At 31.5% G+C, this 139,844-nt stretch overlaps 7 protein-coding genes across 15 annotated transcripts in view; 3 read left to right on the top strand and 4 right to left on the bottom strand.

Moving 5' to 3' along the window:
- The window catches only part of LOC143085312 (glutaredoxin domain-containing cysteine-rich protein CG31559-like), a 15,866-nt gene extending 8,058 nt beyond the window's left edge, over positions 1–7,808 (top strand). Inside the window, exons 3-6 of one of the 2 annotated variants that reach the window (XM_076261582.1) lie at positions 391–408; positions 4,047–4,283; positions 5,539–5,604; positions 6,508–7,808. In XM_076261582.1, the coding sequence (XP_076117697.1) occupies positions 391–408; positions 4,047–4,283; positions 5,539–5,604; positions 6,508–6,696 (510 nt within the window). In that variant the 3' untranslated portion in view covers positions 6,697–7,808. The remainder of the gene's footprint in view (positions 1–390; positions 409–4,046; positions 4,284–5,538; positions 5,605–6,507) is intronic. The other variant, XM_076261583.1, reaches the window with a different exon arrangement.
- Positions 7,809–21,478: 13,670 nt separating this feature from the next.
- Positions 21,479–68,244, bottom strand: LOC143085307 (uncharacterized). Of its 4 annotated transcripts, none has more exons than XM_076261572.1 (11): positions 68,173–68,244; positions 56,622–56,798; positions 53,807–53,972; positions 53,278–53,416; positions 51,407–51,529; positions 36,031–36,090; positions 34,639–34,717; positions 32,746–32,891; positions 31,062–31,293; positions 26,085–27,961; positions 21,479–25,547 (listed from the first exon to the last, which is right to left on the bottom strand). In XM_076261572.1, exons 2-11 carry the CDS (start codon positions 56,692–56,694, stop codon positions 25,455–25,457), a joined length of 2,988 nt encoding a protein of 995 aa, XP_076117687.1. In that variant the 5' UTR covers positions 56,695–56,798; positions 68,173–68,244; the 3' UTR covers positions 21,479–25,454. The 4 variants fall into 4 exon arrangements, with proteins under 4 accessions (XP_076117687.1, XP_076117688.1, XP_076117689.1 ...); XM_076261573.1 differs by having other exon boundaries at positions 68,184–68,235; XM_076261574.1 differs by lacking the exon at positions 51,407–51,529.
- Positions 68,245–68,475: 231 nt separating this feature from the next.
- LOC143085309 (uncharacterized) lies at positions 68,476–83,502 on the top strand. Of its 4 annotated transcripts, none has more exons than XM_076261580.1 (12): positions 68,476–68,493; positions 69,518–69,570; positions 71,514–71,697; positions 73,125–73,182; positions 73,754–73,805; positions 74,611–74,801; positions 76,223–76,325; positions 78,742–78,925; positions 80,004–80,061; positions 80,975–81,026; positions 82,275–82,465; positions 83,037–83,502. In XM_076261580.1, exons 3-12 carry the CDS (start codon positions 71,514–71,516, stop codon positions 83,146–83,148), a joined length of 1,185 nt encoding a protein of 394 aa, XP_076117695.1. In that variant the 5' UTR covers positions 68,476–68,493; positions 69,518–69,570; the 3' UTR covers positions 83,149–83,502. The 4 variants fall into 4 exon arrangements, with proteins under 4 accessions (XP_076117695.1, XP_076117694.1, XP_076117693.1 ...); XM_076261579.1 differs by lacking the exon at positions 68,476–68,493 and adding an exon at positions 68,522–68,715; XM_076261578.1 differs by lacking the exon at positions 68,476–68,493 and adding an exon at positions 68,699–68,715 and having other exon boundaries at positions 69,503–69,570.
- An 11,442-nt stretch (positions 83,503–94,944) lies between these two features.
- Positions 94,945–101,492, top strand: LOC143085311 (UPF0462 protein C4orf33 homolog). The gene is made up of 6 exons (XM_076261581.1): positions 94,945–94,976; positions 97,520–97,718; positions 98,739–98,796; positions 99,698–99,749; positions 100,228–100,418; positions 101,241–101,492. Exons 2-6 carry the CDS (start codon positions 97,520–97,522, stop codon positions 101,338–101,340), a joined length of 600 nt encoding a protein of 199 aa, XP_076117696.1. The 5' UTR covers positions 94,945–94,976; the 3' UTR covers positions 101,341–101,492.
- A 445-nt stretch (positions 101,493–101,937) lies between these two features.
- On the bottom strand, positions 101,938–105,391 carry LOC143085308 (uncharacterized). The gene is made up of 2 exons (XM_076261576.1): positions 105,094–105,391; positions 101,938–104,285 (listed from the first exon to the last, which is right to left on the bottom strand). The coding sequence occupies exons 1-2, from the start codon at positions 105,371–105,373 to the stop codon at positions 102,337–102,339; spliced, it is 2,229 nt and encodes a 742-aa protein (XP_076117691.1). The 5' UTR covers positions 105,374–105,391; the 3' UTR covers positions 101,938–102,336.
- Positions 105,392–109,753: 4,362 nt separating this feature from the next.
- LOC143085306 (uncharacterized) lies at positions 109,754–120,542 on the bottom strand. The gene is made up of 5 exons (XM_076261571.1): positions 120,393–120,542; positions 115,928–116,021; positions 113,694–113,824; positions 113,264–113,425; positions 109,754–111,100 (listed from the first exon to the last, which is right to left on the bottom strand). The coding sequence occupies exons 1-5, from the start codon at positions 120,442–120,444 to the stop codon at positions 110,694–110,696; spliced, it is 846 nt and encodes a 281-aa protein (XP_076117686.1). The 5' UTR covers positions 120,445–120,542; the 3' UTR covers positions 109,754–110,693.
- Positions 120,543–124,976: 4,434 nt separating this feature from the next.
- Positions 124,977–129,613, bottom strand: LOC143085305 (bone morphogenetic protein 1-like). 2 transcript variants are annotated; one of them, XM_076261569.1, is made up of 5 exons: positions 129,477–129,613; positions 128,700–128,815; positions 127,238–127,368; positions 126,074–126,229; positions 124,977–125,371 (listed from the first exon to the last, which is right to left on the bottom strand). In XM_076261569.1, exons 1-5 carry the CDS (start codon positions 129,525–129,527, stop codon positions 125,034–125,036), a joined length of 792 nt encoding a protein of 263 aa, XP_076117684.1. In that variant the 5' UTR covers positions 129,528–129,613; the 3' UTR covers positions 124,977–125,033. The 2 variants fall into 2 exon arrangements, 1 of the variants encoding a protein (XP_076117684.1); XR_012981296.1 differs by lacking the exons at positions 128,700–128,815; positions 129,477–129,613 and adding an exon at positions 128,534–128,649.
- Between the last annotated feature and the right edge of the window lie 10,231 nt (positions 129,614–139,844).

Genomic DNA, 139,844 nt, shown 5'->3' with positions numbered 1-139,844 from the left:
TTTTTATGCACATTAATGTGTTTTTTCATGAACAAACTAACCAAATTTTGGCAATTTTCAACGGCTCATAGCTTGAAAAATAGCACGGTGACCCATACTTTTTATTAAATTTTTGAAAAGAGCATAGTAAAATTTTTATTTTGGCAAATTATAAAAAAATTCTGTCTCAAAAAAGATATACTTGTGATCTACCTTAAAACAACTGCTAATAACACAAAAAGGATACAATAATGATATACTAGGAGCCTCTACTTGTAAAAGTTAAAGATTATAAATTCATTGTATTTAATAATTTTAACTCTTAGCATAACTATTAGTTTATAAAAATTTTAATCAAATATCGTCTTATAGCTACGCCTCATAGTCATTTAATTTTACAATTATTGTTAGATTGATGAAGAAGAATGGGTGAGTATGGTTGGTGTGTTTGATTTTGTCCATGTTGCATGCCAGACACAAAAATGTTAAACAATTATTCCTTACACATTGAACATTATTAGCATCTAATTGATGCAAACAAGACTCTATATGTGGGATTTCGAGTAGAATTAGATAAGAACCTCTTTAAATATTCACCCGATGAAATTAAGTAGAAACAAGAATAGAAATTTCTATTTTCAGCCATATGTCTGATTAAAATACAGATCCAAGTTGCTTTGCATGTTCACATGATCTGTATTTTTAATCAGCTTGTGTGAAGACATTCACAATATGGTGTTAAAGCTTATTCATCATTTAAAACCGTATGATGACCTCTACGAGGCGTGTCTTTTGATTTATCTGTCTTCGGTTAAGTTACTGTCTAGTACATTTAGCGGTTGCCCATTATAGTTTTCCACCGTGGGCACAACTTCATAAAGATTCTTTATTTTTCTTTATTGTTTCACAGTTTAATGTTGTACTTTCTGTACATTTGTTGTTCTATATTTTCATTCGATCTCATCACGGTACCATGAAAGAACACAATAGAAACATTATAGCTTATCAATACATACACATCGCAGACTAGCAGATTCTTTGGAATTGATATTGATTTAACACCAAGTCATGAAAAGTAAAAAAATCGTTCAATAAAGATAATTATCATTTTCACAGCAATAAAATTGAACGTTTAAATGATCCTGTACAATATATTCCTGAAGATTTTTGCATGAAAGACCACGATTTTGATCCAAATAAATATCGATCTCGTCAAATAACTAATAAACTTAATGAATAATATATATTTTTATAACTATCTTTGTATTAATACATGTGTATGCATCCGAAATTATTCCATCTGGCTAAGACGGGAAACAAATGCGCTACGTTCTTTCAAACCTTAAGGGATTTTTTTTTAATATTATTCTCAGAAATCAGGCGTTGATTTGCGTGTTTTCAGTTCCTAAAGTTGTGCATCACTTCATATTTTTGTTACTGTTTTTTATTTATCTGACACACCATAATTTCTACAAAGACGTTGAAAGATGGTTCCATCGTCAGTGTTATTTCATATAAATAAGAAGATGTGGCATGAGTGTCAATGAGACAACTCTCCATCCAAGTCCAAATGTATGAAAGGTTAACAATTATAGGTACGGTCTTCAACACGGAGCCCTGGCTCAAACCGAAAGCAAGTTATAAAAAGGCCCCAAAATGACTATAGTGTTAAACGATTCAAACAGGAAAACCAACGATAATAATAAATACAGTTATTTTTTCTATGTGTTTAAGCGATTTGTTAAATATCGAGTTATAAAGCTTGTTGGTTGTATATTAACCTTCAGCTAAGTGGTTATTTAAAATTTTTACAAAAATAATTATTTTCAAAGCACTGGTTATACACATTACACTTCCCACTTGTCTATGCATTTACACACTAAAAGCTTTACTGACAATCTGGTCAAATAAACTTCCCTGTCTGATAGTAAACCATGTGCTGACGGGAAGGAGCTGTCAATTATATGTGCAGAAATGCGCAACAGAACTACCCGGCTTTGTTTGGTCGAAATCGGTAATTTACACCCAAATTTACGAAAACGAAAGTGTCAGGAAGAGCGCAATACTCTGTGCGCAAAAAATCAGTTGCAGTAACCGTCATTGCATCCTCTTGGCAACACGGTTGATTATGCCGCGACCACAATACATAAACGAGAAATGAGCCCTGATTTCACACCGGGCACAGTAAACTAATGAATACTTAATAATAATTGTCTAGCACTATAACAATATATATGATTCTGACGTCAGCAGTAATTCTTAATTCTGAACTATAGCAATGTTTTACAACACCGACGTTTAAGGACAACATGTTTATAAATAGTTAGTTAGGCAAAAGAGGATTTAGTTAAAGAAAAAACAAAAGGCATACACTACTGTTTTCAATACATTAGTTTTCTTTTTTAACACTCTTTGTCGATCCTATATTCTTGATCAAAGAAAAATTATGTAAACCAAAAGTATTATTACAAGAAAAAGTCAAGCATATAACCCTGTCAGTTACCTCGATGTTGAATTAACGAGTTATTTGTTTTAAAGCCAGCTTTGCTTGGTTCATAACATTTTTTTATCAATTGACATAAACTTGATATTTAGCACGAAGTTGTATTAACTTATAACAACTTATTGGTTACTAAAGTGGCCTTAGTGTGACTGTTATGACCTGTTGTTCTGATGCTCCCAATAAAGCCATGTCTGATCCAACTTTAAGTGGAATATTCACTCAAGCAATACCATAGTTCTTGCATGTCCATTTTATAGCGGTCACTGTATTTATAACATCGTTGAAGTTCTATACATGATATTCGTACGTCACGATCTCAGCAACCCTTTATTTATGCTTAATGATATGCTGTATCTACTGCATATAACTATCAACTAGGTTTTAGTCAGTGACATAGCCAAGGCTAACATTTTGCCATATTTGCATATTCTCTCTGTCTATATATTACTCTGTTGCTCTTGACCCTGATTTTAATTATCTGGGTTTACTTCCTCGTTAGTAGTCAATCACTGTATTGATAACCACCAAACATAAATTGGAAATGACTGGTCTTAAATTTGCATAAAAAAGACAATAAACAGCTGCGCCATGAGCGCATGATACGCCCGACATCTTGTGTGGAAGTTTTATGCAATAATCTTAAATAGTTTCTGAGAAAGTTTTAAGCAATAACCATTTATTTTTTTGAGACACGGCGGGACATGTGAACTCCCCCTCCCCACCCTGTTTTTTATTTACAAAAAACTAAATATCACTAAAATAAAATTTTTAATCAAACCAAAAAGTATACAGATCTCAAGATTAATATAACAAAGAAGTGTGTACAGTTTCAAGCAATAATCATAAATTGTTTTTGAGATACCGCGACATGTAAAAAAAAAACCCTCCCCTTTTTTACAAAATACTCAATAACTCAAAAATAAAATTTTGAGTCATCACCAAAAAGTACACAGATCTTCAAATTAATATAACAAAGAAGTGTGTAAAGTTTTAAGCAATAATCATAAATCATTTTTGAGATACGGCACGACATGTAAAAACCTCCTCCCCCTTTTTTACAAAATACTCAATAACTCAAAAATGAAATTTTGAATCATCACCAAAAAGTATACAGATCTTAAGATTAATATAACAAAAAAGTGTGTGAAGTTTTAAGCAATAATCATAAATCATTTTTGAGATGCGGCGCGACATGTGAAAAAAAAAAATCACACCACTGTTTTAGTTACAAAGTGCCGCAACTCAAAAAGTTTAAATCTTATTTTCACCAAAAAAAAATACAGATCATTTGACCATCATAAGAAAAAAACTATATTCAGTTTCATGAAATTTAGATAAGTCGTTCTCAAGTTACGGTGCGACATGTTTACGCCGGACAGACGGACGGACACCGGACATTTGTATACCATAATACGTCCCGTCAAAATTTTGACGGGCGTATAAAAACAGTTCGCTGCTCTAGTTAAATAAAACGATGCGTAAGAAGCACTGGATGCGCAGTAAATAGATTTCGAAGAGAAGGGAGACCAATTATGCATTAACTGAACATTGTATTTAATTTCAGAGAAAGATAAGAGAGCAAGAAATAGGGAAAATTGTGATATATACAACAAGTATGACAGTAGTGAGACAGACTCATGAACGATGTAAAATTGTTAAAAAGATCCTACAAAACCACATGGTTAGATATGAAGAAAAGGATTTGTTTATGAATAGTGAAAATCAAAAAGAATTAATGGAACGTTTGGGTAGTAATGAAATTTCTTTACCACAAGTGTTCGCCGATGGAAATTTATTAGGGGTAAGTCTCGAGATATATAGCTAGCAAGCATTGTCGGTGATTTCGCCATTCGTCCAGCAGGATGAAATTTTGTTCGAAGAAGTAGGCATTATTGGATTTCTTCTACGAAAAGCAATTCGTACGTGTAACCTTACAAAGCAATGTAATATCTACGATTTGTAATGTTATATACATTTACAAAAAGTATGACTATGATGAATAGTGGTACATTTATTATGTGTTTCTACAGTTAGTGGTTGCAAAAAAAAAAAAAAACCCGTACAGTAAACCTGTGTGCACAATAAGTAGATAAGATATATAAATGTTCGTTTGTCTAAGTGTTGATTTCACTTATATTCAAAGTTTGAGATCAATAAAGATAAGAACTACTAGTACATGTATTATAAAGTTGTGAAATGTCAATTGAATTATACTCAAACAAAAAAAGCAATTCGTACGTGTAACCTTACAAAGCAATGTAATATCTACGATTTGTAATGTTATATACATTTACAAAAAGTATGACTATGATGAATAGTGGTACATTTATTATGTGTTTCTACAGTTAGTGGTTGCAAAAAAAAAAAAAAAACCCGTACAGTAAACCTGTGTGCACAATAAGTAGATAAGATATAACTGTTCGTTTGTCTAAGCGTTGATTTCACTTATATTCAAAGTTTGAGATCAATAAAGATAAGAACTACTAGTACATGTATTATAAAGTTGTGAAATGTCAATTGAATTATACTCAAACAAGAATTCAGAATGCTGTTGAAATATGGATACCTGAAAAGGTACCTTTTCATCGCCTATACAGTTAAAATATCCATAATGCATAGATTAAAAGCCAAACCCAATTGCAATCAGCGCGGATGCAGCCCAACTCTTACACAATAAGAGCTTTGAAGGCAGTTGGTGCTCATTAATCGGGTTTAGTTTTAGGCTGAATTGGTACTTTACATGGATCTATATATATATATAAGAGATAAAAATAAAATATACCAACTGCTACATGCGCACGACACGTTTTCTAAAATGAATTACATCACACCAGAGGTTTACCATGTTTAATAGCATATACACCAAAAAGATCTTAATATAAAAGTCAAATCAAGCTATTGTATATACATTTGGCTGGACGATCTTTGTCAGGGGTGGTCCTCTGAACTTTTACCCATGAAGCAAGTGCTAATGTATTACTGCTGACGTTTGATAATTGAATGGGTAAACTGTAGAAGTGTCTTAATCAAATCAATATAAATTCTGCCTTTTTCAGAGTGAAGATGAACTTGAAAAACTAAACGAAATTGGTGAATTGAAGAAAATCTTAGAACATTTTGAGGTAAGACAATTAAAAGTTAAGCGTACCAATATTTCTGCATTTGATTACCTTTAAATATTTAACTTAGTAATAAATTAAATATCAAAGAGCCCTCAATAAACACTAAGTAAGTATTCTACAAACAGGGAAATTCTTCATATGACAGATTAACAATCCACTTAGAATAGATTTATGAATAATGCACATGTAGTAATGGTCCACCTTTGCCTTAAGGTATATAAATATCACACGTGTAATATATTCAGGTGTATACATAATTGATAAATAGGAAGTTAACTGCCGATGGAAGAATCATCAGGGGTATATAATTTTAAAGAGAAAGGAGACGAGGGGTTGAGGAGGAACTATTATAAGCCGTTTTTTATTTATTAATATTTTGTACTTTTTAATACAACTGGTTTTTTTTTTTTCAAATTGTCAAAATAAAGCTGTCATTCAGGTATGTCAAAGCCAAAATTATGTTTTAAAAGTGTGTGTTCGCTTACTGGTTAAACTTAAATGGTTTTATTTTTTAAAAAAAGAAGCAAAAACAGCAAACAATATTTTAAAATCTTATGACGATCATAGAAGTGCATTTGACTCCAAGTCATATTTATAATATATCACATATCATTATTATGTTCAAAACTGAATACTTTGAATACTAATGTGTAGTTTACTGAATAAATTTTGACAATAATTATTTTGTTATAATCAATTAATTCAAACTGCAAGGAATTGTTAGATTGTGGGTTTATTTTTTATTACTTGGTGTTTCCGTCTTGGGTTACTGGTAGGCACTTTACGCAAACAAACAACAAAACCAAGACTTTGCCTCAACAGTTCAAATTCTCTTAACAAATATTTTATTCAAATAGAGAAAATCATGTTAACCAATTTATGTATTATAATTTAATTTTGCAGAAAATAAATGTGCGATCTCATTGTGAAAAATGTGGCGGATACAGATATATTCCATGCATACATTGTCATGGTAGTAAAAAGTCATTAAAGAGGAACTTTTTTACGGAGGAATTCTATTCTCTTCGATGTATGCAGTGTGATGAAAATGGCTTACAAAGATGTGATATGTGTCTAGATCAACAAGAATAACTACGTATATATTGAATAAACTAAAGATTTTTTTTAATATGTTTATTGTGCAACCTTGCCTGAACATAGAAAAGCTGGACTTTTTTATTGACAGATGTTAATGCCTGATATGATACTAACGAATCTTGTCCATATGTAATGTTAATCCAAAAATATTTCACACCTCTCTTTCTGCGTCATACAACATCCATCGAATTTGTTAATTCTTTTGTACCTCTTATCAAACTAAAGATCTCCTTTTGTGGTTGTTATGGAATCCTTGGTTTCTGTTATCATTTACATATATACTGTCTGTTTACCAGCATCAATCCCGAATCAAGGTCAAACAATGGTAGTAACAAATTAAAAAAAAAGAAGTTATTTGACCTTCATCTGTACTTCGAAATTCCTCAATGTATGGTGTTTTAAGGCTTTGAACGTCTACCAATAATTATTTTCAAAATGATCCTTATTATTATTTTGTTTCTTTCACATCACATTTACCCCGTGTTGTAAGGCAGAGACAAATAAGGCTATCTAAGACATGGATGGGTTTGCAGATGTCAAGCAGTTCGTAATGTGTAACATTTACACCGTTGCGAGCCGTTGGGGTTTACGCTAACGTTGTTGCTAGCCCTGGAAATTAACATTAGATTGTGCCATGCAGCCTTTGAGGTTAAAATCAGACTGTTGCCAGCCCTGGAGGCTGTGTCTTGATTAAATTATTAAATTGGCCACTAGTTTCAATAGATATATGCAAGCCGAACACTGAATAAAGTGATCAGAAAAAAAATGAGATTATCTTTTTTTTTTTTTTTTTTTTTATATATATAGGACTGTCAATTAAAGCATACCGCCATACCTTGCAGTATTTTACTTTTACACTGATAATTGTGGTTCCAGTTTTTATATCGTGGACATGTAACTAGTCTGGTTGCTTGTTAAAACTCTATCAATGAGTAAGTGGCTCTGACTGGTTTCAGTTTAGTATTGTTGACATGAAGCTAGTCTTTCATTTTCATTATGTATGTCAAACCAAAGTGCTGATTAAAGCAAATTACCTTCGTATTTATAATTGTTAATGTTTTTTTTGTAAAATGTATGTAATTTTGAATAAAAAAGTTTAACTCTAAGACGTGATGATGTTGTGTATATTAGTTCTTACTGTTCACATCAATCATTCTGATATGCTAAGATATAGGACAGTAGAGGAAAAAGGGACTTTAAAACTGTATGATTTATTGTCTTTTACTGAAATTTTGTATTCAAGGTTTGAATGGAAAGACTTCTGGTTTTATAATTTCGATTATCACTATGTATCATGTACCAATGTACCAATCATTGTTCTTTTTTGTCTCTATTTGAAAAAAAAGTTTGATTCTGAATTTCTTAAAGGAAACATTTGTTTAAGAAGGGAAGACACTATGTTTTTTTTAAATGAAAATTACATGACAAAAAATACAGTCGGACAATTAAGTTTCATTTCTCCTATATATGTATATGTTTTGAAAAAAATAGTTTGAATTTAAATACATTTGAAAACAGCTGTTTGTTTCGAAAAAAACCACCACCGAAAGAATGCATTCTTGGAGCTAAATTGAACTAGTACATTTCTAAGTAAATTCATCGTAGAGGTCGCGCAGTGATGTTTTGTCATGGAAACTACAAGTACAAATATTCAACACCTTTTGTGTGAAATTTTCCTCAATTACGCCATAAAACTGCGGATATTGACTTAAAATAACAACCCATAAAGTCCTTTATATTACATTAATAGGACCCAACTGATTGTAAAGTATTGTTACTGATAGCGTTTATCTAAAATCATTGTACACACATGGATATAAATAAGTAATAGAGGAAAACGGTATTGAAACTGATTCGATACAGGTTACTATAGATAACAACAACCGTCTAAAAGGCAACCATAATAATATAAAAACTATAAAAACCAATCCAGTCTCTTGGACTTTAGTTGACCTTTTTCAAATTATTAGCTGAATCGAATGCAACCTATCTAAAGAAAAGTTTAAACGTATAATTAAGATTTAAATAAAACATTATCAATCAATAATATCAATTTAACACACAAAACCAATATAAATGAAGTTTTCTGTCCAATGCCAATATGCGATAGGTGTATAAATATACAGTAAGTCAGGTTTCAAATATTGAGAAATGATTGTGCCTCCCATCAATTACATATGTACATAACCATCAAGATTTCAAATCCATAAATTCAAATGATCTAAAGCTCTTATAAACTGCTGAAGACAATTTGCATTTAAAGAGATTTGTTTTGTAAAATTTTACGTTGAAGCACAATCAAAAACTGCAAAACCGAACAAAACAAGAACTCATTCTAGGTTAGGACTGTGATGCATTGGGATCAGCTGGAAGAAGATCTAGTGAGCGATAAGTCACTGAGAGGTTCCAAACAGATCTCCAACACCGTAAAAAGGTGCTCTCTCTCCTGTCGAGTTTACCTCTTATATATATTTGTGGTTTTGGTTATTCTAGTTTTGAAGGAAAACTAAAATAAACTGTTATCACAGAGATATGTCTCGCATTTTTGTAATTTTGATAATGCAAATGTTGAAATTAAAATAGCAATACTTTAACATGTTAGTTTTGCAAATATTCAAAGTCAATGAACCATGACTGAAGGTACATAACTAAACAATATCCATGGAAATGAAATGTGCAAATGCTAATGTAACTGCATACCACATACCATTGACTTATCTTAAGTAGTTTCATTTAAACAAACCTAAACACAAACTAATAATGTAAACTAAGCAGAATTTAAAAAAAAAACATAACTGAGGAGGCGGGGTCAAATAATCTCCATGGTAATGAGACTTGCCAATGCTTATACAACTGCTTACCAAATACCATTGACCTACCACTAGTGGTTCCCCATAAACCGACCTAATCAGAAACTAATACATGAAAACTCCGCAAAAATTTCAAAGTCGATAGACCATGACTGAGAGGGCAGGGTAAAATATTTTCCATGGAAATGACATATGCCAATGCTTATGCAGCTGCATACCAATTGTCATTAACTTATCACTAGTGGTTACCTATAAACTGACCTAATCAAAAACTAATACATGAAAACTAAGCAAAAATTTCAAAGTCAATTAACCATGACTGAGGGGGCGGGGCCAAATAATCTCCATGGAAATGAGATATGCCAATGCCTATACAACTGCAAACCAATTATCATTAACTTACCACTAGTGGTTCCCCATAAACTGACCTAATCACAAACTAATACATGAAAACTAAGCAAAAGTTACAAAGTCAATAGACCATAATTGAGGGGGGTGGGGCCATATAATCTCCATGGTAATGAGATGTGCCAATACTAATACAACTGCATACCAAATATCATCATAATAAAAAATACGACATCGCGCTATCTCTGAGTTCATACATGAAGCTGTGGTGCTCTAAATTGTAGAAAAGATTGAAAGAATTAAAAATTGCCTTGGTGTGACATACATTAAGGGTACATTGGACAGTCGATTTTGAATCGTAAGAGTGATTTGAAATAAGGGTTTGAAGTTTGCCAACAGAACAGCCCACCTAGTGATCCTTCAGTTAGTTGTCTTTTTTTTCTACATGTCCGGAGCATTATAATATCAAAAGAACACCGATTTGGCTATCCAATTACCCCTGAGACTTAATTTGAATTTTTCATCGAAACAATCGGAGACAGTTCCCAATCAGAATCTCATTTTCCTTGAAGGACATTTTCAGACAGATATTGGTCTAGTTAGGCCTTCAGAAGAGAAGATAATCAAAGAGTAACGAAATATACAAAAGGGACATTCCGCTGAAACACATAAGTCGAAAATAAACTGACAACGCCATGGCAAGAAAAAGAAAAAGACATACTGATAAACAACAATACGCAAAATACAACATAGAAAACTAAGAGACTGAGCAAAACGATCTCAGATTCTCCAAACGGGCATAGCAGATTCTGCTGCACACTTGACAATCGTGATGCTCATGATAGTTCAAACACGATAATAAGTCTAATTCTGTAGGTCACATTTTGGGGAAAGGAGACGTAATTTTAGTTTCAACATTTGGAAAATACTAAGCATCCGCTACTATATGTGAAAAGGATTTTTCATAACAGTCAACCAACTCAAGATGGCGTCCGTAAAATTTACGAAGGGAGGATTTTATCTTTACCACTTGAAACTCTTGATTTAATAGCTCCCTTGTGAGCAGCAATCCTCTATCAAGGCAATCATGATAATAAATACAAGCCCTGGTATATCGTATCAACTGGAACTGGAAAATATAGTCTCCCTATGCAGGCGCTGCTGTAATGTTGCTACATAGCAATGGAAAATTCACATTAATAAGCTGAAATCATCTCTTTTGATGCACCTCGGTGTTCCTGTTGTTCCTTTGGTATTCCTTTTGTGGTTGATGTGTTTCCCTCGGTTTTAGTTTATAACCAGGATTTGTTTTCTCTCAACCAATTTACGACTCTTGAACAGTATATTACTGTTGCCTTTATATGTCGTAAGTATTTTTTTTCATATGACCCTAATTGTCAATTTCTAGACGTAAGTCAAGACATGAGGCAGACTTAACTGTATCTTTTGTATCCTTTATCTCGAGATGGATGAGAAAGATGCGTTCAGCATAACATTGTAACCAAATTTTGAATTATTAGTGGGAGGTCATCTCTTTTTAAGCTGAAAGTAAAGTTAAAAGATACTGCTGACTTATTATCGTTCTTCTTAAGAAATTCCTGTATGAATAATCGAGAGGAAAAGGTGCACAGTTGGTTTCCATAGGAATTCCGATTGTTTGTTGAAAAACAAGACCGGCAAACATAAAAAATCCAGCATCTCGATAATGTCTTCTCAGTTTCAGAAGAAAAAAAGTTTGAATCGGAGTGTTTTTTTTCTAAACTTGTGTGTATGTTGGCCATTCTTTTCTATGAAACAAAACAAGAACAACTTTTTCGATTTGTCTTTTAGTTTGGAATGGGGAATACTTGTGTAAAGTGTAGAAAAGTCAAATGTTTAATAAATTTAATAATTTTTCAGGAGGAAAGTCTTAGATTGTATGTACTCTTAAAGATCTTTGAAATTTTCAGTACATCAGTTTGTCAGTGCTCTGATGCATTTTTCAGTTATCCCAGCTCGTCAATTTCATAAGCTGGTGGGTTTCTTGATTTCAATCAAGGACGACATTCCACTAGGACGTCTACACATTAGTCCAATACAGTGGTAAAAGTCGGAGGTTCTCAGCTGTGAGAGGCACCTGTCCCAATACTTCCTCAGTTTTTACCACTTGCATTGGTGGCCTTCTGAAGGGAATATTTTTGGATCCTTTGGACCTCATTTTATCTCACAGATGCGAACTTGACGGGTTTGGGAAGCTAACTATCTAGAGGACAGAATAACTTTAGGTCTTTAGCCGGGTGCTCAGTTAGATGAACTCATCAATCTCATTAAGACGATAGCTGTGTAACCAATGTAATTAAGATATAGAGCTCTGATTGCGTTATACTAAATCTGCATATGAAATCAGAAATCTATATTTTTAAATGATTGGCTGTGTTACTTCCTTTGTTTTTTTTCCAGGCTGTGATTCAGAGTCAGTCACTTCTGGTTGACACGGACATTTCCACAGTACTCCAGTATCAATGGGGACTCATTCCTTTTCTCTGTAACTTCTGAGAAAAGAAATTCTTTCTCTGTGTCACAGTCTCGATAAAATTTTGTCAGCGAAACATGTTCTAGGAAGTCAAAATCTTCAGATGGATGCTCATCCCCATTCACCTGTTCCAGTGAACACAAAATTAGAACTGCATCCGTCAGTATTTCAGGAGATCACTCTTCGTTGGGATCGTCCTCATATATATCTGATTGCCTCCAGCCTGAATCGTAAATTGCAGACTTAGGTCCCCCCCCCATTTCAAACGAAAAAGCTTGGGCAGTAGATGCTATGACCTGATCTATCTTTGACGAGAATGTTCAGTTAATATACATTTCCTCTTCCTTTCAAGATTCAGAGGAATTGTTGCAAGACCATTCGTATTACTCCTGCTTGGTCAAGACATCCTTGGTTCCTAGAATTATTTCTTCTGTGTTGTACACAGCCATTTTGACTTCCTCTTAGGGACGATCGATCTACTTTCCAAGTTCAAGGGAGGAGAGACTCATCAGGGTCTAGAAATTTTTATTTGCACGATTGTTGCTGCCAGGAATTCCCTCAGAAAGAGGTGATTTTCTGTAAGAGCAACCAAGCATATCTCAGATTCAGTCAGGCAATTAACAGACGGCGTTTAGGACTCCAAATGGTCAATTTTCTGTTCTCGGTGTCAGTCGAAAGAAATTGGTCCTTTCTCATTTACCGTGCATCAGGTAGCAAATTTTTGCCTTTAACATTTTTCAAGAAAAATGTTACACCAAGTCTACTAAAAAGGGATATTGATCTATTATAGTCAAAGCTATGTGTCTTTCAGGAGGCTTATGGTTTGATGATGATGATTTTCTGTCCTTGTTGATTTAAAACGTTTGTCTGTTTCTAGCGAGTGGACTAATACCTAAATTTATGAAAGTGAGTATTTAATTTACGAAACTATATTCTAATTTAAAAATTGGAAATTTGTTTAGCTTATACCTGTTCCTCTACATTCTCTGTTACCAACTATCACTTGTTTTTAAAAGTACATATAATCATGTAATGTATTCTTATGATTATTTATGAAAATGATACATTGAAATTATATAATGCAACCTAAAATAAAAAAACATTCGACGACAGGTGCAAAGCACCGATTCTTCCATTGCCTCTGGCATTAAACATGTGAAGTACATGTGCTTGATTAATGTGTTTATCCTTGTAGAGACCGAGAAGTTAGCATTTAAACCTTGTGTTGAGAACAAGTAATATTATCGAAATATGTTCTTTTCATGTTGAATAAGATATCTGATTTTTTTAGAGAATGATATTTCATTTCCTCTTCACATGAACTCACTAACGCTCGTACTGAAACATCTAACCATGCATATCATTTGTGCATACACAGATTTGTTATATTTCTTAATTTCATAAAAGGGGGACGAAAGATCCCAGAGGGACAGTCAAACTCATAAATCGAAAATAAACTGACAACGCCATGGCTAAAAATGAAAAGGACAAACAGACAAGCAATAGTACACATGACACAACATGGAAAACTAAAGAATAAAACAACACGAACCCCACCAATAACTAGGGGTGATCTCAGGTGCTCCGGAAGGGTAAGCAGATCCTGATCCACATGTGGCACCCGTCGTGTTGCTTATGAGAAAACAAATCCGGTAAATAGTCTAATTCGGTAGGTCACATTCATGAAAGGGAAGGGGATTGTAGTTACGACGTAAGTAACATATCCGACATCATTTGTGAAACGGTTATTCCATAACGGTCAACCAACTCGTGATGGCGTCCGTAAAATTTACGAAGAGATGATTTTAACTTCACCATTTGGAACTCTTGATTTAAAAGCTTACTTGTGAGCAACAACCCTCTATCAAGAAAATCGTATGAGGTATATACACCGTATGCAGGTGCTGGAATGTTGCTACTTAGAAATGGAAAGTTCACAATTGGAAAGCTGAAATCATCTCTATTGTCGTAAAGTTTTGTTTTCAATCGACCCTCATTGTCAATTTCTAGATGTAAGTCAAGATATGAGGGCGACTTAACTGTATCTGTTGTATCCTTTATCTCTAGTTCAATGGGATAGATGCGTTCGACATAGTCACCAAATTGTGAATTATTTAGTGAAAGAACATCATCTTTATAGCGGAAAGTAGAGTTAAAGGATATTGCTAACTTCTTATCTTTCTTCCTAAAAAGTTCCTGTATGAAGTCAGCCTCATAATAATAAAGAAACAAGTCGGCAAGAAGAGGGGCACTATTCGTTCCCTTTGGAATGCCGATAGTCTGTTGAAAAACACGTCCTCCGAACGTAACAAATATGTTGTCAATCAAGAAATCAAGCATCTTGATAATGTCAGTTTCAGAGAATTTTTTGTATGAAACAAATCTTTAATAAGACAGGAAAAAAATAGCAAAAACGCTTCATAAATCACAATTATTCGGAGCCCGCAGCATGAAAATAGCCATTGCCATTGCGAAAACACATGCATTCTGTACGATTGAGCTTTTTCCAGTTTAGGAGCCTGTATCCAGTGGTTGTCGTTTGTTTCTGCAAAAATAGTTTTTTCAGTTCTTGTTTTGTAAAAAAAGCACAGTGAGTTTTTTTTTATATAAGAATTGGTTTTCAACACTTGTCATTTCTTGGCTTTTTATAGCTTACTAAGTGGTGCTGATTTTGAAGACCGTACAGTGACCTATAGCTTTAAAATGCAACAACTATTTTAACTGACCCATCAAAATTGAGAAAAAAAAATACCCATTAAGTATTATGTTTACACTTTAAAAGCATCTAACTTGCTTTACCAACATTTATTACTGATAAATAAAATTTATACTGTCACCAGGACCATATATATTGTTATATATACTGTTCCCAGCTGTCACAAAGACTCACATTGTATTGGATTTTGACATTAAAATTTGTCAAAAAGTAATTTTGAGTTTCCTATGGATACCTATGGATCTTCAGAACGCTGGCACTGTTGCACCATTATATTCTGCTCTACTTCATCATCATTGTATTTAAGAGGGTGTCCATGGAAAAACCAGGCAGTGGATGGCACATGACATATTTTGTTTTCAAAATTTTTTCATCTATTTCATATCACAAATTCATTCTTTCTCAAAGTAAAATTTTGTTTTTTTATTAACTGCAACAAATAAAGAGAAAAAAATTACATAAAAAGCACTGAAAATTCATCGAAAAGGGGAGATAACTCTTCATTTTGTACAAAATTTTGTTGCATTGTTAGTGAACTTTAAAATCATTTTCTGAGCCATCCACTGTTGATTCAAAAATATCTTTGACATATATATCCTTTGTATGATACAAACATTGCATTGTATACAAATATATCATGCTTACAAGGGGTATTTGCCAAAAATACCGGTTGAGAGGTACAAATTTCCAGAGCCGTTAGGCGAGGGAAATTTGATTACCTCGAAACCGGTATTTTTGGCAAATACCCCTTGTAAGCATGATATAATTGTTTAATTCCACCGAATGTTCCACCTCAGAAAGTTTATTATAATCAGGTATCATATGAAATTTCGACTTATGTATAATTTTTGTATACACTGCATCTGTGCTATTTGCGCAGTCAAATTGCATTGACCGTATAATCATTTCTTATAAAAAAAAAATTATGTACAATCACTGTTAGCGGCAATAAGTGAAATTAGGCATTAAGCTTAAATCCTAGGCAATAAGCTAACGCCTAGGCATTAAGTTATTGCCTGAAATTTTCAGACATTAAGCTTATTTCCTGAAATCTTATGATGATTATTCATCCTATTGCCGAACATAATTTTAGGCAATAAGTGAAATCTGGAATTAATGCATATTTGGTGATTTATTCTTGATATAAAGGAGTTACTTAATTTATTTCTAATATAACATGTGTAAATATACATTCATTTGACAGATCTTCAAATTTAGTAAGTTTATTTAGTAATTTTAGCAGTTAAAAAACAGAATTTACACATACTTTTTTCATGTTTTTGTGATATTACTAAATATTAAAGATTTAAAAAAGTGATTGTTATAATCCAATTAAAGAAGGGGGAGATTCTATAAAATAATTTTAATATCTATTTGAAATCTTTTTCACTTCACTATAGTCGAGCTGATTTAAACTGGTCAAAAGTACACAAAATTAAAATGTGATTTATTTTGCTCACACCATTTTTCAAATTTTTTTTATAGGATAAGTAAGTTTTCTTTATTACCAGTTTCACAACTTGTGATAACAAAATTATTTGAACACAAAATTTTATCAAGTTTTCATATTTTTAGATTATTATTTTAATAAAGATAACAAAGCTTATTAGTGATTTTATTTTCAGTCTCTTGTGGAGTGTTGTGACACTTCTATTTCAGCTCCCTCAAAGCATGATTTTACTGATTATATGTAAAAATTTAACTATTTGCAGTTAGTTTGTTCAATTCTAATATAAAAAGTAGTTATATTTTTTACTTATGGTTTGTTTCATAGAGTTAACAATGTACAAATTATTATAAATTAAAACTAATATTTATTTTCTAATAATTAGTCGGTTTTTAAATTCAAGTTGTTGGCTAAATTTGATACACTATTATTTTTTTTCATTTGCTATTTTTTTTTACGTCAATACGCGGTTAGGACATCCTAGCTAAGATAATCCCCAGATAGCTTCAATGTGCATGCTGAGACATGTCGTAAGTCGGTCCTAATTTTATCATAATTTCTGTCCTAGGAATATCTTATAGGATCGATCTTAGGATTTTTTCATTTGCTATTTTCTTTTACGCCAAAACAAAGGACCGCGGTTAGAACATCCTAGCTAAGATAATCCTCAAAGGTAAAGCTAAGATAGCTTCGATGTGCATGCTGAGACATGTCGTAAGTTGGTCCTTACTTTATCATAATTTCTGTCCTAAGAATATAATTTTACAGGACCAATCACAGGACAATTTAATTTCGATAAACCCAGTTCTCATAATGTTATTGTGTAACAAATATATTTTTATTTAAATGAATAAATGTCTTTTATTTACTCGCATTTATACTTTAGGCATTAAGCTTAATGCCTGCACATATTTTTCAGGATTTAAGCTTAAATCCTAGGATTTAAGACTAATGCCTAACATCATTTAGGCAATAGACTTACTGCCTAGGCGTTAGCTTATTGCCTAGGATTTAAGCTTAATGCCTAATTTCACTTATTGCCGCTAACATATATATCTTCCTTTTTATGATAATAAGCTGGTTCTCGGCTGACTTCTTCACTTTGTTCATCAGTTTCAGTGAAGTGTAATACAAGTGGATTCCAGTTGTATGTGACCGGTTGACAATTCGTTTCCGTTGAGTTTTATTTATGACGTCATTCCCGGAAATTTTACGTCATTCGCTCCAAATTCAATAATGGTGCTTTTTATCCTAAATATTTCATCTGGAACCATATATTTAGAATGACCATGAATTTGTCATATTAGAATAGAAATAATTCATTGAGTTATTTTTAGACATGGTATTCCCCATCTGCCATGGTATTTGCTAGGGTATTTTCCATCTGCCATGGTATTTGCTAGCAAAAACCCCGGCACAGGGAATTCCCTAATGGCAAATACCCCAGCAGAGAAAAGAAAATCTCAATATATATAAATTGGTGAGAAATACCATGTTTCTCATCCAATCAAAATACAGCATTATTACATAAGGTGGAATTAGAACCAAAAATTCAGTGGGGAAAAAATTATGTTGTGCCACCCATATCATAGGATTTGCCTGATATTTATGAAAAATGAAAAATGCTAATAACTTTTTGATTTCTCAAAGAATTGATCTCAAATTTGAAATATAATGAATAAGATTTCTCATTTTCAGTACAAAATATTTTCTGTTTTTTCATTCTTTTACATATATCTTTTGGTTTTCAATTCTAGTGTTTATATTTATTTACCATTCAAAGATGTATTTGGTCATCTGTCTGATTTTTTTAAAAGTTCAAAGATCGCCAAAACCCGGAATTACCCATATCCGCTTCCGGAATCGGATCCGATATTAGAATTTTCTTCTCACGTTGTTTTCAATGTTGTTTTTGTCAGATACGATTTTACTCGAATTTACACATTATTTGTCAGAGATTTTCTGTATAAAGCTAGCGGTTGAACAAAATGAACATCGCTGTCATGAATAATAATGCTAAAAACAAGTTTTGAGATCGTTTATTAGGAGACTTTTGTAAAAAGGTTTGCAAAGTTATTTTTTTTATTTTCTCTCAAGTCGTGCATGTCGAGCGTAGCTAGTAACCAAGTCGAAAGTCCGACTGCAAAAGTGGAAGTTCGCAGACCTCGGATAACCGCTAATTGAACCCCTGCCTCCAAATTGAAAAGATACAAAAATTTCGTCTTATTATTTAAAATTGCCGCCAACAGCATGAACAGTGGAACTTATTTTAAGACTACTGACGTAGTTGACTACGTATTGACGACAAACAATATTCCTACGACTTTTGCCATCTGGGAAATCTAAACTACTTGTCTTTAGAAATTTTCGGCGATTAAACATTTCATACATTTGTTCTTTGACAGGTTAGCCAAAATCTCAGGGGATAATAAGCTACATAAAGATTCCTAATGTGCCCTACTTCCTATGTGCAACTTCAAAACTTTTGGATAAATCGACGATCATTTAAGGTTTTTCTGATCATATTTTTTGTAATCAAGAATTAAAAGTAAGAAAAACTGTCCAATTTGTTGTGAATAACATAACATCCAGCTAGATAATAACAATGACACGTATTTCAGCATTTATTGGGTAGAACACAAATCTAGGGTGCTCGATTAAGGCAGCTTAACTGCCTAAAAAACCAACACTTTTTGGATTAATTGTGCTCTAAATTTGTGCAAGAATTCCATATTTATTTTATAACAATTGTGTATGAAAATATCACAAATGGTTTTTTTTTTTAGAAATGAGATAACTACAGGAATAATCGGCAGTTTTTTTTAAGATCATGAATATTTATAAATATGAATTAATTCTATGGAATTCTTGCACAAATTTAGAGCATATTTATGTAGCGAAGAGATAGGTAAGGTTTCTATAAAACGCTTAATTAGATAAAAATGTCAAAAAACACAATCGGGTACAGTATGAGTAAACAGTTAATATCTAATAAAAAACATTACACATTTATATCTATAGGCAGGAGAAAAAAGTGGAAAATCCAAGCTATTTAAAGGCGTATAATATAAGAATAGTTATCAAAGGTACCAAGATTATAATTTAGTACGCCAGACGCGCGTTTCGTCTTCATGAGACTCATCAGTGACGCTGATATCAAAATATTTATAAAGCCAAACAAGTACAAAATTGAAGAGCATTGAGGATCCAAAATTCCAAAAAGTTGTGCCAAATACGACTAAGGTAAGAATCATATGCAATTTGTTCTTGACCTTTACTTCCTGGTTAAAAGTATCTTAATTAGCGATATTTGTTAACATTGCTATAAATCGGAGGTTTGGCATGCCATTAAACAAGGTTCAACCCACCATTTTTTTTCTGAAAATATCCTGTACCAAGTCAGGAATATGGCAGTTGTTAGCAAATAACAAATTGTTCGACACTATGTATGCTGGCGTTTCTTGTTGCACGTCGGTGTTCTTGATGAGTCACTGATGAGTCTTATATAGACGGAACGCACGTCTGGCGTACTAAAATATAATCCTGGTACCTTTGATAACTATTCTTGTTGTTCCTTTGTTTTTCTCTTATAGTTGATGTGTTCCCCTCGTTATTGGTTTGTAATCCGAATTTGGTTTTTTCTCAATCGATTTGACTTTTGAACACCAGTATACTACGATTGCCTTTTTTAATATTAAGTTTTGAGGGATCATACTTGATTCAAGAAGTGGTTATTTTAGACTAGTTTGCCTGTAATTTCATATTCTTGAATTAACACATCCCTGCATTTAAAACTGATGTAAATGGAAATGGATCTTCAAAATATGACCTTTTATCGATTAGAATTGGGATCATTGGAAAATTACGTTTAGGTGTCCAAGTTGCAAACAACGACTTTCACAGCAAAAATAGTTGCTTGAAATGAAACTTTTAGTATAACTCTCAATCAATTTCTGTGAAGAGAGGAAATGGATTGGTTTTCAACAAAGAATACATTTCAGCTAGAAATAAATGGGCTGTTATTACACAGAGATATGTGTATCCCCTTTTTGTAATTTTAAGAGTAAACTGCAAATGCTAAAAAATTAAAATAGCAATACATTTAAGATATGTAAAAAAATATGTCAATGGACCATCATGACTGAAGGTACAGGGTCAACCCATCTCTGTGGAGATGTGCCAACTGCATATCAAATGGCATTGACCTATCACTAGTGGTTTCCCATAAACTGACTTAATCACAAACTAATACATGTAAACTAAGCAAGAGTTTCAAATTCATGACTTAGGAGGCAGGACAAAATAACCTCCATTGAAATGAGATGTGCCAATGCTAATACAACTGCTAACAATTATCATCGATGAACTCCCTTTGGTTTCCCATAGCTGGCCTAATCATAAACTAATACATTGTTTACAGAGCCAACACTACCAGAAACAAAATACCTGTCTCGTTTTTTGACATTTGTAAAGGCAAGAAAAAAAAACAATCTTCATTTTGTACATGTCTGTCCACATGCTAGTATATTGCTGATTTTTTATTTGTCTAGTTAATGTGTTGACATGTTTTTTATTTTTTTTCATTCCATTTTTTATTTCAGAAATTTTTGAAAGGTTTTTATAAAGCAACAGGGGTTATATCCCAATTATAAGAACTCGCATTCTGATATTTGACACCCATTAACGTCAGCAGATTTGCCTGAAATAACATAAATTTCTGACGCATATTTTTCCCTTCTTATAAAATGACAGTAATAAATGCTCTCAGTCTCAGTAAATTATGAATTTACAGGTGTAGGTTTTTGTATCATTCTATTTGTTTTATATATCATACCAAATAACTGTGGTTGTAAATTTTCAACCTTCTGTAAAAAAACAAGTGTAAGACAACATTACTTGACACATTTAAACCATATATTTTACAAATCACTCAGACAAGGAAGTATGAATAATGACTTTTAATCTTCAGTATATATATATATAAATATACATGTATCATTGTACAATGTTATATCATGAACACAACATTTATACATATGATCTAAAAACCTGTGATGATAGACCATATACACATCCTTTATACAAACTATAAATACAACCTGCGGAGATATACAACCAGTAAAGATTGACCATGCACATTTAAGGAATGACTGTAATATTTTTTTCTTTTTCTGTCTATGAAAAAATAACATGATAATGTGGTGCACGCTGAATAACCCGCATGAGGTTTTTTTTAATGTTATTTCTAATAGACAAAATAAAAATCACAGTCATACCTTATGATTTAATTCTAAATTCCATTTGAAGCCGTACTGAATCATGAAAAAACGTTGATAATATCAGGATGACATGTCAAATTATGTATATGTGAGCTGATACACAAAACACTGTCAGCCAATCAGAAGACATGTTACATCCATAATTAAATTATTACAGATAAAAATGATACACAACCAGTAAAGATTGACCATGTACACAACCTGATACAAATGATCTAAAACCTGGGATAATAGACCATGTAAACATCCTCATGAAAATGATATATATACAACCAGTGAGAATTTACCATGTACACAGCTGGATAAAATAAAAATACAACCAGTAAAGTTAGACTGTGTACACAATTAAGATTCAAATTATCATTCTGCAAGAAATTTGGGGTAAGAGGCTCGAGAAGCTGGCATTTTTGGAAATACTACTGTGTCATGAGATAGAAACATCAAATTTCTGTTAACAATTACACATCTAAGAATGTTTGGTAATTATTTAAATACTTAATCTCCACAGGTTGTATTATATATATAGGTATGTAATATCAGCAAGATCACATGGCAGTGTATCACAAAGAAAAACAACCTTTCTATATCTGGTTAACAAATTAAACCAGTTAACATACAGACAAACAAAAAAGATTAAATGGATAGAAGCAAAAGAAAAGAGAACAGAATATCTGTCAGCTTTTAATATTTACAATTTGATATGAAATAATGATATAATTTACAGGTCTATGTAACATATTTATATATACATATAGGATATACATTGTAGATACTTCTTTAAAGAGGAATTCCAACTATAAATATTTTAAATCTGGAATTCATACATTATGATTGGATGTACATGTTGATGGTCATATCACATGATAGCAGTGAAATATTTTCCAATTCTTTACAAAATCTTCAGGACAACTGAGATCTTATAAAGATATTATTAACTGGCTTGTGGCCTACTAAAATATTACACTGTTAAACTTTATAACTTCAAGCTCTTCCAGCGCTGTGATACACAGAATCTTTTTCAAATAAAAAATATTCACAAAGCTCAAATATTTTTGCGTAAAATATACCACATACCTATTACATTTAATACATTTAATCAATTTGAAATGACAGTAAAAGAGAAAATATTTAAATCACAGAGTTCACAAAAAGCGGTATTTACAAAAAAACGATTGCCGCAAAGTTTTAATCACAAAAAATGTACATATCACAGAAACTCTTAAGAAAAATAAAATTAAAAGGGAAAACATTTAAATTGCAATTATTTAAGACAAAATTTGAAATTTTCTGAAATTAGAAAATTTCAACACTTTATGAAAATAAAGCTAAGCTTAAAGTATAAAAAACTGCCACAATACATAAACACACAATTGTATTTATTTTTATAATGCACTATATTAGTTCTTTAATGAAACTATAGGACAATGGAATGTTTTGCTATGAAAATGTTTGTCTCCACCTTGGCAGATATTTAGTATAATTTAAGGATGTTTTATACACTAACGGATGAATTGACTTTGTCATGTTAAGATGTTACAAAAAGGGCATGAAATTTGTTCTTTGTTCGATGACAGTTTTCAAGGTGACCAGCATCTGACCATATTAAATGTAACTTTTTCACCAAGTTAACAAGGTAAATGACAAACAGGTTTGGTGATATGTAGGTTTGAAAACTTTGTTGTTGCATTTATTTCAAACTGATCTCCATGGCTTTTGATTAAATCATAAAAATTCTTTCGATGTTGATTTATTGATTAATCGACTTTCAGCACCATTTCCTATTTTATAGTATAAAGTCTTTTAAGCTAAAGTGGCTGGAAAGAACCACTACTCTTAGGCAGGAAAACTGACACTATTTAGACTACTAGGCAATATTTATATATCAATAAAAAAAATATCTAAATTAGACAAGAGAGACCAATTAGTTTGAATTTTAACAAAAGAGATAAAATATCATAGTTTACATGAAAAAAAGTAATTGGCCTCCTCTTAGTTTTAGCTTAAATAAACAAACCTTCTGTTCAGCACATTTTGTTCACAAAACTGTATACCTGTTTATTTATGTTAAAAAGTGATTTTTCTATTATAATTACAATTTTAAACTTCATAATGATTTATATTTTACACAATTCTAGTGTCCATCTATAGATTATTAACAAAGTTACTCAAATAAATATTACTACTTTCTATGATTTTCCATACAGACAGGTAACACAATAAATATAAACTTAAATATAATATTTATCATAATTGCACTTCATAAAATTATAACAAATTCAAAAAATAAATGAAACAAACATATATATAGTATACCATATGCTGCTTTAATTGTTTATAGTTATGTGACTGTACACATTGATCCAAGTCAATGCCATTTAGTTGCAAAATGCCCAATTACAATTATTCATGTTATTTTATTTTACTATTATTAAATATCTTCCAAATAATTGACTGAGAAATGGGAGATAACTCTGACTAGATCTGTACAGTTACAGACAAAGTTTGGTATACTACATGTCTAACATACTTTTTGTATACATTCCAAATACATTACACCACAACTAATATGAGAAGAACTAATCAAATCCCAGCAGAGGTAAACAATATATTCTAAATGCAAGAAATCGCTTTTCCACCAGAGATAAAACCAGTATACAAATAATGTTAAAAAGCATAAATTATATATTTTTTTTACTTTTTTCTATTTTGATCCCCTGTAGATCTAGTGTAAATTCAGAAATTATTGCAATGTTTCTATTATTGCGAAAAAATGCAAAATGATTATAAACGCAATAATTTAAACTCACATTTTGAATATTTGTATATAATTTCAACAGAATTTTCCTAAATATTGCAAAAATTTAAATCAAAATTGCATTTTTAGTCTTAATTGACAAAATTGCAATAATTTCAGAATTTACAGTAAAAAGAGGGAAAATAAAATATGCACTATTGTTTGTCTCAAGGTTGAAGGCTTTGAGTTTACAGTCTGATCAAATTTGATAGTATTCTATTATTATAGTGAAATCTGGATGTATTAGGAGCTACACGACAGAAATAAAACTTTAAAATCAACAGCAAGCAATAAACTATACTATTTCTATTACAGTAGAAGTGAAATTATATACATGTTGAATAACATCTGCAATGGGATAAACAACCTCACAACCTATTTTACGGCTATCACAAATCAAAATCTGCAAAACAGAATGACAATATCCATTGTACTACAATAGCAATTGTACCAGCTAAAAAAATCAATAGAAAAAAGAATTGTTTTTAATGACAATAGGAAAAATATATCCTATTGTTTCTGTTATATTGATAGCCAGTATTATGTGTATTGTAAATGTTTATGGACAACAATTTTTCATAGTTTTGTGAAGAGTCTGTATCAATAATATATGTCTTGTAATTATCTTGAAGAGTCATATATAAGGTATCCAGTTATAACCGTCTATAATTTTTTTTTATTAACGAAATGAGAACAAGTCAGAAAAAAAACTTTTGCAGGATACTATGTCTGGAACTACAAGTAAAGTAATATTGTATTTATAAGGGAGACAACTCTGTTTTACTTATGAAATGATAGAACAAAAATGTAAACAACCAAGGCACAGAAATCTTGCTGTAAGTATGACTAGCTGACTTGAAGGTTCTGGAAATTCTTCACCATATCTAACACCTTGGATTTTCTATCAACACATTTTTCAGTTACTGTCTTCACAGGTTTCTGCAAATTAAAAACAAAATTACATTTTGTAACTTGGACACTCCACAGAATTAATGAACATAAAAACTGAAAAATCATTTAAAAATTTGAAACTGTTAATAAGATGTTTAAAATATAAGTATTTAAAATAATTTTGTCAGTATATTTTAAAGCAGTTTAATGCTTCTCTCTTCATTCATCTACACCTCTCAGTCATAATTACTAAAATTTAAAGACATTTAGATATTTTCTGAACATTTTTTTTCGTATTGGGCAGTAATAGGTAAAGTACTCGTATATTTATAGGATCAGAGTGAAATATGCAATTCTTTTGTTATTCAGGTGACAAAATGTTGTTTAAATCTGAAGTGAATTTAACTAAAAATAACTGTTCCAAGAACATACTAATATGACTTCAAATAGCTCCACATACAATTCAGATAAAATTAATTTTAAAACAAAAATACTTTCAGTAACACTGACATGGTTTCCATTTTATGTCTTAAGCAAATTCCAAGTTCAAAAATGATTATCTTCTAAATGACTTGTATGACATACCTCCTCTGTTTTCTTTGCTGTAGTTGTACGTCCAATGGGAGGTTTACTGCTCTCTTCACTTGGTTCTGTCTTTTCTATGATTTCTATTTTAACCTTTGAAGAACTAGGTTTCCATCCTTTCGGCGTATCAAGACTTACGTTACGACCTGTAGATGTTGCTTTTGTTGATCCTCCAAAAGATTTAGAAAATGATGATGCAGGAATCTGAGATTTTTCTTCACTTTTTGTTTCTGTCTTTTTATCGTTATTTTTTGTGTCCTTATTGTCTTTGTTCATAGAACTGATGCCTGAGAAAGCAGGTTTGTTCACTTTTGTGTCCTTAGGGGGCTCAGATGATACTGAACTACTTCCTTTGAAACTAGACTTGAAACCTAAAGATTCAGAAACTTTTGGCACCGCTTTATCTTTGGAAGGTTCAGCTGCTGATCCACTAGAAAACACTGATTTTGGTGTTGATTTTTCCTTCACAGATTCTGAAAATGAACTCAGTCTACCTCCGAAAGTTGTCTTTGGTGTTTTGTCCTTATCCTTAGCTATATCATTTTCTTTTTCCTTTGAATCTTCCTGTCGTTTCTTTAAATTTTGCTTCCATAAAGGTAGAGTAGAATCTGTATTTTGAGATGCATTAAAAGTAGTTGACATTATCTTCTTCGAATCTTCAGGTTTAGTTTCAGATGTTTCTAAAATAATGTTTGTCTTTAAGCTTTCCTCCTTAATTCTGAAGCTTTGCGTAAGTGAATCTTTTCTGGAAGTAGTTTTACCAGACAATATCTCAGCTGTAACTGGCTGCTCTGGAAGTGTACGGCTTCTTGATGCTCTTTTCAATCTGTATTCTTCCCGTGGTGATGCAAGTTTGTTTGCTGCAGCATCACTAGGTGTAATTATAATGTTATCGTAATTTGAATTACGACCCTTCAAGGACGAGTCATCTTTGTTATTATCATTAGCACTTATAATCACAACCTTGTCCTTAGGTTTTTCTGATTCTTTGGTGTCACTAGTTTTGTTTTTTGATCCAGATTCAAAATTTAAGATAACGTTTTCATAGTTTGATTTAGGATCTTTGGAATTTTCAGCACCTTTAGTATCAATTATGAATTCTTTTTCCAACTCCTTTTTACCATCACTTAATGTTTGTTTCAAAGGAGTTTTGTGAGAATCAGTCTTTTCTGATTTAGTTTCCATGGCAACACTTGGCTTCGCAGGAGAGCTGTCTTTTTTATCCCCTGTCAATGAGGACTGAGATTTTAGAGGTTCCTTGGTCAAGACATATGTAATGTTCTGTTTTGTAGGAGACGTGGCTGGCTTGTTGACTAGATCAGATTTTGTCGAGGATGATTTACCTTGTGTAGTTGTAGTCGATACTTCAGGTTTGGTAGAAAGTCCCTCATTAAAAGGCGTAGACTGAGTTTTAGGTTGGGGACGTCTAGCGCCAAATGGAATATCTTTATCTCTGTCTTTATTTTTAAAACTACCAACTATCACGAATCCTGTATCTTGTTTTGAGTCAGATGGTATTGCACTTTCAGCATCTTTCACAGAATTTTTCTTCAATTTATTAAAAGTTTTAGACAATTCTGAATCAGCCTCAGAAGTATTTGACGGTAACATTGAGTCATGTAAACTCTTTGGTCTTTGCCTTGATAATTTGGCTATATGACGAATATCATCTGTTGGCTTTGAATAGTCCGACATGTTATAATTCATCTTTCTGTCTAGACTCATGGACTTTATAGGAGGTTTATCATCAGGTTTATCATTCAGTTTAGTTCCTGATCCAAAACTTATATGACGACCTGTTTCACTTTCATGTGCAATTGATATCACTGTTTTATGATCATCTGCTTTCTTTTGTTCAAGTGTTTTAGGAGTTGCATCTGAAATAGATATAAGAATAATTTCATTTTGTATCAAATGCACTTTCTAATACTGTGAAAGTACTTTAATTCGTGGGTATCAATTTTCGTGGTTTGAGCAATATTTACATGTTCATGGGTTTTTAAATTCGTGGATTTTAGTTTAAAAAAAAACATAATTGAAAAATTAAAGCCTTTAGAAACGAAGGTAACAAATAGTCTGGATTGAAGGAAATTGCAAAGAAAACATTGACCTGTGTAAATCGTAGTGATGACACTAATTAACCCATGATAAAGTGATCAACAGATTAAAGACCATCAAAGGTGTTAATTAGGCCATAAACATGTCACCTAAAGAAAACAGTAACATAAACAAATGCTATAAACATATCTTGAATTGTCAAATAATTCTTATCAAAATCAAGCCCAGCATGAAATTATTATTTCCCATATGTACCACAACTATGAGGATATAAAATTAACACTTTATCATACTAGCATATCAATACCGGAGATCTGACTTTCATGGACCAAAAATATTTTTTATGAGAATTAAAAAATCAAAAGTTGTACAGTTTAGGTTATTAAAGATTAAATAGGTATAATCCTGCATGCGATTGTAGTTCTGTGACTGCTATTAAAGGATTCTCAGATTTGGCGTTATTCAATATATTCTCTAGATCATATCAGTAGTCAAACCTACCCATGTGGATCTTTCCATGTCTTCATTTGGACAATGGTTGTTTTATTTCGTTGGACACTTAAATTCGTGGATAAAGTCATCCACGAAAACCATGAAAATTGGTACCCCACAAATAAAAGTACTTTCACAGTAGGTATCTCTAGCAAGTCAAATTTAAAAGGAGTCCTTCTAAAGCCTGTATTGCTCAAATGATATCATTCATGTCTTTTCAAAAACAATGTGCCCTCTATATGTTTTTATGTAATTTTGTCATTAAGTTGTTGTCTCATTGATGTATACCCCTTTTTTTTTATTCAAATAAGAGATCAGATACCTAAATTAGCATATTAAATTTTCAGCAGCCACCTTGGTGGTCTTGACATAATTTATGACCTTGAAAATATGATGGCATTTGTTTGCTTCACAAGAAAGAAATCAAAGACTAAAAATTGGTATTTGTTTTGCTCCTCCAAGTAAAGTCTGGTTAGCATTGAGTCAAAAAATGCAATGTAAATTTGCTGTTGACTTTAACCTTTTAAAGTATGTTAAAAATTTAACTCATTATGAAGTCTATTACAAAGTATTGTCATATCACATTAACATGTAACTATCCTGAAAATGTACACAACTTTTGTAACTAGACATAACACAGCCATGAATCTAACAATCTATGTGTAGCCACATTGACAGCAAATAGACATTTTTAAAATTTTAGTTCATTTATATGTTTTGGAGTTTAGTAAGACTTCCATTTTCTCAGAACTAGTAAACATTTTTATTTAGGGGCCAGCTGAAGCCCACCTCCGAGTGTAGTTTTTACTCACTGTATTGATGACCCATTGGTGGCCTTCGGCTGTAATCTGCTCTTTGGTCAGGTTGTTGTCTCTTTGACATATTCTCCATTTCCAATCTCAATTTTATTAAAATAACAATGCTTAAACAGCACTATTCAAGATTTATTCCTATGGATTAATTTAGGTTATAAATTCCTATACATTAATTTAGGTTATAAATTCCTATACATTAATTTTGGTTATAAATTTCTGTTATTCTTAGCTTGCCAATGAATATTTATTTACAGGGATGATAACATTCATAAATCAATATCTCACAGAAAACTTCCATGAAATATTAGGTTTCATTCATTTATCAGTTCCAGGAATTGTATGATATTTTTCAACAGAACGACATAAAATATTAAACAGAAAACAAATTAATCAATTTTAACCTTATCATACTGCTCTTTTAGGATAAAATTTTCATTAGAAAAGCAGTTAAATGTATGAATATTTCAATAAAGATTTTATTGTCGGACTTCTTATATATTTTCTGATCATTTTTGGACAATAACCTTTTGTCAATGGTAGATTTAATGAAGCCACATATGGAAAACTATAGCGCTGATCTATGACTTACTGCAATATTTTTAGCAATTTTTCATACAATTGTTTTTATCATTCAAAATTGATGTTTTATGCTTTCCTTCTGTTGCCAGAAGAGATGTTTATTTAACCATTTATAACACTTAAAGGAAACTGTTTGAAACAATTGTATTACAGAATAAAACATAATATCAGAATGTCCTAATACTTAACCTTAAAATTTTCATTTCATTAAAATAGAAAAGTTAACAGCAACAACATTTGATTTAGAAACACAAAATCATTTGAACAAAATTTCAAAAAATTGCAAACTATAGATAGCATTATATAAATGATCTTGTTGACAATTTTAAATGAGTGTAATGCTACATGTATGCAACATTTTTATAATATTCAGATGTCTGCTCTATGGTCGGGTTGTTGTCGCTTTGACGCATTCCCCATTTCCTTTCTCAATTTTATTATATTTATTTCATGAAATTTTCCTTTTATCTTACTGATAATTTCCTTTCTCAGCACAGTAGAGTAATATGAAAAACTACTGCTAGAAACTAAGGGCACACATGCCCGTTGTCAGTGAAATTAACAACATCGTCATAGGTAAAATAGCGATAAACAGATTATCATTGGTCATCTTATCTCGATTGCTTTTCTCACTTTCGCTATGCCAGCTCAAGTGAGAAAATCAATCTCATTGAGATGATCAACGATAATCTTTAAGTAGCTTGTCAATTTCTAGATGATTACAGAATTTCATACAATCCAAAATACAGCCAAATTACGAAACCTTCACCTTTAATGATCTTTGTTCAAGGAACTTGCACTGTTTTTGTAACTTATAACTTTGGGTTCATTTCTGTTAAGATTATTGGCCTTTTTAATTTCACTGGTTTATAATCTCTGTGAATGTGCATTTTACATACAGGTATTTTTTAATTTCCTTCTAAATAAATTTCAAATTTTTAACTTGAATTTATTTGTACTTTTGATAATTTCCCCCAAATTATTCAATCAGTTTTCAAAACCTAGCTCAAACCTGTGTTATACAAATCAGTACCTTCAACATTCTGTACTAGTGGAACAAGAGTTCTCTCTGGTATCTTGTCTTCAATTCTACTAAAGAGATCAGATTTAGGAGATGTTGGTTTAGGCGACAATGGTTTGGGAGATATAGGTGTGACTGGAGACTTCGGAGACAAGGGTTCAGGGGTCACAGGAGATATCTGGTCATCTGATTTAGTTGGTGACTCCTCTTTAACTTGAGGTAAAGGTGATGCAGCGGAGTGTCTCTGTAAAATAAAAAGAAGCATATAACATTGACACTTTCTATATGTCATAAGTTAGCCTGTAATTCAGTGGTGGTTGGTTGCTGTCTGTCATATTTGTTTTATGCTGATTGTTTTGGTCTATATTAGGCCATTAGTTTTTTAATTTCCATTTAAAAATTCTTTATAAGTCTTTTATAGCTGACGTAGCTTTGCTCATTATTGAAGGCCTATTGTGACTTTCAATAGCCTTAATTCACAACATTAGGTCTGTGTTGAATATTTCTCTCATTGGGAATTATATCACTTCCCCTTATCTACATGATATTCATTTCAGACATAAATTTACTGCAACAGTAATTTCCAGACACTGATTTCTATGGTTTGGGAAAAATCTGTTTTGAGAATGTGTTACTTTTTAGATTTTTTTTATTTTTAGATACAGACAGAAGGCATAATCCCTTGCTGAAAAGATTTTGTGGTATAATTTGAATAGTTACCAATACAATGTTTTCATAGCCAATTTCAGCTCTAATGAAGTTCATGATAATAGCATGAAATAGTTCATTTGAAACTATTAAACCATGTATGAATTTCATATGACAAATCAATTAATCTCATTTTATATTGAATTCTGACCATAAAAAAAAGCAATATCAAATTTAAAAGAAATTATTTGTTTCTGATGTATTTCTATTTTAACAGAAACCACTTCCCAGTTTCATGGGCTGTACACCAAAATGCAATTCTAATTCAATTTTAGATGTATTCGTGGTCAGAAAACAGTATAAGATATAAAAAATTCCATGCATTGAAACTTATTATTATACTTCACGTTAAAATGTCATATTTTGATTGGCTAATACTAGTGTGTTAATTTACTGTATCACATGGCTGAGAAGGTGACAATTTTTTTTTAATGTTACCCTCTCGTCCAGATCAATCAAAAATCGATAATTTAAAAGACAATGCATTGAATTTACAATGCTTTTAAAAGTTCTACGTTTTGGCTCGGATTTTATTATTTGACTTTCAAAATAAAAAATTAAACATCTTGCTTTCGTTGTTTTTTCTAATACCTGTAACGTTTTTATGTACATGACGTCATAGAAAACACATTTAAAATAAAATTATTCTGTAAAGACGATAATGATAGGACATTCAGTATAATAAATTAATAACACATATCTGAGAGGGTGATAGAGCAGATTGGTACCCCTCGAAAAAGCTTGGCCGCGGTTGACAATGTTTTCTCGGGGTTAACAATCTGCTCTATCACCCTCTCAGCTATGTGTTATTTATATAATGGAGCATAGTTACTACTCAGGTCTTTTGAATTGTTGCCAATGTCTTTTTTTAATGTCTCTCATATGATTTTGATACATGAAATTTTTCCAAAGATGATGAGTTTGTGTAGAATACTTAAAAATCAAGGGAAAAGTGGGAAACTTGTTGATATATTTCTAATTGAAATACCTTAGCGTCCTTAGTTTTCCTAGTGCCTGAAGGTCTACGTTTAGGTAAGTTACGTTTTACTGATATCCTGTGTCGAGCAGCATCATTACTCAGTGTTGACGTCTCCTTCCCTATGGCTGACAAATCTAAATCCATTTCTACAGTATCTACAATAAAAATGTTTGTATTATAGAAAATCATAAAGAGATAAATTTCACTACATTTTAACTTTTAAGTATAAGTCATTCATGACACTTAGATTGTCCTGTATTTTAAGAGGTAAGCTGCTACTTGCTCTATGACAGGTTAGACTTATTCGGTTTCTACAGGAACTTTTGTATCAATTTAAAAGCATTCTAAAATAATTTTCTTAAGAAACTTAAATAAAAGAAACACCAGAAAGAATTGCCCATTTAGATATTGAAATTGGAAATGAACAAAAGAATATACAATAAATATAGTAACTTATATCTTCTAGAATAAAATCAATGTCATCAGTTAACATTTACTTTTTAACACAGATGATCAGCTGGTGTTTCACAATACATTTTTATATATGTAACAAATATTTCTGATTACAGGACTGGTAACATGTGTGTATAAATCCTATGTTATTGTTGGGAATGTCAATTTGTCTCATACTAAATATTTATATCCAGTTTTTGCAGGTGACAGTGACATTGTTTTCATACAAATAATGAAAGTTTTAATGGTCTCTAGTCTCTTGTAACAATAACATGTTTTTCAGCTGCTGTAATAATTAATTCACCTGATATTTTGTAACTATTAATAAAGCAGGTGTACCTATCAGGTAACTAATCAAGAGAATTAGTACACAATTATCTCAGGTAATAATAATGTCACAGTTATAGATTTTGTATGATATTACACATTTATGTTTTTCTGAATCAGTATCAACTTACCATAAAACACATATTTATTGAAGTGAAAATAAAAAGTAAAACTAGAACTTTCAGTTATCCTGCATTTTCAATTGATGATAAAATGATGCACTTTAAGAATCAAAATTTACTCAAATTGCAAGGTTATTTTCCAGAAATTGGTCACAACACAAAATTTGAGTACAAAACCATAAGTTTCCATTTCATTCTATCCAGTGAAATATTGGCAGTACATAATTAGTTATTGACAATGCTTTCTAATTAACTGCTACCAATATAACAGGTTGGATTGATTGGTGGTGTTTTTATGCCACTTTTCGGCTAATTCGTGGCCGCCAATTTGGTGGAGGATGTGGGAGTACCCAGAGAAAATCACTGACTATCTATAGGAAAATTGACAACCCTAATCCATTATCAAGATTGGAGTCAAGTGCACTCACACTAGCAGGGTTTGAACTCGAAACCTCAGTGATGACTGGCTAGTGATTAGAGTAGTAGAACTACTTACACCATTTGGCCACCGAAGTCCCTATAACGGGTTGTAGAAAGGTTCTTCTTGTACATTTGACTTAGTTAATAAAACTTAAAATAAAGTTTTTTGATGAAGACTAATATTGTTGGTTTTCTTTTGTTGGTTGATATAGTCTTACATTTGATTTTGTTTGTTTTTATGGACTGGAATTGCCTTTTGAATATACCTTTGGATTTATGTACCTTTTAAGACTTTATTTTCCCATCAAATCTAATGTAATACAGCTTTGGGTATTATTTTCAAAAATTGTACCATAAAATAGAAATTCTAATAAATGGATATTACACCAAGATCTAAGATATTTCCATTTGGGTAAAGAAACTATGAAATTACCCCTATTACTAATTCTGAATAGCAAATTCCTCTACATATGGAATTAATGAGAGCTGCTCTTCAACGAATATCAATTGTAATGTTAAATATATATCTACCTTTTAAACTTGTATTAAATATATATAAAACACTATATATGTAATATACCTGGAAGACTTTGTGTAGAGGATTTTCGTTCTGATACTGAGGCTACTGATTTCCTCCAATCTGTTGTAAATGGATCATCCTAAAAAAAAAACAAACAAAGAGCTAAATGGTAATGTTCTCCAAAAAACTGTCAAATTCTATGCATATAAGTGTTCTGCCTAGAATTTGTTGAAGGATGTGAAATTGACTGAAAACACAGTTGTCCTGCATTTTGAATTCATAACAGTCAAGCAACAAACACAAATTCTGAAGCCCTTTGATTAAATAAATAACAGGAAATCAGTCCCATATCCTTTGGCATTTCAATTGATCACATTACCTCAACAGTTTCCAAGTGGAGACTTACTACATAAAGAAGAATAGCAGTAAAACTTTACTGTTTCCTAGGGTTGTTATTTACCGTGCATGATGTTGTCCTGTGTAATATTAAAAGTTAGTTTATTCTATCGGTACATAATCAGCGGGATTTAATAATCATTTAATACCATCATAATCATACCAAGAAATATGAAATTTGATGTATGTTTGGACTTTTCATGAATTTTCCTTTGTGATCGTCATTGAAAAGTAATATGCACTACACTGGCCCTTTAATAAGTTAGATACAGAATTTTGATTTGATCAAAATTAAAGAGTGTATGTGTGTTAATATGGCATTAAATTAAAACACATCTGCCTGTGCATTTTATGTCCATTAAATACATAAATCCGTGAAATTGAACTGTAAAATGTTATTATGTACAGAAATTATGTAATTTTTAGAATCTGTGAGGTATAAAATTTTTATTTTTTAGGTTAAAAATAACTGTTTTTGAAATGCAAAAACCTTTAGATTATCTTAAAGATTACATAATTTCTTAAACTAATTGATTCCTATATATATCTATAATGGAGTCTGTATCTTTATCCGTTCTCCCACACTTTGAATGTTAGATAAAACTTATGGCAGCCAAATGTTTCAGTGTTTTCTGTAATTTGACTTAACTTCATTCAGGTGGTTATCAAATGGAAACCATATTTTGGTGGTTCTTTTAATCTTACAGGTGTGATTTTATATGAATTGAGAAAAAGTTGTACTGTTGTCAATATTTGATTCCATGGTTTTGGCAAATTCTGAATACAAATTTATCTCATACCAAGAAAATCCAAGAAAATTATAACCACACACAAACAGTACTGAATCCAATGTACTAATCAGTTCAATAAAAGTGATTGCCTTGCTCTTAAAACAAATGCAATAATTAATAAACTAGTATGTAGTATCTTAAAGATTGTGACCTTGACAGAACTTTTTTCAAATTTGTGACCTTGACAGAACTTTTTTTTAAATTTGAAACTTTGTGACCTTGATAAAACTTTTTTTAAATTAAACTATCTTTGAATAGATTATACCTCTTCAGCTTCTGATGTGTCTATACTTATATCACTTCCTCTGTTTGGTGATTTCAAGGGCTGCAATAAAAACAAAACCTGATATTACAATGTTATTCTTTTTTAAATATCATAAATCTAAATACTTTAATGACAGTATTGAAATTTGCACAGTGTTAAAATTGATTAATTTACTGTTAACTATGTACTGATCTCAATATAAAAGATATATCTTATCTTCTATAGAAAATAGGAAATCGAAGAGGAAACTGACATGCAATACAAATTTTTACATGAAAATGTATATACAAACATTTTTGCACTTTTTGAAACTACAACTAATAAGTTTGAGGCTCTTAGTGGAATAGAAATAGGAGGAGTTGATTACATACTTAAGAGGCAATAACTAGTGTTACCATTTTAATTCTTGTTCGTACCAAGATAGTCGGTCAAATGAGGCAACAACTATTGTTACATGTAATGTTTTCTTTTAAAAACAAAATTACTGGGCTGTTACAGATTGAAATTCATATAGGTATTCAAAAGGTATACTTAGTAATTTAACTACTACTTAATTATAGAGTCTTATCAATTGCTGAGGCAGAAAGAATGAGCACTATTAAATAGTTTCATAAGATAAATAACATTGATCACACTTGATCACACTTGCCCTTTGATACTGATAAACAATTTACCTGTATCTAATATTTCAATTCTAAAAAGACAAATCAACAAGATTATAGGTCATCAAAACATTGTGAATTGAGACCTATTAATTTTATCTATTTATTTAACCTGATTTAATCTGTAATTTGTCATTAAAGATCACTAAAAGTTTGTCAATCTAACGTTTTATGTTCCGGAATACAATTAAAACCTAAAGATACCATCAGTGGTCTCTGTGGGGGTATGTTATGGTAAAAAGTAAAACTTTACTTCAGATGTCCTTGCTAAAATAATTCAGTAGTAAAGTTTTAGGTAAAAGTGTTCATTATGTTTATCTAAATGAGACACAGAGAATCAGGTACAGAGTCAACAATCTCAGCAGTTTGGTATTCTGTTGATATGTACTTAAAGACATCACATATCTTGTAAACAGTTTTATTTTCTGGTTACCATACCCTATACCTCCCCGACAAAAAACACACTTTCATACTGTTATTTTGCAATAGATTTTTACAGACATTTCTAAGTCATACCTTCTGTGAAAAATTGGTACTAACTATTCCATGTTAATCAGGATGATCAATAAGGAATGTTGGACTTTTAAATTATAGGGTTTTATTATGGCCCAACCTGTACCAGTCGTATGGAGTGCTACACCACTAACATATATGTATCTATAACCACAACATGATTAATTTGTAGTTTTGTGCTAATCCAAAAGCAATAAAAGTATTCAGCTTGAATATTTATATCAACCCATGTAGTGGACTAAAATGACTTCTAAAACAAAATATAAATATGACAACCTTTATGCTTCCTTCAGAACATAGCATGAAACTAACAAAAAAAATTAGCACTATCAGCATCTGTCTCACCATACAACAGAGTTCATAGGATGTGAACTTATATGAAATTCAGTTCAGATAAATATGTTAGAGGCTCTTTAAATAGGGGATGGTTCTGCTTCATAAGATTATTACATATAACTCAGAGAAGAATCTGCTCTACTTAGTGAAAAGATATAATACCATGTTATATTATTATTCAATCAGTTCAACCAGTTATAGTCGGATACATTTTAATAAACCATCACATCCGGTTGCATATGAAAAAGGGTTGAAAAAAATATTCCCTTGAATTTGACTTGTAGGAAATCATTGCAGTAAAAAAAATCTGTGTCATAGACATAAATCTTTTAAGTTTCAAAGCAACATTATTTTTTTATTTGGTGTTTTTATAGTATATTTTGGAAACTTAATGTGACATGATTACGGAAAAAAAAGGTAAACATTTGATTGGTTAACTTCCAGTGATGTTTAGGCTATTAACTAATTTTCAATGAAACTTTTTGTTATTTTTTTACTATTATTATGTACTGGACAGGACAACACTTTACTCATATGCCAAGTATTTTTTTTATTTTGAAACAAAGATATATTCTATATGTTTTTTTGAAAAGTGCACATTTCACAGAGACTAATTGGGGTAAATCAATGGTGGTATTACACCTTAATCAATGTTGAATTGTTTTGCAATCTATAATATATCATAACTTGATATAACATTACAAAGACCTCTAACAGATTATGTAAGTAAATTAAAGTCAAATTAGAGTTTTTCAATATAACTGAAACCTGTAGGGACAGGGCATGAGCATGCTTGTTTTATCTAATACTATAAGTATGATTTTTTATGTCATTAAAAGATTGATTAGTTATACCAGGACAAATGTCAACTTGAATTGTAACATTTTTTCTTACAAAGAAAAAAAATATTTATGGAGATCATGTCCATCAGACAGTTGAACAATGTTAACTCAAGAACAGTACAAGTAACACCACCCAAATTCAAGCTTGATCTGTGTTTTGTGGTAATAAGCATTGTGCATAAGTTTAATATCATTTGGTTGAGGAAAACTAACGCAGGAGAACTGAAACCTTTTTTGGGGAAGTATGTACAGACAGACAGGGGTAACACTTAATGCCCCTCCACTTCATCTGGGGAATAAAAACAAGACTGTCACTTTTTTACCAGAAAATTAGATAGCTTGTATTAAGCAGTGACATCATTCCAAAATTGCTAAATCAAAATAAAGAGCAGTCCCAGGTCCCCTTCAAATTGGAACATTATTCTCACATAGAAAAATGTTTAAACAGACATTAATTTACAAAAAAAAAAAAAAGAAGCTATCTATAGCTTAATAGCATATTGAGATAGGAATAATACCCATTTTACTCGTAACTCTTCTTAAATTTTTACACTGAATGCAAATTATTATGCTAAAATGGAGGCCATAGTTTGAATAACTTATGTATCAAATTCAACCCAATTTTAAGAGCCAGAATTGAATACAATTTTTATGAAGAATTTAAAATATTTTTATTTAAATCAGAAAAGCAAATATTATTTTTAGACCTAAATTTGATTGTCTTGTTATTATTAAAGAGATCTTTCTGACTTGTACTTGATATATATTTCCCATTTGAGAAAACCTTTTAAGTAATTATGTAAACATCATTCAATGATTTTACAATTTTCAAATACAGAGAAAACAACAAAAAAACAAATCACTTTTTTAAACTTAAAATTGATCGTTTAGAACTTTATACTAACAAATAAAAAACCATAATTAGTACTTTTTAATCAATCATTTACTACATATCAAATTATAAACACTTACATTTTCAACGTTTTTGTCCTGCTTAGTCCAAAATATTTCAATGAAATTAGCTAGTCACATGTCTGAGTATATAAAATAGGTATAATAAGATAAACAAATTATTTACCTGTAAACACAGGTGTGCTACCCTGATTACTTAGGTCATTGTCACATGGTCCAGCATAAGTACCTGGCACAGAGACCGATCATTAAACTACATGTATCGATTTAAAAGGATGAATGGTCAGCTGTCCACTGAAGATAAATTACTATCTCTACACTGTAGTAAATTACACGTATTTAATACCATATATGGAATAACAACAACACATTTAAACTGAATCCTATGATAACCCGTTATGTATTCAGAAGACTTAAAACAACAAACCTAGAAAAAGGAAATTAAAAAAGGCTTTGATGGGTAGATCAGGCCAGGGTTAATTCCTTTCAATATGTTATTTTAACAGATAATGTATTTTAAATGTATTTGAACATACCAGTTTGGAACTGTTCCTATACATTGCTGCTATAGAAGACTTTAGAGCACTCTAGTTTGCAAAGCCCTCCCGACTATATTGACCATTTCCAAACTTGTTCCAAAAACAGGCAAGTATCTTTTCCCTTTCTTTATTAATTAATTTAGTTATACAATATTTTTGTTTACAACTCTTTGCTAAACAGTACAGATTAAATATGTGTACATTTACCCAGTAGGTCTCAGTCCATTGAACTATGTTTATAAAGATGTATCTTTCTATACAAATATCTACCTCAATTTTTGTTATCAAGTTTCACATCTAACTTGATTCTCAAATGAAAAGTGATACACACACAATGACACACCCCCTCCTTTACAAATTTCTACAATACTTTGACAAAAAGAATTTCTGAACATGGAAATTGTCAGCTGAATTTGATATCATCTTGGGCAAAAGAAGAATTTATTAAAATCTGCTAGACACAGACAAACAGTTTTACTAGACTATTAAACAAAAAACCCAAACAGAACAAAAAGAGGGGTGAAAGATACAAGAGGCACAGTCAAACTCATAAATAGAAAATAAACTGACAATGCCATGGCTAAAAATGAAAAAGACAAACAGACAAATAATAGTACACCCTAGAAAACTACAGACTTAGCAACACGAATCCCCCCACCAAAAACTGGGGGTGATCTCAGGTTCTCCGGAAGGGTAAGTTAAGCAGATCATGCTTCCACATGTGGCACTTGTTAACTTGTGTTGCTCATGTTATTACAAACCTGGTAAACTGTCTTATTCGGCAGGTCACATTCATAACCAGATGCTCCTCAAGGCGCAGCTTTATACGACCACAGAGGTCAAACCCTGAACAGTTGGAGCAAGTATGGACACAACTTTCAAGCTAAATACAGCTCTGAATTTGGAAAAAAAAATTTCACTTCCCCCTTTTCCTTATTCCAAAAATGATCTCAATTCAAATTTCTAATAGAGTTTGAAACAATAACTACTCATTTAAATACATGATAAAATATTAAAATATAAAATGTCATACAGTCATGGTTAAAATTAATATTAATTAATAGTAACTTCTAAAAAAATAAATGGGGAATTTATCCAAAAGGACATAGATGATGCCCTCGCTAGCATATAAAGGGACATAACTCAAGAACTGTAAAAGTGAAGCTACCAAAAATTGAACTTAAACTCAGTTTAGAGGTAATAAGCATTATATACACATTTCATTAAATTTGGTTGAGACAAACTTAAGTTAAGAGAACAGAAACTAAAAAATTCTTCAATTTTTCCATTTGTAAAGGGGCATAACCCTAGAATGGTAATCAAAAATCTTGTAATCACTGAATGGTAAAGATTGCTTTAATTTATCAGTCGGTAGTAAAGTGAATATTGCATTGTATATTGTATATAGCATTGATTTAAGTTGATTCAACTTCTATTCTGGACAAAGAAAGATAACTCCAATTTTCAAAGAAGATTGTATAAAGCATTGGTTTTAGGTGATTCAACAATCATTCTGGACAAAGAAAGATAACTCCAATTTATTGACTTGAAACTACAAAAATGCTTGTTTTTGGCCCCTTTTTGGCCCTTTATTCCTAGACTGTTTGCTCCATAACCCTTAAAATATATCTCAACCTTCTACTTCTGTTATTTATTAAACATTGTGGTACAATTTCAGAACAATTGAAATACTTATACACAACTTATTGTTCTGACACTAGATAAATGCTATTTTTGGGCCCTTTGGGCCCCTAATTCCTAAACCTTAGGGACCATAACCCCCAAAATCAATCCCAAGCTTACTTTTGTGGCTATAAACATTGTGTTAACATTTTATTGATTTCTGTTGACTTATACTAAAGTTATTATCCGGAAACCATCTGTCTTTGGACGACTACGATGTGATACCAATATATGACCGTCGTATAAAAAGGGAAGGGGATTGTAGTTAAGACATAAGAAACATATCAGGTATCATCTGTGAAACGGTTATTCCATAACGGTCAACCAACTTGTGATGGCGCTTGTAAAATTTACAATGGGATGATTTCAACTTCACCATTTTGAACTCTTAGTTTAAAAGCTTCCTTGTGTGCAGCAACCCTCTATCAAGGAAATCATGATAGAAAATGAAAGCGCTGCTAGAATGTTGCTACATAGAAATGGAAAGTTCACAATGGGAAAGCAACATTTAATTGTATTAATTAAGAATGAAAGAAGCATGCAGAAGAAAATGTCTTTTCAAGAAACAAAATGTACCTTCTTTTTACTTGAACTAAACTTATAGAACAGAATCATGCATTCAAAGCCCAGTACTTTCTTTGTAAATAGAGCTAAAAGAAAAGCTTTTTGTAGTCAATCATACAAAGTAGACCTTTAACTTTATTCAATGTAAAAGTTTATTCCACTGTACCTCACAAATGAGTCAAATGGATAATGTATGGATAATGGATACCACAGTGAATCATTGCAATAAAGTTTACAAGCCCCTACAAACACTGGACTGAGAGGTCAAAAATCAGTAGGAAAATATTCAATTTCCTCAGATACTTATATCTGAAATAGTATAACATGTGAAACATAGTAATACCAAGTTTGTTTATTTAATAAAAACTAGTAATCCTGAAGATTTAAGTTGAGAAAACAGAGCAGGTACATTTGATAACACACAGCTTTACAGATAAACCGACATAAAAAATCAATCTGACAAAATCTTATCTATTCATTATAAAGATTTGGGGGAAATTTAAATTTAGAATTTATGGTTCTATAAGTACAAAATAAATCAGATAAATTGTCATTTCTGACAAGAAAATGTTTTTGAACTGAACAAAACAAAACCACATCATAATAAAATGAAATGAAATGCTTTGTTTACTAGTTGTAATACATGTAATACATGTACAACAAATGTTAACATGGATAATGCAATTTCTGAGCAAAAAATCTGGATGTAAATTCAAACAACACAAAGAAGAGGTTTTTGGAGAGCAGTATATGAAATAATTGGTTACGTGGTTGAAAGAAATAAATTATTTGATAAATGTTTGGTTAAAGTCCAGTGGCTAACATTTGAAGCATATACCGCAGATAAGAGATTGTTTGGAGAGCAGCTTATGAACACTTGGTCAAGAACTGAATCATCGTCATCAGTACAATAGAATAGAAATAATTGGCTCTGTAGTTCACATATATAAAATATTTGAATTATGTTTGCTTAATGTCCAGTGGCAAACATTTGAAGCATTCAACACAAAAAGGAGATTGTTTGGGAAGCATTAATATGAACAATATCAATACATGTATCATCATTTTCACAATAGAAAAGAAATAATTGGTTCTGTGCATGAGAATGCAAGCAAGAAATTGACTGATTGTTGATTGCTTAATATCCAGTGGCAAATATTTCATGCAAACTCAGCATGAATTAGAAATAGAGAAGGCCATACATAAATTATGTTTCTCAAATTACAGTGTAACTGAGTCAAAGAGAATGTATCTAACTAAAATAATGGAAATTGTATCAAACTTCTTATATAAAAAATCTTAACTGGCCAACTTTTGAAAATCCCCATGGGAATTTAAATGCACACCAACATTCTTAAGGGATATAATTATTCACATTGTTTTGTGTGCATAGTATTATGAGATTCTATAAATCTGTAACTAATGCAGCAATGTACATATGTACAAAAATTTCAATATCAATCATTTACTAATTTTCAAACATGACCTATTACATGACCTGTTATGTATCAATTGATAAAATATATACATAAATAAATGTTACAGATTACAAAGAGAGAAATATTAAACCTCTAGATACCTGTACATCTGCTGGCATGGTGCACCTCTAGAACTACTTTAAATATATCCAAAAACCTGGTATAAATCTGTGTTTCAGTAGAAAAGATACAAACCAAATGATTGTAAATCAGATCAGAGTAAAAACTATCTGTCAATCTTTGTGTAGGCAGATATTATAGGACAACATTATATTTTAATGGCCTTTTAAGATGTATACATACATGTACTCACAAGGTTGTGACCTTAATATTACAGGTACTCATTACAGGTACATCATATATCCATTATCACTTTACTGAACTAAATGCACAGGCACCCTATATATACCTTAAATATTAAGGTATATAGGGAAATAAATTTCGAAGTGCCTGTGACTAAATGACCTTAAAACAAGAGCCAGTCAACAGCTTTTTCAACTAATGCATATCCAGACATAGTCACAGTTCGAACCATATAGACAATTAGTACTACATAAAAAAAATTTGTCAATTATGCGTGCCTTTATGACGTCATTTACCAGATAGAGGGGCTCGCCTGTATCCCCACACTATTAACGTTCATCAAGCGTCTTAGTGATCGTCGTTGTGCAGGATAAACTAGGAATAATGGTTGTTCTGTAGGTACTTAATGACAATTCCCTAATGACAGCAGTGCTGATTGTCAATTTTGAGAATTCAAGTTGTTGAATAATTCGTACAATATAGAATTATAGATTTCCAACCACTCGCTCAACATTAGAATGGAAGTGACGATGCCCCTAAACGCACAAATGATGTTCACTTAAACCAGAGTTTTTGACAGAAATGCATCGAACTTGAAAGTTGTCTATTGATGTGGGCAGTATAACTGCACTATAGAATGTGAGCCTCAGAGAGTCATTAATGATTGCTGTCCAATTTACTGCAAAATATATATTGGAACTGTAGACAACATAGACAACCAATGCATATTTTACTGCATTATAATGTCTGTAACCTTATACAATAAAATGTCATCTGTGTATAACAATAGCACAGTACAATAGATAGTCAGATTATAGACTTACCCCTGAGAATCAAATCAATAGAACTAGAGACACTGTTATACTATATATAGTATCCTCTGGTACAAAAACATTATACTTGTCAGATAGTCCTATCTGGCTAATATTGAACATCCTCAATAAAAATCCAAATAAAAATACTATCCTCCAATCACCTTCATGTCTGAACCGTCTAAATCCAATAATTCTATTAGGAATCAACCATATGATTATCAATACACATTTTATCTCTAGTAGAAAACAATTTTGTGTTTAATTTTGATAAAATATATAAACCTATCTTACCTATGGTGTCAATCAGCTGTTTCAATACAGGTAAAATCAATTTCAATAGGTATAACTCTTTAACATATCCTGAGCGACTGAGAACATGTACAAATGGATATATGACAATAAAATATAGGAGAATGTCTAAGTGATAATTACATTCAATATTGTGTCCATTTAGTTGTCATACAAATTTATGGTCACCTATATATTACCATTATGGACAGGTGCCCATGAAAATGACATGTAAATTAGTACTTAATTGTATTACTAGTGCCCCTGGTCTGAGGTCAGATACATGTATAGCTAGTTACTACAACACAAATGCATTCTGATATCTTTTGTTCTTTTAAAAAATTAAAAGATCTGAATTACTGATAAAGTGATCATCATTTGTTCAAATTTTACAAATATAACAGCATAGAAAGTTAAGGAAATCCTGATGCTGAATGTACAACACAAGTGTTGACCAAAATTAACAATAAAAATTAAAAAAAAAATAATCTGATATGATTAGGATAAATATCATAGGCATTATACTATGTAAAAGTTTAAAGTTAGTTTATTTAGAAAAATATATAAATATTTTTATTTCAAAAAGTTTGATTGTAGAACAAATTTTTAGTTTAACTTTTAATTATTAATTTCAGGTAAATTTGTCACTTGTGACTGATTGTTTTGAGCAGGTAGTGTATCTTAATTAGTCTCAGCAATATTCTTTTTTTAATTAGTTACATTAATGTAAATCATTTTATCTCTAATAAGTAAAATCAAGTTGACACTACTCATAAGTCCTTGCTGATATTTTATTATGCTTATATTATATGCTCTGATAATAATGTCTGTCATATTCTGAGTAGTTTCCAGCTTTCCTCATAAATATTGCAGTTCGTCATCAGTCTTGTTCAGTGTAATCCAGTAAGGAGTTCAACTCTGCTGCTTACTTTATAGTTATGCCTGTCATTGCTGAAGTCTTAAGAAAGACTGTTACATGAGTTGGTGCATGTTGGATAGCCTCCATTCTTGACGTGCCTTAGCCTCTAGAGACATAAACATTACACATTTACAGGGTAAAATGATGGTAAAAACTTTAAAACTTAAAAACTTTAATGAAGAAAAAAAAAATAATCTAAGACAGAATTTTTTCCCCACTATATTATTCATACTGGAATCGGATTTAAGCCGTATAATTATTGAATATGAAGAAAATATCTAAGCCATAGAAACCTTTGATCTTAACCAATTTATCCAGACAATAATGAATACCAAAATTGCTCTTTTCTTTCTACAACTTAACTTAAATGTATTAAAGGGATACAAATTAGAAGCTGTAAGAAAATGGCCAGGAAATTAGGTTTGAAAGACCATAAAACCTGAAGAAATACAATCCAATTTCCACTAAATGAACTTGAACTGAACTGTCACATCTCATTTCCTCATCAATACAAATCTTACAGTATAAATCTTCGTTATAATCTTCAGTTATAAACTATATAATCAGTGTGCGGCAGCTTATTGATGATACAAGATACCACATAAAATATACAAACTTATAATCAACTTCAATAGTCACTTCTCATACATCTTCTTTTAGACACAATTATAACCAAGGCTGAAGTCAAACAATAACAGATATAAGAGAATACCTAATAACAACCAAGGATATGGCTGAAGAAGTCAAATGTAACAGATATAGGAGAACAGGTTCTGAATTATTGATCAAAGAACATTTACTGCCAGAGTTTTCAGGCTTAGATTTCAAGGATTATAAATCTTTTTCACTGGTAAATTACAACTGAACGATCAGAAAGTAGTTGTCTGGCAGGTCCTAAAAGCAGTCACAAATTAGAACTTGTAACTGTCATGCCGCCGACTAAATGAGAAGTAGTTCTGTTCACACTATATGTTGAGTACGAAAAAATATGTGACCAAAATCATTGGACAGACTTGATGATTGCAATACAGTCCCACTTATAGAGTAGACCTGATATTGATTGGTGTTTAACGCCACTTCCAACACTATTGTGCTATTTCGTGGCAGTCAGTTTTTATTGGTGGAGGAAGCCAGAGTCCCCGGAGAGAACCACAGACCATCAGTAGACAACTCTAGTCAATTAAGATTGGAGTCAAGTACACCAGCTATAGTGAACCACAGACCATCAGTAGGAAACTGACAATCCTAGTCAATTAAGATTGGAGTCAAGTACACCAGCTATTCAAACTGACAACCTCAGTGTTGACTGGCTAGTGATATTGTAGTTTGACTACTTATATCACTGAGCCACTGAAGCCCCTAGTAGGGCTCGAATATTATAACAGCATATTAAGTAATAGGCATGGTTCTTGTCTTTTGCCATGACCATTTTGTGGTTCTTTGCATTGTCAATATCTCTCTAAAAAATGGATTACAAAATGAAGGGAAAAAGAAAAAATATTGGGTACAATGTACCATATTTTTACAGAAGAAAAAAAATTGCTAGAAAATGAGACTTTGATTTATATTCTGATTGCCAATCAGTAGCAAATCCCCTACTTGTCATATTTTCCCTTTCCATTTCTTAACTTGTACAAAACTTTCATTTAAAACAGTTTCTTCCTCAAAATACAACTTAAATCTCAAGTTTTTTTAAAAAATTTTACAGTTGAACTGAATGTCCTTGGTGAACGTGAATACCTTCCTACAGTGGTAATTGTCCCCTACAAGATATTGACAAAAAGATGGTGGTGTTTGATATAAGAAACTGTTTATATAATTTGATAACAGAGTGAAATCTGTCTCTACTTTCATTTCAGACTGATAGATTGGTTTGTTGACGTCAATCCAATGTGTAAAAATAGACTGTAAAGTGATTATGAATTAATTATCAGGTTCTCTTTGAATTATGATATAAATATAAGCTGACTTTGACATGAAATGAAGCCTCATATTATTGCCAACTTAAATTTCAGACAATCTATGTATGAATTTACTCAAAGCATCATACTTTCTGCATTGATATACCACAAAGAACTAACAGCATTTTAAATAATTTAGCATGGCTGTTGGACTTAAAATAGGGGTAATATTTTAAAGATGTGGTTCCTACAATGACATAGATGATCAGGTCTATAACATGATAATAAAACATTTTTTTCGCGATCTGTATTTGTTAAATACCAATCTAATTAAAATTAAATCCTTTAATTGCTCCTGTTCTGATATGTCGCGCATCATTGATGTGCGACATATCAGAACAGGAGCAATTAAAGGATTTAATTTTAATTAGATTGGTTAAATACAATCCTGGCATCAATTTTAACAGAATAGAGAATGAAACATTGTTATATCAACCTTTTCACTTGGGGATATTTTAAGCTAAAATCTTTTTCAAACAATCTTAGGCAAAGGATATTACATAATTTCATACCATCATTCTAAATGTTGCTTTATTTTTCCAAAACATTTTTCCATATTTAACTTGTAAAACATTTTTCTTTTTTTACAAATATGATGATGATCTCCTGTGTTTTATCATTATATCAGATCAAGTAGATAACTTTTTATTTTTTCTGACTAACATGATTTTGAAAGTTTGAACAAATTATATGCCTAGAGGCCAGTAACTTGCAAAATATAAATAAAAAGATGAACACACAGATAAACTGATTGACTTATATATCCCATTCAACTTTACACCTTTCTACCTCTTTTCACACTCCTTTTTGTCATACTTGAAGTTAAAACATAAGAATGAAAATACATCCTTTTCAGTACTTTTTGCCTACAGTACCAGTAAGTTTGCTATAGTTTTTATTATGCGATGCTATCTTTTCATTCATAAACAATATCATTATCAATAAAAACAGTAATAAGTATCAACAAATATTTCCAATAACAGTTATCCTTCATCTGTATAATGTTAATTAATCATATCATGTACTTATAAAATTTAAAAAAAATCTAGTTCCCAGTAAACTGTTTATCAGTCAAAAAGTACAAAAGTAAAAGGGGTTTGGCTTAACAAAAAAAACTTAGATAGGAAGAATAAACTATTTTTTTCCTAGGTTTAACTTCATTTTCATCATTAAAAATATTCAATTATTTTCTATAATAAAGGGTTATGAATATTAACTCCTAGATTCCTTATCTAATTTTTCACAAACACTATTTACTATTAACTTCATCTTCATCTTCATATCCAAATTACATATTGATCCAGTATTTTTAATAACATGTTTTTAACAGGATCTGATTTTCAAAGAAACAAAAAATACTGAAGTATCATACTTACATCATTCAATTTCAATTTTTCAAAAAAACCAAAGACTGTGACTCTTAAAAACTTTTGTTTCCTTCTTATATGTTGATGTTTACATAGATATATGGCAGCAACAACTGATCAATATTAGATGGTATTATTAAGCATTGGAGTTGCCATGGTAACAAAACTTATTTTTCCTTGTGACATTGCAGTAATCTCCTCAACACAATTAATGAAAATAATATTTGTTTTTAAAGCCAAGTTTTATTGATTGGAGGTAAAACATTACTACTTTGATGCTAAAGATATTCATGATTTATCTGTCGATAATCTTCTGTCAACTGATCTCAAGATACATATTGGTATAAAAAACAATAACTAAACATGATAACTTTTACTTGTTGATATACATGTATTTGACATATACAGATATACAGTACCAATAACTTCTGTTTTGGTGAAAAACAACTAACAATATTTGTAGCTAGAGAACTAAAGGCACATCAATAAAGTATATCTCATGCTTGCTTTTTGAAAAATTAATGAAAAATATGTGATTGGCATTTTTTTAAAATCACTGTTACACCAGGACATTATGTGAACATACTTGTAAGGATTGATATCAAAAAATATAATTAAGAGATTTACATCATTTTACATGTCAGGTATAAAATCTCTACTGAATTTATATCAGACCCTTGCATCACCACTGATATGATGGTACTGGGTATAATTGAGATTGAAATGGAAAACGATGAGTAAAAATCAATACACAATATTTTTATCCACTAATTAAGTGTTAATCTATTACCCATAAGTACCAGTTCCAATTATATAATACTGTATTAGTCATTGTCAACTAAAAATAGATTCAAGTTTCCACTTGTGAAAATATCAAATAAATAAATAAATACAGTCAACCATAACTTTTTTTCATCCCTCCTTTCCTTGTAATTGAAATATGGAAATATCCTTTGATCTTCTCAAAACTTTGACATACCTGTTTGCCAAGATAGAAAGAAACTAAGCATCTACATGGACTGCTATCTTAGATTTAACGCTCGTTTTAGCAGACAATATAAATTTTTAAATTTCAAACACTAGGATAAATCTGACAATTCATTTTTTATTTTCAAGAAATATCTTACAAAGACTTAAAGAATGTGTTAATCCTGAGGTAAGATAAGCATTGGTAGTTTTTCTTTCAGAGATACTTTTGCATGAATTTGTAAAATTCAAGGGAGATAATTAGATGAAACTACAACAGCTCACCAAATTTTTCAAGTAATAAAGGGGCTTCACTGTAGAACTGTTAATATACTGCCACAATTTGAACTCTGTTTGCATGTTATGGTTTTCAGCATTGTGTATATAAGTTTCATAAGATGAAGAAAACTTATTGACATAGAGACTAATTACATCATTAGGAATATATTAAAAATATATAGAATGTCTGAACATGTCAAGCCCATAGAATTTTTCTATTCAATATTAAATTCTTAATAGATGTAACAAACTTCTTGTAAAATCAGAAACTTGATAAGACATAAATAGGTTAAATACAAAATAATTTCTAGACTAGACATTCTTGGGTTTTTCAAGACCATTTAATTTTATGTTGTGATAAAGCACAAGTTAAAGGGAGATAACTCAAACTTTATACAGAGTTATTTTGTCATTATATAATCCACCAATGTTATACACATATATATCGATATCTAATATATAACTAGTGTTATTTATTTGGAGTATATTTTTTAATTCTTTAGACTGATCCTTTTTCTAAATAACTATGAATTTATAGTTAATGTCTTAACAACCAAAAATCAAACACTAGTCAACCCCTTTTTTTTAAAACAAGTCAGTTAAATTGCAATTTTTAAGGTTTTTTAAATAACAGTTTGGTATCGAAATTAGTGCGACTCAGGTTAACAGTTAGCTTCTGGTAACTTTTGCTTAGATTAAAAAAAAAAAAAACACCTAAGAAAACACTTGCAAGAAATGTTTGAACACATGTATTGCTTCAATGGCAAATTAGTATTTCAATGCTGTATAGTTTTCAAAAAAAGGAAACAGTCATTTGATTTTGTATGGCTGAAAAACTTGTCAATGTATTTAATCAACTCCTCCACTGTTAGACACTGCACTAAGACATCTACCAATTACTTTGTGATAATTATCTAATACGGACAATCTTAGATGAATATTAACTTACCTTCAAGCCACCACCCATAACAATATCAGCAGTAGTAATAGGAGGGGTGGGGCTTTGGGGTAGAGCCTCATCATCACTTGAGTGGAGAGAATAACGCTTTTTTAATTTACTGGCTAGCTCACTCTGAAAATTGAAGGGTTATATATTCATTCCTCAACATGCACATGCCCAGCTGTAAAACAATTCATTTATTTTTGTAGTTCACATCATCGAATCCTTTAAAAAAATATATCTGAAATATTTCTTAATAGGTTGTTTTTTTTTAACTTTTCACTTATTATTTTTTCTAAAAATAAAATTTCTTTAAGAATCATTGAAACTTAGATTTCATCCAGCAATTTATCTTTGAGGAATGGAGTAATAATGGTAAAAGGGGAAACAGTAATTTTGATTCTATATAAATGGCCTTGCAGCCAATTTAAACCTCCAATAATGAGACATCTTAGAATAGCGTTTTAACCACAGATAGTCCTTGTAAACATTTATCTCTCAAAAAAGACATTTTACAACATAAATATTGGTAAGATTATTTTTAAGAACAAATTAACCATATAAGGTGCAAATTTACATGAAATTTAGGAAACCATGATATTCTTATTTAGATTGAAATCACAAACCTTTCAACTAGAGAATGTGAACTTTAAAAGACAAATGAACTGTTTTGCAATATATTATAAGTGATTATATGCTTAAATGAACTAGTATAATGAATAAAATAGATATATATTGGATGTTGGAGGTGTACTGATTGATAATTTAGTCTTAGATGCATGATTTTTTATATTAGTTGTTATTAACTTTGAACTAGCTGTCAGTAACTGCGAGCACTCTCAGATCAGTACTAAGTGTCTTTTTGTTGTTGGGATATACAAATATCCGGCCACTCTATATTTTTGTTAGATGTATTTCTATTTGTATTCATCTGATGAGTTAAGCCTTTTAAACCTGATTTTTATAATTTGTTCTTATGTTGTAATATATTATACCACTGTCCCAGGTTAGAGAAGGGTTGGGATCTCGCTAACATGTGTCACCCCGCAACATTCTGTATCAATGTGCCTGATTGTTGTTTGTTAAATGTTTTTTATTTTTTTATTTTTGTACATTAATTAGGCCATTTCTTGTTTGAATTGTTCTACTTTTGTGATTTTGGGGCCTTTTATAGCAACTATAGGGTATGGGGTTTGCTTATTGTTGAAGGTGGTATGGTGACCTACAGTTTGTGTATCTTTGATGAGTTTAAAACATGAACCAGGAGATTTAGGGGTATACTTTTATGAAAAGACAACCCAATGATTTTGAACTATAGAGTTCTATGGTTAAAATAAGCATTGTTAGTTATGCCATTCCAATGTTTTTTTTTATTCTTTTTTAAATATTCAGCTTATTAATATACCCAACATAATTACACAGATCTCACAGTTAGAGCCATAATATAAATCCACTCCTTAAAGCATTTTCTGTTAATATTGTTTTTTAATACTGTTACAAACCACCATATTATTGGAGTTATATATGTTATTATATCTAATGGAAAATGACAGCCATAAGAGGTTGGGGTCAACTATATACATAAAATATCTTATTAGAGTGCATATTTTTGTATCAAAGATTTACAGAGATTCAATATATTATTCATTTCATTTCATATATACGAATAATATACACCTGAATTAATAATTTTCTTATATTCAGCTTATGACAACTGCATTATTTTTTAAAAAGTCAGTCTGTATTAAATTTCAGTGCTAAAAATTAAAATAAGTTCTCCAAATATTTTTTTATGTGAGAAATTCCTCTAAGAAGATATTTGTCCATATACAATTTATGATTATTTCTGGCTCCACATAAACCATGTCTGTCACACCAACCTGGAAATCTTTATTAAGTGACTCCATGGAAATAGCTGTCTTTCTAATGGCGTCCATCTTAGGTTCTTTGACCTCTGGTATAAAGACACTGTCCTCTGACATACTTCTACTGCCTCCCATTCTTGATCTCTTCCTAAACCTTAAAAGTTTTAGGCAAATGGTTAAATAGAATTATCTTCCCTTTACAGTTTCTCAATATTCATGTAAATAAAATGCATTTAGTTTGAACATAAGGGAAAGAAATGGTTCAATGTGTACAGGCTTTTAATTAGTTTTTCATCCAAATTAAGGATAATTTTAATTCGCTTTTTTGTTAATACGAATTAAAAGTTAACAGTGTTGGGACAGTAAAGCCAATTTGAAGCACAATGGAATTTGAATTAGAATTGACATTTGGACACAAAACGTTTGGAATATGAGTTAAACTTATTCGAATTAGTTCATGCAAATAGAATTTGAATTACGTGTGAATGCAGCATTACTAAAAGCTGCCTCTTTGTATTGTATTCCTATATAAAGTATTCCCTACCCTCCATCATCATCACTGTCATCCTGTTGTGTTATTGCCTGTAAAGATCGAGACTTTATAGATACAGCACTTTCTGATTTAATACCCTTTTTACTGGAACCACCTTTAAAGAATTTCTTCATAGCTACAAATGGACGGAATTTCTTCTTTTTTCCATCCCTTGGATCTGAAATAAACAATTTATCAATACTAAATGGATGGATAAATGTTTCATGACCAGAATTTGTAGAACAAGAACATGTTCATGTGATAAAAACAGTATAAATGGACAAGTTGAAAACAGTCTACAGACAAAGAGACATATAATCCAAACCAGAAGCTAGGATTATTCATACTTCAAACAGTATTTGCTTTGAATCCTTGTGTTTATCATATGCATAGAAGCAGCAAAAACTCATCTTAAAGTGGCTGGGAATGAAACAGATGACCTCTCACAATTACAGCAGGCATGCTAGCAAAAGATCATCCAGGTGGTAATATCAATAGTCAATACAGGTTATATTTCTTGATATAAGGGAGACAATCCAATTTAAAATTCTGATAGCTTATGTATTAATTAATTTCTATGTCATATTGGTCTGTTGTGGAGAGTTGCCTCATTGTCAAATATACCACATCTTTTTTTTAATATTATAGCTATTGTAATAGGCAAATTATAGATATACTGTGTACTCAAATTACTATCAAATTAATCCAAAGCATAAAAATTCAATTACATTTTGGCTCATTGAACATTTCAAACAAAATTTATACTTGAAGCTATTTTTGACTAAATGGACTATAATTGTCTTCTAACAACAGGAAAGATTAGTAGAATGTAACTAATTTGACCTCATTATAAATATTTGTATGCGTTTCTGTGTCATACAAATATATCTCTTGTATTATTTTTTTTGATGTTTTGAATTTCTCCAGATTTGTTCTAAATTTCTAGCATAATTTCTAATATGAGAGTAATCCATATTTTATTACTGATATCAATGAATTTGGATTTATCTTAACAATGATTGTTCATTTTCACAAAGTATTGTGCTTGTCTTTGTAATATTAGGACTAAGATGGTAATCACTATTTATATATTTGTTACTATTTATTTCAAATAGTTCAACCTTTTAGATTATCAGTGTGCAAACAGTTTTTCAACTTAACAAATGGTGAAAGAAGCTAATCAGTGAGAACCTTTGAATCCAGAGTTGGATTTTGAAGAAAATCTTTAAGTTTCAATAAAACAAAGAAATCTTCTTCAGTTCTTACTTGTGTTCAATGCAGAAATTTTGTTAAAGGTAATAAGCAATGAAATATACAATTGCACCATGTGGACTGAAAAACAAATGAATGAAAATTCTAGGCTATTTACATTTTGTCATTCTAGAGTTGGCAATCTTACCACATCACTTCATTTCCATATCTTTTTTTAACTTTTTTTTATATATATATATATACATCTGTTGTACTATCAATTGTAAAACATTTACTTTGCTATAATTTGTTTCAGTTTTTCAATTAAAGTCAATAAAATCTGCATCGTTGTGGCCAAAACACAGTCTATTGGTTTGATAAAAACTAAAAGTATCTTATGCTATACAAGTGTGATAAAAGATAGAAACAATTGGTTGCTTGATTGTTGCTTGCTGAAAGTCTAAAAGCATATATTTCATGCATATTTAAGACAAATGAAACAAATTTACTTAGAGTGTAAATATTTCTAGTTATAAAAACATAAATACTAATTAGCACACAATGTAATTGATGTCATAAATAAAGTTGTCTTAGTGTTTAATAAGACATTGGAGTATACAAGTAATAGCATTGAATGAGTAATCTGATGACAGAACTTGACAAAAAGTTTCTTTGTGTAACATAAGTAATCTGATAAATATTAAAAGATCAATGCCCACATTTTTGATTATTAAATGCACTATTTCCTCTGATGTATGATGAAACTTACATTAAATCAAAACAGATGTTACTTAACTCTATCATAATGATGAAAACATCAATATATATATACTGTGATGAAGTCATTTCATACAATAAAAGGCTTGGTGATTGAGAAACATGAAGAATCTTCATAATATTAACCTTCAGCACATCTATATAGTGTATAATGTGAGGTACAAATATTCCTCTATCACACTGTGCATCTGACCTATGTTACTGGAGTGTGATGGACATCAATTCCTCGTGTTTACCAACATAAGGCCTGAAAGGGGCAGATGATGTACATCATACATGTAAAATTGAGAATGGAAATGGGGAATGTGTTAAAGAGACAACAACTCTGACCAAAGAGCAGAGTGAACTTAAAATTCAAGCAATTCCATATTGCCAACTTAAGATGTTTTTGTACTTTTATTATTGCTAGGTTGCTGTCTTAATGAAATTAACCACACATCTCACTTTTAAATATGTTTTCATGATCAAGTTTGCCTCACAAAAATGATAAATGTACATGTAGTCACTGCTTACTAATATTTTCCTCCATTTTGATTTTTTAAAGCATATTTTGCAAAAGAATAAGGATGTTTCATAGCCTGACTTTCAGCACAGCTAGCTATTTAGTAGGGACAAAGTTTTTATTGGTGGAGGATGCAAGATTGTCCAAAAAGAACCTATGACCTTGGAAAACTGGTAATCCTAGCCAATTAATATCGGATGCAAAAGCACCTACACATGTACCATATGTGGGGTCTGAACTAACAACATCAAGTGTTGACAATTTAGACCCCTTGTCTACAACATTTTTTTATCAGCTACATGTATCTATCTATATGCTATTGCTTAAACAAAGAAATTATGGGTTAATAATAATTACCTTCACCAACTCTGGCAACATCATCACTTGACCCTGGGAGGTGAGTTACTTCCCCTGGGGCAGCTGCCATCATAAATGGTTAGTTCTTATTATCTTTGTTTAAAAAACTTTTTCATCTCTCACTTTAAACATATCAACAACAAACAATTTGTTCAATCAAGTAATCTCCAACATGATCTGAAAAGAAAAAGATGTTCAAATTGTCAATGACTTCCAGCGATAAAAACGGATATATAATCAAATAAAATAAAATAAGTCTTTTCTGTTAAAAATCATGTTCAATTTGTATGTAAAATTATGTATTCATTGCAGGTAACATACCTGTACACACCTCAACTGCAGGTGAATGCATATAAATGCAACTCTCACTGCCTTTAAGTGCAATAAGATAACGTAATCTGACAAAAATACTGCAGCAAAAGCATTTACTATTAAAAGATTATGAATGATCACTCAGATAAATAGAAAATAATAACAGCTAGACACAGGGTAAATGTACAAGTAAGATGTCCCATATATAAAGGCTTTTATAGTGGTCTTTTGTAAATAAGCTACATGTATGATTATGTGTTAAGGCTACGATGCAATCACAAGTACAAATGTGTTGTAAGTGACAGCTGAATAAAGTGAATTAATAAAAAAATGTTCAATAATTTTGTTCAAGCATATTTATCTGTTTAAATACGTAATACCCTTTCGTAACATTTTTTTTGTGAATTATAACATAACAATCATTTTCTGTCTTCCGATTAGTAAATATAAATGTATAACAAAACTTGTATGAACTAACCTCTCGTTTCTTGATACTTTATTTGTAGTGAAATAACTATTTTACAAAATTCAATTGATTTTTCATCACAAAATGAATAACACAAGAATTTTATATCAAAACTTATACACAAACATCTTTAACATTTAGAATTGTATATATTTAAATGTCTTCTGTTTTAAGGTCTATTAGGTCCATAGTTTGACCTTAAATCAATCTATTTACTTACTCGAGGAAGTTACTATATAGTAAATACTCAATACCTTTTATAAATATTTGATCAAGAAATTAACTTATAGGAAAAAAGATATTCCTTATCATGATCTATGGTGGCCTTTTAAAATGCCAATTAACAAGAGAGATACTAAATAAAAGAATTTTCTGACAGATTAAGATTGGTGTCAACAAGTTTATGTATTAACCTAAGTTATACTACTGACACCTGATGATTGCTAGTAAATTGACCGTGGCCTGAATTCTTTAGTGTTACATGTACATATTTTTACAAACCAGGTCAGTTTTGTGTATATAAATATATAGAACTACTTTGTAAGGAAAATAAGTATCACATATGAATTTATTTGTAACCGCCCTCTTTTCAGATATTGAACATAAAACATCAACAATAATCAGAGGAAATATTTCATGCACCTCTGACAATAAAACTTCTGAAGTATGTTACTTTGTGTCTATACTAGTACTATCTTAAGGAAAATGAAAGATTTCTAGCATCTTGAAGAAATTGTAAAGTCCTTTTGTCAGTTTGACATGTCTCTATCAAATATTTTCATCAAAAACTTCATTTACTCATTGAAGTCATTAGTTGTCACTTTCAAAGTCTTTCGTTGAGAAAAAAAAAATCAAGGTTTAAAAAAGAGATATTACTGCTGTAAAATATCAACCTCTATATTTTGTTTCAGAGTTTAAGACACAAGATACATTATTCACCATAGGTGAATCCAGGAGGGAGGGGGGGCTTGGGGGCCCGGGCCCCCCTTTCATGGGAAAAATTTGGTTGATTATATAGGGAATCATTGAAGCATGACTGGAGCGGGCCCCCTTAGATCAGTCAGCAGGCCCCCCCTTAGGAAAAGTTCTGGATCCGCCACTGTTCACTCACTCACTCAATAATTATGTTCATAAATGAAATAAATGGTTTTTGGAATTATCTCAATCAGGTACTCTCAAGACCAAAAGTAAGAAGGTTGTGGGGTTATAATATAAGGTCAGCATAAAAATAAATTAAATGCCTGCAAAAATTAAAGAAAGATTCATCTTCAAATTAAAACAGTCCTGCGAAATGTGATCTAAATACACATCAAATGCATTGTCTCCTAAACTTGCAACAGTTCCAAAAACATAACTATAATTGATTTTAATAACTTACATTGTAGATCTATTGATACAAAAACAAATCCTAAATGTGTCTGTACTAGACAATGAAAGATCCTACTAATTAAGTCAGTGCATGCACGCTTGGTGTTATTACAAAATAGATTATAGATAACAATAGTTACAACACGTTAAAATACCTGTTCCATGAATTTTAAAATCCATATTTAAACATTTTGTGGGAACTCCACCCATATATATGACATTTTTAATTTATAACTAAAACACAATTCATCCATGAACTTTGTAATTATCTTACACCTATTTACATTCTCACTAGTCCATAGCGCACACAGATATAATCTAGGGACTGTCACTCAATGTTACTGATACATTTCTTTGTAAACTTCATTTTACTATCATAGAAAGTCTTCAACTCATATAGTTGAAATCTATCATTTATTTGTCTTTAACCAAGATACTTATGCTACACTTTACACCTCAGTTATAATGCCACACAAAACACAGTCTGCATTAGTCTTTCTTGGTCTTCAGACTACTGTGGATTCATTTATTTTGGTGGTTATCAATTTTCGTGAAAACTTGCATATTTCTGGATATTTAATTTCATGGTTTTGACAATCTCGGCATATTGAAATTATCCTATTCGTTGAACATTTGAATTTGTGGTTCACCAGTACAAACGAAACCCATGAAAATTGGTATTCAACGTATAATAAATGAATCCACAGTAATAGTTGGAAAAGATTTTAGTGCCCAACACTAAATATACATATGTACTGCATTATGCAGATGTATAGTAAAATTTGTAAGGAGATCTGGTTAATCTTAATGTAGATCTAAATAAATTGTATGATACTATCTCAAGTAATACTAATACACTCTATTTTAGTAGTACTACAACAACTACTACTATGAAACTGATGAATACATGCAGTTGTCTATTTTCATTTAGATTATAGCTTTTATTTTATCAAACTATTTTACTTAAGTAATCGAAATGTAATCAAAGTAATCAATGATTACATCATAGTTTTTGCTGTAATCGATTAAATTACGATTACATGTAATCGAATATGTTGTCGATTACAGATTACTGTCGATTACTTGAAAAAATGTAATCAATTACAATCGATTACGATTACAGATTATGATTACCCCATCCCTGACTGCATAAATAGGAGAAAACTTCAAAGCTTGTCTATTTAGTCCCAGAATTGTGCTTTTATTGAAATTTATTTGGAACGTTTAAGATACAATGAAGTGCATACATCAGTGTCATATATATGGTCTCTTGTGGATACAATGGCAATCATACCGATAACTCCTTATACATGTACTGTCATACAAATCATTATTGTTCACATACAGGTAAGAGTTTCTACAAACCTTACTATAGATACATCCAACATGATCACACTAGCAATAAAGTATCCTAATTCCTCTTAACCTTCAAAAGTATGTATAGAAAACTCACTATCATCAGATAGAATTAGTTCAAACAATTAACGCCTGTAACAGACAGCTACATAAGATAGCAGACTGTCAACCTATGTTATATATACATGATGGTAACATAGTTCTGGAAGAGATAGGTTAGGTGTAAGAAACAAATTACCAGGCTTGGATGGTATGTTGTATTATGTATTATGTAATAAATAGTATAAACATCCTCGTCTATACTGAATCTGTAATTCACAAAAAATCGTGGAAATTCACGTTTAGATATGAGAGACTGTGATTGCAAATACAACTGATGATAGGTAACATCTTTATCATCATCAAAAGCCTGTATGAGGAAGTGTAAACTTGCTATAATTATACACCCAAGGTATAAAATCCTTATTACAAATCATTTCATCCATTTTATCATTCTCTAAACACTGACTTCTTTTACAGTTTAAGGTGATGATATAAAGGTTCAAACAATATGATTTGATTGATTGATTGATATTATTGATTGGTGTTAAAGGCCACTTTCAACACTATTGTGCTATTTCATGACATGGCCATAAAATAATATGAAATGAAAGTCATATTTCATTCATCATTTATTATATATGAAAATTGAGCACTAAAGTCTGCTTTACAAATGTATCCAATTTGAACACATCTGAAAGTGATGAAGATGCTTGTCATAAATCTAAAAGAACTTACAGTAAATTACATGTACAAATATGTACATGTTACTTTGTATCAGAGAGACCATGACAACTTTTCAGTTTAAATATACATGAAGAATACATTGAAGATCTTGCCATGCTGATAATTTTTGCAATTAACATTTCAAACATACACAAGTACGGTAGCTCCCTCGATTTTCAAGGTTAAAGAAATGTACATGTAACACCTAGAAAATCTTTATATATATATAGCTGTATATTGATATTTCAGTGGCAACAACTACTCAACACCAGGATTTGCAGAATATCCAGGGTAGATATAAAAGCATATTCTGTTGCTGATAAAAAAATCATTTTAAATTCTTTTACCTTGCATTTGTCTACATCATGTACAATGTACATGTACATGCACATGATATTCATGCTACATTGTAACTGCCAAGAACAGCAGAAATCAGTCAAAATGACAATTACTGGATTTATTTTCTGAGGTATGTACTTGTTTATGTAATATAAAAGTACTCTGTAGATCTTGTAGTGCTGATTGATAATTTTTGCAATATAAACATGATAAAGTTTATCTTTAGTTCTCACGATAGCAGCCAAATTTGCTAAAAAGTATTAACTTTGTTATTAAAAGACAAAACCTCTTAGACCACATTTTAAAGGGTTTTGTCTGACATTTTTGTTAAAAATGGACAGAATGTAGATCTTGACATTCTTAATATTTAACCCTGCAAGATTTTCTGTATCGAAAAATGTTTTAATGATACATATTCTTATTTTATGTTAATCCATGACAACAACTCACACTTTCTCTTTGGATCAAGTGAGCTTAAAACAAAACTTTCAGTTTCAAAGAAACATTTCAGTTAAATTGAGATGTATAAATTATATACATGTAAATGTATTTACTGTATGTTGTGTCTTCACAATTTAGCATTTTATTCATTTACATGTACGTTTTTCTTCAGATCATCAGAATGAATGTGAAATGAATATATATAGAAGTTGATGAAATAGCACAAATTTAAATATAATTTCAAAATGTAACTTAATATGATGATGTGATACTTACATACATGTACATCAGAATTTAAATTCTAGCACGTAATGTATTCACTATTGGAGGTACAGATGTTTTACCTTGACTAAAACTAATTTTGATAATTTAATAATATACATGTACATGTACTTTGATCCTTTGACAAAAATATAAGATCTTTCAAAACTTGAACCTTACACTATATTGGTAAAATTTCGTTGGATATATATATATATATAGAAGTTAGACAAACAAAGATTTGGATGGAGAAGCCTAAAATGGAACAATAAGCTGATTTTTTTCAGAGTTATCTCCCTGTAGTGTAATGTGCCATGTGCACCTTTAACATGGCACTCTGATGGTATCTTTTCATTACATGTACATATTGGTTTAAAACCTCATTGCAAAAAATGCTGACTTGGAAGAACCTCTGAGTCTCATACTACATGTAGTAAAAAGATACTACATTGTATATGGGTAGACATTTCTTAAATGAAAAAATATCCAACATCTTTATTACAGGTACATTTGTACCTTCAAAGTGCTGTCCATTGCATAAACAAATGTAGTACAAGCATGATAAGAAAAAGGTTACCATGTCCTTTTAAAAATCTACAGGAAGCATTAAAGTCTATATATACAACAAGGTCAACATTGTATTTATATAATTAATCTGTCTGTATTTATCGAACAATGCAGCTCCTTGAACATGTTAAACAAAGAAACCTCTTAGCTTGGTCAGTGGTCACTTACACTTAAACAAATATGTACCAGTAAGATACTGAATGATGTTTTTTTTTAAATCATGCCTACATGTACATACATGTAGTACCGGTAGTCTTAATTATTTAAATAAAAGCATAATAACCAAAATATACTACATCATTTAATACATGACAATCTTTCAAAGTAAAAGTTAAAATGCCAGAATTAATGGGTCACTGCAGTTGTAAACTGTCAAAATATGAGAAAATTATAAAGGGTGGGAGGTACATGTAGATGAAACTTACATAAATGAAGAGATAATGAAAAATGAGCAAATTTGTATGGATCCAAGGCCATCAGTGGGCTCCAGAAGCATTTAAGTGGCGCATCCAAAATATTTGGAGGCAAATATCGACTTTTAGATATGGAATGAAGCCCTAGCTTGTTTGGCAAAACAGCTATTGGACTCAGAGCAATCTAAGACTATAGATACATTTGTAAATTTAAGGGAACTTGGCCTCCAATCATAATCACAGTATCTATCATTCATTTCGTCAATTCACAAAACACTCAAAATCTGTTTACGTTTTTTGAATGTCATTTAAAAAAAATCTCATTTCACAAACTCATGAACAGTTCTGTATTACTTACATTCAACAGGTTTTCTACACATTGATATCGTAAAATATAAATGGATTAGGCACTAGCCACAATAAGAACCTTTTTGAAGAGTGAGTGCAGAAAACAAACTAAAAAGCTTCACATTGTGTCGAGCAGCTGATATTCTACGATATCTATACCAAGAAAACCTAATTATCTGTTTTATCGTTTTATTACTGGTCTCCCCCTCCCTAAAGACAGTTTAACACTTGACAAAAGCAAGCTTAATAACGTCTCCTCACACATTGTCTTCACTGATAATTTCTCCTCAGACATTGTGACGTTGCTCTCATCTCAATGTAAATACACCAGAAATACGGAGAAAATTGAGCAGGGTGGTATAGGCGAAGGGAAGGAAGATAAGGTGTTTAGTCGAATTGCTGATCTGCTGGGTATTAGTTATCACTATTAGCATGATCAGCCAGCCAATATGACTTATATCAGTGAGGTTTTGGAATAATTATTCAGATCAGTCTGCTCAGATAAAATAAATTTAAATCCTGACATCCCGAAGTTCGAAAAAAGAATTCCCAGATCCCGAAAGGGTCAAGACGGAAATCCCGAGCTTAAAAACACCCGATCCTGGAGTCCTGATAAAGTTGAATCCGAGTCCGTTCGCCCTGATTCATGTTCCCCCTGATACCTGTTCGCCCAGGGTCCGTTCGCCCTGATTTTTATTTTTTTCTCAGTGGTGTGGAAATATTTGTTGTGAGCACTTGTCCCCGGGCAAGTGAAACCTAAAATTTTACTTGTCCGGAAAAAAATTTACTTGCCCTTATGATACCAATAAATATTGAAGTATTTCATGTTAGCTGATATATGATTCTTACTTAGCACTGTTGTGCATCACAAACAAATGAAATATATTTGTTTATATGTGTAAAAACTTAGGAAAGAAGGAAATGGGTTGACATCAAAGGGACAGAAACCTAACAGCACACCAACCAATGAAATGACATGTAAAGGACAATTTTGAAGCAGTTTTTGAATAAAAATTGTAGCCAGTAGGTACATATACTAAATTTGAGGACAGTGATTGAAGAAATGTAAACTAAATAATAGATAAACTATTGATTTTGTGGTGTTTCTCTGAACTGACACTTGATTTTCTTTCTTGATTATTTATTATTGTCTTGATGGGCAATTAATGCCAGACTTGGGGTAATTGTAATTGTAATCATTAATCAGCTGTAATTGATTACAATTTTTCAAGTAATCATTGTAATCATTAATCAGCCAAAAATCTGATTACATGTAATTTAATTTAATCAATTACTTTTCAAAATACCCTGTAATCCTGATTACTTTTTGATTACATTCTGATTACAATGAAAAAAATCTTAAACTGTGTTTATGGTCAATAAATGAACAATTTTGTTATTTTTATTTAATAAATATTTACATGTTAAGATAGTTTGGTTTACTTTATAGAGCATGTTAATTGATTTGTATACTTCAGTAAAAAAATAAACTGTTACAGTACTGAAAAGTCATCATTTATAGTCTAAGAAGAGACATATAATACAATTAGTAAAATATATTGTACTGGCCTTAGTAAAAGATATTGTACATATATTCACAATTTAAAGATGTACATATATATATATATCGTCGCTGTTATGCAAAAACCTCGTATCTAAGGTTTTGATAATTTTACACCAGGCAGTAAAAACTGAAATCTTTTTATCGATTATTTAGAATTAAATATGTATGTTCCACTGTATGCAAAAATATCTGACCTTCTAACCAATCAATTACCAAGACGAGCAAAAATTTCTGCACCTATATATTGTAATTTCAAAGCTTTTCATTATTTCTAAGCTATATTAGAACCTAAAATTGATAAAACTGTGCCTGTTATAATGTCAGCTGCCGTGACATGTGTTTTTCTTTTGAGATGCGATATTTTCGCACAACAAAATGTGTCATCAATCCGACTACACTTTTTCGTCACATGTCAGAATTCGGGTTAATGATTGGTTAGAAGATCAGATATTTTCGCATACAGTGGAAGATACATATTTAAATTCTAATTAATCGATAAAAAGATTTCCGCAAAAAATTGAGATACGAGATTTTTGCATAACAGCGACGATATATATATATTTGATAATAACTGTTATATTCAAGTAATATTATACTTTTCTTTAATCCTGAATTATGATCTTTTGTTAATATTGTGATTTTTGTCAACTTTTAATTGACAGGTAGGAAACCAATTAAGGTTTGTTTTTATTGCAATTTCCAATTGAGTATAGCTGTAGGACAATGTATATGATAAAAGATTAATCAGACATGATTTATCAAAAAAATTTATCTAATTAGCACAAACTAAATTAAAAGTTGGACAAATATCTTGTTCAAGATAAGCAAATTTTTGTAAAATTTTTAAACTGGACATGTAAAATGCAATGATTTATAGGACTTGTATTTTGTTTACAATTTGATTAAACAATTCTATTAAAATTTTTATATAGTTTTTAACTGGCAACTTTATTTCATCAATATTTTAACTTCCATAAACTGCACCTTGAAATACATACAAAGTCTCAAAGAGGTCAGAAGACAAACAGCAAACTCTTTATAATGCCATATTCAATTGAAGTCAAAATAATTTAGAGATCAATGAAGATAAAGTGTAATGGGTCATAACCAGTGACACAATGTTCATGTATGTAAATGTATGTTGTGAACTTTTGTGGTTTATTAAATAGATGAAGTTTGAAGTTATCATTTTCTAATATATAAAACAAATTCTTTCTAAAAAGTGCTTTAGTTGTATCAAATGTTAATTCATTCATATCATTCAAAATGTGTGTTTTTTTTTAAATTCATTGTAATCAGATGTAATCATGATTACTTTGCAAATGTAATCATTAATTTAATCAGACACTTTCAGAAATGATGTAATCATTAATTTAATTTAATCGTTCAAATGACAAAGTAATTGTAATTTAATCAATTACATTGAAAGTAATCGGACCCATCTCTGATTAATGCATCCCTTTTATTTTCCACTTTGACAACAAATAATGTTGTCAATGACCTTTCATCTATAAATAAGACAAAAACTTAATCATGTTAATTTATTTTCTGAGTTTCCATAGATAGCCAGGGGCAATCTGATATCCACGATGTCTGAAATTCTTGCTTCCATTTTTTTTAAATACTCTGTGTCCTCCATTTGCATTTAAGGTTTTCTACTCGACTCATGACTCTTTTTGTCTTGCTTGTCCACCTTTTTATAAAGTATTTACCAATCTGAATCTCGATACAAATTTTAAAGACATGACACTTCCGTTAAATGAAGGGTTAAACCTAATCGACGATCCCGTGTCAATGGATAAAGCCAATGCAATGTTGCGTGACTCGGGTTTGCATACTTATTTTTATTTATTTTGGTAATCAATCTATTTCCGGTATCATGTAATATTTATCGTCATGAACATTGATGTTTTAACTTGCTGAACATTGGTTTCTTTTACATAAATTAAACATCTTTATACGTTTTGAAATTAATCTGTTTTTGTCGGATTTGAAAAGACATGACACTTCCGTTAAATGAAGGGTTAAACCTAATCGACGATCCCGTGTCAATGGATAAAGCCAATGCAATGTTGCGTGACTCGGGTTCGCATACTTATTTTTATTTATTTTGGTAATCAATCTATTTCCGGTATCATGTAATATTTATCGTCATGAACATTGATGTTTTAACTGGCTGAACATTGGTTTCTTTTACATAAATTAAACATCTTTATACGTTTTGAAATTAATCTGTTTTTGTCGGATTTGAACTTTGTCTTGTATATTTTTTAACTTGTCCTCGAGCAACCAAGACAAAAATAATTACTTGTCCGGTTGTTCAAATGTACGAGTCGGGCGAATCGGGCATAGCATTTCCACACCCCTGTTTCTAACTGTTGTCTAGTTGCATTATTTTAAGTATTTGAACAAAATATGTTAAAGTTTGTTGAAAAATTGACAGAATATTTATATTGCCACAATCAATTTATCATTTTCCCTTTGATTTGTAGAGTAGAATACTGGATTACAATGTATTTATCTTTATTGATATTTGTTAACAAAATAATTGTATTCAGTCAATTTACATTGTATGCAGTACATTGTATGACTAGTCTTAGAGTATAAATAAATGAACTTGTACATCCGTTTCACAATTTACAGTTCGTACATCATTGTTATTATTAATTTCAAGCTTAATATTCTATTAAAACAAAACGTTTGTTTTTATTATTAATCCATCAAAGGACATGTACAAGTATCACAATAATCAGTGATCCGAATTATTTTGTCATTGAACAATTAATGATCCTAAACAAGCCATAAACTTTTAAATATTTCCATAAATTTCAAGAATATACATGATATACATGTATATATATCATAGTAATACCTGAATAAGTTTATTCAACTTCAATTCCCTGAATATTAATATTTTTACAGTAGGGCGAACGGACTCTATGGGCGAACGAACTCAGAGCGAACGGTCCCGATACCGATAAAGTTCCTATCCCTCCTCTCATCACAGGAGTTTGAATGTGTTCTCATATACATGTACAGGTGATACAGGTGTATGTATTCTACAAACTCTATTTCATGACATTCCAACAGGTTTCAACATTGGAGACATAATTAACATTCGTACCTGGGTATGTTTATAAACCAAGAACTGAGACTTCAATGAATGTTTAGTATGGGATACCTTTGGATTTACGGTTACCTGAGTTTATAATCAACCGATAAAGTGAGTCACAATTTGTGTGACAATTAGTTTCTATCAGTCATTTTAAAATAAAGACATGACGTGTTTATTTAACCAAACAGTAAAGATAATATTCTACAAATTTAATAAATATTCTATAACACCTGTACCTCTAGTATACCTGTTGTTTGTCTCGCCCCAAAAATAACAACAGAAAATGGCGATTTTAGGATTGAAGTCACGTGACATGTACAAAACCGGTAACATTTGACGATAAAACTGTTGACAGTTATTAAAACGAAACATGTAAATAGATAATGTAAATATGCTTTTTTACCTTGTATATAGTCTCACATAATCATTGACAGAGAGACGTTGAAATGCGAAAATATTAGGCGGGTAAAGGGAAATAACTACACAAAGAAAATTATCTTCCGGGTCACTTGTCCATCAAAGTTCAAGGTTCAAGGTTCATTGAGATACTAACACAGGTAATTGTTGTTGAGTTAGAAAGAAACAAAAGATGTACATTGTCGTCATGTATATCTAAACCATTACACACTATCAGGTCTATCAATATTCTTAAACTTGAAAAACGGTTTCTCTAGACTCCTGCCAGAACACATACGTCCTTGACCTGAGTGGCATCTGCTATAGAGGTCGGATTTAAATTTCAGGAAAAGGTCTGCATCTCAATTATTTTACAGTGAAAGGTAACTTTTTTGCCTTTTATTAATTGGTTTTAATTAAGAGTATGAAGTTTTATAGTTTTACATCTGCCTCTGGTAGGGTTACATGCATAACATTACATATGACCTTGACCCTCAAGTTCATACTTTATTGGATATTACATGTTTTAAGATTGTAATTTATTAGCCTTAGATACCTAATATGTTATAAATGTAGTGTACATATGTACTATTGGTTATGGAATTTCAAATGCATTAACCTTAATTATAGTCTGCTCTGATGGAAATCTGATTTCAAATAAGATTTATAAGCCTCAGATAAAAAAAATCTTTGTAATTATTTTATATTTTAATTCATCACATTAACCTGAACACAAGCATTCAGAAGATTTCCATTTGACTATATTGACCTGGTGACAGTTCTTAGATAATGAGTAATAATGTCAATGTTGCAATGTTCAGGAGAGACATTTAAGTGTGTCTTTTAAAAATGTAACAAGATCAAAAATCAAAAAAACAAGGAAATTCAAGATAATGTGTATTGTATAAAACTTAATTTACTATACAAGATGTATATGTAATTAACATAAAATTATAATTATTTATCTTGTTTTTGAATTATCTTGTATTTGTTTCACTGAACAACAGTCTTGGTTTCCTTGACTGACATATTAGATTATTATTAACATGTGGTTTTGTTCTCATCCTGGTTTTACAGTGTAAACTGTTTACCTACAAATTAGACATATAAAGTCATTCTGTTCTTCAAGCTAAATGGAAATTAAATTCATATCAACTTTTTATTTTATAGTTTATATACTTACAGAGAATGTAGATGGAAATTGTGTATACAGGAAACGAGAAACCTTAGGTAGTGCTGTAAGTACCATAGAAAAAAGTTAGAAAAAAATAATTTAAGAAATTAATTAAAAATACATGTTGAAAAGACAGATAGACATTTGTAATCCCTCTTCCTTAAGGTAGATACATGGTATACCGCCATCTTGGATTGTACAATCACAGTAAAATATCGGTCTAGTTATTTGCCTATATCTGCAAATTTGGAGACAGATTTGCAATTTAAAGGTAAGATTGTTTAACAAAATAAAGAAAACTTGGTAATTTATTGTATAATTCAAAATATTTAAACAAATATCATATTTTTTGCTTTTAGAATCATTTTTTTCAAATGGTCCATTTAAGGGAAGATAACTCTTTTAGTAAATAATTTATACTGGACTGATAGGGAAATTTTTTCTTTTTACTTGTAGCAAGAAAACAAGTTCGGTGACATCATTTTTTCTTTTTATTTTCTTAAAATATATTACAAAAACTATCTTTTCACAATTTCTTTCAAAATTTTATCTCATAGATTTTTTTTTATGCACACAAATGTGTTTTTCCATGAACAATCTAACCAAATTTAGGCAATTTTCAACGATTCATAGCTTGAAAAATAGCACGGTGACCCATACTTTTTATTATATTTTTGAAAAGAGCATAGTAAAATCTTCATTTTGGCTAAATATAAGAAAATTCTGTCTCAAAAAATATTTACTTATGATCTACCTTAAGTTAAGATGAATAAGGTATGTTTTAAACTGAATAGAAATGTCTAAAGATGTTGGAATAATTATACCCTCTTGTTAAAGTAGATCAAAGTTGTGTTTATGAGAATGGTGCATTATGATAGACATGTTTTATTATTTTATTGAAATTATTGTTTGTTCTCTCACTTTTTTACACAATTTTTTTTACCAAAGAGCCATAATATACCTATTTCCTTTGAATTAAGACTTTTCCTTAATTATTGAAAGCTATAAATTATGCATCTACCATATAAAGCAAGCTATTTTAAAATTTATTATAACTTCAAGATATCTATTTTACTTTATAAGATAAATAGTATAGTTTACAAAATATCTCATATAAATTGTTAAAAGATATCTTATAGTTATATACGGATTTTTTGTGTTATTAAAATTTGCTGTCACAAAATGTTAGAAATTAATATAAATCAAGGAATGTATCTACCTTTTGCAAAGCTCTGATTCCTTTGACAGATTTGGCTATACTTTTTGGACCTTTTGGATTATAGCTCTTCATCTTTTATATAAGTTTTGGATTTCGAATATATTGGCCACGAGCATCACTGAAGAGACATGTATTGTCGAAATGCGCATCTGGTGCAAGAAAATTGGTACTGTTAACATGGTTAATGTTATTACAGTTTACAAGATATTTTATATAGTTTATGATATATCTTATACAGTGTATGAGATATATCATATATAGTGTATGAGAAATCTTATATAGTGAATGAGATATCTTATATAGTGAATGAGAAATCTTATATAGGGAATGAGATATTTTATATAGTGTATGAGATATTTTATATAGTGTATATAAGATATATTACGTAGTTTATAAGAAACCGCATATAATTTTCTTTACAAGATATGATATAAATTATACGAGATATCTTATAAACTATAGGAGATAAAGAACATAAGATATCTTAAATGAATTTTTTTTTATAAGATATCTCACATACTCCAGAGGATATCTTATTCACTTTAGAAGATTTTGTATAAACATTAGAAAATATCTTATAAAGTATATAATATATCTTAATCTTATAAAGTATTAAGTATCTTAATCTTATAAAGTATTAAGTATCTTATAAAGTATATGAGATATCTTTTAAGTATATGAGATATCTTTTAAGTATATGAGATATCTTTTAAGTATATGAGATATCCTGAAGTTTAATTAGATAGTAAAACTGCTTGCCATTTACATAAATAATATTATAATTTTAGATGACATTTAACATCAGTACTACATGGGATGGTCGGCCAATAGACCATGACCCAGTCATAATCTCATTAGATCGTGACAGATGTAATAATGTGATAATGACTGTTGATGCTCCTTTCTTTAATAATCCAGCCAACCCTGGTGGTACCCCTGGTCAACCATTTTCTGGACTTTGGGATTATGAAGGTATGCCATGTACTTTGTATATAGTAATTTGCTACCATAACCATTTTGTACCCAAAATGACAATTTTAAACCATGAATTTGCAATTTGTTACATGAACATAAACCATTTTATAGCATATGGAAAATAATTTTTACTATATCGTACTCTTTGGAAAATGTACATTACCATTTTAACCATATGGGTAAAAAATACTATATCTCTTGGTACCATACTAAAATTGAACTTTACCATAACATACAATAACATACGTTGTACTTTTTATACGACCACAAAAATTAAAAATATTTTGGGTCGTATATTGTTATCACGTTGTCGTCGGTGTCAGCGTCGTCCGAAGACAGATGGTTTCCAGAAAATAACTTTAGTATAAGTAAATAGAAATCAATGAAATTTTAACACAATGTTTATAACCACAAAAGGAAGGTTGGGATTGATTTTTGGGGTTATCATCATCATCGCTGGTCTCAAAGGTTTAGGAATGAGGGGCCAAAACAGGGGCCCAAATAAGCATTTTTGTAGTTTTCAGTCAATTAAACTTGTGTTTAAGTGTATAAATCTCTCTGAAATTATACCACAAATTTCCATACTACAAATGGATGGTTATAGGGGTTATGGCTCAAATCATTTAGTAATTAAAGGCAAAAAAGGGGGAAACACTTTAAAATAAGAATTTGTGGGGAGGGGGGGGGTCGTAAAATTTTCTCATTTCAGATTTCAGAAATTAAATTTGAGGGGATTAATATTCAACAGCATTATAAATAAGTGTATTGCTCAAAAGCAAAAAAAAAATTTATGTTCATTAGACTACATTCATTCAGTGTCAAAAACCTTTGCTGAGTCAACTATTTAATCACAACCCAAATTCAGAGCTGTATCAAGCTTGAATGTTGTGTCCATTCTTGCCCTAACTGTTCAGGGTTAAGACCTCTGTGGTCGTATAAAGCTGCACCCTGCGGAGCATCTGGTTTTACTTTGAGTTGAGTCCATGTCCACTTTTAAATTAGTACAATTTTTTATTGCTCTTTTTATCGTTATAATAATGTTACACAAATAAATAATGAAATAAATGTTATAAATCTGTTTTAGGTAAAGATTGCATGAAATATTCAAGTCACAAAATGATGTTACACATGTCAAGAAAAATACATAACTTGACATCCACTGTGGAGACAGTTCTTTTATAATAGTTTAAAATTTTACAACACTCTTTGCGCAAGGAAAATTTTCCTCAGACTTCTCTTATTGAGAAAGATTTTGCTTGATTAAAAATATGAAATAACAATTTTTTACAATTTTGTTGTTATCATTTTATGTGACTTAGACTTAATCTTAATCTATTAAATTCAAAATATCCTTCTTTTTTTTTACAATATTAGTTCTATTTATATTAAATGGTCATTACTTACTGATTTTCTTTTTTGTTCAGTTGCAGAGGCATTTTTTCTCAATGACCAGAATGATTACTTGGAAGTCGAACTGAGTCCGTAAGTCTTTTGGCTCAAAACAATCCCTTATTTTTTTCTATATTAGTATATTTTAAGCAAACTTTTATGGTTATATTGACCAATACAATCAGGTCATAATACTCAGGAAGACTTATAATCTAAATAGCATAATGAGAGTCATTTGTTGATTGTCAAACAATTTTCCAATGTTGTGTACATCATGAGTCTATTTTAATGAATATGTTTAGAATCCAATTGATTAGACAGTTAGAAAAAACAACACCAAAATTGATGAAAAAAGGAAATTTAAGTTTCTATAAATATGTGGGATAACAGATATACTTCATCAGTATCATTATGATGTAAAATGGATCATATCAATCTACTCTGATAAAACTATTAAAATCTTTGTATTAAATTTATACAATTTTCACATTGAAAATGCTTGTACAATTCTTAATTTCGAAAACAGCATAGGTTAGGTATTTACAACAGAGACTGCATTAAATAGATATATAGATATGCTTTTAACAAAAAATAGTAATATTCAATATGAACTGGTACATTTCTAAAATTTCAGCTATAGTTTTTATATCTGTATCATTTAAAGGCATGGACAACACCTGCTTTTGTTGCTGCACGGAGCTAGGAATAGTTTTAAAGTAAGTGTAAAAAGTGCAATATCAATTAAAAACTTCTGTTTAAGAATAAATCATTCTTCAGTTCATGAAAGTACCAAAAGATATGATGAAGCCTGTTTCTGTTATCTGATTTAAATTTCATTTGTTTAAAGCTATATGTCAATAATCTTATATGATTTAATTTGCATATCTATAAATACTTGAATTTGATTGGTCAATTTGAATTTTTTTCTCTTCGTTTACACTTTGATAATAAACTCATCATAGATATATGCCATGATCAAAATTTTATATTTACGCCAGACGCGCGTTTTGTCTACAAAAGACTCATCAGTGACTCTCGATATGTTTCTGAAACTACTTTCATAAACCTTCACTATGATCTATTCATGCGCAATATACATGCATGCAGGGATCCCAGTTTTTCAGCAAATGAGATTAAAAAACAAATATGTTACAGATGTTTCTCTTCTATTTATGCATATAAAGCAAAAAAAGAAATAATGTGTGAAAGCTTTGAAAATGTATAAACTTATTATTTAAATAAAATTCCAAGAAATTTAATGAATGATTTAATTAGCGAACTTACGTCTTACAAAAACACAACGTCATTTGAATGAATTCTTTAAACAGAAAGGTTATTTTATTAATTGTACACATCAAAATAAGATAATATCTCATTAAAATGTAAATTTTTGAGGTATGTGCTATTTTATTTTAGATAATGTTGCATTTATCCAACATTTATAGATTTTAGTAAGTAAATATGGCAACCAACTCCTTATATAGATACTACCTATCTTAATTTGATGGAAATATTTTTCAGCAACAACTTCCACTGAATTACAAAGCTACTATTAAAAACAATAGATGGACTGGGGTAGCCACCATACCCAGCAGCTATTTCCCTCCAAAAGTCACTAAATTTAATGCTTATGCAATCCATGGATCAGGAACCAATAGAACTTACGAATCACTGTATCCTGTACCAACAGGGAAATATACAGATCCTGACTTGTAAGTTTTTTTTCCCTGATTACTCTTCTGCATTTTGTATTGACAGTTATATTTTAGTAAAAATTTTAATTACATTTTATGTTTTAAGAATCTAAAACATATTTCATTATGGAAAAATGAACTCTTCGCTAAGATACCAGGATTAAATTTAATACCCCAGATGCATGTTTTGTTCGAAAGACTCATCAGGGATGCTCAAGTAAAAAAAGTAAAAAACGCCAAATAGGTATAAAGTTGAAGAACATAATTCAGAAAGGTTTTACCAAATACAGCTAAGGTAATCTTTTCTTTAACAGTTAACTTATTATTATGACCATATCAATGATAGTTCATGTCAACCCTGAAGTACAGATGTAAAGGCAGTTGGGTAAACATCAATAATAACTCAGTGATATTACTATTAGGCACATTTAATTTCATTATTGTTGGTCATCTCAACGGATTGATTTTTCTTGCTTGAGCCGATACATCAGAAAGTGAGAAAAGCAGTCCAGTTGAGATGTCCAATGATAATCTGTTTATCACTATTTTACCTATGAAGACGTTGTTAATTTCATTGACAACGGCACATTTGCTTCTATAATTTCTAGTGATAATTGTTTACATCACTCTACTGTGCTGAGAAAGGAAATTATCAGTCAGTAAGATTAAAGGAAATTATCAGTCAGTAAGATTAAAGGAAATTATCAGTCAGTAAGATTAAAGGAAATTATCAGTCAGTAAGATTAAAGGAAATTATCAGTTAGTAAGATTAAAGGAAATTATCAGTCAGTAAGATTAAAGGAAATTTCGTAAAATAGCGATAAACATTGTTACATTTATTTACAATATTTATTAACATTTGCACAATCAGTTATCTTAATATGTCTGACACTGACAAAATGCAAAGGTAAGTGCAGCAAACTTTCAATAATAAAATCAAGTAACTGCATGTGATAAAAAGTGAAATCACAAAAAATACTGAACTCCAAGAAAAATTCAATATGGAAAGTCCCTAATCAAATGGCAAAATACAAAGCTCAAAAACATCAAACAATTGGACAACAACTGTCATATTCCTAACTTGGTACAGTTATTTTCGTATGTAGAAAATGGTGGATTTGAAGATGAAGAACAACTTCTTTGAAAAATAAGTTAAGTATGGCTCTGACCATTTACCTGCATGACTGGTAGTTATGCAATTTAATCAGAAGTCATCAGTATTCAGGTAACAAACAAAGATGTAACAGTATAGAATACATCATATGGTAAGAGTTCTTAGAAATACTTGGCAAATCCTGTTTTGCTTTCCAGTGTAATTAATAAATTTATTCAAGGTCTTTAAAATAAGGGTTTTAGGTTTTAATGTTTTTTCAAGACATTCATACAAACTATAAGCTATCTAAATTATAAGATACTGTTTCTTGATATTTGTCTTTCAGCCATAAATTGGACTATTTTCAACCAATCAACTTTAAAGACCTGTTAGCTAGAAACTGGAGCCCACAGTATACCTCAGATGAATGGAAGCAGTACTACCCAAATGTAAGTCAAAAAGTCAGTCTGCATACAAGCTTAAAGAAATTTTGTACTTCGTTTAATAGTCATATTTTGTGTTTAACTTTACCAACAAAAACCACTAAATTGATATTCAACAAATAAAATGAATCACCAGTGTGTCAATCTAGCTATTCACAACACAGTAATTTTCCCCTTAAAAATTGTACATTGCATATTGAAATAAAAATAAAATAAAAATATTTACACTAAGATTTCATATTATTTGTAATTGACTGATATTCTGCACTTTCAGCTCACCTGGCCCAAACTATATTTTAATAATTATATACAAATAAAGGCAACAGTAGTATACTGATGTTCAATACTATTGAAAAATAAATAAAATAATAAACATCTAAAACTATAACAACACACTTAAGCACAAGAATGCAAATCATATTTTATCTATTAGATTGTTTTGTCCAGTGGCAAATACTTCATGCATGTTCAGAAAAGTTAACTCATTAATATTTTACTTCGTTGACACATATCACAACTGCTAATAAAGTTAAAAAAAAAGTTGTCTCATTGTTTTGTATAATAACTGAATGTCTAGTGGCAAGTACTTGACTTTGTATCTCATTGACATACACCCCAAATAATTTGTAGTAAAAATGTTATAAATACTTAAAAAGTCTCTGAAGTACTGCTGGAGATATGTCATCTGAGTGGTCATACAGGTAGCCTCTTGCATTGGGTTCAATGCTGAGAATACTGTTGGGTAGTTGGTTGTCAGGAATGCTGTAATCTATGGTTGTAAGATCTTGAGTAGTCTGGATGAGTTTTGCCTTGACGAATTTTCCCAGGAAGGTACGCAGAAGAGTTTTCATTTCTGCTGCCAGGTAACCAATACGTGCCTCTGTAGCTTGTAAGATGGTGTTGAAGTTGTTGAGTTGTTCCAAGATGAAGCTGAGGAAGTAGAAGTACAGGTAGATCTCATGGTCACTGAGTTGAGTTGCTACTCTCTGAATACGTCCGGGTTTCTCTACCTCACAGTGGGAGTTGAAGTAACTGGTGAGAGCTGGCTAGTGGTGAAGAGTGCAGTCAACACAGGTTTCTAAGCTGAGCCATCTTGTAGTTGCATGTTTGAGAAACTTGCTTGGTTCTACGTCACAGAAGTCTAGGAACTCTTTGTACTGTTCTTTTCCCTTGGAACTATGGTGGAAGTCAAACTTGTCTGTTGACAGTTCTTTGATGCGGGTCATCACTGAGTTATTCTTTCCCATCTTCACATTGCAGTTGTCTATGAAGCTGAGTACATTAGTCCAAGGTATGGTGTAGTTGGTCGAAGATGTTCTGTGAAGTTCCTATGTTGCAGATTGGCATAGTTAAGAATCTGGTCTTAGCACTGTCTGAAGTGAAGTATCTAACTAAATGGCCAGGCATTTGTCAGTGTTTCTGTAGTTGCTTTCATCTATTGCAAGTGAGAATGGTTGGTTTCTTAGGTTGGTGATAACATCTTGCTGAAGTGCAGGAGCTAGGGATCTTTTGACGATCTGATCAAGTAGCCTTGGTTCTGCCACAAGCAAATTTGGTTGCGATCTTGCTATCTGGAAACATCACTTTGCATACTAGTAGTTTGGTGAAATGGTCTGCATAAGAGAATGGTATGTTGTGTTCTGCTATAGAGTAGGCGAAGAGGACTTCTGCTTTTGTCACATTTGTGAAAATCAGGTTTTTTGCTTGTTTTAGGAACCCGATATAGGGATTCGGGTTGAAGCATGAAAATTAGGATAATAACGCCAAAATCGGGATAGTTGGCAGGTCTGCGATAGTCATAAATTGATTAAGTGAAAACAAATTCAGGTCACTGTTACCATCACATACCAAAACTAAGGTAAACACATCAACTATAAGTGGAAAACAACTGTACAAAAGAAACACTGAACTGCTACAAAAACAAATATTAACATACATAGAAACTGACTATTTGTTACATCTGCCATATTCCTGACTTGGTGCATGACATTTCACTAAAACATTGGTGGGTTGTATCTGGCATTATGGCTTGTCAAACCTCCTGCTTAAATGGCAATGAAAAAATTACAGCTAAAATGACAATATTACATGACAGGAAAATTGTACAAATAAGCAGAGCAAGAACACTCAGTACAGGGGAAAACTTTAACAAATAATATAGTAGTACATTACAACATGTAAACTCTAGAATAACAATGGAAACTTATCATGAATTTACGAGTTAACACAAAGACACCATAAAAGAATTATAAACTGTGTGTCACAAGAATGTATCAACACCACAAAAAGTAAAATGATGATTTCTAAGTAGTTATATGTTATACAAATATTAAATAATATCTAGAAAACTATCTCATATGGTTACCTTTATAAATTTTATTTGGCATTGCTAAATAAATTATCTTTACAATTATTATCCTAGATGACATATACTATCAGTACTATCTGGGATGGTAAGCCAATAGACCATGACCCAGTCATGATATCATTAGATCGGGACCAACACAATAATGTGATAATGTCCGTTGAAGCACCTTTCTTTAATGATCCAGCCAACCCTGGTGGTACCCCTGGTCAACCATTTTCTGGACTTTGGGATTATGAAGGTATGCCATGTACTTGACCACTACAAAATTATTCAATGTGCAATGAGTTGTAATTTTGTATTTTAAAATGATATATTATCCAAATTTATAAAGTTTAACAACATATACTTATATTTTAACCTGCTTCCTTGAATGCATATCAAGTAACTGCTAAATTCAGTCATTCCATCCATTTCCTACCGTTGGTAGGAATTTGTCAAAGCTTTCTTAGATTCTACGAAGGTAAATTGGTCAAGTTGGAGCTTGATGTGTTGATTTGTTGCATGTAATCAATTTTTGCAGCCACATAAGGTTTGCTTGTATTTCCAAACTATTTAACACTCTTCTTCTTTAAGTTTTCAGTAGTCCTTCAATGATCTGAAGATTATTTACTGTTTGGGCAGTGTGGCCTATATATATATTTACAAAAACAAAAATATTTGGAAATAAATTTGAGGTGCGTAACTTGATTTTTTAAAATTGTGATTAAAACTATGTACATAGGCTAATTATGAGTTAGAAGGATTTGTGGAGAACAGCTGACCAGTGTGAGTTGTTCTCTGAAAGTGTCGACAGCGACTGTTTGCATTGTCAATAAGTTCCACTGTGTTATGGTATATAGAAAAAATGAATATTTATATGTATCTTTTTTGGTTGAAATGTGCCTAAAAGTATAATTATGGTTTTTGCGGGTTCTACTGTCTGATGGTTTGAGAATAGCAGATGGTATAGCTACGATTTGATGTACTTTTTTGTAGAAAATTATTAATCTTGTGTCATTGAATAAGAAAATTTTTCATCAAAATGTTTTTGCTTTAGTAAAACAGTATGAATTAAGATGTTAAAATATTTTGTAAATTTATATGCTTAGTATTTTCATTATATTAAAAATGAGATCTAAAAAAATGATAAAATCTGTAACAACAAATATTTTACAAAGGAAAAATAGGCAAAGACAACTTCACTAGTGACTTATTGTCGAACATATCAAGGCTAACTTTGATTTAGTAAAATGAATCAAAATATCCTTTCTTTTATTCCATTATTAGTTCTATTTATATCAAATTGTCCATACTTGAATATTTTCTTTTTTGTTTAGTTGCAGAGGCATTTTTTATGAATGATCAGAATGATTACTTAGAAGTTGAACTGAGTCCGTAAGTTTGCAAATTGATTTTGACTTTATATACGTGCTTGGTATAGTAATGCAAGTTTATTATGCAGCAATTGAATTTTTTAGTTATTTATGATACTTTTTACCCAAATATCTCTCCGATTCATAACAGTTCCATACACATTGCCATATTGGAACATATCATTCTGCCTTTTATGGTATATGGACCTTTACAATGTGAGATCATATAATCAGGAAGTCTTATTATTGTAATGTCACCATGAGTCTATTTGAAAGAAAACATTTAGAATCAAATAATCAAATGATAATTATATAATCTATAGATGAATTTGAAGACCAGTATACGAAAATAATCTTTATTTTGTCAAAATTCACATTTCACAGGAAATGATAAACATGTTCATGTGAATAAAATAACCAAAACACACATGGAGTACTTCATACATTCTTAGCCTTCAGACAGGTGACACTATACAATATGACAGATTCTGACTTGGGACAGGCACCTGAAGTATTTTATTGAGGTGTGTATTTGTTTGCGCTTCTGGCGTATATATTCAAAATTTAGTCCTGGTATCTATGATGAGTTTATTTACAACCACTGGGTCGATGCCACTGCTGGTGGAGATTTATTTCCCCCGAAGGGGTCACTAGCCCAGTAGTCCGCACTTTTCAAAATTTCAATTTTTAAAAACTAAGGCTTTTCTACCTCAGGCATAGATTACCTTAGCTGTAATTGGCATAACTTTTATGAATTTTGGTCCTTAATGCTCTTCAACTTCATACTTTATTTGGCCTTTTTAACTGTTTTGGATTCGAGCGTCACTGATGAGTCTTTTGTAAACGAAACGTGCATCTGGCGTATATACAAAATTTAGTCCTGGTATCTATGATGAGTTTATTTGCAATCATTTTTATTTCTGTATCTTTTAAAGGCATGGACAACACCTACTTTTGTTGCTGCATGGAGCTAGGAATAGTTTTAAAGTAAGTGTAAAGGACATGATATCACAAGAAGTTCAAGCATTGTTCTGTCCTCTGGCCATAAAAGTACTTAAAAAAAAATATTATGAAACAAGTTACTTAAATTTATCTTTTCAAGCAATTGCTGTAAAGTTTATGTTTTATTTATTCCTCCACCAATAAACACTTGCTGCCAGGAAATAGCCATTAGTGCTTTAAGTGACATTAAAATCAATCAATCAACATAGTTACACCATTTCACTGTAAAAAAATGTTAAACATTCACTTGATATTGAGCTAATTATTGTTTACTGTTGTTTAATTATCAGTTATAGGTTGATTTGAACGTTGCGATTAAGCTTAATGTACGTTTGACTTTTATAGACCTCCTGATTGTTTGATTTGTTGTATAATAAAGAGATGATTTGATATGGTGCCAACTTATGATATTTTTGTTGCAAGATGTACCTTGTATTGATAAAACTGACACAGAACCTGATATTTAATTGATAACTTTACAAAGTCTACAAGTTCAAAATAAGCTTAAAATTGCCCACCTAGGGGCATCACTTTAATTGAGGTCTTGAGCTGGCATGTCAGTAACTGCTAATAGTCCTTTGTTAATTTATGTATCATGGTCATTTTGCTTAGTTTCTTTTGTTACCTATTCTGAAGTCAGACACTGAGTTCTTTTAAACTGAGTTTTACTGTGTTTCTTTATTCTACATTGGCTAGAGTTATAGGGGAGGGTTGAGATCTCACAAAACGTGTTGAAGCCGCTGCATTTTTGTGCCTGTCCCAAGTCTGGAACATCTGGCTTTTGATAGTCTTGTATGTTTTATGCCCTATTTATGGGCATTATGTTTTCTGGTCTGTGCGTCCGTTCGTTTGTTGGTACGTTCGTACATCTGTCCATCAGTCGTACCGTACCTCTGTCCGTCCATCTGTCCATCTCTCCGTCTGTCCATCTCTCTGTCTGTCCCGCCTCAGGTTTAAGTTTTTGGTCAAGGTAGTTTTTGATAAAGTTGAAGTCTAATCAACTGAAACTTAGTACACTTGTTCCCTATGATAAAATCTTCCTAATTTATGTCAAATTAGACTTTTGACCCCAATTTCACTTTCACTGAACATAGAAAATGATAGTGTGAATTGGGGCTCCATGTCCTATGAACACATTCTTGTTTTTTTATAATTTTGTTCTAAAACAACTTGCAATTACTTTGTTTTAAAATTAAATATACATGTTCAAAAATGCTTTACAATATTTTCCAGCAACAACTTCCACTGACATACACAGCTACCATTAAAAATGATAGATGGACAGGGAAAGCTACAATACCTGGCAGTTATTTCCCTCCAAAAGTCACTAAATTTAATGCTTATGCAATCCATGGATCAGGGACCAATAGAACATACGAATCACTGTATCCTGTACCAACAGGGAAATATACAGATCCTGACTTGTAAGTCTAAATAAGATTCTATTTTCCCAGTTAATCCTATGCATTTGGTTTTCTTAGACAGATATAATAATTTTCTATTACTTTTATGCATTTAGTATTGCAGTTGTGTTTAAGGTAGGCACAATTTTGAGTTCATTTTAAAAAAAATGGTATACATTTGTTAAAGTTAGATATTTTTGGAACGTTTTGGTCATCTATCAGGCATAATGATTTTCTAGGTAGAGTTATATTTTTTCTTCTGGATCTTAAACATATTTTAGTATGAATAAAACATATGTGGCATATACATCTATGAACTCAGTAATATTTTGCAAATTTTATTGGAGTGTTAACATTGGTATGCAGATTGAAAAACTTAAGTGATCATCATTCCCGTACCTTACCAATGTGTTGACAAATAACAGAAAAATGCATCAAGTTCTTACAGATTCTTGGCTAATCATTTTGATTTTTTCCATTTTGAAGAATAAGGCATTCATTTAATGTAATCAAAATCTTGCTACTAAAAGTACCCATAGTAATTTAAGGATGCTTAATTGTAAAATAATGTTTATGTATTTGTGTCTTTCAGCCACAAATTGGATTATTTTCAACCAATCAACTTTAAAGGACTGCTACCTGGTAACTGGAGCCCACAGTATACCTCAGAGGAATGGAAGCCGTACTACCCAATTGTTGGATAAATTGTGCAATATAATCATTTACATGTTTTTATGCATATTGGTAACTTTTTCCCATATATTAGGAAATTTTTGCAATTTTTATTTTTTTCCAAATGGGATTTTCATTTTTTTAAACTAAATTGTCTTTAATCCATTCATTTTTGTACATTTATTGACCAACTATTCTTAGGAGGCCTGCCAAACCATCACTTTTGAATGGTGTAACTGCCTCAATTATTTCCATGGACTGGGATGCTCTAAAAAAAATCTTATTGTTATCAAATTTTATGTTGATTTTCAGCATATGTTTTGCTGTTGATTTTATTTGTTATTCATATTATTATGAAATAGAATAAACCATTATTTAAAAACACACACACACACAGTTTGTTATACATATGATGCCAAACAAGATTGACATGTCACAGTAAATTTGCAGCTGTCATTTTGAAACGGTGCATTATACAACTATAAATATATGACTATAAAATGAAAACTGCACACATGACTTCTTCATCATAGTTTTGAATCCTTTCATTTGAAGTTTTCATGAAATGCTTGTATGTTATTATGGTCAATTCCAACCCAAATTCCAACAACTCTAGCACCAATAGATATTAGTTAATAAAAATTTAAGTTATACAGGGTTGACTTCAACACAGTATTATTGTATATGAAATCTGTTGGATCAACAAAAACAATGTGACAATCTATAATAGGCCATTACTAGTCAAAATCTCAAAACACCTGCAATAAATTTACAAATCAAACAGCACTAAATGGTTATCTACATTTGATAAGTTTGAGAGATTTTATGTAAATGGTTACATTGAGACGAATTCATAAGTTCATAATGTCCATGCAAATGCTTTTTAATCACATGAATTGCACATTTATCATGAATAATATAACTATATTTGGTATATGGATCCTTACAAGGTCTACTACTCCTTCTGCCTGAGTTAACTTGTACAAAAAGTGCCTGTACACATTATAATTTGTACAAAATAAGGCTTAATTTCACTGATTGATTCTAGTTTGTTTCTGCTTAGGACTCCTGATAAATTACCAGCTATTGTCCCTACACGATAGCCAAAATTTCCTACTTCCACAACAACACCTTGTATATTTCTCAGATCGGTTGGTGCTCGGTCATACTGTGGTATTGGAATAATAACATTGTCTCCAACAGATAACTCACTCAGTTTCTGTTTTGTATTTCTTGTAAGGACATCTGCTTAGATTTGTTGGTCAGACAATGCGCGTTTTCTTGCACGAATAATTGTGCTTTCGACTTCCTCTGATACAGCTTCAATAGTTGTACTAGTTGATCAAGTTTCACAATCAGTCACAGAATCGTTAAGTTCTCTTTCTGATTCTACCAATTCAGCATCTGTGTTTTCACCCGTTCTATCAATCTCAATTTCTCTGTTCTCCTCTGAAACCTCTTTGAACACTTTCTCCAAATCTTCTTCGGTTTTAAGATTTGACAAAGAAGATGAAAATAACCCTATCTTTGGATCAGAACCAAACAGAGCATGATAGAGCGATTGATCAATTACTCTGTGATATCATCTATTTTTCGGAAATTGCACGGAGCGCAAACCATCAGACCACTGTTGTGTGTCATTGTCATTCATCCATGATATGAGTATTTCTTTAATGTCTGTATTTGCTCTTTCTACAGACCTTTTACTTTGGGGATGTCTTGGTTGCCCATGAACTATTACTATTTCTGACCATAACGATTTAAGTTCAGTGATTATATGTGTGCAGTGAACTCTCCAATTATAACTTTGGAGGATATGGGGTGGACCAAAGAGAAGAAAAATGTCAAGTAATTGATAAGCAACTTCAGCAGCTCTCTCAGATTTCAGAGCTCTAAGCACGCTAAATTTGGTATAAAGATGATATTGATAGTGCATTATCCATTGAATTCATGGTCGGGGACAGATTGAAGGTCTACAATTTGTAGCCTCAAGGCAATATAAATTAATCAATATGACTTTAAAAATAGCATTGAAAAGTTTGTATAGTGGGTATCAACACTTTTTTTAACACAACATCCATATGATAAATTTTTGTACAAGTTATAAGTGAAATTAAGCCTTATTTTGTACAAATTGTAATTTGTACAAGCACTTTTTGTACAAATTATAATTTGTACAAAGTCAAAATACAAATTATAATTTGTACAGTTTTTTTCATAATGATAACTTGTACACATCCAGTCAGAAATCAGAGGGCATATTGGACTGAAACTACATGAAGTTGTTTTTTTAGCCGGATGATTATATTGGAATAACCTGGGACTATTATACTAACTAATAGTCCCAATAATGACCCAACAAAAAACTATGCTAGTTTTGATATAAGTAAAGTGTAAAAAAGGGCTTTCTCTAGTTGGTAAATGGTTCAAAATTTCCGCCAGCAATATATATGTTTTTTTTCGCTTGATTTTCTTGGTGTTAACGTGATTTATCTACATAAGAAAATGTCTGTACCAGGTCAAAAATATTACAGTTGTTATCAATTCGTTGGATCTGTTTGAGCTTTTGATTTTGCCGTTTGATTAGGAATTTCCGTTTTGAATTTTCCTAGTCGTTCGGTATTTTTGTGATATGACTTTTTATCTATTGTTAAATGAGATTTGAACATTGGTAAACTAATGTTGTTTTAATAATGCCAGCATTGTATTAAATGATCTTCTAAGTTCTTAAAGATCAACTTTTTTTGCTTTGTAGAACCACTGCCAATGACTCTTGTCGTGTAGACAGGGTACAGGGAACTTTCACAACATAACATGGGTTAAATCATAGTTTTCATGATTATGCCAGTTTCTCAAAAGCTAACATTTATTTGGTGTTTAGCATACCTGTTTGTCGTATCACAGCCTTTTTGAAATGCATCGTTTGACATTGTGCTCGTTTTCATAGATTATTGATCAACCTAATATGTTTGGTTTGAAAAACAAAGTAAATGTCCTAAATCTCTCTTGAATAATAGTTCACATACATGATCTATTACGCAAGAAATTAACATTCGTATTATATATAAATATCTTGTTTAAATAATTGAATATTTTGTTATTTGATCAGTGTTGATTATATCTACCTTGATCGATAATGTAAGTAACAGATTTTCATAAGCTTAAATGACCTTTTCAATCACAGCATTCATATATAGCATCCACGTAGATAACTGAATAAATGGAACTTGAAAATACATTAACCTAAAAAAAAACATTTCACCTGACAGATTATTCTTCTAGTTGGATACTACTGTGGATTCATTTTTATTCGTTGGCGTCAATGAAGAAATCGAGCATTTTCATGGAATATCATTGTGTTTCTTTTTGATACAAATAAAATTGAGAATGGAAATGGGGAATGAGTGAAAAGGACAACAACCCGACCATAGAACAGACAACAGCTGAATGCCACCAATGGTATGATTTATAAAGTTATTCCACCCCTTACGTTATACATTGTTTGAAACGGAATCAAAGCGAAAAATGTCAAGCGAAACAATGTTACTAACTCTGAATAAAAAAAAACAAAAACAAACAAAAGATGTTTAAATTTATAAAAAAAAAAAAAAAAAAAAAACCCAGATATGAGCGAGCAAAACAATACCCAGCATCTCTGCTTTTTGTTTTGTAGGGAATGAACAGATGCATATATAGTTGGAATAAAATTCTAATATGCATAGTACGGCAACTGTTACATACGATTTTTTGCATGAGATCACAATTAATGATATATCTTTTGGCATTTGTTTTTTTAAATTGATGTCTGGACTTCACTGATTGATGACTTTATTCACTGTTTATTATAAAAGTACTGCATTCAATGTAATAACATTAATTTTTTTTACAGCGCTACATATACTGTTTATAACAAAGAATCGAATTAAGTATATCACAACTTTGCTTTTGCTATTTTCACTATTGACAGAGAATATAGTTGGTAAAAGATCATGCAGAAGGCGAAACCCAACAAAAAATAGCGTAAGTATTACTACAGAAAAGAGAATGAAAACTATATTTTAATGACATTTGTAATTCATATTTTTAAACAGATTTAAGGAATCATTATCTGCATTTCATTTACTAAAAGAGATACGTAAGATACAAAAGGTATAGTCAAAATCATAGACTAGTTCAAAGCAAACGACAATACCTTGGCAAAACAAAATACAAAATACAAAAACGAGCAAAAAAAAAATGATTGTCAACAAAACACAACATAAAAAACTGAAGACTGACCAACACGAACCACATAAAAACGGGATATTCAGATCGTTTTCGTCGTATTTCGCATAATTCAGTAGATCGCATTCGAAGAAAAAAGGTCGGGTTTATGGTCACGACTATTGGAACATATTCGTCGTCGTCTGTGACACAGATATTTCATAAAGGTTAACCAACTCGTAATTTGGTTTTTCTGATAAAATGTTCCTCGATTATGTATAACACTTTATTTTCTGAATGTATGACTTTTCAATGATGTTCATCATGTTAACTAGTCACCAAAGACCAACCGATGCAAAACACCCCGTAAAATTCTAATGAATGAAATGTTTATTTTAAAAGCTAAACATAGAATGAAAAATCCAAGGAAACGCCAGCTTCTTAACTTGATTTTTTTTAAAGCAAACCTGACATAATCTTCGACTGAGTCCATCAGTATTTTGAAGATGCGTTTACAATTGACGGATTTTAGCTTAGGGTATTTCGGACCTTTGGACAACACATTTCGCAGAGAAGTGTTATTGACAATGTTTTATGACGACCAGAAGAGATATTTACTATAAAAGAAATATAAAAGGGAAAAACTTCTATTGAGAAAATCAATAACAAATATGAGAAATGAATTAATTCAAAACACAACAAGTTTATTATTACGGAAGGGTTCTGACTCATGCATAACACAGATCCCATATCCGTGTTTGACTTTTAATTCTTGTCCCTACTGGAGTCAACTGTCCTGCAGCGTCAACATATATATTAGATTGTTAATGTTTAAGTATTTTTGTTGAAATAATAGATGGAATATACCAAGGTGACATTCAAAACTCATAAGTCGAAGATAATGACTAACAGACAAACAAGTCCACTAATACAACGAAAACTTAAGACTGAGCAACAGAAACAACACTAAAAAGTGTGATGTTCTCAATTGGCTATGGAAGGGTAAACGTATTCTGCTATCCTGTAAGCAGCAACACTATATATAACTGATAGGAAATTCCTCATTTGATTTATTAATATTGTTTGCGTTGATGTTTTTTTTTTTGTAAAAATTTTTTTTATGTTATGAAGTAGACTTGTTCCCATGTCCATTCTCAATTTTATTGTTATTTTGATTCATTATTACATTTATTATTGTGTGTAACGATTGGTCTAATATAACATTTTCCCTTTTTGTTTAGTTACAGAGGCTTTTTTTCTTAATGATGCCGATGATTATTTGGAAATTGAGTCCGTAAGTTGATAGTCATACTAACCTAAGCACCTGTTTCCATTTAGATAGAGTAAGAGATAAATCATTAGGAATGGGACCAATTTAAGTTTTTTTAGTTTTACCATTGAGATTTATTAAACAAATATATATGTTGTTAATAGTTTGGATTAATCGATCTAGTTCATTGTGAAATTGTTTTAGGTGTTTTCACACAATTCAAATTATGCAAACATCTTCAAAATACCAAAAAAAGCATCAAAAAATAAAAACGAAAAAAATCTAAGGTTGTTTGTGGAATCGTTATAGCCTCGGCTTTGGATAAAATGTATTCTTGGTTGGGTCCAGTTTCAATGAACCTTGCTGCATCCTACTAAGACTCTGGTATACAAAAATAAGAACACCGGCTGATCACCACAGAATAACATTTTTAAGTGAAGTTTTCCTTCCTGCAATAACCCTGTTAGCTAACTTTTAAAAACAATTTAAATCGGTATGTGAGTCTAAGATTTGTTTTAAGATAGTTCAACCCATGAGACATTAATATATTATAACCCTTATGAAGTTTTAGAATTAGGCGCTGGGTGTAAGGCACTTAAAACCAAAGAATTTGAAATGAATCATTCATTTTCATTCCAGTACTTCAACTAGCACCTGTGTTTGTTTTTCAACATGTTTTTTTTTGTCTTTTTTTTTTTTATCTTTGCAAGACACAGCCAACACTTAGTTCTTTTGATGCATGGATTAATGAATAGTTTTAAAGTTAGTATTTATATAAATAAGGTGCTTAACTTATAATGCATAGATTAAGTGACGAAACAAAATAAATGTGCATGGATATAATTAGCCAATTGTTTAGTTTTGAGTGTATAGCAAAACTTGCGCGATACATATATTTATAGTCATTATGGTCAGATTTAACATTAGAATAAGAATACACATATGCGATTTTAATTTTATCTTCTTTGTATATTTCATACAATTTCATAATGATTATTTATATCAGTTCGTCTCGGTACTTCATCGTCGTCTTAAAAAAAATATCTTTGATTAATTCATTTACTTTGTATGAGTGTAAATAAAGGCAAAAGTAGTATACTGCATGGTGTTTAAAAAATATAAATCAATTGAGAAAAAAAAATCCGGGTTACAAACCAAAACCGAGGGAAACACAGGAACTATAAGAGGAAAACATAGGAACAACACGTACACCGAAGTGCAACAAAAACAAACGCTAACACACATAGAAACGAACTATTTAATAGCAACTGCCATATTCCTGACTTGGCACAGGACATTTTAAGAATCATGGTGGATTGAACATGGTTCAATGGCATGCCAAACCTCCAGCTTTATGACAATGTTAAAGAATATCGCTAAAACACTACGTGACAGATATACGACACGAACACACGCAAGAACATGTATAACAAAGAAACGCACAATCAAATAATATAATAGCCGACACAACATTTAAAATGTTTAAGGACTATTGTGATGTTATTTTTATCAGTGGGGCAACATGGATTATCAATCTATAAGTACTACTAACTTGTTGTTTATTCTTCTCTTTGAATAAGAAATATTGTTATATATATATGCCAACGGAGATGCACAGTATGATATATCGTCTGACTTTCTTAGTTTCAATTTCTGAACTAAATGATAAAAATGTTTCGTCCATCAATGATTTTTGTGATGTTTTATTTAACAAGCCATGTAATTGTTTGACAAGCTCAGTATGCTTATACATAATATAATTATATTTTAGAGGTATTTTAATTATTTCAGCAACAACTACCATTATCTTATACAGCAACCATAACAATAATAGGTGGATTGGGAGAGCGACGATACCTGGCAGTTATTTCCCTCCAAAAGTAACTAAATTTAATGCTGATGCAATCCATGCATCGGGTAATGGTAGAAAGTATGAATCACTTTATCCTGTTTCAACAAGGAAATATACAGATCCTGACTTGTAAGTATTTGTTTGTAAAAGTCCCCTCGTATATTAGAAGTGTTAAGTTCGTATTACAATTATGATATACAGATTTGTTAACCTGATGAAAAAAAGTAGTTTTTAGTATAATGCCGTTGACATTTTATTATATTGTTTATAATAAATACATTCTTTTATCCGTTATATGTTTGATTGGTTTGATATTAGGGGGCTACTGTTGATGCATGTGCGTCTTTGAAAGGTATTTTATGATGTGCAACTTGGTATATTATTCCTATTTAATGTTTTCCAGTTTTTAAAGTTTTCTAATTCTTAGAAATGCGATTCAATTGTTTTCGGAATTCAACTTGTATCCCTACTTAAGCAGAAAGTAAAACTTAACTTACAATTTTTCATACGTATATAACTATATAACTTATGAATTGTGCTTTGATCTGCTTTCGCTGGTTAGATAGTAAGTTTTTGGTATTTTGACAATCAAAGGATTAACATAACTTTGAGTGATAACAATGGATCCTCACACATGTACTGGAAGAGAAAAAACGGAGAATAGCCAACTGGTGTTTATTATTGTAGGATCTTAAAGGGAGTGCAATCTTTTCTGCTACCGCGATACAATATTGTATTTTAACGATGCATTTCCCTACAACATGAAACCAACACTGATAACATTGGACATTTCGTCCGGTCGTCTTTCAGATACTCAATGACGTTTTTCTTCTTCATCATAGTACTGTTCATTTATGTGGCCGTCAGAATGATAATAAATTCTGAATTCAAAATTATAGTTGTGTGCGTGTGTTTATACAGAGTGGAAGGAAATTCAAATAAAATGATTACAAAATTACATCAAAGAGTTCTTTGTTTAAAGTTTATCTTGTGACAAATGGTGCTGATTAAAATTAGTAAATTTTGTATTACCTCGTCTTTTTTTGTCACAAATTGGGTTATTTCCAATCGATCAATTTTAAAAGAGTGCTACCTGTTAACTGGAGTCATCGATATGCCTCAGAAGAATGGAAGACATACCACCCAATTCGTAAATACACAGGGAAATAGAAAAGAAACCTGTTTGTTATTTGTCATTGTATAACTGAAATTTCTGTACTGTTCTTTCTTCACAAGGCTGTATAAAATATCTAAACCTCCTGATTGCATAATTGTTTGACATCAAATATAATGCGGCTGACCACATTATCAACGGCGTCCTGCACATGTCAGCATTGTCTGCAAAATATAAGGCTTGAATACTGTGACCCTAAATCCATAACTTAAATATCCTTTTGGTATCTTCCACCTCTATTTTGAAATATCAACGGATTCAATTAAGGATTAAGGCAGATCATTGACTAAATTAAGAGGCAATAGTAGTTTGATAATGTTCAAATCTGTTAAATTCATTGAGAAGATACTTATTAAGGTAACAAAAAATAAAGGGGGGGGGGAATCGCATGAACCCCAAATAAGGAGCGAGACTGGATGTGTCGTCCGGATGAACATATTATGCACACACAAAAAAGACATAGATCTATACTCTTTTGCAATGTTCGGTCCTCAATGCTCTTCAACTTCGTACTTTATTTAACCTTTTAAACATTTTTTGATTAGAACGTCACTAGTGAGTTTATTATAGACAAAACATGCGTCTGACGCAAATACAAAATTTCAATCCTGGTATCTATGAGTTTAGTCACTAACTAACAATTTTGTTGGTCCAAAACTACATCGTAAAACTGTTTGATTAAGAAATGAAGTATTGATAATTCAATAATTCACATAGAAACTAAACATTTACTTGCACATTACTTACAAAAGATGACATTCTGACTAATTAAATGTTTTTCCAAATTTAATCCAAAGATAAAGCACTGAATCTTTAATCACTTTTCTAGATATCACGATTTCAACGTTATATAACAACTACTCCGTGAAAAAAACTGGTTCTATTTATTAAGAAATCTATTCTTAAGAGCAAGCAAACAGAGCTCCCGAGCAATTTTAAAAATTCATTTAAAGAGACATGTATCTTTCCATTAAAAAAACATCTTCATAGATACTAGGTGTATGATTTTGACGCCAGACACAAGACTCACCAAAGGCAATCGAATCAAAACAGGTGCTAGGATAAAAACAAGTACGAAATTGAATAGCATTGTACACAAAACAATACGAACCGATCATGCATGATGGATGGGAAGCAAAACCTTAGTGATTAAATTTTTTTTCTAAATATGTAAACAGAAAATTGACAGTGAATACCCGTTTCATTGATATTCATTGCCAACACAGAAGTGCTGACTACAAAACGTCCACCACCAGTTGCATCGACCTAGTGGTAGTTACGATACTAGGCTTTAATTTGTTACACCAGAAATGGGGTTCGTCGAAGATATAAGACACATCAGTGGCTATCGAATCAAAGTTGGAAGTCCAAGTCAATAGAAAGTTGAAAACCAGTATTAACCAGAAATTCAACATAAAAAAAGCTTGTGATATCTAATCCAATATACAGATAATCTGCCTCAAAAGATTAGAATAAATTATTATGATTTATTGCACATTATCGTAACATTATCAGTTACACGATACTTTGCGTTCCTATGATTTTTCTCCAACTATATTCATTAGTACTTTCCCTAGAATTTGTACTTACCTTTTTAAAGTGTTGACGGGCTTTTCTTATTTCATATTCTATCTCTGTATATCGTGATTAATGTGATGACTTAATAAATCACAAAGTGTATTCCCCCCAAAACCTGATAAAAAAATATTGAAACTAACATCATCAAGTTGCTTTAATTTTTCATCAACACCATATATTTGTTATGTTTAGAGAACGTGTTTAAAATAAAATTAATCGGCATTCCAATGAGATTGGACTGTTTTTCTTCTGTTCCATATGCAAACTTCTCGTAATTAATGAATAGAAGCTAGAATTAATTATCCTTTAAATTCACATCTTGAGGGTGTAATCTCAAATAATTCAAAGTTAGGTGACTATGTTGAACAGATTATCCCTTGGCAACGAATTTGCACTAATAATGGACAACCCGCATACAGGAGAATCCCTGTTAAATCTTGATTTGATAGAGAATTGGTGGAGAGCAAAACTTTAGAACAGAAGGGATGATTTCAACTTTCCAATGGTGCCCTTTTTTTCATTTAGACGACATTGGACTCGGATTTCTCTTAAAGTGAGTTTTACTGTGCGTATTCGTACATGTATGTGTTTTTTGTGCATTAGTTAGTGGTGGCACGGTAGTATTTACATTCCAGAATTTAGGTTACTATTTTGTGTACACTACCTAAGTCGATGTATCTGATCAGTGTGATTGGACTAAAATACAGTATCAAGTGAACATACTTTCCCAAACTGAGGGATGAATCAGGTGTAGAAAAATATGAAATAAATTTACATACAGCTGAAAATGAATTTTTGGAAATTTTTGAAATTTTGTATTCACTGCATGATGAAAGACCTAAAAGCACTAATGGCCTAAGGTTTTTAAAAATAGCAAAAAAAAAAAAAAAAACCGTCATGATACACATTCAAATTTATTTCCGAATAGTAAAATGAAAGTACTTCAGTTAACTGTGAATGTAGAACTTTTTTGCAGTGTTAGAAAGTGGTGAACATTCTAAAAAAGGCTATCATTATCCCTTATGGGCCAGGAAATACTACCGTGCCACCTTGAGGTATAGGGGAGGGTTGAGATATAAAAAAACACGTTTAACCCCGCCGCATGTTTGCGCCTGTCCCAAGTCAGGAGCCTCTGGCCTTTGTAAATCTTGTATTATTTTTAATTTTAGTTTCATGTGTATAATTCGGAGCTTTCTATACAAATTTTAAAAGAAGTCAATCTGCAATATTTCAGATAATAAAAGAAGTTAATGCATTATCTTTTCGATTTTCAATTGTTGTTCAACGAGCCAAAGTTGTATGAAAATGTTTAGCAAAATCTGCGACATTGCCCATTTACTGTTCCTAGACAACAAACGTACTCCTAAGATTTGTCAACTATCTGATATATTTCAATCAGCACATTTAATTTGTTAATTTGTTCGTCAGCATTTAAAAAAAATTTTGCATCGATGTACACCCTTAACCACATTAGATTAAGTTGTGTATGAACAAAAAAGCTTTCCTAAAGTAGAATTGTGAATTTTGTAAAGGATGAATTTTAAATTTACCTTTTTACATATGTAAAATAAAAAATTTACTTAGTCATGTTAGTCGTATATCTATAATTTGGTAACACATTCTGAAATATACCATATGTTGTATGAAAATGAAGGAATCGCACGAATGCATAAAGTTTATAATGTGCTATTTTCATTTTTTTCAAATGATAATCATTATTTCACCTGAGATGGATGGTTTATTTATATATATTTATCCAAGGGAGATAACTTAAGAAACACAGGTAAGTAAATAAATGTGGGCGTCTTTTATGTTTTGTTTTCATATTCTGGCCAATTTCACGAGAATTTTAGTACTCATTTATTACCATCTCCTCCAAATTACATATTTTAAAGCCAATTCCTATCAAAAGGGGAATTAATTGCAGGTCTTTTAGCGATCTATCATGAAGATGTATCCAGTTCAACTGAAAAAATTTGTCAATGAGTGTATTTAACATGATACGATTATCTAAACAGTAAACCTTTCCGCTTGCAACATATGTGCAATGACAGTTGTGTAAAACTTGTCGCTGAAGACAAGACATATTCAGTAAAACAATAAAAAGTCATTGCAAATATTCATTATATATACTTCCTTTGTTGGACTTTCTCTTGGTCATGATGATTTTACTTTTCTATTTGAGGGTTTCATGATTTCCGCTTTATATTTTGATATATTATCCCTAGAACCGGGGCAACACATTCACGATTTTTCAACCGTCCTTTACAGAATGATTCCCGATTAAAATTTGTAAAAAAGTCTGAACAAGATCCAGTGAATCTTGGCTGGAAATTCAAACTTTAATTAAGATTTCTATAACCAATTATCTAATTACGACATCAGTCCGATATTGTTCAGGAAGCGACCAAATTCAGCCGTTTCCAGCCGAATTTGTTCCGATCATCCCGTTCTCAATCGGATTCAAATCCTATTTGTATCTTAAGCATGGTTAAAACTAGGGATGTCAAAAGATCTGAAATTGAATACTCGGATACTCGGTCATACTACTCGAGTACTCGCGAGTACTCGGCTGAATCTTAAACGTCTATTTAACAGTTTAGATTTCAGGTGGGATGCAGTGTTTTTCTTTTTACCTTTCATAAACATAATAACGAAAGACAAACATACGACAAACATATATAGCTTGATCCAATGTTTTTTGTGTCAATTAAACAATGAACTCCCGAATGCCGTTTCTACAAAAAGAACTATCATAATAACAATTATTGATCATGTGTACGTGTTCAGGAACCAAATTCCAGTAAAATCAAAAATTTTTGCATATAAAGTCCGACAAAGTAGACAATATATGTATCATATGTTCCTGAGAAGTTCGTATTTTTTTATAATACGACGTGTCTATCAAATTGTAAACAACAAATTGACAAATTGACTTCAAATTACTTGTCTGATTTCTTTTTTTTTAGCCATGACGTTGTCACTTTAATTTCGACTTTGGTGTTTCAATGTCTCTCTCGTACTTTCGCCTATCTTTCAATGTAAATTAAACAATTATAGTAAAGTTTCAAACACAGAGTAATTAAATTGAATTAAATGTAATCTCATACCAATCACGTTTACTGAAGTCTTGATTAACAAACAAAGGTACGTTTTTACGGCTAGTGATGAGTAAATTATTAATCAATGAAATTGTTGATCCGTTACAAACACCGTTTAAATTGTCTCTAATCAGTTGAGTAGAGATCATAGCAGGTCGCTATGGTTTTTTTTTTTGTTCTTGTTTAGAAAATCTGGTCAATAATTTCAGACGAAAGATTGGGTTGACTTTTAATTTTTTGTTACAAGTAGTGCACATGAAAACATTCCCTCGGAATGAAAGGACGTTGCTGGTATTACTATAACAAATAGTATCGTCAGGATAAACATATTTATGTTGTTAATTGATTTAAAAAAAATGTATTTAGTTATTACGAATGGGATAGTTCAACGAAACTAAAGTTAGTGGAAATGTGAAGAGAAATATCTCAAGACGTATATCAGACAATCGAGTATCCGAGTTCTAAAACTGTACTCGAGTACTCGGCCTTTCGAGCGAGTACCCGACTACTCGAGTACTCGTCGCCATCCCTAGTTAAAACTACCGAATATTCCCGACCGCGTCTTGATTCTACTGAATGTGATCCGACAGTGACCAGACAGTCAGCTCTGTAAGAAAACCGTCGTCATATTCGGGATGATCAGGTACTATCGGAACGCATTCCTATCACAGTCTGTTGTATTGCGTTGTAAATGGCTTTGTCTGGACTCCGTCTTGTTCTGTAATTGTTAGGGACTCTGACGTGGGTATCATTGCCGAATTTCGCAAAAATAACGGGACTGTTACTGAACGGTTTCGACCAAGACGGTTCGCATTCCGAAAGATCTGGTTGTAACCTGGACTCGATCGGCAAAAATAACAGCAATGACAAACTCTAGACCGTTCCCATTCCACACAGAACCTTGTTACAATTTTGAATCGATGTAGCAGAATCTGTCCCGACAAAAACACAATTTCGATAGGACTAGATAAAATCGGCGTTTCCCCGAATGTTACGAGAGAAAACATGCATGTACTAGTTAATCAATTCACAATTCAAAATTGCATCTTTCCGCATACACTCTTAATTATCTGTACTTTATTTAAAATCCAAAAGCAAACCTTGACAGAAAAAAAGTTGTATATCTTAACAAAATAACAAAGCTTAAAACAGCTACTATATTACCAAAAAATACTATTGTATAGAAATGATCGTACAAACGTTTCTGAAGGAACTTATTTTATAGATGGCTACAGAAAGAATTAAGATAACAAAAACGTTCGACCACAAAGACGTTCACCATGCTCCAATAACTGTAGTTCTGAAAGGACCAACAGAAAGCGAAGACAATTTGACAATTCTTGTTGAAGCACCTTTATTCAACGACCCGAAAGATCCCGGTGGATTATCAGGTCAACCGTTTGATACTATATGGGAGTATGAAGGTGAGTTTATTTTAGCTCGAAGTGTGAAATCATTTAGAAAAACATATAGATATAAGAAGATGTTGTATGAGTACCAATTAGACAAATCTCCATCCATGTCACAATTTGTAAAAGAAAAAAACTTATAGGTCAATGTACGGTTTTCATCACGGAATCTGACTTACACCGAACATCAATTTATAAAGGGCACCAACAATTATACGTGTAAAACCATTCAAAAAGGAAAACCAACGGTCTAATCTATATAAAAAACAAGAAACGAGAAACACTTATGAACCACATCAACAAACGACAGCTACTGGTCAATCACATTAAAGTTTTGACGTGAATTGTCGTGCGTACGACACTACGTTTTCCTTCTTCTGGAATCTTCTATGTCAGCTGGTGGTACGCTCGATATCGAACTCATCATTTAGGATATGGCATATAAGCAATGTGGCAGGGTTAAGCATTATTGTGACCGTTGAATATTTGAGAGTTTGCATACCTAAAAGGCTTATAAAGGACGACCAACTACATTTAAGGTCACCTTTGTTGTATGGAGTCGACACCTTTGTTTTTAATTGTTATAAAAGCCCTCGAACCTAACCCTATTGGTACATCTAACTTAAGCAAACACACAACCATCGTACTTTAGCGTGAGACACCATCGTACTTTAGCTTGATACACCATCGTACTTTAGAGTACCATCGCACTTTAAAGTCCTACATATATAACACAAAGTGGGAAATTATCCGCATATAAATGACGAGAACATGTGAATGCGATATGAATTTGAAACCGGATTTGTACTTGGCCGAGCCATATTTTTAATATACTAGATAGAGGTTACAATCACACTGCCCGAATACATTATTCATTCTGCGAGCCTACCAGTCTTTGATCTTACTAATTTTAACATGTGATATATGAAGACGTATAATGGCACAATCAAATTAGATTGGTTAAATTATAACAAGAAAATTAAGAAATTAATCATCAAATTCAGTTATACTCTGCTGTAGCTTCTTCTTTTTTAGTTGTAGAAGTGTTCCTGTTGAATGATCAGGACAATTACTTGGAGGTGATATTAAGCCCGTAAGTAATTACATATACAAACCTTATGGAACCATTCCTTTTGTAATTTGGAAGAGAATTGGGGAATTACCAAGATCGCAAACAAATCCTACTAGTCGAAAAAAACCCAAACGTGATCAAAAAGAAACTAGCTATATAGACATAGCCAAACAGTTTAACAGACAAACAGTAGTACACAGAACACTGCAGAAACCTAAAAGTGTTGAACACGATTTTCTCCAAATACCGGGGGCGAAATCATGTTTAGTGATCTGGGAATTAAGCAGTTTCTGTTCCACCAGTGTTACCCGTCGTGTTGTTAAACAAATTTGATAATAAATAGCACTCAGAAATGTCATAGTTGAGATAATCATGACGGGATATATCATTGATTTCCTCAGACATTCCATCTTTCCATTTATGTGTTTCTTATCAATTTCAATTCTTATTTAAGTGGTACTTCCAAAGAAGAATCTAATTTTAGTAAAACTTATGTTGCAAAGATTTTTTTTTTTATGAAATAACGTTTATCAAAACATAGCTGCAATGCTTTGCAAAGGTATATAGAATCCCCAAAACCGTTCTCATTCGTCATATAGGTGGCATCTCACTTGTTGTATAGTCTTGATCCGTTATTCAGAAACTGATGCTAAATTATGACGGATAGACACTCTTAATTTCGTTTCATATACGAAAACTGTAATGTAAATGTATACCAATGACCATTTTATAGGAAAGAATTAATCTATGATGTATAAAAATTCGTCCAGAAAAAATACATTGGTTTGAAACTAAAGATTCATATTCTTTGGCAGAAATGATCGTCGAGTAGACCTTACTGTAGTCAGGGAAATGTTGATAACAATAATGGGCACATACAATTATTTAGTGTCAAAAATCTGTTTTTATTTTTAATTTTTAGGCATGGACAACATTATGTTCTAATACAGGGAGGTTATCGAAACAAACTGAAGGTATGTTTGACTTTTTCAGGAGAGCGGCGAAAGTTTAAAAGAAACACTCAAACTCATAAGTCAAAAATTAACTGATAACGCCATGGTTACCTAAAGACAAACAGTATACCAAACACAACATAGAAAACTAAAGACTGAACAACAAACACAAACTCCGCGTGATTTGAACAACTACTCTGCAATGATAAGCAGATCCTCCACCTTTATTCGTTTTATTTTAATCTGTCACTAAACTTTTATAGGATATAGTGTGTTATACTTGTTCATTTACGTTTCAATTCAAATATTGTGGATGTTCGAATCACTAAAGCAATTAGGAATGACATTTTCCATAATGATACCTGTTTCAATTTTGTATGCATATTTTGAAAAATTAAACTAATATGTAAGCGTTGTCTTGTTCAATGTACCAGTAGAATGAATATCAGACTTTATAATTTTTGAAAATCATTTAAAATACACAAATCAATGTTAATAGGTGGAAATGCCAATAGAATATACAACGACTAAAGAAGAAAGCCGGTGGTCAGGGAAGGCTATTATTCCTGGAAGTTACCTGCCACCAAAAGTTACTAAATGGAATGTATATGCTATGCATGGTACTGGAGAAGCTAGGCAGTTTGAATCTTTACATGGTGATATTAATGGCAAACATGAAAAACCAGATTTGTAAGTTACATTTTGTAAAACATTTTAAAAGAGGGGCGAAAGATACTAGAGGGACAGTCAAAATCAAAAATAAACTGACAACGCCATAGCTAAAAGACAAACAGAAAAATAATAGTACACATGACACAACATAGAAAACTAAAGACTAAGTGGTGTCATGTTTTGTGCACCCCTTATACATTCTGACAGTCTCGTCAGTGATCAATGATGAAAAAAAGGAATTCAATGAAAAACTATCAGAACTTTTACTTTCTTGATCGAAGTCGTCGTATGATGTGTGAGAAAACTTCGGATCTAATAAAACAATTCGTCCTCTTTTTTCTGACTTCGAACATCCACGTAGTTTGACAGTTGTATGTTAGTACTATAGTTAAAAGAGGTGCCAACATCAAATCCCAAATTGACGGATCATGAACTCTCAAACGTTACTAGAAACGTCGACTGCTATTGTGAAACATTTTTTTCTTACCAATGATACTTCTCATCAATGTGGAATAGACGAATGAAGTCATCCAAAGAGTGACGGTTATGATCATGGTACTTTTGATAACGATTCAGTATATACAATTCAAAAAATGTTCACCTAACTGAAGATTGGCATAGTCCGAAAACAAAAAAGAAAGTTTCAAACAACATACAAAATTCATGATATTCCAGTGTTCGTAAATATTTTTTCCTGATAAAAACATTATCACGTCATTTTGTTTATACACAAGGGGAAGTTAAACATTGCCTTGATTTATCGACATTATCGTTGATTCTTGAAAACATGTGTAATGCTCTTTTGATTATGTGTAATAATAATGCATCTTTTCATTTTAGTCATGACTTAAGCCTATTCGGTCCAATTGATATGGGAAGAATATTACCCAATAATTGGAGCCTGGAGTATAGCTCAGACGAATGGAGAGATTACTTATAGAACTTGAAATATAAAGTTGGTAATTCTTCTCAATCACCCGATCCTGCAATATTAGCCATTATTAGTGGAAATTTATTAGTAAAATTAGTTTAATAGTAACACTAACAACAGTATACTTTTATATTGGTATTAAACATAAATATTCAACACAATTGTATATTTGTTAATTAATGTTAATTGATGTTCCATTTTAACACGATATGGCAACAATGGGTCACCCGGTGAGTGATCCTACTTATAGTTGGTTGTATAGTAAAACACACAGACATTACAACATACGTTTTACTACAAAGCCGACATACGAGCATTTATAATAAACATAATATGTAATAATCGATATCAGGGTACACTAATACGTTATAATAAATCATAATTTGGAATAATGGAAGATTTTGAATGACATCAACTGAACGACAAAATATATCAAAAGACAATTAAGGATAAATATAGATTCTACCACTGCATCGAGTGTGATACGATATTTATACACTCGAGACAGTTTATTTTTCAAATTTAAAACGCGAGGTTTGTCGAGCGTTTTAAATATTTGAAATTTAACTGTCGAGAGTGGATAAATATCGTATTACACGAGATTTTCAAACAATACGCAGGCAAAATTATTTTTTCTTTGCGACTGTTCTGCAAAAAGATGTGTTCTTTCTATGTGACGTAATCAGGCATGGTCGCCTTTTTCATGCTGTCACAATTGGAAATTCAAAGGAAAACAAAAAAAAATCGACGTCATAATCGGATTTTAACCAATGAAGAACTGAGATCAAACGAACCACACGTTCATTAAAATGTTTTATACAATGGGTGCAGAAAGGGATAAATTGGCGAAGAATTAGAGAAATGCTCAATAAAGGTTTTGTCTACAAACAAAACATGTTGAAAAAAAAATTATGAAAAATGAAACCCGGCGTATGGTTCTGATAATTGAAACCGGAAACAAAACTCTTTGCAATAATAAAAAAACTAAATTCTCATACCTAAGTTTTATAGTAGTTTAGATTTTCGTATGGTTGCTGATCTGCAAATCGTATCACCGCATTGTAGAGCTTTATGGTAACTATGTAAAGCCTTGTCCTTCTCGTCATTCAATTCATAGCATACACCTAAAACTGTTAAAGAGTTGGATATCGACAGTCTGCTAATAAAGTATCCCTCACGAACAGTTAAATACAGATCTCGTAGAGCTTGTGTTTTCCTTCTGGTATCACTAAGACAGTGAAAACATAGATATTTCAGACAGTGAGCCATAACAACAGGTGGTATACTCATACTGTCATATTCCACCTCAAGTTGCAGTTCTGCAGGTATTAATAAAGAATGTTGTCGATATAATACATCATCTATAGTACAAAGTCGAATTCTGTCACAACGTTTTCGAGACTGACAATCAAACTTTTGCGCATAATTCTTGATTTCTGTTTTCGTATAGGTACATTTGCCTAGTAAAATCTTTTCAGGTGTACATCTTAAAAGTACATTATCTATGAGCTCTAAAGTTGTAGCGATCTTCCCAGTCACGTAGTAAAATGAAGCATACAACAGCAAACCTGAAACAGGCTCTGTTTTGACTGCGTCATTCAAATGTTTAGAATATCGTCTGAAGTTTGCCTTCGTATTCAGTGTGGAAACTGGCGGTGATAACTGGACTAGGTGTTTATTGATATTATCATGAAAACGTTCCAACAAACTTAATATCAGTGAAGAGGGTTCATCCTTACGTAAAGATTCAACCAACGCCAATGCCCGAAGGCCATCTGTCCATTTCGGTGGCAGAATAACAAAAGTCCTATAAAGCAAAAAATCTTGTTTGACCTCGGATTCATCGAGTAAATCCGGTAATAGAAGACACTGGCGTGTGAGAACTGAGTTTAATATAGTATTACCCATACATTTGATACAATAAATATCCACAAGTAAACGTTTGTTATTGCTGGCATTGATCTTTCCTCGAAACATGTTATATGCAGGTATGAAATAGTTTGGACAATAGCAATTCGAGATCCATGATTGAAGTTTAGCCAGGCAAAGGAAATAACAGTGAAAAATATTAGAAATATGAAAGGTTTCTATAGAAATTTCCTCAGATACCCAGAACAACAGTGTCTTCAGGAAGTATGAACATAATAAATCTTGTGTATCCTTGTTACGTTTGATAATGAACATTATGGATAATTTAAGCAAACCATAACACAAAAGCTGAGTGTAATTAAATGAATGGACTAGATGTTTTTCCGCCACAGAAAAAGATAATCTCCACATAAGGTTATTGGTTTTCAAATATTTGGGTCCGATTGGCACCATAAGACAACCATAGTTAACAACTTTCTCAATTACACTATTCGGAGGCCATTCTCGTCTATGTCTATTTATCCACTGCTTTGCAATTTCCGGCCACGAAGTAACTCTCAGGCAATACGCAAAATCAAGTTCATGATTTTTATCTGAAATACACGGACCATGCAATCCGACTTTACTTGCAGAAAATATTTGTTTTACAATATCGCTAACAAATAAATTAGATGACAAATACATGCCTTCTGATGTTTCTACAAAGGAACGTGATGTAATGATTTTGGACTCTCTGTCTCCATCGGCGACCAGTTTCAGCCTTATAAAGCCAGGGTTGGAAAAAACAGTTTCCATAAGAAGTGTTGTATATTGAAATGAAGACTTTATATGTTGTATAGTTTGCACCACGTGTACATTTGTTATTACCCTCGTTACATCTACATCACTACCAGGAAGGTCCATCCCCTCGGCTATGCTTCCACTTGATATAGAAGTTACATATGGAGCGCATACATTGTTGATCATATCTTGTATTATAAATAGCCTTTGTCTAATGCGTATATCCGCTTCAGTTCCGACTATCTTTCTTAAAATATTGAAGGATTCCATATATTTTGTGTCACTTTGTTGCAACTCAATGATATCTGTTTAAATGATATAAACGTTCGATTAACACTGCTTTAATTAACAAGACTTACGTATACTAGAATACCTTTTTACGTGTTTAGAACGACTATCAAGTGTATTTATTATATGGTCAAAAGTGTGGTTATCTTCCTTGATATAGATTGATGATCGTCCCGTTAAAACCGTTTGTTTGATATTACTACAGAATATTAATACGCTGTAGGTCTATATATTATTAGCCACTTAAAAATATTCGAAAAACCATGCAGTTACTTTTTGGGAATTTCAAAATGATAAATATATTAAGATTGACGAAGAAATAAGTGAACATGATACTTTTTTGTTCGCAAATGATATATAAGTTTTATAAAGTACTTTTTGATAACATTGAAAAAGACTTCAATGATTTTATTTTTTAGAAATATAAGCATATATAAAAAAAACACGTAACAATGCTAACAAGACGAAATGATGCTTTAAACCGATCTGGAGTTTTGACAGGTATTTTTTGCACCATATAAGTTACAATTATATGTTTTTATTGAATTGTATCATTGTATTTATTTAGCACTGTTTTTTTTTGTGGGTTGCATTGGGGTTACGTGTCGAGCAGTCTATCATAGTTGCTATATTATGTTTTATGTATTTTTTTCCCGCGTCTTTGTACGTTGTACGTAGACTTACACGTTTGAATATCCCTTTTGTATCGTTTGTCTCAGTATTTTTTGTGTTTATTGACCGTAAGGGAGTATTAGTAACTGCCCTTTTTTATATAAAAAATAGAAAAATACAACATTAGCAAACAAATGTATTTTTAAGGATTACCTGGTTCTAGATTTGTAAACTTCTCCAGATATTCAAAATATTCTATCGTCGACTTAATCGGATACAGTAAATTTATAATCCATTGTTTCTTCTGTTGTCGCCTCTTCAAACAGGATTTGAATTCTTTTTCAAACTGTGCAAAGATATCGTTGGATAAAAATCCACTATAACTTTCTTGTACTTGTGAACCGTATCGACGTTTTCCGGGGTACATAATGTGCTTTAAATCATGCAAGCTACATCGTGTCATTCCATCCGTGTTACGTTCGTCTTTCTCCATTGTTTTGGTGAGTGTCTTGATAAATTGTTTATATCTGGAAACAACATAAGTTAACTGTAATTACATTTCCACATATAGGGAGAAATAAGAAAGTATAATAATATAAAATAAGGAGATGTTTACATAAACGAGACATCAATCCATTACCATAATAAAGCCCACATGCCATCTAAATGATCAAAATACGGTTCTCAACTTCAGTATTGGTTTTTCTAGAAGTTCAATTTCTACATCGCTAATTTCCTTTAGGCTTTTAACATGAATTTGTGTTTTTGTAACTGTCTAATAGTTGTAATATAAGACTTTTAAAGTGTTCATAACTTTTCACGACGAATTTATCTTTTTATACTTGATGAAAAAAAAAACCAGAAACCTTCTGAAAGGTATTTTTTTTTTTTTTTTTTAGATTGTATCGAAATGAGCATTGACGGAATTATATTTGATAAGACTGTTTTAAAGGGGCACTAGCTCCGAATTCATAAACAATCTGTTTTGTTCAATCACTAATGAAAGTGAAATAGTGAAGTAATAATTCGCGTCTAGCAACAAGCATGATTCAATATTGTCAAAATAAGCCAAGAAACACTAATAGTGAATTATTCACTTGCAAGTGAATAATTAGACCTCATTGAATCCGTATTCATGTGAACTTCAATTTTACCCATTTATAGCTAGGGATGGATAAATGAAGGTGAAAATAGGTTAATCAACAAATGCGCTGTAAATTGTTTATTTTATACTTTTATATTTGGATAAATGTATTACATTGGTAGAAAACAAATATGAGAATTTAAGTCAAATCGATGAACATGAATTTGACAGCTATTGCCCCTTTAATATCTTCCATTATTTGTTTCATTTTCGGTAAAACCTATGTTATTTATGGAGATAGTTCTTAATAGTTTCATTTATTTCAACAGATTCAATTATAGTTGAGGGAAACAATTGTGAAATTTTTGACAAGTTTTGCTTTTCACTTACCTTATTCAAATAGCGTTGTTACAAATTCCATTAGATTGACTAGTCTATTAAACTTGACCCTTGTTGTGTTAACTAATCGTTGCGATGGCGGGCCAGTTTACAAGTCTATTTAACTTTAGGTTCAACACAAATAATTTAAATGCACCTTCTTGACAAAAGATTGAAAAGGGAAATTCCGAATAGTGAAAATTTTCAATTCTAAATAAAGATGTGGTTTCTTTTTAACAATTTCTTTTTGATTGTCAGTTGAATAGTACGCTTATATCTTATTATTTATTTTATTGGTATGGGTTAACGACGCTTTCTGGTATTTTAAAACAAATTAAAGATGAAGTATTTAAAAAAAAGTAAAACCCAAATTGACAACAACACACGATAACTATCAAATAAATTAAATGATAGGTCAGCGTGTTCACATGATAGTTGTACTATAATACACTAGCTAAACTCTATTACGCCATCGATAAACATAAATTATTTTAACTAAAGGCCCCAATGAGCCTGTGTCGCTCACCTGCTATTTTCATTTACAACTGATGCATAAAATATGGTACCGTAACGATTTTACTTTTGCTTTAGTTTCAGAGATATAAGTCAAAAACTGCATTTACCCCTTAAAGGAAAATCACTCTATTAAACATCTTTTTTAATAATTTTGCATTTTTTTTTAGCAACTTACAGTGCTATTTTTATATTTTGGTTAACCGCGATTCTTTAAGTTTTGATGACGTCATATCTCGAAAACAACATCGGTGACCCCAATTCACCTAAAATTTCGTAAAAAGTATGATATATCTCCACATGAAAAATTTCAATAAATTATATTAGTAGTATAAAAGTTTAGTTAAATTTGTGTCAGTTGTTTCAGGAGAAGATTACAAAAAAATACGAAAATTATTAAATTTGACTTTAAACTTAGGCAATAAATCCGTATGGGGTCAATTGATCATTTTTGTCATGTTTGACTTATTTGAAGATCTTACTTTGCTGAACATTAATTACATAATAGTTATTGAAAAAAAAAACTGGTTATTATCGTGATATATGGACTGCCCACATGACAGTGGTATTGACTGAGACAGCGATAATGACTGAAACGAAGGCGAGGTCATTATCGCTGTCGCGGTCAATACCACTGTCCTACGGGCAGTCCACATATCACGATAATGACCAGTTTTTCACAAACTATTGTGTTTATTTCATTGAGAAACCATGTTATAAAAAGAATTCGTAAGTTCAAATTGTTGGTGGTAACCTCTAGATAATGTACGATTTCTATTGGAAAGAGTGAAAACAAGTCATAGTTTTAAATGACTATAAGTCACTTTAGCATATGAAATACAAAATAAAGTTTACTATGATTTTATAAGTAGCAAAACGGTCATTAGAGTTGGCTGCACTAACAGACGTGTCTTCCATTTTCCTAACTGTAAACTGTAGACCGTCTGATTCGCGATTGTTTTTTATAACGGGACGTCACTCAAACAGAGAAACCGCGCCCACCGGTCATTATCATTTAAAAATCTGTTAACGACCGGTTTTCCGGTCCCTTTTGTTCTGTTAATGACCGGTGGAATTTGTTACTGAAGAACAAAGAATGTCATGTGGCCCCTTTTTATCCAATAAGATAAGCTTATTCTTAAACGATATCGGAAATAATGCTGTTTATAGTTTATCTTTACATAAGAATAAGAATAAGAATAAGAATATTTATTATTCCAATCAAGGGCCCTTGATGGGCAGCATAACATGTATACATAAAACAATACATCATGATTTGTAACAGAAAAACTTTTTTTTAATTTATAAACTAAAATGAAACATTAAAAAAGTTCAGACAGATCTTATTATCTTCATTCTAAAAAATCATATACATTTATTTCCAGGCAGGATCAGAACCATAAAATCATTACAATTATCATTGTTATTACATACATTAGTTAACATTTCGTCTAACATCTAGACATGTAATAATATAGCTCCCTAAATATTTAGGTACAGACAAATTTTCAAAAACAATTTTTTTTTGCCTCATTTGAAAGATGTATAAAATTAGGACAAATACAGTTTATCTCCTTGAAAAATATATCCCTATCATTTTTGTATGCTGGACAACTAGTTGTTGTTCATCTTCAACCAGATTTAGAGTACATTTCTTACAAAGCCTTTGGTCTCTTTCTATATATAATGTGTTATGCCTGTCTCTTTCTATTTTGAGATCATGTGCACTGATTCTGATTTTACATATGGCACTTCTCAATTGAAAATTGTTTAAAGATAGATACATTTCTTTCGAAAAACAAGTTTTAAGTTTAAAATAAGTATCTAATTTACTACTCTGTTTATCTGTTCTTTTTGTGTTCCAAAATTTTACAAAACTATTACAAAGTGTTTGCTTAACTGACTTGATAAAAAAGTTGAGCTTCACCTCCAAATTATGAATATTCAGCTTTTTAAAAATGAAATGTATGGATGAATACCAGCATTCAATATTATTATTAAACATGTTTTTGTAACACATACAGGTATCATACAGTAAACTATCTTTCATATTCTTTATTCTAAATCAATATTTTAGCATTGAAATACAACTGAAAAATATAAAGGGAATCTACCAAGCTCCCCTAGAACAGCTAGGTTAGAAGACGTTTTGTTTACACCTAAAATATACTTCATATATCTTAAATTGGATTTATCCAAAAAATCATTCATATAAATGTGCTGTAATAAATATTCACTTTCTTTCTGGCATGCTGCAGAGCTAGTTTTAAACATACCTGTAATTTCACTGCCATACATTAAAATGGGTTTTATTGTATGGTCATATATATGTAATAGAGTAGAAATACTTGGGTTGGAAGATGATAAAAATCTTTGCAATTTGAATACAGCTTTTAGTGATTTTTTTGTATAATTCTTCCTTTCCTTGCTTAAAAAGTCCACTAGATATAAATTTTAAACCTAAATACTTATAATTGTTAGCACATTCTATTGTATCTTTTTCAAAATAGAAATATTCTTTTAAACGTTTACCAGGTTTGTTAAATATAATAACTTTGGTTTTAGATAGATTGACCTCTAAACACCATTTAGTACAAAATTTTGATAAATCATCAAGTCGTTTTTGAAGACCTGCCTTGGAACTAGAAAAATAACAATATCATCTGCATACATGAGGCAGTCAATCCTGCTATAATAATATTCAAGATTATTACCAAAAACTGCAAAATTTCCTTAAAATTGCAAATTTAGGGGCAGCAACCCAACAACGGGTTGTCTGATTTGTCTGAAAATGTCAGGACAGATAGAACCTGGTGAACATTTTTGCACAATGTCAAAATTGCACAACTGCTTTAATTTCAGCGATATCAGCCAAAAACGGATTTTATCCCTATGTTCTATTTTTAGCGATATCGACGATTTTATTTTAACTAGATACCCTAATAATGATGGTAACCAAGTTTGGTTAAATTTGCCTCAGTAGTTTCAGAGGAGAAGATTTTTGTATGAAAAGTTAACGGACGATGGACGACGGACACGAAGTGATGAGAAATGCTAACTTCGCTCTTTTGGGCCAGATGAGCAAAAAATACAGTTTGAATACGGTTTTGCCCAAGTAAGAAATACAAGACAAGTGTCCTGTGAAAAAGTGTCCGCCTGGACAATTAAAGTAACAAATAATATTCTTTACCATGAAATTCTGTTTTTTTTTTGTGAGTGGAATGAATTGTATAGCGATCTTTGTGAAATACTGTCCTCCTACAGAAAAATATTCACAGCAGTTATTATAGAATTATGTCCTCCAAAAGGAGGTCATCAAAATGTTGAATTAAACTTGAATTGTGAATAATAATTATGTAAGAAAGTATTAAAAGAAAGGGCACATGACATCTTAGCGGAAAAAAATAAGTATCAAGGGACATTCTAGCGCAGCCATTATAGATCAGTACTACTAGCAGACTAATTTTACTAATAGATTCCCACTCTTATTGGCTAACATTACAGGATCGGATGGCTCAATGAGCATAATCTACAGTAACTGAATGTCTAGTAGCATTGTAATGCAAGTTCAGTGCAAAATCGTATGTTAAATATGAAAATAAAATAAAAAATATATTGTTAATTCAACGTGATTCTAATATTGCAGTAATATTACAACTAGAAATGGTATATATATTTTTTTTAACATTGGCAGCGTCGGACTATCATTGAACACATTTTCTTGATGTCCTTGAATGTCACTAGTTGAGATACAACTTGAAATGATAACTTTCCATTAACAATGACAGTGCTTGAATTATTATTGAAGACTAAGTCTTGTTCGTGTTGTCTTTGAGCTTTACGTGTTGTTATCCTCTCTAGTTAGTAAAGTCTTCCATTGTTTTATGTTCATTGTTGGTCGTATAATCCTAAGAGGTGGTAGTTTTTTATCATCAGATTTTAAATCTGGTTGTGCCTTGGGTTTTATTTCTTTGATATGATCCTTTTTAGTTTTCCTTTTCGTGGGAGATTCGTTTTCAATTTTGATCGGTATTTCGTCTTCTTCTGTAGGGAGCACGTAATCAGGTGGATTGTCATAAATAGTGACCCACTTGCTTTTCTCTTCTTCGTCTCTTTCTCGGTAATCTATTTCTACGACTACCAGGAATATACATCCTCCAATAAAAGAAGTAAAAATGATCATACTTATGACCAGTAGTATCCAATGAAGGGATGTCATATTCACTGCTCTAAATGGCGTCATGTCTGGAAATTAGAAAATGTATCTATCTGACGTATAAAATTATAACTAGTTGTGTTCATATGTATTACTAGTAAGAGGGGTAAAGTTACGTAAAAGACACCAAAGGGATTTGGGTGGCGTCACTTTTAACGTTAGATTGGTTAATGACTGTTTATAACGTTATATATGCAAGCTGAGGCATTATCTGTGTCCCATGAACATATTCTCCGTTTATTTAGTGAGATTCAGTAGTTAGCAGAAGGTCTGAGTATATAAAATCATACATTTAAAATATTTACATGGGAATGAAGCATTTGGATTAGTGGGCAAGGTTGTGAGAGCTCAGAGAGACAGGTTAATAGCTGTGGCGGAGCTTGAAGAGAATGTAGAAGACGACCAAGAATGCGTACACAGCAACGGACACCACGAAACCTAAGTGAGGCAGTGGCTGACAAGGTGACCACTGTGTGGGCAGTATAAAGTAAAATCACAAAAATACTGAACTCCGAGGAAATTTCAAAACGGAAAGTCCCTAATCAAATGGCAAAATCAAAAGTATGAGAGACTAGCAAGAGCTCAACAAAGAGGACCCCAATGATTATAAAAAACTAGAGAAGTAGCTAGGATGGTGATATTCTATGGGGATTAACTGCTCTTTTATTGAAAATGACACCACAAAATGATATTTGTCATTAGATTAGTACTGATGTTAGATAGCAATATACACAAATTTTACCATCCTCTTTTCCTTGCTTTCTTACAAATTAAGCCTACTGTTTGTGTCATATATGTGCATACATGTATGTATGTAATCAGTATGTTAAATTGATTTGATATCCAATAGTAAATTGGTTAAGCATGTTTCTTTTTGGTTGATCCATGGCAACAATCTGCTTATTTTTTGCTTAAAAAAAAGTTGCAAAAAGTAGGTAAAGTTGTCACTTATTTCCCCCAAATTTGGCCAAAATAAAATTTCAATCACCTAGCATGATACCTTTTCTGAAACTGTTTACACGTATCTATCAAGAATTCAAATACAATCATTTGTCTTTCGTCTCATTTTTGTGTAAAATTGCGTCAACAAGTTCGTGTAAAAAAAACGTATGAAACATTTGACCGTACGGTGGCATTTTTTTGTCATTTGGTGTCCCTTGGAGAGTTGTCTCATTGGCAATTATGCCACATCTTCTCATTTTTACACTACAAAAATTTATGGTCTAACCAAAAATAGTCCATAAAAATGGTAAAATATGATCTTGATGTTCTTAAAACTTTGAAGGCTAAAATAGTCATCAGCTGTCTAATAATGAATTTAAATGCACAATTACTTTCATATTTAAAAAATCCTCTTAGGCCAAAATGCAGGATCTACTTCCCTTCCGGAATACCTGAGATCATGCCAGGTTTTGTTGGATTTCGTGTTACTAAGTTTTTAGTTTTCTACGTTTTGTTATGTGGACTGCTGTTTTGTCTTCTAGTCTAGTTTTTGTTTTTCACTATGGCTGTGTCGGTTTATTCTCGACCTTTGAGTTTGATTGTTCCTTTGGTATCTTATGTCTCTCTTTTAAAATTGTACCCCTCCTTGCAAATCTGTACTGTAAATCGAGGAATTTTTGTACAATCTACAGTACTGTTAAAAATAAATAGTGACAATATTTTTACACTTTTAGCGAATGTGCAGCAGTCATGTGTACTCGTGTACTGTCAAATAGAGATTGCAAAGTGGACGGATCTTGTCGTATATATAGGGATCTGGTATTGGTTGAGTTGGTCTGGGATGAAAATAATATAGAAGTCGCAGTGATCATGTAGCCATCGGGCATTGGTTGAGTTAATTATCTAGACCACATATATCAAACAGGTTGGGGTTTATCGGGAATTATCGTATATTTGTCGGGCAAAGGTCGAGATGGTCAAATACTGATCGGTACAATATTTGTATACCGACCAAACTCGATCACAACACAATCCTTTCCCGATCAATTCAACCGCTACATATAGCTACTCGACGAACTCTCCATCTCTTCTCGAGTGACTGGATTCTCGATCCTTACTCGAATATTTTTGACATGCCAAAAACTCCCGGGTAGAAAGTCAGATCGATGACGACCAAGGTAGACCACCCCGAAATTTTTACTATTTAAAATCGACGTCTGTGGTGGTATTCTGTTTTAATGTATACAAACCTTTTGATTGGGCCCAGTATTCCAATTTAAATCCTTTATAATCATTGTCCTTTTTGCTGGTATAAAATGTGACTGTGGCACTATCTCCTGATGTTTTAACTATACCCGACGGGGAAGAATCTCCACAAAACGACCTGATGACAGAATATAGACTTGATGGACCTAAAATGAATCATTATATAACAATCAAAGATAAAGCAACACACAATTTGTATCACTCCACATTTCTCTTTCTGCTGACTTATTTGTTATAATACTTATGCAGTCTATCAGAAATATAAACCCTATTTTACTTACATCAAAGAACGTATAGAACACCAATAAAGATCAGGACATGCAGGAAAACACTTAATTAGCTCTTTAATATCGGTAAATCAAATATACCAATTGTGACCCTGAACTTTCTTATGATACTAGTACTTTGACCTACCATCCATAATTTCTATGATATCCTCGTAGCAGTTGAAAATGTTTGATAATTCACTATCTAAAACTTTGATATGGACAATGGCGTTCTGTATACTGGTGTCGGCAAGTATGTTCCATTCTAAAGAATAAGCACTGTAAAGAAATAAACACTAATTTAACTGCTTCAATAATCAGTGGTTTCGGTTTGTTTAGGCTTTACTTTCTATGATGTTTTTCATGTACTGTTGTTTGTCGTTTCGTCGTTTTTCGTTTTTTTTCATGACATTATCACTATGTTTTCGACTTATGAGGTTGTCTATCTCTTGGGTATTCTTTTTGGACTATTGACCACTGTATATGGTAAGGATAACGAGTTTATATAATAAATCAAAATACATTCTGTCCAAATAGCGAAACTAATCTCCATTACAGGCACGATATCTAACCTTTTAAAACAATGTCTATTGTAACGTGCAGCAAAAGCAGACGTGTTGAAACTGTGTGGTTATAAATATTTTTATAATGACATTTTAATGACAATATAGATTCAATTTATACAGCAATTCAGTGCAGAAAATAAAGAAATGTTTTGTCCTTTGTCTACCTATCGTCGCTGGGCTTCTAAAATGTATATTACAAATTTTTCAAGAAAAAAATTTCTCACAAACAGGCTTTGAAAATTTTGGCAAAATGCATGCTTCCAAAATGTCGTATGTGAACTTAAACATTTTTGTAAATAGCAGTGAAATAAAAACGTTGACATTTCTGGATTATCCAAGAACTTAAATTATTTTCACAGAAATAAAGAAATGTACAATTATTTTTTTCCCAAAGCCATTCTACAACGATTTTCAAGTTTCCATACAACATTTTGGAAGCAAACTTTACAAACAACTGACATTGGCAATTTTGTAATATGTCTTATTTCACACATTTTGATTGGTCTTACTGTATATTATTTTGTAATACTAAAGATTTCCTCCCGCCCAGACCATTGGTGTCAAAAAGTATTTTTAGCCAAAAAAGTCATATACGACATTTTAGAAGCCCAGCGACGCTATATTGGTTATACGATTTGTTGTTTATTCAAAGAAATTATGACACAATTATATAACAGCAACAGTAAAATTATAACGTAAACAATAAGTTTAGGTGTCATTATTTTAAGAAAGACTTAACATAAGACATTTATAAGTCTTATATGGTATTTATAGTTCTTTAATATTGTGCTATTAAGATTAATCAACATTTAAAATGTTATATTACCGAACAAAATAAGCAGTATAAAATTAGAATTTGACAAATACACATGTACAAACTGAAGGTTTTTCGAGAAGCTACTATGTAAAATGAGATTTTCTCTTCCTTTAGTACCCGATAGATACTAACTCATATCAACTTAACAATTTCTGTATGGTCTGTATTGACAGATGTGTGTGTTTCATGTTAATGTATAGCCAATGTTTATTGTCAAATTATGCAACAATCCTGTAAATTTGAATTTTAAAACAATATCATTTTTTATTTTTTCTCTTGCCTTTTTTTTCTTGTCAAAAGCTTAGAGGGCATAGGATTTGTTACACAACACGTTTTAACCTAAATGCTTATCTTAAAATCGCTCTGTCTCTCTGTGTTTTCTCTCTGTGAGTCGATTAACTTTGGTATGTGATGCGGCGCTACATCATTACAGATCAAGTTATCCTGTAAATGTCTGCTATATAAAAGTTCTCTAAGGTTGCACTTTGTAAATACAGCTGTTTCTCAAACCACGCCTCTTTTGGGGAGAATATTCGTAGAAAATTAATTTTGTTTACATACTGGTTCCACGTTATGCTCTCTGTGTTCAATCTCATAGAGACATAACTTGGGAATGTTACCAGTAAATATACATGTGCATATTGTTTACATTTAAATATGTGGTAACCCTTCATTCGAGGTAGGAGTAGTTAAGAAAATTAGTGTTAGAACACTGAAAAGTTCAGGGCATATAAACGTTGAAAATATGCCGCACAGCCCTATATTTTGACCTTTGAAAAAAATTGTAGTGCATTATGAACTTTCAATTCTATGATAAGATTTTTTTCCAAACTTCATAGTAAAAGTGGTACAGTTTTAGCCGTAACAGGAGTTCCTATGGGAAATTGCATTGTCAATATTTCAGAAATGCAACCTCTAACACTTCATCTAGTAACTACAAAGTTTAACCTTAGAAATGGAAATACATGTAGTACGGAAAGACAAAACAAAAATACGTACTCTCCATATGGTTGTGGATAATTTGGAGAGGTAATAACATTTCTTTTTCTATGTGCTGTCAACCCAACATAAGTTGTAGCGGCATTAGCCAAAGCTGGAACAAAAAATACAAGTAAAAATTAACAATTGGGCATGTAAATAGTGTTTATCATTTTGTTATGCTCTATAGCTCAAAGCGCATTTTAATTGTATGCTATTTTGTTAAAGTTTAAGAAGAAATCTTTTTTACTTAAATATCTTTAACAGTATCGTTGCACATTTCTATATCAGTAGATACTGGTAAATATAAATCAGGTTATCATATACTTATAGAAATGTAACCCTTGATAAAACTGCAATGTGTACATATTTCACTGTCGGCTCTCGGGCTGATATTATGACCTAGGGTTAATAAGGGGTATGGTATGAAAAGTTCCATGCTGTAATCAATACATATCGTCATATTCTTTCTACTAATAGCCATTTTTATAGTTCGTTCTTATGTTATACTGTTATACCACGGTCCTAGATTAGGGGGAGGGTTGGGATCCCGCTAAAATGTTTAACCCCGCCACATTATTTATGTATGTGTCTGTCCCAAGTCAGGAGCCTGTAATTCAGTGGTTGTTGTTTGTTTATGTGTTACATATTTGTTTTTAGTTCATTTATATAAATAAGGCCGTTAGTTTTCTCGTTTGAATTGTTTTACATTGTCATACCGGGGCCTTTTATAGCTGACTATGCGGTATGGGCTTTGCTTATTGTTGAAGGCCGTACGGTGACCTAGTTTAAACATATTTATTCATCATCAATACAAATATATCATCATACAAAATACACAATAATAATAGGATTCGGAAACAAGCTATATATAGCTTATATTAATCCGTTTCCTTGAAATACCAACTCCAGTTAACTATTACATAAATATAGCATGCAATGTTACTATGATATGGAACAAGAATATACTAAGTAACTATATAACAAAAAAAGAAAGGAGAAAAAAAAAACTAATTTTAAAATAATGAAAAATAAATACAACAAAAGAAGAAAAAAAAAGTAAAAAAAAAAAAAGAAAAAAGAAAACTACACTGAAATACTACACACATGTTTAGATGAAATGCAACTTAGTGAGAATAGTGAATAACAATTTAACTTGTAAATCTCTTGCACTTTAGTAGGAATTTTTGTACTTTTCCAAAAATATCTTTATTTTGGTCTAAATTTAGAGCTTGTGATCCAAATAAAAGTAAATTCGTGTTTAGTGTGACTGGATAATTAATTGAGAAAATAATGTCATTACGCAATTCGTCATATTTTTTACAATGCAATAAGAAATGAGCTGTAGACTCGATCAAACCACACGAGCAGTTTGAAGAATCTACTAGATTTCGTTTGAACAAATGTTCATTTAGAGAACTACTATTCATCCTTAATCTGGCATGTAATACTTGACCCATTCTTGTACCAGTGTAGTAACAAGAGGCTGTCACAACGACAGCAAACCGGATTTATTAACATTTATTTGTGTCCTGGCAATATCACAAGAACCACTACTGATGAATGGTGAAAGTGAAAATCGTCAATATCAAATTTGACCTCCATTTTGTCATCAGTATCAACATATTAAAATTTGAAAAGCTTAGATTGAATGGTTCATGAGTAAATGCAACAACGTGAATGGAAACGCCATTTTACGATCTTTCAAGAATCATAACTCCTGAACGGTAAAAGAAAAAATCGTCATTACTGAACTTGACCTCTATTTTGTCATCAGTAACAACATATTAAAATTTCAAAAGCTTTGGTTGAATGGTTCATGAGAAAATGCACGGACACGACGGGAAACACCATTTTCAATCTTTCAAGAACCATAACTCCTGAACGGTAAAAGTCAAAATCGTCATTATTGAACTTGACCTCCATTTTGTCATCAGTAACAGCATATTAAAATTTCGGAAGCTTTGGTAGAACAGTTCATGCATAAATGCACGGACACGACTGGAAACTCCATTTTTCAATCTTTCAAGAACCATAACTCCTGAACGGTAAAAGTCAAAATCGTCATTATTGAACTTGACCTCCATTCTGTCATCAGTAACAACATACTAGTATTAAAATTTGGGAAGCTTTGGTAGAACAGTTCATACGTAAATGTACGGACACGACTGGAAACTCCATTTTTAATCTTTCAAGAACCATAACTCCTGAACGGTAAAAGTCAAAATCGCCATTATTGAACTTGATAATGTTCAAACTTGAACCTTCGTATAGTTGTCAGTAATAACATATTAAAATTTTAAAAGCTTTGGTTGAACGGTTCATGAGTTAATGCACGGACAACATTTGATTGCCGCCCGCCCGCCCGCCCGCCGTACATCCCCAAATCAATAACCGACATTTTTGTCACAAAAATCCGGTTAAAAATTTGGGCATTTATTATTTGGGTTTTTTATACGACTTTTAAAAATGCTTAAAGACGTAGAATTTCTCGTTTGGTCTGGTAACTTATTCCATAATTCAATAGACGATGGAAGGAAATAATCGGAGTATAGAATGGTTCTTGTACGAGTTTCCGAAGTATTTTGAGTCTGACGAGTGAAATGGTTATGTAAATTAACTATTTGATTTAGTACCAAGTTTTGTAAATAATATGGAGTTTCCTTATTCACCATTTTATAAAACATAGTGAGCTTGTGTTTTTCCCTTCTTTCTGAAAGTGTTTCCCAACCCGTTTCCTTATAAAGCATCTGTATCGAAGATAATTTATTCCCACCTGTTACAATTCTCAAAGCTTCAATTTGAACATTTTCCACTTTATTTATCAAGTACTGTGTTTGATTATCCCAAATGACATCCCCGTACTCTAATATTGGTCGAATGTATGAAAAATACATTTTTTTCTAAAGTGAACCTATTCAGTACAAAACGCATCTTCCTAAGGATATTTATTCTATTGTATGCACGTTTAACTATATATTCAATGTGAATATTCCATAATCCATTATTTGAAAAAATAATACCTAAATGTTTATGAGTAGAAATTTCTTGAAGATCAGTGTCATTCATTTTTAAGATCGGATGACTAGGTTTTATTGATTTTCTTGAAATAATCATGGTTTCTGTTTTTTTGTGGGTTAAAGTTTACAAGCCACTTAGAGGACCACATATGAATTTTATTCAGATCTTCATTAAGAATTTCAGCAGTATTTTCAGGGGTGCCTACTGTCAAATAAATACTAGTGTCGTCTGCAAATAATTTGATAGTAGCTTTAATATCAGATACTATATCATTAATAAAGATACGAAAAAGTAGCGGACCCAAAATTGAGCCCTGTAGGACACCTGCATTTATCTGTCTCCATGTTGAATTGCTTCCATTTAAGACCACCCGTTGACTCCTCTCAGATAGATAATCACAAAACCAATTAAGTAAATTTCCAGAAATTCCATATTGTTTAAGTTTTGATAATAGCCCTTTACGGTGACCTATACATGTAGTTGTTAATGTCTGTGTCATTTTGGTCTCTTGTGGACAGTTGTCTCATTGGCAATCATACCACATCTTCATTTTTATATATAAAGATATATCCTTTTTGCACTGACGCGGCGTAGAGTAAACATCAATCAATCAAATCTTTTTAAAAGGTTCCCGAAGTGTTTTAAGCATTGTTGAAGCCTTACAGAAACATTTAACGTTGGTTTCCAAAACCCAAGTTCATCTTTGAATAGAATTGTTTTGAGACTCAACCATTTTTCTAAATATAAAATGATCTGTATTCCTTACTTTACAAAATCAAAAACTTCTACATATGGACCAATATGAGTATCATTCACGTGATTTAAACAAATGTTCACACGAATTTTATATGTTTATCAATGTGCCCCCGTCTTTCTGACCTCAAAACCTGCAAAAGTCTATCTGTTTATTTCTGAGTCATTGTATTTCTGTCTCAATAAGACGTAACCGATTTTCCCGCCATCTAGATTCGAGACCGGTTAGAGCTTAAAGCATATATGATGTACACTATTCTAATTTTGAAACCATTCGATAAGTGTAGCGGTCTATTTTTGGAAGACGGTTGTTTTTTCTCTCTCTCTCATTGGCAGATACTCAACACCCTAATATTCACATAGTGTACATTTAAAGTTGTTACAAAAGTTATCAGATAATATTATAAAAGCCTTAGCATCATTATTAGTTTCATCGTTCAGTATTTATAAAAGCACAATAAGTTTTTGTTTTGTTTTTGTTTTTGTTTTTGATTTTGTCTAAGTCTTTTATGATGAAACATGAGATATAACATAATTTTGTCTACAATATTAGACACAAATTTATCAAAAAATTAGTGACACTTGTTACATTGATCAGTTTATAATGATATTTAAGATATATTTCAATTGATCCTGGTTGATTAAATGCTGCTTCTTACAATTGCTACTGCAAAGTTATTTTAACTTTTTATATTGTTTTATCAAAACTTACCAATAATTACAAAGCAATAAATAATACATCCACTTCCATACGAATGAAACATTTCCCTCTTGTAATTAAAAATAAATATCAACACTAGAACATCATAACCAATAAATCAAAACGCTCGTTGTACATGTAGTTTTAAAAGATTAAAATGAGATTAAAGTTTGTAAAGAAGAGAGCGAATAATTTGATCACATAACATTTAAATTAATCTTTTCGTATAGCAAATCAATTTTAGTCCCACACGGAGTGCATTTTTTCCAAATAAATCTACAGTTTAAAATACTAAGGTCACATCCGAGTTTCGTTGTTTTCATAGTTTCTGTGCACCTGTAACAGCTTCAATTACCAGTAGGATTTTTTTATAACTTAATTTATTTCACTTTACTGCGACTAAATATCTGCATGTATACTATATAAATGAAAGTCATATCTATATTGTTTATGGGCATGTTTCCTCGTTTTACTTATTTAAACCTTAGACCAAAATGTGTAAGTGTAACCTTCCTCAGTACACGCGTACGTTTTATATAATTATATATATATAATATATATATATTTACTAATTGTAGCAAAAAGTCCATTCCCTTGTTGTGAAATAGTTAACACAATATCAATGTGTAGAAGTCGACCAGGACAAAGACAGTGAAAATATGGCGTTGGATGAATTCTCTTTCCATTTTTACCATTTTCATGCAGCGCTTGTGTTTTACATTTTATGTTGTATTCGGTACAATGGTATTAACACAGCAAAGTGCATATAACAATTATAGCGAGTACTATAATCAATAAACGAAATATCGCCCCGCGGCTCATATGGTATAAAAGACAGAGCAAGGTGCAGACATTTTAACTTGCAACACACTTAAAGAGATATTGTCAGACGTTCTCATGTGAAAACCATGGTACCCTCTCTCAAAACGGGTCATTGGATTTAAACTACAAATTCCGCCCAGACGTATAGTACCAAAGACAATTAATATTTTAAATTATTTTAAGTGATATTGCTTCGACTATTATCTGCTTAGTCATACCTTCCCGATCGGGTTTGTGTTGTTCAGTCTTTAGATTTCAATGTTACGTTTTTCTTATAAGTTACATATTGTTTGTCTTTTGGTCGTATTTTATTGTTTTGCTATGGTGTTTTCAGTTTGAATATTCTCTTTGGTGTTTTTCTTAATTTTTTTTACCACATATCGTACATGTCGTATACAGAAAACGTACAGTGGTGACAATTCGTGAAAGTGATTTTTTAAAGTTTAATATAACAAATTTTAAATAAACGAAACATTTACAGTGCGTAGTGATTAACCTAACAATTCCGTGTTAAAATTATTTGTCAGTGTTATATTAAGTGTACAGAAGGAGCACCGCGTGACCCTACTTTTATATTCCTGTCATATATCCCAGTCAGCTTTCGGTTTTGCATATCTTTATTACTGAGTGATATCAACCCCAAGTTGTTTTATCCATCAGTACACGAGCCAAAATATTGGGCACCGGGGTTGAAGACATAACTGAATAGAAATCTTACAACAATTGAAACTTTCTAATTCATAAAGTCTTGATTATCTGAACAGTTCGCTTCAAATAAGGGGTTATCATTGTCATACTTTGCCTCTGTATGTCCCATTAATATTACCTATCTGACATCGTAAAGGGATGACCATTTGATGGGTGCAGAATAATTTTTAAAATTACTATGCTGACCTGGTAAGAACTGAAGATAAATACTCCTGCACTCAAGACAGGATGAAAACGAACATCTTGTCCAACAAAATGTAGAAAATGATTTTGTTAAAATCGAATCAACTTTTACACGACAAAACCACGGTCACAAAACTGTACAAATCGTACCAGCCGACCGACAGGTGAACAAAATATTCGGTCCGAGAAAATATCCTGTCCCATCCCCTTCCTCTGCAATATCAAGTGTCCATTATGGCAAGCCGTTCTCGTCAAAACTATGTTTAAACCATTTTTCGAAAAATTTACACACTGAGAATTACAACAAAGCACACTGAGATTTAAAAACTTCAAAACGCACACTGAGAATTGAAAATTACACACTGAGAATTGAAGATTACACACTGAGAATTAAAAATTACACACTGAGATTTCATAAAGACGCACTGAGATTACAAAAATGAAAAACGCACACTGAGAATTGAAAATTACACACTGAGAATTGAAAATTACACACTGAGAATTGAAAATTACACACTGAGATTTCAAAAAGACACAATAAGAATAAATAAACTGAAAACACACACTGAGAATTTAAAATTACACACTGAGATTTGTGCGCACTTTTTATGCGCACATATCTAATTAGCATACTTAATCTGAATCTATTACAAGCTTAAAACAACAAGGGGACAGAACTAGTTAGTCCTTCGATTTGGTTCCAAATTATTAATAAAAAAAACTTTAGAAATACAAGAACAAGAAAAAAAAACACTTACTCTTATTACAAAATATAACCAAATGGTGAAAAACTTTATTAAAATTATAAGAAAACATTATGATTGTAATTTGGAACAATCTGCAAAAGAATGCAGTGAAATTTTTACTCAAGTGTCTATTATAGCATATAAACGTAACAAAAATATGAAAGATTAACTAGCGAAATCAGGGAAACAGTTGAAAGACTTTTGAAAAGGGACACATTTTTAATTACTGGTAGTAATGCTCTGAATTATAGGCAACACACTTATGAATATGATCGATGTTAAGTCTTGAAATTTATAACGAATGATCATGGTTGAAGGAATTGCATTTCATTATAATGACAAGAATTCTTGAGATCAAGATATGAATCTGTTGAATTATTCATCTCATGAATATTCATTAGTAATTTGCATATTAATCTCAGTGTGTATTTTTGAAATCTCAGTGTGTAATTAACAATTCTCAGTGTGTGTTTTTCAGTTTATTTCATCTCAGTGTGTCTTTTTAAAATCTCAGTGTGTAATTTTGAATTCTCAGTGTGTGTTTTTTATTCTTTTAAATCTCAGTGTGTAATTTTGATTTCTCAGTGTGTTATTTTAGGTTTTTAATTCTCAGCGTGTATTTTTTTTTTCGAAAAAAGGGTTTATTACAATAAACATAGTTTTGACGAGAACGGCTTGCCATAGTCCATCCCTTATTTATCGGACTTGTTTAATTCACTACAGTTAAGGCAGGGGCGGATCCAGCCATTTCAAAAGGGGGTCCTAATCCAGGATAAAAAGGGTGGGTTCCAACTACATGCCCCATTCAAATGCAGAGATCGTCCAAAAAAGGGGGGTTCCAACCCCCCGGACCCCCCTCTGGATCCGTGCCAGGTTAAGGGCATACGATACAGTTACAGGGGAGGTAATGACGTAAATTGTTATTTCGCGACGTCAAACGGTGACTTATCGGGAAAAGAGTTTTCGACTGATTTTTAAAATGCAGTGGCGGATCCAGAAATTTTCATAAGTGGGGGCCCACTGACTGACCTAAGAGGGGGCCCGCTCCAGTCACGCTTCAGTGATTCCCTATATAAGCAACCAAATTTTTTCCCAAAAAGGGGGGGCCTGGCCCCCCCCCCTAAATCCGCCTATGAAATGTCATTTGGTTTGATTACGTAACAAGATTATGTGTGCCAATTTTCATGAAAACGTAAATAGTGCATTTTTTAAATTTGATAAATATACAGCAACACATGGCGTTTTGTTTCTACATTCGTGAACATTTGATAAATGTGAGTTAATTGAAAAAACAGAATGCACAAAAAAGGACATCTATTATATATATAAAACAGAATTTACAAATAATTTAGCAAAACACAGCTTGTGTTTATCTTTTACAACAAAAAAAAGTTATGTATTTCGGTCGAAAGGAAAAATACATTCCAAATCCGAATTTTGAGCAAATATATACAATTTGGACCTCATTTTACTTGTACTAAAAAAGTAGATACCTTACCAAAATGAAAATTTTACTAAGCTATTTTGAAATATATAATAAAAAGTATTGGACATCATGTTATTTTTATGGTACAAATCGTGTAAAATTGCCAAAATTTGCATAGATTGTTCATGACAAAACACATTTTTGTGAATAAAAAGAAATTTATGAAATAGAATTTGAAAAAAATATGAGAAGATATGTTTTATAATATGCTTTAAGAAAATAAAAAGGGAAAAATGGTGTCAGCGAACTTGTTTTTTGTTGTAGTATAAAAAAAATTCTATAAGAGTTATCGCCACTTTAATGACCAAGTTAAAAAAATATTTAAAAAACCCCAAAATATTGGTTTTTGTTTAAACTTTTGGGATCACGCACTTAATCGCTAATTCTTCTGTATGTATACAATAAACAGTATAAGACATAAATTGCAAATTTGTCTCAAAATTTGCAGATTTAGGCAAATAACTAGACCGATTGTGTACTGCTAAAGAACACATTTGGGGGTAGAAGAGGGACGAAAGATACCATGCAGAGGGACAGTCAAACTCATAAATCGAAAATAAACTGACAACGCCATGGCTAAAAATGTAGGGTGTATGCTTTAAAGTAAACATAAATCATCCCCTTTTCAGCTTAATTGACTCAAGATCAATATTTATAACAAAATAATAACAATTTATTAAAGATTAACAGTTAAGCAAAATATCAAAATCAAAGTTCTCCTCGCATACGATTTTTCATGTTTTCTATCTCATTGTGTGTACTGAAAACAGATTCCGTGATGGGCGGCAGCTTTAACTTCTCAAATGGTTTGAAATTCTTTTGATCTGGATTTACGAAATATTTCTCATAAACAAATGAATACCGCTTTCTCCTGGGCGGTTTACTATATTGATAAAAGTTTGGTGTGTACGTCGTAGGCTTTTTCCTACATTCTCGAATGATAAGATATATGAAACCTATCAATACTACTAAGAGAACAACAGCACTAACCACCATTAAAACGTAGTTAACAGTACTGTAGTGGATTGGTCCAAATTCATCTACATCTGAAATAAAAGGTACTAGTTGTAATATATTATTAAATAATTGGCCCTCTTATTGGCCTTGTTTTTAACTTGTATCAATATTAGAGAAATTACTACATCCATATGATACATGCCGAATTTACCGTAATAGGTCATTTTTAATCATATTATTTAATAAATTCTAATACGACACTGATGATCATTCACAAACGGTTAAATGAATATGTGTTTTTTTCTAAATTTGTTTGTAATAAATTTGTCGTAAGTTTTCTCGTTTGAATTGTTTTACACTTTTCGGGGCCTTTTATAGCTGACTATATATGCGTTTTGTTCATTGTTAAAGGCCAAGCGTTGACCTATGATTTCTATGCCATTTGGTCTCTTATGGACAGTTTTCTCATTTGCAATGTTTAAAAAAAATGCTTTTAGAGAACTGAAATTAAGCCAGAAAAACATGTCTGAGTGTTTTGAAAAAAGAGAAATTATATGTAGCTATCTGTAATACTTTGAGACGTGTGAACCACATCTTCTCAGTTTATGTATATGAAAATGAATAAAACCGGGGAGTCCTCTTGATTTTCCGTATATTTAGTATAAAGTTGGTCAATAATACGAAAGGCCTCTCGCCTCAGTTGTTGGATTAAATTAAAAAGATATTATGTCGCTTTACAACTGTGTTGATTTTCTGAATTAATAAGGTGTTGTTTCAATGTCAAACCATACCTTCTTCAGCCCAATATTCCATCTTGAATCCTCTATAATTATTGTCGTCGCTGGTAGTATAGAAATATATAGTTGCAGAATCTCCAGATAGGGTAACCAAACCTGGAATTGCTCCACCACAATATGTCTTTATTGTAGAATATAACATAGAGGGGCCTGGAATAAATAAATAAAATCATTTATGATGGAAATTATTGACGTTCTCCTAAACATACAAATATAAGATCTACAGTATTAGAAAATAGAAGCCAGTCCTTGGAATAGTTTACCATATTGAAATGAAGTAATGTATTGATTTAAAATCAAAAATCAATTTCTAAATATCAAATATTTTTAAAAGTGAAAAAAAATCTAATTTAGTCAATGAAAAACGTGATCATAAATTACAATCTTTGCAACTTCAAGATGTGCTAAAATTACTAGAAAGAAAACAACATAAAATATTCAGTATTAGTACAAAATAAGAAACCTATTTCTCGAGAAAGTTTAACGCTTTAAATTTTAGCTGTTTTAATTAGGAAACGATCAAATGCCTACTTATGGACAAATGGAGACGTCACTTCATTCGAGAGGATCCATGAACATATTTTAAACAGAAACTATCAAAGATCTGAAATCAAATTTCCAAATGACCGTGAAATCAATTTAAGATTAACATGATACAACCACTGACGATGATACTGATTTGGGACATGCATAAGTTCATGTGATGGAGTTGCTCATTGTTGAAGGCCATACGGTGACCTATAGTTGTTAATTTCTGTGTAAGTTGGTCTCTTGTGGAGAGTTGTTCCATTGACAATCATACATATTTATTTTATTTATCTCGAACTACCTGTTCTACTGATATTTTTAACTCTCGATCAGTGGACAAAAAGAGGGTTCCTGGTAAAGGGTGATAAAAAAATCAATGATTTCTTGGCATTCCTACAAAAGATACATCCAGAACTAGAATTTCTGAGCGTTACTGTTCAAGGTTAAACAAGATCTATACTTCAACCACACACACCGGTAACTATACATTGTATATATAGGTATATCTTTATAAAAAAGCAAACATCCAAGTGTAATAAACGATCTTTAATTGAAAAGTTCCAAGATTAAACAAAGTCACTGTCAGAGATATAAAAAAAAAGTCAGTAAAATGATTTCATGATGACTTACCGTCCATAACATCCACATGGTCTTCATAACAGGTAAATGACTGAGGAAAATCAGCGTCCACGAAATTAAGCTTTACTATGGCCTTAGAGAATGACTTATTTGCTTTAATGTTCCACTCGATTTTAAAAGGCCTGGAAGAAAATGTAATACAAAAAAATATTATCTTTGTATATATGTGGTGTAGTATAGCAGTGGCGGATCCAGGTTATCCTGGTTTGGACACCCTTTTTGAAAATGGCTGGATCCGCCCCTGAATGGAATAGATCATACATATTTATTAAGGTTACAATGAAACTATGTAGTAGCTCAACATTTCTGGAAGAAAATTTGACATTCGGTTGTATATGTATGTTAACCGTCGCAATAAGATCTAGTTGTAGAAGAATTAAACGATCTTGGCTGACTGTGTGTATAGCCCTTGCACGTCGGACGTCTATAAATAACCTAGACATTGAATAAAACAGAAAAGTTACAGATAAGTTCTAGTGACCTAATAAAATATATAACAAAAACATGCTTTTGTATTTACATTGTATGGTAGATCGAATTTATTCGTTCAGTGTATGTTCACTTGTGTTAATGCCTTTTGATTGAGTTAAGCCATTTCCATTAATATTTTATAGTGTGTCTTCCTTTGTTGTGATGTTACATTATTACTTCAGATAAGGGTGAAGGTTGGTACCTATTAAAATGTTTCACCCCTCTGAATTTGTTTGCATCTGACTGTCTTTAGTCAGGAATCTGATGTCCTGTAGTTGTCGTTTGTTGTTCATAAACGTTTCTCGTTTTCGGTTTTAAGATAGATAATACCATGAATGGTTTAACACTAGTAATTTTTTGAGCCATTTATAGCTTGCTGTCTGGTGTGAGCCAATGCTCTGTGTTGAAGACTGTACTTTGACCTAGGTTATCGATTACATATGGGACTTGGATGGATAGTTGTCTCATTGGCACTCCTACCACGTCTTCCTATATCTATTGTGTTTATTTATAAGCTTTTCTATTTTGCACAGCTGATCTAGCCTTTAAAGTATCCCATTTAGATACCCAGGGAGTATTACTCATATTTACTGAATAGTATATAATCGATTTTTTAACTCATTTATTTAACTTATGTGTATGAATTTAATATCTGGTGCTTATTTCAAAACTTTTCTGTTTTTACCGCTACTGATCTACAGTCGGATGTTCCAGATCAAGAAAGGTATTCAATAAATAATGACAATGATATCTGCTAAAACAGAAAATCAGATGAAATTAAATTCATCTGATGAAATAGAAAACACACACACTTACTCCAAATAGAAGTTTGGATAGTTAGGAGTCTTGAGGACGTCTTTCTTTTCGTTCGCTGTTAATGTATATTGAATCTGTGTTGTTCGAACGATCCCTCCAACTCCAGTTTTACGACCAGTAACCAAAAACAAAAATTAAAGTACACAAAACATGCAATATAACTTACTCTTTATAGAAGTTAGGGTAATTAGGGGTCTGTATTATTTCTTTTTTCTTGAATGCTGTCACGTTATATTTCTCAAAAATAGTCTTAATTCTACCTCCGTCACTATTTCTTCGACCGTTGTAAAAAAAAAAGAATGAAAAACTTTAAAGCACGTGAATACAGACAGAACGATACTCTATTCTAAATATGGTCCCAGGCTATATATTTTCTAAATTCGTGTGAAAACAGATATAATAATGTTCTGCATTTTTAAATATTTTTGTTCAGATCTGCTACGCATACTGCAAAAAGCGTGATTATATTTTATATTTATTGTGTTTTTCTACCCGTCCAAATGAAAGTAATGAAGCATGTTTGTTTTGATATGTGAAAAAGCAATACGATTCAAATTAACATCTAAGTTTTTAAAAAAGGGAATCATAAAGATTACTGGAATCTTGATATTTCATATTCTATACACACGTTGATTTGACAACTAACTATGATCGATCAGATTATGTGAAAAGCGAAAATACATGTCATACATGTAGCTATAATTTTCATAATTTTTCTAGTATTTTGTCGGAAATATAGTTAATACCTAACAAATTGGAAGAACACATTTACTCAAACAAATCGTAAAAAAACATGACTGATTGTATATTAAGTGCACAAATGATTAATAAAAAATAGAAGATATTGAAATATACATTTTGTCAAAATAATCGAAATAATAATAAATAAATGAACATTCATATAAAAAAAAATCACATTCAGTTGATAAATTTATGACCTACCTACACAAAACTGGACCCAGACTATTAACAATAACAAAAATAACATTTTCATTATTCACTGGCTCGTTAGGTCAACAAATTGACGAATTTTAGATAAAATTAAATTATGACCGGTATCTTTATATTATGTCACTTAAAAGAGTAAAGCCTTTCAGCTTGTCTGGACATAGACATGACCACTGGTCAATTAAGGATTGATTATTTTAAAATCTATTGTTTGGAAATGGTATTGTTAAAATTATGTAATTAGATAAATGAAATTATATGCTATGAAATAACATTTTATTTGAAAAGGCTCTTGTGACTTTTAAATTGGAGTAAAGGTATCTAATGAGAATACAAAATTAAACCGTTAAACTAACAATAGAGAATAAAGAGCCGGAAATAAAACTGTTTGCCCTGTGACATGTGCTGCAAACAGTAATTATTTCATATACTTTCAGCTGGTGCAAACACAGAAGGGTGGACATTTATTTTCAAAAATGGATTATACATACTCTGGAACTATCATACTTACCAATATATTATGTTCCAGATATACTTTACTTTTTATTGATATGTGTATATTTACACTAGCACAATAAAAAATATGCTATTTTGGCGGCTCTGATTTAAGTATCATTGTTTAAGTCGTAAAACTTCCTAAAATAAACCTAGTATAAGTACAGTGTCAAAATGTGTTCATACCATGTGGAAAACACAATATAGATGTTTGTGTACTTCTTTAGCCTAACAAATTAATAAGGCAGGGGTTAAAAAAAATTGTTACAGCTAACTAGCCCAGGACTTATGGCAGCAGGTTTTTACTAGCCCTGTTGGAAGAACTGCTAGTCCATCAAAACTGACCTGCTAGCCCTAGTATGCCTTAAAAATCAAGAGTTTGCTGCATAATACAAAGTGGGTGTCCTTTGTTTTGAAGGAGACATTATACACTGTATTTAATATTTTTTGTTGAATTGCTATTTATTGTTGGTGCTTAACCTAACTTAGTTGTTTCCACATTCAAAGCAGACTTTTTATTGGCATGCTTTGGGCAACTAACGGTAATATTCACAGAGAATCGTCTGTTTTTTTCATCAGCAACAGCCAACCTTCGAGGGGAATCATTGTATCCCAGTTCTGCCAAATTCTCAGGAAGTAAATGCGTGATTTTTTGGCCAAATTGTAAAGATCAAAGAGAAAAAAACAAAGGAAAATGCCGCCAAATCAGCATGAAAATGTGTGAGTCTCGCCCTAAAGACTTGGCAGGTTTGCTGTCTTGGACACTATAATTTTTCTCCCACTTTTCCCGGTCGTATTTTGCATTTTTGGGGGATGAATTTTCAGTCTCGTTACCCCCTAGGCCTCCATCTACCATTTTTTGTTTTGAAACTGATGAAGTTCGTAGGGTGTCTGCGACTTGGCAGCCCTGCTGTCCTGGACACTCTATTTTTTTTTCGCGGCTTTTCCCTAGCGTATTTAGCATTTTTTGGGGATGAATTTTCAGCCTCGTTACTCCCTTCATCTACCGTTTTTCGTTTTGAAACTGACGAAGTTTCTGGAGTTCCCGTACTAAAATATTAAGTAATAATTTGTTGCATGGTTTCGTGCTCAAGAGCTTTGCGACAAGACAGGTCAGTACCGATCAATACATCATATCCCCAAATACCGTTAATTGAAAATCTCGGCATAAGCAATGTACAATACCCCAGGCCAGAGTATGAGAAATCGATATTTAAAGTACGAGAATTGCAATCAACACATGATACTGGGCCAACCAGAGTTATTTGTTCTGTTTTTAAATATGTACAACAGGACCTGTACAAACCAGTTCAAATTCTTGGAATCCCTGATGACTTATTAATTGAATCGGATTGGCTAACATGGAATAGTAATGAAAGGATTTTCCACTTTTGGAAACGTCAAGATTTTTTTGTTACTAGTCCGTCGGGCATATCGGGTTACACATTTTAATTGCTCGAGGCATAACTGATCTAGTCCCGGGCGTCGGGCTAGTGGATTTTTTAACCCCTGTAAAGCATATATTACATGTGTGTAAAACCGTTATGATTATATATATATTATGTTCTTGTTGTTGTTTTCAGGTACAGATACAGGGCGGCTATCGATCTAGCCATTTTAGAATAGAATAGAATAGAACATTTTATTTTAAGTCGGGTTACATGAAATACTACAAACATAAGCTCTGTAGAAGTTTTTGCCGGCATTTTAAAAAGAGGTTCCCAAACCCAAGATAAAGAGGGAGGAGCTCTGTGTTCCAACCATATTAACCCATTCAAATGCATTGATCCGACACTGAAATTTAGACAACACCACATCTGTGTCTGGCTTCAATCGTGGTATATCCAAAGTAGAAAATAAGAAATATGGTATGCTAAAGACATTTCTATGCTATTTCAACACTAAAAGGTAACGGTATCAAACCATCTATCCTTTTCTCTTGCTGAGATATAATGTTTCATTAAACCTTTTTCTTAAATCTTGTCTTTCTTTCTTCAATCAAATTGCCATCTTGCAAGTCCGTTCTTTTATAAAGCTTTATTGTGTTTTGAGTATAATTACTGGTAGTTGGTGAATACAACTTCAGATACATGAGAAAATTTTATGAGTACCTCTCTGAAGGTAGGTGACTTAGTACTCCCTTGGCTTTGTCCATCCCCAATCTGACCATATCTCATCAGTGGTTGGCTCACTATAGACATTGTGGTTCTGTTAGTTCATATCTCATCATTGTGTGGCTCACTATAGACACTGTGGTTCTGTTAGTCCCCAATCTGACCACATCTCATCAGTGTTTGGCTCACTATAGATATTGTGGTTCTGTTAGTCCCCAATCTGGCCACATCTCGTCAGTGTTTGGCTCACTATAGACATTGTGGTTCTGTTAGTCCCTAATCTGACCACATCTCATCAGTGTTTGGCTCACTATAGATATTGTGGTTCTGTTGTAACAAAAAATATGTTCTGCAGTGACATTTGTTCATAGTAAATATGTTCTGCCGAAACTTATATCACAGAAAATATGTTCCAACACTGTAAAATTTGTTCCGAAACTACTTTTTGACCAAATATGAAATAAGTTCCGGAACAAATATCATAGTTCCATGAATTTTGTTCCAGTTAATATTAAAAGTTTTAAATAAGTTCCTGTGATATTAGTTTAAAACCAATATGTACATATTTCAAAGAAATCAATGAATAAGTTCTTCTCTAACTTATTTTCACTGAAATAAGTACCTTTGCAACATATTGCACAGCGAAACATTTTCTTGTTACACTTAAATTATAAAGCAAGCTAAATGCTGTACTGAGTGTGCTGGCATGGGATACATGTGCAATTATAGGCATGACTAAAGTTCTACAGGATAAAGTGATGGTAATTTATCATAATTTGTATCTATGTTTTATGTGGTATTCCTCCTTGGTTCCTGTTAACTGTCATAGTCCTGTTTCTAGTCCTACATGTACTTGTCATGGAACAGTTTCAAAAGAGTGTGTCTTTTGTTTCTTCATGTCTTTTGGAATCATTAATCAGTAACAGTTATTTTGTCCTTTTCAAATTAGTACATATGTTCATAGAGAATAGAGTGAGTGGTGTACTGAAATTTGGAAGTCTCTAAACTGTTGATTCCAATGGGTTTTAGCGCTCTGAGTTGGAGGATCCAATAATCCTCTCTTTTGCTCCTAAGGACGTCTGACGTGTTGTCATTAGGATCGTTCCAGAGGACTTCGATGATTTCGAAAGACATATGGTGGATGTTGTGTCCTGTCTGGTTGAAATGTTTACCAGTAGGTTCCGTTGACTTATTTTTGACATATCGGAGATGTTCGCCGAGTCGAGCTTTGAAATGACGTTTGCTTTTGCCAACATATTGTTGTTTGCAAGACTTGCATGTAATCATGTAAATGATATTTGGTGTGTTGCAGTCACCAATATAGTTTTTTTCTATATTTGCGTTCTGTGAATGTGCTTGTGAAAGACCTTCGGAAATTGATCCAAGGGCAATAGCTACATTCTTCGTTGCTGCATTTGGTCAACTTATTTAGTGTACTGATACCAGATGTCCCCGGTGTGATTGGCGGATATTGGAAAGCCGCTTTAACTAGAATGTCTTTGAGGTTTTTATTTCTTTTGTAGGCAAAGAGCGGTTGTTCACTAAAAATCTGTTTGGTTGTTTCTTTTATATGCAACAATGGCCAAGTAGTGTCAATAATCTCTCTTAGATTAGGACTGGCTTTTGTATAGCTCAACACTAGAGGTATTCTTGTCCTTTTTTTGGTGTCTTTTTTGACTGGATTTAGTAATGCTTTACGGTCTTTTGCTTCTGCTTTTTTAAGGCTTCTGCTTTTTTAAGGCTGGCATTGAGAAGAGTTTCATTATAGCCTCGGAATTTGTAATATTTCAACAAACTTGCCGAGTGTTTTTGAAAATCTGCGTCATTTGTGCAGTTTCTTTTTACCCGAAGGAACTGCCCATAGGGTCCAGCTTTTTTACATGGTATTGGATGTTCCGAATCGTAATGGAGGTACGAATGGGTATCAGTGGGTTTGATATATAGTTCAACCTCAACTGTGCCCAATGTTTTACGGAATTTCACAATAGTGTCTAAGAATACAACTTGTTCTTCAGATACTTCAGCAGTGAATTTGATTGTTCTATGCTGAGAATTCATGTGTTGTATGAATTTATTGAGCGATTCTTTACCATGCGTCCAAATAATGAAAATGTCATCAATGAACCTTAGGTATAAAAATGGCTTTAGAGGGAATCCATTTAATAGTTTCTCCTCTAGATGTCCCATGAAGATATTAGCAAAAGACGGAGCTACTTTGGTGCCCATGGCTGTGCCACCGACTTGTAGATAAGTTCTATTGTTAAAAGTGAAATTGTTGCAGTGAAGGACTAATTTGAGAAGTTCTAATAGCCCTTTGTTGGATATTTGATAAGACGCTTTGTGTGAATGTAGGCTTTTGGCAACGGAAACCAGACCTTCTTGGTTTGGAATGTTGGTGTATAGAGATGTTACATCCATTGTTGCTAAAATAGTACCTTCTGGTAAATTTTTGATGCGTTCGATTTTGTTGATAAAGTCTGGAGTGTCTTTAACATAAGACTTTATAAGAGGTACAAATGGTTTGATATGTTCATCTACAAAGCTACTGATTTTTTCAGTAGGACCGTTGTTTCCACTGATAATTGGTCTACCTGGTGGTGAACCATTCACAAAAGTTTTGTGTATTTTTGGTAGAAGATAGAACTGTGGTGTTCTTGATTCTTCGACTTGTAGGAAATTGTAGATGTCTTGGTTAATCTCATTTTTTGATAGTAAAGAAAGTAAAGTGCGGTTGATTTTAAGAGTGTGAAATGTGGTGAGGTTCGTGCTAGTTTCAACATAGAAACGTTCATCCATGAGTTGAGTAAGCGCCATTTGATTGTAATTTACAGCGTTTAATATGACTATAGCTGAACCTTTGTCAGCTTTTTTGATAACAATATTTTTGTTTTTGGATAAATCTTCAATAGCTCTTCTTTCTGTTTTGGTGAGGTTTTGTTTGACCCACTTTCGAGGTTTCGAGGTTAAAAGCCCGAGAGTGGTAGCCTCAATGAAAGCATCTACAAAAGCGTCTTTACCTTTGCTAGGAATCCATTTGCTCTTTTGTCTAAACTTCCTAGCTAAGTTATCTTGGAAGTTTAAAGGGGGAGTGGTTTGCATATTGTCGTCTATCGAATCATCGAAGAAATGGTGTTTGAGTCTGACTCTACGATAAAATGTTTTGAAATCTGAGTAGATTTGTAACGGATACATGTCAACTCGTACTTTCGGCAACTCGTACTCAGCCAACTCGTACTTCTACCAACTCGTACTTCTACTAAGTCGTACCCAATATTTTTTTATCATTATAATATAAGTTTTCTACGTTTATATCAGTAGATATGGATATTTTAACTCCCTGAAGTATCCCAGTGCACCCTGAGGTAGATCCATAGAATATGAAAAGGATATTTTTTACTGAACATTGCGTTGAACATGTCTTAGTTTTTTCGTGTTAGTAGAAAATATTTTTAACATTATAATGCTTCATATTTTATTATTTACCTACTGATTTATCTACTGGTAGGATTTGTATCTGAAAAAAAATCCTCAAGTGTCAATGTGTGCTCGTATTTGAAGAGATTTTTTACTGAATATTGCGATAAACACGTTGTTTGTTGATGTGTTAACACTTTGTTTTTTGTTCTTTTTTTATATATAAGTATGGCAGTCAGTCGTTTTCCGTTTGAATTGTTTTACTGGTCATTATAGTTGACTATGAGGTATGGGTGGGTTTTGCTCATGGTTGAAGGCTGTACGATTAACTATAGTTGTTCATTTCTGTGTCATTTTGGTCTCTAGTGAAGAGTTGTCTCATAAGCAATCAGACGAGATCTTCTTTTTTATATGTCTTATTTCGTATATTTTATGTATATAATGAATGCATTTCTAATAGTTTTGAAACCATAAAGCACATGCATGTATAAAGCAAATTGCAAAAGATTTATATATTTTTTATTAGATACTATAATCAATAACAGATAAGAATAACAATACATTAAATAATTTGATTTATCTGAATCAAATTCATTTCATATAACTGTTCATCTCAAAAAGTTTAAATGTTCACCCAACCGTAAGATGATTTAAAATTATGCAACAATAATAACCTTCAATACCAGACATACATAGAAAAGATCCCACAAGTAAAAATTAATTAATTGAGTGGGGAATCCAGAGCAACCATTCAATTGAAAACCCCTCGAAGTCAAGAAAACTATACCCATGCGCATAATTTCCCAAAATAACCTGGATCAAGAACGTATATTAAATGTTTATTAAACGACCTAGATTAATCATACGTTTTTTGATTGAGTTAAGTCTGCCAATTGATATTTTATCGTATGTTTTTCTTTGTTGTGATGTTACTACTGATATGCAAACCTAAAAACAGAAAAATATATCATAAATTAAAATAGTGATTGAAAGATTCATAACACTTTGAAAGGATAATTCAGACACGTGTTACACGGGGAGCATGTTTGTTTACAAATAATAATGTCACGTGATCGCGCAGACCTCACATGTTGCATCGCCCTTGCAATCCACTAATACATAACCCATTATCATGCAAACAGAAATGATGAACACTGCAACATTTTCAGCAAAACATAAATAGGATGGAGGATCTGTGTATTCACACTCAGAGTATTCACATTATTTGTAAAACTCTCCTTATTCCTGTGAAGCGTGTGCTTTACATCGAGGCTTTCTATGCTTATCATCGATGCTACAGTACTTCAACCAATCAGACAACGTTTATTTGGGGCATTCGACCTATTTTAACTCAGATTTTGGATTTTTTTAATCGAAATTATAGAAAAATGGAATGTTGTTTGTACATATAAAATAGAAAAAGATGAATACTATTAGCTAAAGCAAGTTTGGATGGGGTTCTGTGTATTTACATTGTTTGTACAACTCTCCTTACTGATGCCATATTTTGGAATTTCCGTGACCTAAATGGTTCGCGAAAATTAATATTTTTATATATAGTATAGTAATAACCTATCGTAATTATAATATGAAAATAATATAATAATAATTTTCATAGAAATTATATAACTAATATGACCAGTAATGATGATGCTTGATAAATTAATAAAATTATATATTAAAAGGAAAAAAATCCACAGCCTTTAAACATAAACCTCAAGATTTTTCAAGATTTTATTGTAAAGCAACGCTCAGACACATAAATGTGTAACATGAGGTACATATATACAATGGTAAACATGATTTATAATACAAAGGTAACATTAAAAAAAACCAAAATAAAAAACAATATAATTTAAAAAAAAAAAAAAAAACAATAAAAAAAATAAAAAAAATAAGACAAATTAATATACATATCACAATAGGTTATTCAGCTTTTTGATAAAAGATGCCACCTGTCTATATAAATTGACATTACAGTAAGATAACATTACAGATAATTTCTGTTTACTTGGATGCTTCGTATAATAACTAGGGATATGTTGTTCTCTAAAAGTAACCAGTTGAGGAGACTTGCATATAAAAAGATAGTGAAATTCGTCTCCTACACTTTCTTTACATATGTGACATTTTCTGTCCTCCGCCGGAATATTGTGCCAACGCCCAGTTTCAATGGGAATTTTTATATTAGACGTTCTTAATTTTGTCATCCAGATTCTTGCATTTTCCGGTATTTTTATTAAATAATTTTCAAATCCAAAACAGTTTTTATAACTAGAATAAAATACACCTCGGGAAGATAATTGGACATCTTGATGCCATTTTTGTATATATTGGTCTTGTAAAACCTGTTTTAAAAGATGTTTGTAGTCAGCACTATCTTGATTGACAAACACATATCCTAGTCCTGTATCATTAAATATTGATTCTATAAAGTTCAGCCATTTGAATGATTGACCGCTATTTTGCATTAAACTTAATAATAATCTATACATATTACTACTTAATTTGTCACCATGCATTATCCTTCTCCAAAATGATGTCATTCTTATTTTGACTTTTATTTCTAATGGAAATCTGCCTAATTCTCCATATACCATATAGTTAGGCGTTGAAGATCTTACTCTTAGAATACGTTTACAAAAATTTAAGTGAATTTGTTCTAAAATTTTCAGGTTTTCGTATCCCCAAATCTCACACCCATATAAAAGAATAGGCTCTACCATGGCATCAAACATTTTAAGCTGTAAATCCAATGGGATGGCTTGATTTCTAATACTGTTGTACAAGCTGTATAAAGCTTTTTGTGCTTGATTAACCAATTTTTTCTTCGCCTCATTGAAAGTACCATTACATTTAAATATGAGCCCAAGATATGAGTAGGTATCGACTAATTCTATATTTTTGCCTTGTAATTTAAATTCAAATTTTCTTCGCACTTTGCCTTTACTAAATACCATACTTTTTGTTTTTGTAACATTAACTTCAAGTTTCCATAATTCACAGTAGTTCTGAAAAATATTTAGTGCATTTTGCATACTTTCTGCTGAATCCGCCAGAATGACGGTATCATCAGCGTACAGTATGGCAAACAGTTTCATAATTGAATTTAACTCATTTTGACATTTTTCTTTAACTATCTCAAGGGGACATCCACCTAGCTCATATTTTTATGCCGATACATGTGTATATACAAAACATTTTAAATATTCCTTTTAATGATGATAGATATCTACCTGTGTGACTTTTATATTTTAAAGATTAAGATATATGTACTTTCGAACTGGTGGTGGAATACTCATTGAATGAGGTGCTCCTTTATTGGAGGAAGTTATGCAATACAAGTTTCAAGTTACAAGATCATTGTTTCACACCTGAAGCATGTCGATTACCAGTTAATCGGCCCTTATTCACACACGAAGCGTGCCATTAATTAACCGTTATCAAAACAACTTCACACCTGATCTAATCTTTCTGCATGTACGTTTGCACTATATTTTAAAATGTATATTTCATCACAATACTACTATCATTTATATACGTATTGACCTCAATTATTATAAAAGTTAAAATAAAAATTAAGCCAATATTTAGAAGAATTACGAGAGGCGTATTAAAAAAAAACACTAGTATCACTAATATTTACACACACATTGTAAGACATTTTTACAAGGCTTTGTTGCTATTAATAATAGTAATAAGGGTCCTACAAAATTACAGCTTTTTGAAATATATACTCTTATTGGCCCCAAACATGGACCAAATAACAGGATTAGGGGAAAATATTATTGAGATACACAATTTATTTATCGAAAGTCTGCATGGAACATGTGAAATACAACATAATACTTTTTTCTGTTATATATTTGACTACATAAAAGGATATATATAAAATCACAATTATACTTCAATTTTAAAAAGATAAAAGATATGATAACATTTAGGAAAGGGCCCTTGTTTATTTGCAAATACACAGCACAATTACGATGGTTAAAGAATGTTTAAGGTAGTGGGCTTAATTTCTACAAACAAGTAAAACATAAATCAACTTACCAGTTTCACATAGACGATGCTGCCAGTTGTCACATGTGTCACATTGAAGAGCATCTTGTCGAATCGTAACAGTCTTCTTGCATACATTACAACGTGGACGAACCATGATTGCAATTGAAGATGATCATACATTTCACCATAGTTTATATATTTTTTCTCTAAGCTTGGTTTTTACAACGTTTAAGCCATGCATTTTCTTTTCGGTGAGGATGGTGATTGTTTAAGAATAACTCAACGGCCTTTGATGTTCATAGTGCCGCACTTATACCGATTTTTTGTTTTCATTT

This window comes from Mytilus galloprovincialis, chromosome 8 (genome assembly GCF_965363235.1).
Source record: "Mytilus galloprovincialis chromosome 8, xbMytGall1.hap1.1, whole genome shotgun sequence".
NCBI classification, from domain to species: Eukaryota; Metazoa; Mollusca; class Bivalvia; order Mytilida; family Mytilidae; genus Mytilus; species Mytilus galloprovincialis.
Note: the sequence above shows the minus strand (reverse complement) of the source record. Positions and strands in the feature narration are given on the sequence as shown.

Bases quoted from the DNA above. Each gene is read 5' to 3' on its own strand.
- LOC143085305 (XM_076261569.1), bottom strand. From the start codon at position 129,527: ATGAAAATGTTATTTTTGTTATTGTTAATAGTCTGGGTCCAGTTTTGT. The intron at 126,230-127,237 runs GTAAGTCATCAT...TATTTATTCCAG, and splicing joins CCATGTGGATGTTATGGACG to GCCCCTCTATGTTATATTCT. The intron at 125,372-126,073 runs GTATGGTTTGAC...CTTTTATTTCAG, and splicing joins GGAATATTGGGCTGAAGAAG to ATGTAGATGAATTTGGACCA.
- LOC143085308 (XM_076261576.1), bottom strand. From the start codon at position 105,373: ATGGAGAAAGACGAACGTAACACGGATGGAATGACACGATGTAGCTTG. The intron at 104,286-105,093 runs GTAATCCTTAAA...TCATTTAAACAG, and splicing joins GTTTACAAATCTAGAACCAG to ATATCATTGAGTTGCAACAA.
- LOC143085307 (XM_076261572.1), bottom strand. From the start codon at position 56,694: ATGATGGCAGCTGCCCCAGGGGAAGTAACTCACCTCCCAGGGTCAAGT. The intron at 53,417-53,806 runs GTAGGGAATACT...AAAACTTTTAAG, and splicing joins GACAGTGATGATGATGGAGG to GTTTAGGAAGAGATCAAGAA. The intron at 32,892-34,638 runs GTATATTACATA...TTTTTATTGTAG, and splicing joins CTCTACACAAAGTCTTCCAG to ATACTGTAGAAATGGATTTA.
- LOC143085306 (XM_076261571.1), bottom strand. From the start codon at position 120,444: ATGTTTCATTCGTATGGAAGTGGATGTATTATTTATTGCTTTGTAATT. The intron at 116,022-120,392 runs GTAAGTTTTGAT...TTTTTGTTCCAG, and splicing joins TTATTGCTTTGTAATTATTG to CTTTGGCTAATGCCGCTACA. The intron at 113,426-113,693 runs GTAGGTCAAAGT...GATTCATTTTAG, and splicing joins TATCATAGAAATTATGGATG to GTCCATCAAGTCTATATTCT.
- LOC143085309 (XM_076261577.1), top strand. From the start codon at position 69,466: ATGGAAATTAAATTCATATCAACTTTTTATTTTATAGTTTATATACTT. The intron at 73,183-73,753 runs GTAAGTCTTTTG...TATCATTTAAAG, and splicing joins TTGGAAGTCGAACTGAGTCC to GCATGGACAACACCTGCTTT. The intron at 74,802-76,222 runs GTAAGTTTTTTT...TTTGTCTTTCAG, and splicing joins AAATATACAGATCCTGACTT to CCATAAATTGGACTATTTTC.
- LOC143085311 (XM_076261581.1), top strand. From the start codon at position 97,520: ATGGCTACAGAAAGAATTAAGATAACAAAAACGTTCGACCACAAAGAC. The intron at 99,750-100,227 runs GTATGTTTGACT...CAATGTTAATAG, and splicing joins GTTATCGAAACAAACTGAAG to GTGGAAATGCCAATAGAATA. The intron at 100,419-101,240 runs GTAAGTTACATT...TTTTCATTTTAG, and splicing joins AAACATGAAAAACCAGATTT to TCATGACTTAAGCCTATTCG.